Genomic DNA, 139322 nt, shown 5'->3' with positions numbered 1-139322 from the left:
GTAAGCTGAATTATGCACCCCGACAGCAGCCCTGCCCGAAGGATCAAGGTTCTCTGACCATGAAGCATCCCATTCAATAGCTTTTGCTGTACTGCATGCCACACTTGGCCCGCCAGGAACAGTAAGGCTTGCTGAATTCTGCACAAAATGGAACAGAGGAAAGACGCAGAGTTTAAGTTCATTTCTGTATCAAAATGACTAGTTACTCTTCAAAGCTCCTTTTTTTTTTTTTTTTTTAATCTGAAAAGCTACCTGGGGGAAGGACCTCTCAAAAATTGTTCGGTAGTAGTATGCTTCCTTTGTGGTTGGGGTATTGTGGGGGAAGATGTGTTCAGCATTAAGCATCATCTTGTCGGTAACCTGAATGCACAATAGCCCACTAAATTAACCACTAGACCTGGACATAAACCAATTTCATACTGGACAAGCCAAAAGGCAAGCGCACTACATACGTGCAGCTCAGCATGGGCTTTAAGGCCATCAATCCAACTATAACCTACGCCATCACTGAATTGCTCTTTCTGCCTGTACAGAATATGCTGCAGTAGATAAAAATAGCCTAGGTGAGTGGGAGGTAAACATTGGTGAGAATCCACGGACAAAATATTGGAAAATTGTAAACTTTAGACCTTGGGGAGATAGGGGTGCTCCTCATCATCAAAAGCTCTCCTAAGAATCCACTTCTCAATACGCCCCTCCCCTAGTTTAATCTGAAGTGGAAGGACAAATTCAGAAAGGCATTTAATTAAATTAAAACCAGTATCCAAGATGCTCATTATTTGTTGTCATACCATCTTCGACTCAGGGTCGATGCTCATGGCGACATTAATGAATTCTTTGTCCAGGAATGGAACACGAGCTTCTACACCCCAAGCAGATGTTGCCTTGTTTGCCCTCAAGCAATCATACTGGTGAAGGGCCTTAATCTGAACACATGCAGAAGTGAACAATTACTTCTATTTGCTTTGATTCAAAACTTTAGGCAGCTGGCAAGCAAATATGTGGTCGTACCTTGCGACATGTCTCTCGGTGGAACTCTTCCTTGTTTGGTGCTTTATGAAAGTACAGATAACCACCAAATATCTCATCAGAGCCTTCACCAGATATGACCATCTTAACTCCCAGAGACTTAATCTTCCGCGACATAAGGAACATAGGCGTGCTTGCTCTGATTGTGGTCACATCATAAGTCTCGACGTGGTGAATAACATCTTCAATTGCATCGATACCATCCTTTACGGTGACAGGAAGCATGTCATCAATTAAAGCAGGAAATGAGGATAAATTGTTTCATGAAGAGAAACAGACAGCAAAGTTGAGCGCGGGTCAAAATGCAATATTTGTTGTATAAGTACCTGAACAGTGAAGTGAAATTCATGATGTACAGTACCCAAATAATCAGAAACTTCTTTTGCAGCCTTCAAATCTGGAGATCCCTGTTTAATAAAGCAAGAATGATTTTCGACCATCAAGGACTAAAAGTATTGAGATTTTCCCTTAATGGAAGTGCGGGAGCTGACCTCGAGACCAACACAGAAGGAATGAAGCTGTGCTCCCCATTGCTTGGCGGCCTTTGTACCAGCCAAGTAACGAGCAGTGATAGCAGCGACCAATGACGAATCAAGCCCTCCAGACAGCAGAACCCCAAAAGGCACATCAGTCATCAATCTTTTTATCACGGCCTGCATTCATTTCCGTAGCAAGGGATATCATGCTTGATCGTTTTACGCGTTCAAGACAGTCCATGAGGGAAATTTTTCTGATATTACTTTGATTAAGCATGTACTTCTCAAACGAGGAACAAATATACTACAGTCAAATCTTACATTTTCAAATGCACGCCTCAGAACGAGGGGCTCATAAGGAGTTGATGGAATAGCCTCAGAAAACCACGGAGGATTGTACCATCTTCGGAGGCCACCATTCTTGCTGGAATACAAGTGCCCTGGTGGAAAGACCTCAAAATGTTCGCAATCATCATGCAAACCTTTCAATTCTGATGAAATCCAAACAGAACCTGAAGACAAACAGAAAAAAAAATCTCTCATCTGTATAAGTAATTCCAAAAGTAGGCTAATCTATAGCTGATAATTCATTCAAGAAGCTACCCAAACTTACCGTCAAGCCCCCAGCCAATGTACAGGGAAGTGATTCCAATGGCATCCCGGGCAACAATAAAGCTGTTGTCACGGGTATCCAGCAGAACAAAAGAAAACATTCCATCCAGCATGTCCACAAAATTTTCTCCATGCTCTTCATACTGACCGAAAAAAAAAATTTTTTTTTTGAGTCAACGGTTTTAACATCAGAAGGAAAACAACAAAACCAAAATATTGATGCTTACAAGATGTGCAATAACATCACAATCGCTGCCAGTTCTGAACTTGTGATTAGGCAAACTCTTCCGCAGCTGCTCGTGATTGTAGATCTCTCCATTCACCTGAATTTTTATACACGTGACATGCCCCCAGTGTTAAATGAATCTCTTATGCTAATTTCAAAACAAAAAAGAAAAAAGAATATAGAGAATAATTAATCAGAAACCTGAAGCAATTAACTCACAGTTACAACGATCCTTTTGTCTTCATTGAACAGAGGTTGATCACCCGAGGCGGGATCAATGATTGCTAGGCGCTGGTGAGCCAGATAAAAGTCACCGTGCTGATATAATCCACTCCAATCAGGACCCCGATGCTTCAGTCTGTTTTTAGTGTCACGATTGCAGTTAAAATTTCAAGGGTCCTCCAGGAAATCAAATGAAACTAAATTTTCATCTCGATTAATCCATGAAGCGAGTTCTTCATTAAATTGACAGGACAGAAGGTAAAATACTAATCATGATTTGGGATTTTATTTAAGAGAATTGGAGCCCGGATGGATGCTAGTTACTTCAGGTAAAGCGTACAAGAAAAATAACCACGCTCGCTGATTAGTCACACGACAACCAAATGCAACAACGAAACAGACAAAAGGCTAGCGGATGGTTCGAGCAAATAAATAAAGTTAGGTCCCACGTTGGAAAATTATAAAAGATTAACCAATCATAATGAACTAGGAGCACCCTGTGTCTGGTTTTCACATCCCCAGTTGACGGGGTCGGAGATTCCCATGATTACGACGTCTCCTCCATTTACATCCGCAGTTAAGGTCAGTCTAACATCGCTCAGTAGTCGCACGCATTTTTATGATCAACTCAGTATTAAAATTTAAAACACGATACCGTTGAAAGGAAAACTGTGACACATAAAAGCTTAACGTCAAAATTAAAGGGGGGAAATAAAAAAAAAAAAAAAAAAAAAAAGAGGATAAAGAATTGCCTGCGAGAGAGCTCGAGGACGCGAACCCTTTTGGCCTGAGAATCATCAGAACAACCCAAAACTGCTAATATTCCGCACATGATTTTTAGTGATCTATTGCAGTCCTCTTTTTTTTTTTTTTTTTTTTCCCTGTTTCTGTTTATTTGCTGAGTTTTAGTGGAAGGATAAGTCTATAACCAGGACTAGCTGAAAATTAAAAGTTGAACTGGCAATATAGATAGATGGATGGGTGCAGGGGATAGATTCTGAGGGTGGATAATGTCAGGAAATTGGATAAAAATACAAAAAGTAGCAGTGTTAAAAGAAAGAAAGAAAGAAAGATGAAAAAGGAGAGATATTTAGGGAGGTGTAACGTGAAACGAGCAGAGAAAGTTTATGAAGTGAGAATGGCGGAGAGGGAAAAATGAGTTTTAACTTTAAACTTGGAACGAGTTTTCTGTGAAGAACCCCCGTTAGAATAGCGTACGTATTTATAGCAGTTTGGAGGCTCAAGTTGACGATCGCAGATAGATAAATAAATTTTTTTTTTAAGAAATAAAAAATAAAAAAAAACGTATGCGGCGACGTTTCATCGCTAGTCTCTAACAGATGTAGAATCTCAAAAGCTCGAGCACCTCGGGTATATTCTGGGACCACGCTGATCTCGCCACGTGCATTGTCATCCTTCGTCGATGATATCCCTTTCCTTTTTTTTTTTTTTTTTTTTTCCATTTCCTTCTTTTTTGTGTTTTTTAAGTTTGAGGGAAGGGTTTATCCCATAGTTGTCAAAATCGCGATCCGAATCGTATTCAGAGTCGCAAATCATATTAATCTATGTAAGATCGTATCAGGATCGGTAGGATCGTGTAGAATCGTAGGATCTTACACTTTTTTATAAATTTGTGAAATACGAAACTCCATTTTGCAAGTAAATGAAAATATTTGTGATATATTTGTAATTTATCAAAGAATTGCAACCTTTAATTGTAATTAGGAGCTCCTACGATCCGATTCTGTGAAACTAAAATCGATCCTACGTAGGATCCCGATTTTACAAACCTTCGTTTATCCGCTTAGAATTCTACGGATCGCTGAGTCAGCAACAATTATTTTGTTACTTTCTCCCGCTAGAAATCAGAAATGGACTGCGCCATTAATCAATAATCTATCTGTATCAGTATCAGCCATTAGGTTAAGACAAGCCAAAAGTCTTGTGTAAATTATACGGTGATCTTCTTCGAATGGAGGGCGGGTTTACGTGGCGACGACGAAGACGTTGGGAGTCTAAAACAAGGCAAAGGTTTTCATTGGCTAGTTGGGGGCTTGTCAATGCTGTCATGTGCATCGCGTATAATCCAAAGTCCAGCGATGAATTTGCAATGGTGGCATCCGATTAATTACCAAAGCCCCAAGATTAAAATTTTAAAAAAAAAAAAAAAGTGGCCATTGATGGTACACCCACTTTGAAAACAAATTTTTTTTTTGTTCGGAACTTTGAAAACATTTTTAAGTCTTCATTTTGCCTGTTCCTTGTTAGTGTCTTTCTTATGTCACTTGGTTATATCTTCTGCCACAATGATCGAAATGACATCGAAGCACTTGTGTAGCAATGGATGACGAAAACATAGCACTAACCTTTGTGTTTTGCATTGAGCATTTGTTGCCTCCAATTGAGCTACTTATTGGCGTCCGTCTAGATTTCCAACAGCCGTTCTCTTTTCAATACCTTATTCGTTTTGGTGATTCCCAAGCGTTAATCTTTGTTGTTCTCTTCTCCATCTTAAAATTGTCTAGTCCATTACTGGGGTGCCATTTGAATAGAGTTAAAATCGAATAGTGTACTTCTCTGAATTTGAACTTGATCTCGTTAAGCTTTCAGAAGTCGAGTTCGACTTCAATTTACATTCCTCGAGTTTGAGTTCAATCAATGTGTTAATAGAGTATAATTGAGTTCACCTAATAAACATCAATATTTTGCATATAATTCAAACAAAATATGTAATCAACACTCCCAATTCTCAACAATAAACATAAAAGATTATATATATATATATATATGGGTTTAGAAATATAATACTCGACCTCGGTTCATAAGTATTTTTGAGTAGTTCAGATTCGACTCGAACTCGGTAAATATCTAGTTCGAGTCAAGTAATTGATGGAGCTACTTGCAAGTTCGAGTCAAGTAGTTCGGTCAACTTGTAGTCCTAAACCAGCCTATATACTACAGAGTGTGATCTCGATCAATATGATTGACAAGTGGAATGCTTTTATGAAAAGAAAAAATGGTTGAATTTCCGTGAGCAAAATAGGAATGCGAGACACCTTACGAACCGCTCTTTAGCAACTAATTTGTGTAAATCGAGGGTTATTTTATCTCTTTATCTGTATATCTTAACTTAAGTAGTTGTACTACTTGATTTTTAAACGCCTTCGCATGGCAGATGCAGTGATTTGAACAATCCTTTCCGGGAATTCCAACTAGAAGAAAATATTTCAGCATCAATCTTTCTCTTTTGTATCACTTTGTCTACTTTCTTAAATCTACGACAAGTAGTAGGCGACATTTGCCAATTGCCATGAAAAGTACGGTAACGTACATCATTCGCTAATCCGGTGAAAATGCCAGATGATACACTACTATTTCAACCGGTAAAGGAACCATTCTGATTCTGCAAGGAGAATCACATTATACTCTTGTGCCTTCTTCGTTGCTGTTTCTTTCTAGATTTATGTTGCGTCACCGTAATATAGGCTCGAAACCCTATCAAAGTCGCCTTCTAAACGTTATTTTCTATTATAAGCTCATAACATTGTTATTAACTCATTAATTCGCACCGCAAAAGAGAGAGGGGGAAAATAAAATTTGTAAAATGTCTCTTTCTAATAATGGAAAACGCACTAAAATCAGATGCAGGCAGTTGGTTCCTCTTGGCTCTTTAATAGTGCAAATGTATGTAGTTATTACTGACGTATGCTAGTCATTTGTGATCCAAATTCATTGATCCGGTTTTGGCATCCATAATGGTTTCTTTTTCTTCTTCTTTTTTTTTTTTTTCCTTTTAAGAATGATAAGAATGAAGAAAGGAGGAGGAATTGGGCAGTCAAAATTGAAATCTCAATGTAAAACGAGAAAATAGGCTCCCTTGGTTGGTTGGTCGGCCAGGGGCAACAACAGTGATCACCAAAAGTTTTCAGAATTCATCAAAGTCTTGCTATCAATTCCTTCAATAGCCAGCAGCCACAGCACATAATTTTTGGGAACATCATAATAGTTCCATTTTCCAAGTTTACTGTCCCTACCAGAACTTTTATGACGTGAGCGTCTTCATATCTGATAATAGAGGCCAGCTAGTTTATTGTGTAAATTACTGCATAATTGCCAAGATTCTTTTGTCTCTTTCTTAGGCTAGGAATATCATGCCAAAGAATATTCAAATACGTGCATATCCGTCGCCGATTCTATTGAAATAGGAAATACGGTGTACACACATAACACAGATAATATAGTTTAAGGATTAAAAAATATATATATTGCTGTCATCCCCGTATGTACACCAAAAAGAAACGGCAAAAGGCTTACACCTGCAGCGACGCTTGCGTCCTTCGTTTATTAATCTTTTGGAGTAGAAACTCTTAAACATAACAATAAAAGGAAAAAAGGTATAATCCTTTTAAAATATTAGTTCAGATGGACTGGCCTTGTGCATAATTGATTGGATGAATCCTGCCTCACCAAGTATGCATGCCTTCTTGCTCCTCGAGTCCCGTGTCCATCCAACCCAATTGCTTTTCTAGATAAAAATTATTGCAGAGCTTCCTTTTTTTTGTTTTGGGGGGGTGGGGGGGGGGGGATTATAAAGGTTTTACAAATCATTCATTAACCGAATTCTCATATAGACAATCGGATTCGACTACATCAATGGAGTTCTCACATCGACAGTCGGATTTGAACATACCAATTTTTATAATAAAAAAAAATAATTCATATTTACCACTTGAGCGATTGAGTTGACTTATATTAACAATTATCGTAGAATTTAAATCGTGACAAACAAGTTCTATCATCACATACATACAAGGCCATTTTCTATTACGTGTCTTTAGGCCACAAAATAAAAAGAGGGGATGGATTCACAATAAAAGTTAATTTCATATACCTTATCAAGGTTGAATATATAATGCGTATGTAAAATTTGAAATTCAAATGTCAATTTAAATTAATTATCATATATTTAACGATGTCAATACTAAGCATATACAGTTTGATACACCAACATGGAGGTCGAACACAAAATACCCCTAGAAAAGTCAAATTATAAAATGTCATGCGTTGATCCCTTTGCCCGAGGTAGAGCTGCAAAATCTGAAGCTCGTAACATCTATATTCCCGTGTCCATGCATTCTCGGCTAGAGCGGTTAGTGTTTTGAATGCGGGAGGCATGACATATAATACCAAACAAGCAAAGGATTTCATGTCGTAAAACCTGAAAATTGCATGCAAGCTAAAATCAACCTAAAAAGTAAAAAAACTAAAAAGAGTAGGCCTTATCCAGATCCAAACTGGTTGGATTGGACGGATCAATGTCGGACACCTGTCTTCAGCCTGCAGCACAAAAACAAAATACACGGGCACATCTCCGTCCCACAAGGACCAATGGCTTAACACGACAGCATAGATATCCACTCACGTTTCAAGAAAGATGGAACAACGTGACATTAACGACACTCATTGGAATTTTTTTTTTTTTTTTTTTTGGGTTTGAATGAAATTGTTCACCGGCTGGACGCGATAATTGCACTGATGCTCATCTTTTCTTGTCTGTGGAAAAACCGTTCTTCTTTAACCTATTGTATTCATGCCTATCTTCATCAAATGTGGGAGTTGACGACGGCACACATTCATTCAAAGTCCGGACGTGGAAGGATAGAAAACGTTTTATCACCAAGGTCCGTTAAGCTGGGGGTTGGCTGTGAAAGACAAGTGTTGCAACATGAATGCGCAGTACACCGGGGCTTGCTTCCTTCAATTGTCGGACACCGCTGATTATTAATCACATCAAGCACCTATCACAAAAGGAAACGAAAAGGAGAAGGAGAGAAGACAAGTCAAAGCTCTTGTGACATGAAGTTTAGTTTAATACTAACTACTACGTACTACTACAAGCTACAATCACATTACTTAAGACTTTGTTTACAGTCCGGCATATTTTAAGAATTGTCTTGAAAACATCTCCTCTTAATTGTGTTGGGGTATGCAAGCAAAAGGCTCAATTACTTATGCAATCGCTGTCTAATTTATAGATTGTTAACAATTGATGCGGCGATTTTGAACGGTTGAACGAGTGTAATAACATCTTTGGCTGGCTCATATTAATAGAGAGGACCACAAAGCTCTGTCTCCTTTTCATTCTGTCTCGTTTCGTTTTAAATATGAAATTGATGAGAAGGGACCATACCCAACATTTCATTTCAACGCTCTTTGGCGAGCGTTTTAGGTGACATTCAAATTTATGCACCGTGCGTGTAGTTATCTTAAGACATATACTAATACTCTACTCACATGATCATTTGCTGTTAAACTATTTTTTTATTATTATTATTATTATTATTGAGAGGGGTTAAGCAGTTACATTCATGAAAGCAAATTTCTTACGGCGTCCCTTCGAGTTTATGCGCCCGAGTGAAGTCTGTATGGACACCATGGTTTCAGCATGGGATGACTGACTCTCCTAAAATAATCAATAATTAATCCACTTGTTGGTTGTAAACCCAAAATAACTGCTGCAGTCCACATGCTGTGGGTCGCGGTGGCGTGCGGCGACACGGTTAAGTTGCGTGCAAAAGTCCAGACCGTAACATTAAATTAAAGCCATTTGTTTTCCTGAATATGGATAGAATCACCTCCTTTTGTGGGGCATTAGATAAGACCTTGAGATGTTGAAGTGAAGTCCTACCCCACCCCACTCGTTAACTTTTAGTTCAGGAATCTCCTTACTACTGCTACGACCCGGCTCTGCAAATATCAAAAAAATGGTGCAAGAATTGAAAGAATGGACATGGCCCCTCGGGCGCAGATCGACTGGCTATGAGATAACCTCGTTAGGTCTCGGGTCATGTGATCGATTCTGACTCTTCTACCGTCTCGTGTATTCTTGAGGATGGAATGCACGTTGACAAAAAAAAATAAAAAATTGAAAGAATGGACATGCGAGCTACGCCACAGTTGGAGAGAAGGGAATAAATGCCCAGACTTCATAAGCAGAAATGGGGGTGGAAGAACCTCCGGAAGCAATCAGAAAAGCTGCTCAGGGGTGACTGAACCCCAACTTGCTTTGTGTAATTCTTTTTTCTTTTTTTTTTTTTGGGGTCATGGGATGCTGAGGAAGTGTGAGATCAGTCCAATCAGACTTCTCATGAGACGTTTGTTTGTGGTAAGTTCACTCTCATGGGACTGTTTGAATCAGACGTCTCACGCTTGGGACGGTTCGTTTGTGATAAGTAATTCGTTGATGAATAGGACAAATTGTTTCGTGCGGATTGAAAGGGGAGAAGCCTGAATTGATTCTTCTTAATTGGAAGGTCTCTAACGTCTTTCATAGTAGGTTTTTTTAAGGCAACTGTAGTAGACAAGAGGCTACTCGAATATTCGAGCACCACCGACGGTTCTTATCAATTCTCGGTATTAATCCAAACGGGCTCTAAGATTTTCTTTTGCAAGTTTAGAGTCAAAGAATTCTACGGGACAACGAAAGAAGAAGCCGTGGAATATTCTGCCGTATTATTCCATCCTTTGCATATCTCTAAGTGGCGTCATCTATGAATCTACTCCGCTTTTAAGTCAGAGTTCAAATCCTGCCTATTCATCCAGGAATGACGGGTATGTGGATGGCTTAATTGGGCTTGATTAGTTGTCACTTTTTTGGGCCACAATAGCTTATGACTCAAATTAATGGGTTCATGATAGGCCGCGCCTGTCTATTCTCGCCTTGGCAATTGGTGCATTACGTTATTTTAAGAAAGGCAAAGAAAAATGGTCTCTTTCTTTCGTTTTAGATTCAACATTAACTTGACGTTGAACACATAGGTTTTGCAGAATTTGATATTTGCCTAGGGGCCAAGCCACTGTAAGCTGACGCCATAGTGCCACTCTCCGTTCTAAATTGATAGGTATCTCTCGTTCAAGTTAATGCTTAACTGTACATTCTAATCCCTTCGTCCCATTGAAAATGTCATTTTTTTCATTTTAGAATATTCCAAATCATTTGTCATGTTAGAAAAGTTAAAACATCTTTTAGCCTCTCTTTGCAATATAACCATTCTTTTTAATCATATACATGTTATCATTTAAATTTAAATTTTAAATTTTTGAGCGTAAAATAAAAAAGAGAAGCACAAACATCACAATCAAATCACTATTATTAAAAAATTGGATTCCCGAAACATGACTAAATAATTGTGACGGAGGAAGTACTAGTTTAAACAAAAGAACCCGAATCATATGTACTTATATTTTATGTCCTCAGATTAAGTCAAGACGGAGCATCGGACCTCAAAGTGTAATTGATACCACTATCTTTTTAGTGGAATGAGCGTTGGTGTTTCGCCTGTCCAAGCCCACTTTGATCTGTTCCTGATGTGCCACCACTTTGATAACTGGCCTGCTTTGTGTACCTTTGGTGTTTTAACAAACGTTTGAGTCCATTTTGCTTTTGCCTATCATACAATCCTAAAACAAGAAAGATTACTATCTTTGTAACGGGTTTAAGCCATCTTAAGGACAAGAAAGAAGACCCAACAAGTTCTGCAAAACCTAATTCATTGTACTAATCCTTGCAACTTAATTCGTATGGTACCACGTCTCTGATAATATCAAGCAACAATGATCAGCTATATAACTACAGTCCTCCCCTGATGAGTGTTTTATTTCTTTTCCCCCTTTCGTTACGGCTACTAGGTGCTAACCATGTATCCAACACTATTCCTAAATTCTCTATCACTACTAAATTCAAAGCAATGTATGATTCCAAAATTTCCACGAACACAATACTAATTTGATTAGTAGTATTTGCACGAAGAATAGTAGATCTAGAAAGATGGCTGGACGTGTAAGAGCGGTAGAATTCTAACACTTAACTAACTCAGACCCGGTTTAATAACTCAGTTCAGCATATAAATTTAATGGATTCAGATCTTAATATATTCAAACCGTTTGATAATCAAAAATTGAACATCTAAATTAATTAAGTGGCACTAAATTTTCTAGACAAAATTTGCTCTCAAAATTAAGTGATAAGATATTCACTTATCACTGAATATGACATACACTCAGATGTATTAGATTTAATACTTGACAATTCATTAATTTAATGGATTCAAATTTCAAATTTTAATTTTATTAAACGCACCCTTACAATTCTAACACTTACTGACTCCCATATATATATATGTGTATGTATGTATCAATTATATTTAAAAAAAAAAAAAAACAAATCTGTGTTCCCTTTAACAAACTATTTCCTTAATTTTTATTTATTAGTGAAAATAGTGATTTCATTTTTAAATGATTAAAATTAATATAGTATAGTCTAAGGGCCCAAAACACTTACTTCACAAACCAGCAATGAATTAAACTTAATTTGAAGGCATGATACTGAAAACGAACGGTAGAATCTCCCTCGATTATGTAGGTTCGATAATCAGCCTTACAAATGGATTAATTGCAGCCAATGCATCTATTCCACTCAAACACGTTCTTAATATAGAAATCAATAGTAATAGCGAGTAACAAAAAATCAACACATAATGATGTCGTTGGCGAAGTTAAGAGGACACGAAACGCGGTTTTGAAGATTGGACGAGTTAGGGTTTGATGTTAGTGGGGCTGTTAAGAAAAAAGAATGATGAGTAGGTAGAGGGGGCTCTGATTGTGCTATCATTTTCTAATGATGTCAGTGTGTGTAACGGTCACCACCTCAGCCTTCAGCATTCCATCCATCTGGCAACGGTAGATTCCCAAGCAGCTTCTGCTGCTACTGTTGAGTTGCAGACGCGACTCGTACTTATTGGCTGCCCGGTGAGAAAAGCAGAAAATAATCACGGCAAGACTTGAAAATCTCGGCTCTTGAATTGATCTTGTATCCAGCAAGCCTCCATTTTCTTCAACGCATTGAGCACTCTTTTACTGGGATGTTCATATTTTTACAAGTTTTTTTCCAATTTACACACTTGTTGAAAGATCAAAAGGGGGCCCCTTTTGCTTTCATGACACCAAACATATCTGATATTCCAACAATTTGCAAACGAAGATCCACGTGGCATATAATGTAGGAGTATTTATGGTTGTCAAGTTGGATTTGCCCCAAATTTTTAATATTGACGAAGACTACTTCAAATGTTTAATAATGCATTTAACTTAAAAAAATAAATTAAAAAAAAAAAAAAAAAGCCTGGGCTGAGCTAGAATGAAGAAGTATCATGGCCAGAACCAGTTCACTTTGGTCAAAACTACAAGGAATATAAAATCAGGAATTCAGGCTTCCTGTCTTCAAACGCGGCATGGGCCATGGACTTTACTTTGACTCCAAAGAAGAAAAGACAACACGAAAAGAAAAGCCCACAACAATAGGCTCTCATATAAATACCACCACCATTTCCTTCACTCTCCCTCTTTTTATCCAGGAGTCAAACAACCAAAGCAGCCTACAGCAGAAAACAACAACGACCAATCAGACCATACCGCAAAACCACATCATAGATTCGAACGTTGGAAGGAAAACAAAAAGAATATGTCTTGCACCGTTGCTCTTTCAAACTCACCCGTTTTCTCCCCATCCGGTCGGGTTTCATCTTCTCTATTCTGCAAAACCTCTTCTGCTGCTGCTCCATCGGCGGAAACTATCAAAAACCCATCATCAACTTCCCCATCATCGCCTTTGCGAATACTCCGCCTGCAGAAGCCGCACCCGAGTCCAAGCGGGCTAATTGTGAATTCTTCGGATTTTTCGGCTTCCGGTTCGCCTTCGCCCTCGATTTTGAAGAGGAAGAGGCCCGCGAGGTTGGATATCCCTATAGTTTCAATGGGTTTTGGGAATGTTCCGCCAACCCCATCCGCGGCAGCGGGGCGGGATACGGATGTTGTGGAAGTGGAAGGGGATGGATACGTGGTGTATTGTAAGAAGGGGAAGAGAGAAGCCATGGAGGATCGTTTCTCAGCTGCAATCAATCTTCAAGGAGATTCCAAACAGGTACTGCTACTTAATTTTTTGCGAGTTTTAACTGTTTTTGGTTCTGCTCGTGGGACTTTCTTTTTTTTTTTTTTTATGCTAAAACTAGCTGAGTTTCTTATTACCACTTAACTTTATTTTGTTTACCTAAATGATGGGATTTTAGGATTATGGGATGAGGAAATAGCAGGAGCGTGATTACATCTTAGTTAAGTAGACTTTAATTAATGGCATTACAAATTTTGTTACAAAAGTGTTTGATTTTAAACTATATACTCTGGATAGATAATCTTCGTACCTTAAGACTTTAGTGGATGGATATCCAGCATCTGATGTTCGTACCTTAGGACTCTCACAATTTGTATTTGTTGATATTTGGAGAGATTAATTTGGTTCTCTATGCTTAAAGAATTCCATGACATTGGATTTGTAGGCTTGTTTTGGGATATTTGACGGGCATGGAGGTGCAAAAGCTGCTGAGTTTGCAGCAGAGAACTTGCAAAAGAACATTATGGATGAAATTGATAAGCGTGGAGATGCTGAAATTGAGGAGGCAGTTAAGAATGGTTATTTGAGAACTGATGATGAGTTTCTAAAGGAAGATGTTTGGGGTGGAACATGCTCGGTGACAGCACTGATCAGGAAAGGGAATTTAGTGATATCAAATGCTGGTGATTGTCGTGCTGTGCTGAGCAGAAAAGGCATTGCTGAGGCTCTTACTTCTGATCACCGGCCTTCAAGGGAAGATGAGAGAGACAGAATCGAGGCTCTGGTAACCAATCAACTTCGCGCTTTATTGTATTTGTTGATAACTTCTCGACCTTGATCAGTTTATTGTCAAATTCAGATGGCTAATGATCTTATGTCATGGTGCAATTTTGCAGGGTGGCTATGTGGATTGTAAGCATGGTGTTTGGAGAATTCATGGGTCGCTATCTGTGTCTAGAGGTATTGGTGATCAGTACCTTAAACAATGGGTTATCGCAGAACCAGAGACGAGAATCCTCAGTGTAAAACCTGAGTTGGAATTCTTGATCCTTGCGTCTGATGGATTATGGGACAAGGTAAAACTAGTTACTTAGCATTATGAGAACTCTCTTCGTTGCGCAATAGTGTTGGTATTCGTTAAAGCATTTTGTGTCAAATAAAATGAGTCTTTCTCCTTATTTTGGCAGGTTAGTAATCAGGAGGCAGTAGACCTTGCCCGCCCTCTGTGCATTGACATAGAAAAGCCAGAGCCATTATCAGCTTGTAGAAAACTTGTTGACCTTTCCATTTCACGAGGTTCTGCTGATGATATTAGTGTCATGCTAATTCAGTTGGAGCAATTTCACTGACGAGGACCCCTATGGTAGAATGAGAAATAATCTAACAAATTGACCAATGGAATTCATCCTCTGATTCTTATTATTTATTTCTTGCTGGGGTTGCTGCTGTTTACCGGGTAGTAATGTTTGCTTAGACTTTAGAGAATAAAGAAAATTAATCTATGATGATGATAAGATTTGACGGGAAGAGCCCAATTTCGAGGCTTTTTTTTATCCAATTTTTTTGTTCCGTATATTAGACACTGTTAGAACACACTTCACATGACTGATGACTTTGATATGTACATGAAATTTATTGAGTACAGCTTCATGTAAAAATGATGAAAGAATCATGCACGCTGAGTTTGTCTTTTATTATTCTTTTATACCAATTTTCTTCTTCCCTGCCTTTGCTGGTGATCATGGGCGAGTGTCGAGATCAATTATGGTCAGGGTAACTGTTTATCTTTCGACTAAGAAACATGTTTCATTTTCTTCACGCGTGAAAGTTCTGGCTAAAGCCTAGAATTTACAATTCTGAATGATCTCTTACATTTTAGTGTGATGGTTGAACATGAAAAGCACAACTTGATTCCTCCAAGGGAGATCATTCCCAGTTTTAGACTCTATATTAATCGCTTGTTGCGTGCAACAAACTGCCTGCTAGGATTAGAAAAGCCGTTGTTTTGTTTCTGAAGATGAGGGAGGAGAGTTTGAGATGGGAAAAGTGGGTGCTTCGACAATGGTATTCACAAGGTGAAACCCGGATTCATTAGAAACCATATTTCAGTGTAACCAAGTTGAAATGTGATCAAAATGTAAAAATTTCGAGTTTGAATTCGAGTACAATACCAACTCTGTGATTAGAATTTTGCCCAGCAGACTAAAATGTAGTAGTAGTTAGAGGAATTTAAAAAGTTACTGTAAAAGCACCATGTATGAATTCTATATACATATGAAACGAATAATCATGCAAAAAAATAGAACGTTAATTGAGCCGGAGTTAATGGGGATTGACTCCTGGGAAAACAACACGACGGATGCGTTAATTTGATTGCAGTTATTCTGCTTCTTGGTCCTCCGTAACCTTTTCAAATAGGGCAAATTACACTTTACCCCTCTGTAGTTAAGTATTTTTTACATAACCCCCTATGATTTCAAAAGTTATACATAATCCTCTCATAGTTTGAATTAAAACATCAAAATAACGGAATTTGCAATTCATAATAAAGCCAACTAAAATGTCAAAAATACCTCTATGTAAAGTTGAAAATTATTTATTAACTACAAGGAGGTTATGTCTATATATTAAAAACCAGAAGGAGGTTATATGGTAAAATATTAAACCATAAGAGAGATATATATATATATGGTAAAATATAAAACCATATCGGATTAGAGTGTCATGCATATTTCAAACTATGAGTGGGTTATATTTAACTTTTAAAACTATAGAGAGATTATGTAAAAATTAGCTATACTACAAGGGGGTAAAGTGTAATTTGGCCTTTCAAGTAAAGCGTGCAAGACTTAACTATTTGTCTTGATTTCTGGCCTTTTGGGCTCTTCGCTGTCTAGAGTCTAGAATCTAGATCCGCAGTTGACCCGGTGAAGTTCTCGATAGTCTATGATGCTACTTTTTGACATCCAATTCGATTTTCATTCATGGCTAGCTAATTAACAGCCAGAGGGACCATACGGTGCACGTCAGAAAGGAAAATTTTCTTATTTCATTCACTGTAAGATGTCTTAATTTGTAGAATATTCGGACAGCCAACCGTTTCAATACTGAAGTACAATTCAACCATCGAGGTGCCGGATTTTGAGCATGACCAACCAAGAAACTTACACCAAATGCGCTCTACTTTCTGCCTATAAAGTCTGATTTATTAATATTGCACTTGCAACTGTTACAGGTAAGAGTCCTGTGAATTATCCCATACATCTCTTCTAAAAGTGGAAATACAAGCTGTATTAGTACCCTCTTTTTCTTTTTCTTTTTCTTTTTTCTTTTTTGGGGGTGGCGGTGTTGATGGGGGATAGGGTTTATCCGCGTACTGACAAGATAAAGATGGATCTTGAGTCACCTCACAAAAATTCAACGCGTTATGAAAATAGCAAACACTACTGAATTTGTCGATTGAGTTGAATACCGAAAAACGTCCTATGTATGTGTGTTGGTTGGTTCAAGCTTCTAGTAACATTTTGTGCGTAAATGTCCTATATTGGCATTGGCATACCAAGTGAAAAAGGCTACGGTCTTTCAAAGAAGATTACCGATCTTAATTAATTAGTCAGGACGGCCATTTTGGAGGCTGTGTACGTTTTTTTTTTTTTTTTTCGACACGATAGAATTCTTATAACCTAAACTAGCCTATTCTAGGAGGGAAGGGGAGGGGACTCGATGTGAGTAAAAACTCCATCGAAACTGGTCAAAGAAGACCGTCACATATGAGAACAGATATAGTTGCAGTATCCATGTTGATGTGGTGGTATCATATCACGGGTCGAATTGTTCAACATATGACGTGATATGCTGTCTGGTGCAACTCACAAGTTGTGCCTGTACCTAAGAATTTGACATGACCATGATTTGGTGCCTATGATTTCCCCACATCGCACGTTGTTTATGCTTGCACTCTTGTGGTGTAATTTGTTTGGATATTCTTGGCAGGGACAACTTGGGCTTCTGATGCCCTTTTGGTGGATTATTAATGTGTCCGCCTATATCACCAAACGAAATTTCAAGCTCAAAAAAGAGAACAGACCAGAAATATCATGGTTAAAAAATAAAAAAAAAAAAGGAAGCAAGAGAAAACGCACAGAGAAAGAAGAGACTCTGAGTGCAAGGTAAAGTAATGTCGCAATTAGAAGAGCCAAAGCGAAAGATGAAAGCATAATTTAAGGAAACCATGTGAAAACAAGTTACTGTAATTCTTATGAATCCCGCGGAATATCAGGAACAAGTCTTCTTGCATTTCTCGACCTTTTTGTCGAGTTAAATTCATCAGACTTGTTAAATTCTGCCTTCAGGGACAGTTGCATGATTAGCAAAAGGGATTGCGAGACAACTTCTTGATTATTTTTGTGGACAACTTACAAGTCGAGTTTCCTTTTAATAAGATAAAATTGTGTTTAATAAAAAAAAAAGAAAAAAAGACCACATGCACGATGTAACCACCTTCCGACTTTAAACAAATTTGAGTAATCATGACACAATGCATAGATATAAAACACCAAAAATGTATGATTATTAGAGAGTAGGGAGTGGTCTGCTTCTGCTTAATATTCGGGGGACGCTTTGATCACGAAGATTTAGACATGTCGGACGATCTCATGGTTTGTGTACTTGGTGCTGTCTAGCCCTCTTGCGACACGACACTGGTGCCCTAACGAAAGCCTCAAGTTGCCCACTAAACTCCAGATTTCAGTCATGACCCAAACAAATATGCTGTTAATTGCCTTAACATGAGATTGTCTGCTTGCTGCCCTGTGAATTTTGATAGGCGGATGAATTAATAATTTATTTGATGAAAACATTTTGAGATACTACTACTATTTCTTTAGTGCATGTATACGGTTGGAGATTGTCAACCCTTCTTGTCAACAAGAAAACACCACAAGAATCACCACCTCCTATAGGAATGCAGCACTTGTAATATTTCGTGTCGTTGGTGTTCTACAAAAACACTAACACAAATTGTGGTATTTTTGTAGGTAGTGACTTCTAAAGATAAGTAGTAATTAGATAAAAAAAAAAAAAAGTTAGTCATTCGGGCGAATATTTTGTTACGTTCGTTAACAGCGTCAAAAAGATTAGTCCATTCAATCACAAAATGACCTGTTTTTGAACTTGAAATCTTTTTATCTTACCCAAAAAAAAAAAAACAGAAAAAACTTGAAACTTCAGTTTGCTAACTTGTGTAATGAGTAACTTCAACTAGCTAGGTGCATGGGGAGCGAAAGCTGGTTATTGCATGCTGTTTAAAGCATATTATATTATTACTACGATGATGTTTCCAAGTCCGGTGTATATACGCTTCTAGCTAGACTTAAGACTTGCTACTTCAGTTTTAAATTTTGCTTGGGAAAGGCTTTTGTTGAAATATCTCGACTCTCTCGAGTTAGATATATATAAATTTTGTGAAGCAGGAGTCAGCATGGTTGTGGGCTGTATCTAGGTAATATCCCAACTCACCTGGACCACCCACATAGAATTTGACCACAAATTCTGCAGTTCTTCATTTCTATTTTCTGGACATTCACCAAATTTCGCTTTTCTGTTTTCCCCTTTTGTGCACTGAAATATGTGGCCCGCATTCATGATTTCATGCCACCCGACCTTTTCCGGCACAGCAAGGCATCGTTCCTCGTTATCCAGTGTAGAACCCAATTCCGGTGTCTTTATCACTTGTCAGGATTCAAAGGATAGCTCTGTTTTTTTTTTAAAAAAAATTATTATTATTATTTTGGGCTCCTTTATAACTAGTGTTCCCTAAACGAGTTTGGAGGACAGAGTCCATGTCGTTTCTCTTTTTTGCTATCATGTGACCGCCAACATGAGCAAGGTTGGGGAGAGGAGGGACATCGTACTAAAGGCATACAATTTAAAAAGATTCAACAATCATTAAAATTGTCCCCAAAAAAGAAGTTATTAATTCTGGACATTGACACTCTATTGCCTGATTATATTGCCATAGTCATAATTTTTTATTTTCATCACAATTTCAAATTAGAATAGCTAAAATATCCCTTCATCAGGCAAAAACAAGCGGTGAGTGCTAATGAGAAATTTTGCCCTCCTGTGAAAATTTTGACGTAGCAATAAAATAAGCGTTAATCTTATACACACAGATAAATAAATACATAATGTATGTGTAAAATTTAGATATTAAATTTTTAAAATTCAGATTGACTATCATACATCTAATGGTAATAGTAGTTGTACCGTAAATGCATAAGACATTAATCTATAAAATTATGGGAATGATATCTTATTATTAGCCCCGATGAACATTATTGATGATTGAGGCAAACAACAATAAAGGATTTGATCACCGGTGCCACCAGGTAACCACCTTGTACGCTTCATTCCACACGTCACACTGTATTTTTTTTTTGGGTTCTATCTAACGAGTCACTAGACCAGAATTTATTCGCGTCTCAACATGAAGATAAACTTGTAGCGCTATAAATACTAGCCAATTCCAAAGATCATCGAAACTGCAGTGCCCATACCATACTATGCTTTACAATCAGATGATTGGCAGCTGGATTATTATCAGCGCATGCCAGGCAGGCCTTATCCTAACTTCTTCTGGCTCCCAATTTACGGTAGCGTAGTGTGTCATGTTGTGTGGTTGGCCAGTTAGTGCGTGACTGTGTGTTTCACAATTTGGGAACTTTATTTAATTTTAGGGGCGTGTCCTAATCTCATAAATAAATAAGATACGCAATGGAGATATATATATACACACACAGAGAAGGGGGAGGTGCAAAATAAGTACAGTGGTTTTATTACAGGGCCATGAAATTTCACTTGTCTGTGTGTGTTGAAAAGTTTGATACTACTATCTATAATTGTAGAGAAAGAAATAGTTACGGATTATTGTGGTGGCTGGGTATGCACGTCTCGTCTCGTTCTGGTGGTTCAATTGCAGCACCGGCATATGTGCGCAAACGCAAAGAACGACGTCCATAATCCATTTGGCATCTCCCCTCCGCAGCCTCTCGTTTCTCTTTTGCGGAGACGTGAACCTACCATTTTGCGCCACGTAAGCCCGTTGTGGGTTCCCCCCTTAGTTCCCAAACCCATCCCCAACGAAACCTCAACAGATCGCTGTCTGCCCTTTCCCTTGTGGTGGATTCGTACTTTTGGTGTTGGGGTCGCATTCGGATATCCATACAAACAGTAGCGACTGCGTCCTACTACTTCCCATGATCCGCTGAGCTGCTGCCTAAACTGCCCAAAAAAGAGAAAAAGAAGAAGCCATAAGTAGTTTCTAACTCAACAATGCAGAAAAAATGTTTTAAGTTTCGGCCGCAAAATTCATTCATTCACACTTGAGATAACAATCCTTCAATTCTGCGTTTGAGCAGCACACACGCCAATTGCATGTTTCCGTCGTGTAGAATTGCGCGTATTTATATCGATCGACTTACAAAAAAGAAAAAAAAAAAGTAGAGTTTACTTTGAAAGTAAATCAAAGGTTAATTAAAGTCAAGAACGGAAGAAATACTACCACCACAAAACTTGAGGAAGAATTAAGGATTAGTATGCGGGCGAAGAATATTCTTGGGCACCTAATAATGGAGCATGATCAATCTTTGAAGCGGGGGATTAGAAATTTACAATTAGTAGCATATTGACACCTAAGATATCCATAAATTTCTGGAATCCAGGTCATCAATACAAGAAGGTTGCAGTAACCTACCAGCCGCTGCAACCGATACAGTTATCGCCTGCCTTTTTGTTTTAGAAAGACCACACCAAACATATGTTTATTTTTTTAAAAAAAAAAATACAGAAAGTAGCAGTAGCAGTAATACTACCAAACTAAACCGAACGCAACTCCCAAAGGACAAAGACAATATGCCAAATCCTGCAATCAAACCACGTTTCCTAGACTGACTGGTTTCCCTCCCCCTCCCCCACACAAAAACCAATTACGACTACATAAATCATCAAATCCTCTACAATAACAGCAGCATCGGATAAGGATAAAACCCAGTATCACAAACTCTCTTTCGCGTCAATTACCTCGTGTCAGGTCCCAACCCCCCTCTAGAACCCCGTTAATTCTTTACATACGCTAATCCCCAATTCGGACAGTATATATACCCCCTTTCAACTCGGGCCCCCTTCTTCTTCAAGAAACACAAGTGCTCTTTCCTTCTTCCCCCAAAGAGAAAAAACAAAACCACAACAAGTACAGTTCACCTTCCTTCCTTCCGTCCGTCCGTCCCTGCTCACATGGATAAAGTGAAAGTTCCAAACAGCTGGATGAGAACCGCCGTCATCGGCAGAGGCTCCTTCGGGACTGTCAGTCTTGCTGTCAACAAGTCCAACGGTGCCCTTTTTGCTGTCAAGTCCGTTGATACCAACTCTGCCTTGCCTTCCCAAATTGAGGCGCTGGAGAATGAAATTGGAATCCTCCGCTCGCTCTCTTCGCCTTACGTGGTGGAGTGCCTGGGTGATGACGTGACGGTGGAGGCGCCCAGTATGACGCCGCTTAGGAACCTGCACATGGAGTACTTGCCAGGTGGCACCGTAGCTGATGTGGCAAGATCATATACTCCCTGTGGCGGCGGGGCCGATGAATGGATTGTAAAGAATTACACCTTCTGCATCGTCTCCGGGTTGAAGTATCTTCACTCCCAAGGCATTGTGCATTGCGACGTGAAGGGTGACAATGTCTTGGTAGGTCCTGCTCCAGGCACCTCCAAGCTGGCCGACTTTGGATCGGCGATGGAAATCCGCCGCTGTAGGAAGGCGAGCATCACGCCGCGTGGGACTCCCCTGTGGATGGCGCCGGAGGCGGTTAGAGGGGAGTATCAGGGGCCGGAATCCGACGTCTGGTCCTTGGGCTGTACGGTCATCGAGATGGTGACCGGAAAACCCGCGTGGGAAGATAAAGGAGCGGCGGACACGCTCTGTAGAATCGGTTACTCGGACGAGTTGCCTCGGTTACCAACTCAGTTGTCGGAATTGTGTCGCGACTTTGTGGAAAAATGCTTGCGAAGAGACGTTAGTGAAAGATGGAGCTGCGATCAGCTGTTACAGCATCCGTTTCTATCAATGTGCTCACCGTCCTCCGATTTACCCGCTTATTATTGGTCGCCACGTTGCGTGCTGGATTGGTTCAATTCAGATTCCGATGAAGAAGATGAGGAAGAAACACCGAGCAGCGGGAGTAGGATCAGTGATTCCGACGTGAGGGGTAGGCTTGGGAGATTGGCTGAAGGGAGAGGGGCAATTTGGGAATCGGATGGTTGGGTGGAGGTAAGGGGTTTAGCTAGTAGCAGTAGTACAGAAAGAGAAGAGGAGGTTTCACTTCCGGTTTCGGAGGCGGGGCGTTGTGGCAGAGGGGGAGAAGGGACGAGTTCGGAATATGGGGAATTGATGCGGATGGAAATTTCGGGGGCAGAGGTGGAATATGGGGATTCCCTTGGGATTGGGGAATTCAGTAGAAGGACGAGCGGGGAATATTTGGCAGATTCTAATTGCAGTGCCGTAGCAGAAGCGCGAATTGATAGCCGCCACGACGGCGTCGTTACGGACTCCGGACGGGTTGAGCGGCCTCAAGCTGGAGATTCACATGGGGGATGCACATGTCCATTTTTAGCTTTACTTTATTTATTTTTTTATTTTCAACCGACTCGACGACAGAATTTGTATCCAATTCCTTCATTCCGTGGCATATACGAGAAAGTTTTGCTACATTTGCTTTTGTGCAAGACAACAGCGTATTATTTGAATTTTGTTAATTTTTACGAGTCACTCAAACTTCCCCGCCTCCCCGAAATTTATGAATGGGCCAAACCCCGACTTACAACATAAAAGTAATAGCAACAAATCCGATTTGGTCTAAGCCGGTGGGTTTTTTGTTACACGTTCTTATGCATTTGCGTGTATCCTTCTTAAGAGTTCTCTTAATTAGGATATATACGTGTCAATATATTAAAGTATATGCCATGAGTTTTACACTTCATTTATTTATGTGTGCTTCTTAAGAGTTGAACTTAATCAGGACGTAAAGAGAACGGATGTCAGCATATTATTAATGTATGTAACATGAATTTTACACCTGATCCAATGTGTAACAGAAGGCAAGTTATTGTTGGGCTGTCTAACTTTCTAACAAGGCAGGTATCAAGATTTCTTTTTCATCTTTTGGCCCTAATTCTCATCTTAGTTTCTTGCATGACATGGCAGCTGAAATTACGAGTGAGACTCGTAATAGAATTAAGGCATGCTCTGCCATCAGCCTACCTCTTATTTGTTCGATTTCGTATCGTGTTTTTTTTTTTGGCCCCCTCTCCTTACTCCTTGGTCATAAAATAAAATTCACAATAATATTACAGAGTTGACTTTCTTCTTATTTTCCTTTTTTGGGTAGATCAAAATTGATAATATTAGAGTTTATGCTGTTTGTTTTTGCTCATTGCATCGCCAAGATAGAGGCAATGGAGTATGTTTTTTTTGCCAACAACGATACATTGTATAACCTACTCTATCCTAATCTAGGGGGAGGGGGAGCCCAATGAGACTTGTATTAGGGGCTAGTGGGTATACAGACCCAACAAAATCAAGCGAGTGGTATGGCACTACCCTTAGATTTTATTTGCTGCAGATGAGGTTTGAACCCTCACCGACAGCCCAAGGAGTGGCCACTGAGCTGGCTAAGGCAATGGAGCATGTGAGTTAGAGGTTTCCAATTAAGATAGGTGCGAAACTCTGATAGAGTACAACTTTTTGGGTGCAATATGATTTGTCACGCTGATTGGATTATCAATTTGGAAAGCGGAGGACCCTGCAAACTTTTTTGCTTTAGATTTTTTTGAGGGAGAGGTATCCAAACCAGACGCGGTCCGACCGAGACTTATCTTGAGTAATTCTTAACGAACAAGAAAGAAGTTTCCCGCACGTAATAATTCTTGTCCAGCCCGCCGGTTAAATAAGCAAAGCAACTTCCTCGAGGTAAAAGCAAACTTCACAAGCTCCAATTAGATTGTAGCATGATCAATTTTATTAGCCCACAGATTGGATAATACTTCTAGATGGGTGTAGCGTGTAATCTTTCTAACTGTCTTTGACAAGTTTGCCTTCCAATTTCCTAGGAATAGAGATCAAACGACTGATAATTTAGTATCTCCAGCGAGGCTTTTCCAAAAGATGTGATTCTGTCTTCAATTGTCTCAAGCAAGTGATGCATGATTTCACATATAATTTATCTTTTTTTTTTTCAAGAATCAGATCACTCGTGATGTTGAGATTTACTGCACCTTTTGCGTCTTTAATTATAAATTGTGTCCTCTGATTATATATATGTATATATATATACTTTCTGTGTAAATTAGATCAATTGTGGGCTTAAACTGAATTTTGGGGTAGGCAATCATGCACTAGCATTGCTCATTTTCACCCCAACAGGCTAGATTTTTATTCCGCTATACAGTATTGGAGTTCTTGGCTTGATGGAGTTTTTCTTCGGTTGTTGTGGCCGAATGAAGGGGGTTTGAATGAAAATTTAAGGTAAATCAAAATATATTCTAGGTTGTTTTATCCTCCCTTTCTGTGATTCAACTTACTCTGCATCTATATATTTTCTATTTTTGATAAAATGAAAACCAGATATTCACCCAGCAAAATAACAGTAGTGTAAAATTAAATCTACAGTTCAACGCAAGTAATGTAGTTTTTTTTTTTTTATCTGACTCTGGTTGCATGTTTGGCAAGAATTGTTAAGGACAGTTCAGAAATTTGACCAAATCCGTCAAGTTTTTCATGTCTTCTATTTTCAAACCAAACTGCTGTCGGCCGTGTTGAAGACTTGAACTAAAGCATTTGATGTTTATCTTCTTACCTCGAAATCCCAGATAATAGCCTAAACACAACCAAATGGGATTTTACCTACGTCAAGAATCTCATACAAAATTATGTCTTGGCATAATTAACATCTTACTTCTTGTGAAGTTGTGATTTGTCAGTTTTTTCTTGACTTAATTTTACTTGTTAGCTTCTTTTGAGTGCGTATTAAGATCTTCCGGTCTGTCCCCATTAGTCGAGTCCCCCCAAAATTAAAATCTAGATGGATATGTTAAGCCACACCATGACAACGGAGTCCCTAATCTCTTGCCAACGTATCGCTGCATGATTGGTTGAACTTCTTCTGTGTTTGGATTAGTGCTTTATTCTTTATTAATGAAGAGATTGCTGATGCATTTTGGGAAGCGAAAAGAATCGTCTTCCCATTTGTTTTTTTGTTTTCATTCGGATGACCTAAAAGTCCAGCTAATCCAAGGATTCTCATTCATTCCCTTCCTCTGTTCATCGAATATAATAAACTAAGCTAATATATAAAAGGGATAATTTCATAAATCTCCCTTAAATTTTATGACAATTGTTGGAAGTACCCTCAAGATTTTAAAATTACATAGACCTCCCTCAGAAAATAGTTTGGGGCTCACTTTGCTGATGTAAGCAAAATATCCCCATTGATAATCCTATACTGCTCTTAGGTGATTTTTTGCAATAGAAATAAAATTCCTCTGTAATTTTAAACTTAATACATTGACACATACTGTAAGAAAGCTATCCATCAATTTCATTTCTCTTCCCTTGGATTTTTAAAAAAAATTTCACATGGACAAAAGGAAAAAAAATCCTTTGATACCAGTTGAGTAAGTAATAGATTTTTGTAAGAATATAGAAAATTTCTTCCAAATTACTACAATATCGAGTAAGACTAGATTGAAGTGATTTGAGTGGTTTCGACAACAAATAATCTATTGCTCTTGCTCTTCTTTTTTTTTAAGCGGCTTGTTAACTTTGATTTCAAATATGCATTACTTTACTTCATGGAGATGTTAAATTAAGTAATTTATGAAGGCCATTTTTGTCATTTTACATGATTAGAGGAGGTAGGTATAATTTTTTAAACACAGCAGGTATCATTTGTAATTATTATAAGTTTTAGGGGAGGTTCGTGCAATTATCTCAATATAAAAATCCAAACTGAGTTGTCTGAATTTAGTACTGCAGATCTTGTTCGTGTTTATTTGGATATGTTTTGGCTTATGAGGTGGTCAATCGTACCATCTCCCATATTACTACTGGTTCTACTACGCAGTCACCACCAATTCATTTAGATCGTAATTATGTAAAATAATAAAATGTCCTAAATCCCTTCCCGTCTGTTTTCTTTTCTCTTTTTTTTTTTTTCTCTATCTTTATCATAAACTCGATGAGTCGATGCTTGTTCCCAATTGGCGTCTAAAATGATCCACTGCCTCATCCGTGTTCATTTTTCGACCATAGAGAAACATATGTTGGTTTATTTAAGATTCGCGCCGATAGACAATTGAGCTTCCCCAATGGATGAAACTTAGCTTTAACCAAAAAAAAGGCTATCTCAAAACTTAATCTAATTTCGGCAGGGGCTCTATGTGTAAGACAATCATTAAAATACGTAATCAATTATTCATTTAATTAATAGATTCAGATTTCATATTTCAAATTTATCAAATGCAAGCTTTATATAAGTCGAAGTTAAAGTGCCTGGTCATGTTATTAGAATCCTTTGTATATATAGTTTTGTGAAATCCACTTGCTTGCATTCAAACCAGCATCAACAGCCACGATAAAAAATAAAAGGGAATTTACCTTGTCAAATTAAACTTTCTAAGTATCCAAAAGATGTCAACTCCTACTATATCTTTTTCAAAATAATTAGGGGGACAGAGAATTTTGGAAAATGACTTATTTAATCCCTCACTTTTCACAAAAATATTATTTTCATTCTTCACTTTTAAAATGAAATAAATTCGTCTCTGATATTTAAAAATTGAAACTATTACATCCATGAACCCAACTTTCAATATGAATTAAACCATCCAATAACTCGATAATAAATTTTAGAGATAGAATTAATGGATCACTCAGTTAATTCTATCACGTTCACATGACATTCATTAAACCAAAAATGAAAAAAAAATAAAACATAAAACATAAAAAAGACGTTCCTATGTCTTGGAATAGTAGGGTTTCTTTTTTGGATAAATCTTTTCATGCACCATTAATGTATGCACTTGTGAATCAAGATATATATATATATATATATATATATATATATATATATATACCATACATACAAGTCTGGTATTTAAATTTAAATTGAACTGATGTGGTAGGTATTTAGACTCGTCAGTATATACAATGAAAGTATTGGAAAGATTAATCTTTCCTTTTTATGTTATAATTTTTATTTTATTTTTTTTGGATTCATTAATTTTCCCGTGAATATTAATTTAAGTTAAACGAGTGATCTATCAATTTTAACCCCAAAATTTGTAATCACTTCAGTTGAGTTTAGGAATGTAATATGTTTAGTTTTTAAATGTCAAGAACGAATTCGTTTCGTTTTAAAAGTGAGGGAAGAAACGAATATTTTTGTTAAATACGAGGGATGAAATCGGTCATTTTTCCAAGAAATTTTGCCAAAGAAAATCGCGTGGGAGGAGTTATCAGATTGGCTATAATTGTTATCTTTTAGCTGGCTGCTTTTTGCAAATCAGATCAATATATAAAAATGCCAGGTTAAATGCCTACTCCAGCTTGAGAAATGCTGTCTCCTGAACTAATCCATCCATGATTTAGTACATTTAGCTCGTTATTGTTCAAAATCCACGGTTTAAGCCTGGAGCCCAATATCCATTAGGACCAGCAGCAAAGAGGGATATGCATTTTCGCTTTGGGCTCGTATGGTTCTTTTAGCCTGTAACGTCGGACGATATGGGAATCGATTCAAAAAGAGCTCGCCTTTGTAAATTGAACCAAAAAGAGAACGATATGTAATTTGTGCAAAGGTGAATCGTTTATTTTGTGTACAATTTCAAATTATGGGTACAATTTCAAAATAGCAAGTTATGTACGTGTAGACATAAAATGTCTATGCGGCGCAATCCAAGAATTCAAGGAGAAATGGGCATTACAGTGCAGAAATTTTGAAAGATGCCAATTTAATTTTCTATTAAGAAATAAAATATGCCAACCAACCCATGATATGAAGCGAGAGTTGAAAACCAAAAGCCATAAGAAGATTTGAAGTAAAAGAATTTACTTCACAAATTTCAATCACCTTTTTATCTCACATACATTACATCACAAAAAATGTTACAGTAATTATTTCAAATAAATCATCCAAATAAACTCTTATCCAAACAAATATGATTTTCTTCTATTTCCATCAACAATGTGGTTAAACTAAAATGTTTGGAATGCCATTTTCCTTTAATTTTTAAAAATTGTTTAAATATATTTTTTAATTACCTTTTTATCTTACATACATCAAATAATTACAGTTTATTTTTCTGCAAGGCTTCAAAAAATACAGTCGAAACAGTTAGAATTTGTGGTTATGCAATGACCCTGTTCAGCCTTTTTTCTGTTTCAAGTAAACTTAGGATGGCTTCCTTTCATCTTCATCTATTTAATTTAAAATACTATACCAAAGCTTCAAGTTTTATCCTATTTCTCCATTTTCTTCCTCAAATTAAAGCTATTTACTTTCCTTTCACCATTCTATCCTAAAATAAAATAACACATTTTCCCCCCTTTTTGCTTTGTCTATTTTGAACGAAATAAGTTTCATGACTCGCTCTTAGGCATTTTCATATTTACTTTGCTTTGCCTTAAAAAAATCATTTCAAACATAAAAACATATATTTCTCTAAAGAAATTTTGCATTTTTTTAAATATAGTTTTCAATCACTTTTTTATCTCACATATATTAAATTAGTATAGTATAATTTTTTTACAAAATTTCAAAAATAGCATTACAAACAACTATTTCCTATTTTATCCAATTCTTTTTATGTTTCCATTACAATCAGTACATAGCTGCAGTGATCCATGAATTCCGGACGCGGGGCTGGAGCGGTTGTCAGAACAACCGCTCCGGAAGGTGTAATACTATTTGTACATGGTGTAACAATAGAACAACAGCGAGTAAAATAAAACAACATTTTTGTGGGTCCCACACGACGTAAAAATCGAATTACAAAACGTGATCTGAACCGCACAAATTTTTGAGGCCTCATCCAGGCCGTGAACTGCCTGGGACGGTTGTCTCCTCGTCCATGAATTCCGAACACTATGATATGATCCGTGAGATTTGGGGAATATAATTGTTTATTACTTACAGCTTATACTTCACATCCCACCGGCAAAAAGAATAAAAAAAAAGCGGTAATCCCCAATTTTTCAAGAATGACACCAGTTCAAGTATATACCACTGCTTCCGTTTCCAGTGCACCTCACTGACACGTAGATGCTACTAAGAAAAAAAAAAGAAGGAGAAATAGTTCTGTATTTTACTAACGTCTAATTTAAAATAAAAAGAAAAGGTTCCATCGCCTGCGGCTCTCACTCTATCACTTCGCTGTTCCTCAAAGAAACCCTAAACCTCAACTCTAACCTCCACACTTCTCCACTTTCACTACCTTACCGCCCACAAGCTTCATTTCAGGTAACATTTTCATCTGAATTGCTGGAAATTTGTTTTAGTTTTGGCTTATATGTATCATCAATTCATGCCTGATATTCTCTAGTTTTCGTCCCCATTTTATTTCTGTTGCAGAGGTTCTCGATTAACTATGTCGGACGACGAAAGGGAGGAGCGAGAGCTGGATCTCACCAGTCCTGAGGTCGTCACAAAATACAAAAGCGCCGCCGAAATTGTTAACAGTTAGTCCCCGACTATCTTTTCACTTATATGTTTACGGATATGCTTGAATTTGTTTTTCTGTGTGGATAGAAACTGTTGATGTTTAAATGGGTTAAATTAATTATGAATTTTTCTCTTATTATTATCTTAGGTTAATAATTGATTATGTGCTTGAATTATTTTACTTGTTTAATGAATTTGAATTAATGCAGAGGCATTGCAGTTGGTATTGTCTGAATGCAAGCCAGCAACAAAGATTGTTGATTTATGTGAAAAAGGGGATGCATTCATCAAAGAGTAGGGGATTTTTGTATATGCATAGATATTCTTTGCTCTGTTTTAGTTAGCGTTTTATAAAAATGTTGGGCTGATGATTGACTATATGGTCTGTAGGCAAACCGGGAATATGTATAAGAATGTAAAGAAGAAGATTGAACGAGGTGTTGCCTTTCCAACTTGCATTTCAGTGAACAATACTGTTTGTCATGTTTCCCCACTGGCTAGCGATGAGGCCGTTTTGCAACAAGGTGACATAGTTAAGATGTAAGTGACGGTTTAAACCTAATTTCGTTCTCTTGTTTTGTAGGGGAATGGTTTTAGCTGGTATTAGAGACATTTTTGTACTTCGGTTTTATGTGACACTTGTAATTTGGCAAGAGAATGTGCATGGTGATTCATCTTTACCTTTGATGGTTTCAGTGATATGGGGTGTCACATTGATGGTTTTATTGCTGTAGTGGCCCATACTCATGTACTTCAGGATGGGCCCGTTACTGGTAGAGCAGCTGATGTTATTGCGGCAGCAAATACAGCTGCTGAAGTGGCATTAAGGCTTGTTCGGCCAGGGAAGAAGGTAATAAGATGATTTACATTATTTTGTCTATTTGCCTTGGAGATGTACAAATGTGTTGTAATTTGACTTCCTGTGACTCCTATTCTAGTTAGATCTTCAATGCACTGGTTTTCGTCCGCTCTAATCTGTGAAAGTTGATCTATAGTTCAAGTATACCACCATCTATATATTGATCAAATGTTTATGGCATGGTGTCATAAAGCATAAGTCGTTCAGTCATGGAAACACTAATTTGTCTATTTCTGCATTCATCTGCCGTGCCAATCACTCGGACATGATAAGTTGCTGCTTTTTTTCCCCTTTACTTTCCACTTCAAGTTGAGAAATGGAAGTTCAACATGTGTATTTTAGATGGGCATTGTGACAATTGGCAGTACCATGTGAGATTGTTGTAGTACTGTATAGTTGCCAGATAATTGGCAACATGACCAATTGTAAATTTCCCTGCATGTATTTTTTTTGGTTGCATTTAGATGAAAGAGGTGGGAGTTGGGGGGTGGGGTGAAATTGCTAGTTGGCATGTTCATGTTCATGATATATGGTGAACAAACAAAATTTTTTAACTGGAGAATAGAATTGTAACAGGGTTTTTGCTTTTAGAACATGTTAGGCAACATTATTCACTGGTGATTTGAGTCCTTAAAATTCGAGAAGTTGGTTCTATCTTTTAACCTGTTCATAGTTTGCCCGAGGAAGCATCTGTTACTTGCTGGCCCCATACATGGGTCACTTTGGATTCATTCATGCAGGAATGACAAAGTCTTCGAGTCACCTATGATTTTTTTGGACCACCTATTGATGTAGAAGTTATTGACAATGTCATACTGTCCTCCTGTACAGGCTGAAGTACATTATCCGTGCTTCCCATAAGTGCAACCAAATATTGCGGAATATCTGCCTAATTAATTTGTGATGGGGCAATCTATTTTGGTGTATTCACGTCTATCAGCCTTTTCTAGTGTTGTATGGCAGACAAGGGTTGGGATAGTGTACGGTTCATTATTTGTCGTGTATGAGGTTTCCTTTGACATATTTACCTTTTTTTTTTTGTGGAAAATACAGAATCAAGAAGTAGCAGAAGCAATTCAAAAGGTTGCTGCAGCTTACGACTGCAGGATTGTTGAGGGTGTACTGAGTCACCAAATGAAGCAGTTTGTTATTGATGGTAATAAAGTTGTGCTGAATGTGTCCAGCCCTGACATGAGAGTAGATGATGCAGAGTTTGAGGAGAATGAGGTTTATGCAATTGATATAGTTACTAGCACTGGTGATGGCAAAGTAAGTCTTATTTTGAATTTCATCCACGAATTTCTTAGATGATTTATCATCTTGTATTACTTATTTGAGGCGTGACTTTGCAGCCAAAGCTGTTGGATGAGAAGCAAACAACTATCTATAAGAGAGCTGTGGACAAGAACTATAATTTGAAGATGAAAGCATCAAGATTTATTTTCAGTGAAATAAGTCAGAAATTCCCTATCATGCCATTCACTGCAAGGTTTGCCACCTCTGTTGTCTTGCAAGATTAGTTATGTACGTGAATAGTAACTGCCTTAATTTTTGTTGTCAACTTTTTCTATGGTTTGCTTCTTACCCTTTTTTCCTTGAAAAGAGACTTGGAAGAGAAGAGGGCTAGGTTAGGGCTGGTTGAATGTGTCAACCATGATCTTCTGCAACCATATCCTGTTTTGCACGAGAAACCTGGTAAATACTCTAACTGGAATCTACGTGCTTTGTCCTTTCTGTTGTTCTCAAGTTTTTCATTTGCTGATTGATATGAAAAAGCATGCTTGTTTTTACTTATTGGGGTTGTCATGCAGGTGACTTGGTTGCTCATATTAAGTTCACAGTTCTGCTCATGCCAAATGGATCAGATAGGATCACATCTCATTCTCTACAGGAGCTGAAGCCCACAAAGACGGTAGACAGTGATCCTGAAATTAAGGCCTGGTTATCCCTTCCAATTAAGACAAAGAAGAAAGGTGGTGGGAAGAAAAAGAAAGGTAAATTGAAACAAAACTTGGTTGAATTATTATATTGAGTAATTTAATCAAGATGCTCTCTTATCCTAGAACGAGCACGGGCTTTTAAGAGTGTTAGCGAACTAGTAGTTCAAGAATATGAAAGAAATTATATCGTTGTTATGATTCTACTTTCCAGATTTCTTGGAAGGGGTGGAAACCTTAATCAAAGGGTTATTAATGGTCTATGATATCTACAACTGTTATTTTAGGTAAGAAAGGAGACAAAGCAGAAGACTCAATGCAGACTGAACCAGTTGATGAAGAGGCAAATGGCGCATCTCAATAATGAGCTCCTGAGCTGCTGGTCTATTAACCAACCACCTGTTTCAAGTTTGAAGTTATTAAGCTGTTTCTGGGATTGAGCAAATCAGCTAGTCGTTTTTCCCCTTTACTTGGGTGATGTAATACAAAATCATAGATAAAAGATATTTGTTATCCTTTCATTTTGACGCTTCACCATGGTCTCTGGTTTAAATTGAGCAGTTGGTTGTCGAGGAACGTAGCAGAGTTTTGCATCAGTTCAAACATAGGGCACTTTTATAATTTCCGTTGTTTTCTGCATGAATAGAACTGAGCAAGTTAGGATTGTAGTAGTTGACAGTTACCTTTGCCTCCTTGGGGAAGATGATGAAATCCGTGAAAAATGTTTGTCTTGACATATTAATTGCTGATGTAGACTTAGACGCATCAGATCCTCAGGAAGATGATAGTAAGCTCAAGAGCACATTGCGTTTCTGGACATTTGAGTTAGGCTTGATTCTATGGCACGTGTGTGGACATGGAACTAATAGGGAGGGAGAGGGGGGCAAATGCTGTTAGTGCCAGAAAAACTTGAGTTGTTTGGCGGGGTGAAAAAACATTAAAGCTCAGTTTTGGAGTTATGAACCTGTCACAAAAGATAGATCTGACAGGGTTATAAAGTATATCTCTTACATATATAAAGCGTCAATCGCTTATGAACAGTGCAGAATGAGCAGGTTATGCCGTTATTTTTGTGACTTTGAGGGGTATTTTGGTCTTTTGCTGATGGGTGGCGTGGTTTTGTTGGAAATTCGCTCCTGTCCGCGTGGGCAAATGGTCTGGTTACTCTGTAATTTTCATGAACTCTGGGGGTGTTTGTTGGTTGCATGATTTTTGGGTGGCTTGAGGAAACGTGGGTGCAGATAGCCTCGTTGAATCGGTGGACGCTTTTTGCTTTACCTTCCGTCTCTCTTCCTTGCTCTCAATTTCAATCATTGCTCTCTTCTAATTACCACTTTCTCTCCTGCTCTTCTGTCCGCGTAGGCCTCTTGGATGGGAACATTTTGGCGATCAGCAATTTACTCTTATTCTGTTCTTGGTTCTGTTCAATCTGTTTTTGGCAACAGGATAAACTTTCTTTTAAAAAAATGCAATTTAAGAAATGGATTATAGTTTTTGAACTTTTACAATAGGTCCAATTTTTTTTCTTTTGAGCATGAAAAAATGATTCAATAAATACAAATTATCAAAACCAAAATCATCAAAATCTCCAAAAAAAAAAAAGAAGATATAGACAGCCTAAAAAAGGGAAGAAAGAGAGAAAAATAAGAAAATATATATATTCACCTTGCAAGTTAAACTTGTTCAATATTGAGAGTCCCATGCTCATTTTCAATAAATGATGTCTGTTCAAAGAAACCATTGTTGCTCCCTCCATTCTTGAACACTTTTAATCTATCAATCAAACAATCATCTAAATTGCAACAAAAAGAATAGGATCCAATATGAAACCCTGATTAGGAGACATGGTAGTATATATAAACCGAGGTCATGGTGGGATAGAGTTGAATAAAAATTATGTGTCATGAATATAGACCTATTAATGTAAAACAAAAAAGCCACTGAATATATAAAAAATATTAATTCAATTTTACATTGGTTTGAAAATATTTTTAAATATGTTTGAATGCTCATTCAAGTCTAGCAAACAAAAGAAAATGACAAACCCATTTTATAATTATTTCTTTCTTCCAAAGGATTGTTAAGTGTGAAGTACTAGCAAATAGAAAGTGTCAAAAAAAATGGAAATTGTCAAATTGCTTGTCTTAGAGAAGTAACGTGACTAATAAGCAAGGCTACACATTACATGTATAGCCATATGCCTTTTAGTTCTACCTAATTTTAGGCATTACTTACTGATTAATGCTATATTAAGAGTGTAAGATAACCTAATTTTAAAGTCATGTTTATTTGTGCAATTAGGAAAAAACATACATTCACACACATGACTACTGTATCTAACAAAGAAAAAAAAACACACAAACATAACCGCAAAATAATGAGTCTCAGCTACCTGACGCATGGCGTCAGGGCTAAAAAACTAGTAGAGAAGAAAGTGAGAATGGGGAAGCAAGCAAAAAGGCGTTTTGCACGTTTGCTTATGGTTGCTGTTGCTGCAGACATCTTTTGTTCGTGAACGGTTAAAAGAGAAATGGGTGGTGCTGTCAAGTGCCAAGGATCTGTAAGTGTCCGGCGATGTGTTGCACGATCAACATGACAATGGGTCTGTTTGGTAAAGGCCCGTTGGAAAAATGATAATTTGGGCTTTAGTCTACGATCCACGGGCTTTTAACTGCCTTCCCGAACAGTTTCAAATATGGAGAGCTGCACTGCACAGCCTTTTTTTTTTTTTTTTTTTAAATAATTTTTACCCTATCACAAATTAACTTAAGATTGCATGCATGGCCTTGTCGCAATAAACATTGCGACTTACAACATTTTTAGTCCAAATTTTTATCTTTTACGAATGAATTGAATAAAAAGACAAGATATCCTTTCTTGATCCTTTAATTTGGCCTTCTTTGAATTGTTATGAAAAATATCAAATTATCTGAAGGCAATGAGGCTTAAATTGGCACACAATGATTTGGCAAGAATTAAGCACGGTTTTTCTATTTATGCACTTGTAGAAAATAAAATGAGAAAAGAAAAACATAAGTCTTCAACTGGTCCAGCACGTAAAGAAAGGAGAAGAAAATTCTAGAAAATTCCGTAGCTTTTTTCTTTTCCTTACCTATTTAGTAGTCTACCTTTACAAAAAAAAAAGAAAAGAAAAGAAAAAAAAACAGTTGAAAGCCACCACGACTTCGTAGTCCGTATACCTGTAGTGCTGCGTAAATCTCACGCCTTCTTCGCAGTTCCAATTCCCCAAACCAAAACCCTCTCTTCCAGCATTCCAATCCTCCTATCCCTCAGGCTACTATATAAACCCTCATACCTACTCCATCGCACCCCTTAGGCATTTCCCAGTTCCCCACCCTCACCGCTCCATTGTCTCTCTTTCACGCACAACACATACTTGCTTTCGAAGTTAATCAGCATTGGCATAGAGCTCGAATTTTTTCTCTCTCCAGAGCACTATTAAAATGGCCAGTAACGAGCCCGAGCACAGCAGAGAGGAGGAAGAGACCGCTGCCGCTGAGGACGAAGATACCGGAGCTCAGGTTGCCCCTATCGTCAAGCTTGAAGAGGTTTCCGTCACCACTGGCGAAGAAGATGAGGACGCCATCCTCGATCTGTACTTTCCTTTCCTTTCCTTTCCTTTTTTGTTTTTTTTAATCTTTTGCCTCTCGATCTGCTACAATTATGGGATTTATGTTAGAAAATTATAGGGTTTTTCATTTTTTCTTTAAATTGTTAATTAGGAAATCAAAGCTTTACCGATTTGATAAAGACGGAAATCAATGGAAGGAGAGAGGCGCTGGCTCTGTGAAGCTCTTGAAGCACAAAGAGACTGGAAAAGTTCGTCTCGTTATGCGTCAATCTAAGACTCTTAAGATCTGCGCTAATCATCTAGGTCCGTTTCTATTTCTTTTTTTTTTTTTATAAAAATATTTGCAGTAGTTTACCTGATTAGTGTGTTATTAATTTTCTTTGGAAAATTGTGATCTGAAAAATTTTGTATTGTTCTGCAGTTGGGCCGACCATGACAGTTCAGGAACATATTGGAAATGATAAGTCTTGCGTGTGGCATGCTGCGGATTTTGCAGATGGTGAACTTAAGGATGAGATGTTCTGCATTAGATTTGCATCTGTTGAGAGTAAGTATATGTCGCTGTTGATCAATGGATTTTTTTTGGGGGGGGGGGGGAACGTATCCAAGTTCACGTTTGTTCGATGACTTGCTTAACACAGTTTGATGGTGATGTTATCTGCTTCATTTTCTACTTTTACTTCAAGCATGCTGCGTGTTTTTATGTTGAGATCCATGCTTGTCCATTCTTTGTAGAATTAATAATATTTTCAGACATATGTAGTTTTTCTAATGCTTGAGATCATTTTATGCTTATTGCTGTGGTGATTTGATAGGTTCAAATTCTTTGCAGCATTTGGTTGTTTTTTGTTCCGAGCTGTTGGTTTTGTGTATCATTTGTATGCTATGTATTAGTAAAGTTTAGATATGATAGGCTTATTGCCTAGCTTAACTGTTAATGATAAGAATTGAGATATCTTGCCACATTTTGGTGGAGGGATCTTATCTCTTAGGATGGTTCAGGTTGGCTTTCCCATGAATTGTCTTCTGTTGAGTGTTTCTCTCTGATGTCATTGCTGTCGGCAGAAACCTGATAAAGGAGTCATGTAACACTTTCCTATGCTTGAAGGGCAAATGTTTTGACTAAGGTTATCATTGAAGCATACTTTTCTTTTTTGCCTATTAACATAAAATTTGCTACCATTGAAAACTTTTTGGCTTTTTAGGAACTAGTTGCTCTGAAGGTTAATGTCATTTAATGTGGCAGAATCATTGGGTTTTGATCTCATTAGATGCTTACTTTGTTGTGACCAATTAATTCCAGGGACGTGGCAGAGCGAAGGAAAGCATAACAACTGTAACTGACCCTTTTTCTGTTGCATGACTACTTGTTAATTAGTTTTCTATTTTCTAGGCAATGACTCGAGAAGAGCCAAAGACGAGAGTTCTTTTTTTTTGGGGGGGGGGTCGGGAAGGGGTATAGGGGAGATATGAAGCTACATTACTAGTCATTGTGTTTTTGCAGAATTTCAGCTTTCTCTGTGTTACCCTTCACCATGTAATGCCCCACAAAAACATTCACCTGTCATTCTTTTTTTAATAATTTTCCCTTTTTGGTTGTTTATATCCTTTCACTGGTTTCATGATTTGCAATTAGTGCTGGAAGAGGTAATTTTGCCAACATATGGATGACATGGACTCTTTTTTAGTTTATCTTCATAAACAAGTGCAAATGAAGAAGTGATCTATTTTTCTTTATAACCTACTGTGCTAATGATTGGAAAATGCTGGAAAGCTTCAGTGTAGTGATCTGCTAGTTAATTTATAATAAAAGACAAACTGATGCTAAATAGAAGAGGAGATGCTTGTGCGTTTTGCATGATTTGTTACTTATATCTTGCCAGATTGGGACTCTCAATCTGGGAAGATGAAGTATTTATACTTCCATTCGCTTCTTCTTGGTTACAGCTCTGTGAGAGTTTTCCGGTTGCCCATTAGCCACTAGGTATCATTTTATCATACATGGTTAATGACACACTTGACAAGGGACTAAAGACATTCATGGCTTCCTTTCCCTCACTCTCCTTCAGTAATTCTTTAGATGTTAAATATGTTAAAAATCTAATGATCACTCCTGATTATGTACTTATTATCCATTGATTTAGTCAACTTATTAAATCAGGAGAGGAAGTTTTGGGACCTTTTGGGCCAATACTTGAGAGTTGTGCCTTGTGATATTTCAAGTTGGTACTTGGCAGTACATTGATTATAGTGACGCAGGAGTAGTAGTTGTTCTACAATTGCTATGTTTCTATGGAGGATCAATTATTGTTGTTGGGTTGGTAGCTCTTGTTCTATTGCTTATGCAGTCGTTTGCTCCTCTGTTTAGATTGCAGAACCTTTATGGAAAGGGTTCAAGAAGTTGCTGAATCCCAAAGGAGTAAAGAGGAAGACAAAGATGCTTCTGCTGCTGCCGGAGTGCTTGAGAAGTTGAGTGTTGAAGACAAGGCAGGCAAAGAGAAAGCTGAAGAAAAACCCAAAGAGGAGACCAAAGAAGAGGCTCCTGCTGCAGGCAAGGAGAAGGTTTCGGAAAGTGAAGACAAGGAGACCGCTTCAACTTGAGAGAATATTGATGATGCCTTCAGTTCCCATTTCTGATTTGGTGAAGTTAAAACTCTCACTTCAGTCACCACCCATTCCATAGAATGTCTAGTCTGGTGAGGTCAGTGGAGTGTCAGATATGGGTGGCAAATGGTGTGGGTCTTCTTGGTCAGGTGTAGACAATGGTTGGTTTAAATTCGAGTCCTCTTTATGTGGGGATTCAACATTGTTTCGATTTTGGTCTTGTGTGCGAATATAACTAGAGGTTTTGGCCAGTGGTATTTATTTGCCTGGAGTAAGTTGTTCTGTTGATTTATATGCTTGATGTTACAAATTACAAACGGCTTCCGCTGCCGAAAGAGTTGGGGGAAAAAAATTTTCCATCTTGAATGCCTTATTCCTTCTATTATATCATTATATGTTTTGATTCCTAAACAAAGGCAGTTAGCTAGTAGTAGTAAGTTACCGTCCCAAGTATTTGCTCGTATTAGAAGAACTTGTGGCATGGCTGTGCAGCCTTCCAAAGAATTCTTATCGAGCATTACGTAGACACTGGAATTCCCATAAATATTGTGATCTAGTGATGGTCGCAAGAAGTGTAACAGCCTGAGTGGTTTGGGTGGTTCTAACGGGCTTGAAAGTTCTTGTTGCGTATGGTGGTCAAAGCAGAGTCTTATCTTCGCCCCCTGGGGCAAACCAAAAGGATTGAAAGAGACCCAAAATGGTCCATTACTTGTGCTTTCTTTGCTCACTATAGCAAGGACAAAATAGCCAGCGAAGGAGGTTGATTCCCTTTCTTTTGAGGATTCCCGGGGCCAAATTTGGATCCTGAGTCCTGGCATCATCCCGTGTGCAGTACATGTGAACTATTTTTTTAGTATTACCTCTTTTACCGTAGAGTGCGAGGAGATTTTGCTGATCAGTTCAGTTGGGCAGAATCAGAGTAGCAGCAGCAGCAGCAGTGTTAATTGTTAAATCACATAAATCTCCAAACGAAGCGCATCACAAAGGGGGTCACGAGCGTCAGGGAATGGGCTTGGGCCTGGCATTCAAATTATGGTGGGTACAACAATAACTAGACCAAAGTAATTTCCTGCCTGCAACAGTTAAGCCTTTACCAGCCAGCCTCCTTTACGGTATGCATTTTGCAGTTGAAATTGTCTGCTGCTGGAGGACTGGAATCGCAGGCAAGATCTGAGCCTTGCGGATTCCTGTAGGGTTGGCTGGGTTTATCATCTAATCCTCTCATCGACAATAGTACTGCGGGATCAGCCGATTATGACATGAATGATCGGAAACAAATCAATGAACCTAATCTTATCAAATAACCGGGGAGGGATAGGAATTGCCAAGCTCCCAAACAAATCCAAAGAACTCGAACTGACTTCGTTTGTCTGCTTCTGCTGGCTAGTGAGGTCGAAAACAGTCCGATCAAAGATGTTTTTTTTTTTTGGATCAGTTGTCATCATCTACACCTGATCAAAAAAAATATTTTACGCGGGCTTTTTTAAACTTTTATTGTCCCTACCGTTCCGCACACGAGGGCCAAACCAAAGGAGATCTCGATTAAGGTTTCCGGTTTGCTTCAATAGCTGCGCTTGGGCATGGTACTTTGCTGGGGCAGGATACAGATGTTAGGATTGCATTAAATGCGTGATATTGAAAGCACTCCAAACACATTCTTCGCCTCTGGTGCAAATTTTTTGTTTTTCATCAGTAGTCTGCGGCCTGCCCATACAGTGTATACCTATCAATAAAATTCGGCATTTAAGATGTGTACGGTTGGTACTTGGTACGCTAATCATTCTTGTGATTTTTGGTAGAAAGAAAACCAAAAAGGCCATCTTTGGTTGTCAATTTGCATAATTTTCAGTGCAGCGTATGGTGCCTCCGGTGGTCCGATTGGAACACAAGCAGTCGTGAGCTCAGTGGTAGCCAGTTTGGTTTGGTGGGGTTTTCTTTGACTACTGAGATCACCCACTTTTCCACCGGGCCAATGCCTTCTTGCGACCCAAAATAAAACTACCTCAAAATGGAATCACACCCCATCGATTACTGTTATCGATCAATAATGTAAACTTCTTGATTCACATTCAAAGCATTTTTTTTATCACTAGTTTCTAATAGACGATTGTTGACTCTAAACTTCAAAAGCATGGAATAGTTAAGCCAATGTATGTGCACTCAGCAAATCACTTCGTCTTTAATCCCAGTTATTATGTTTAAGATCATTGGACTACCAAGACTTCTTGGTATTTAAAAAGTCTTGCATCTCTACAATTCCATCAAGGAGAATGAAAGCATCAAATGGTCGTCCTATCGGAGAACATTCTTCTTATAGGCAGGATCATATAAGGTTTATGTGGATCTTTTTAAGAACGCTTAAAATTTTGCTCCTGAAAACAGGAACAAGTTGTTCCTGAATTTTGATTATAATTAAGAACTTGATCGAAACTACAACTCTACTGCAGAGGTCATTCGGTTCGAGGGAGAGGAGAGAGAAAAAAAAAAAAAAAACTGGTCCAGCTGGTGTAAGAGAATTCGTGTATTTGTTCTCACGTTTGCTGATTAATTCACAAATACAAACACAGTAGTGAGCTGGTGGTCACCACCAATACATTAAAGTTTGGTAGGGTAGGAGACAAGGGTTCAAACCTAGTCTCCCCCCAATTTGCCATATTAAAAAAGTGGCTCTACTTAAAAAGTCCAAGTTGGTGCGTAATAGTGCACCCGTCTGGTCCGATAATAGGTCGGTCCCCTCCGAATTATCCTTGAATCTCTCCAGATCCTTCTCCTTCCCCTACTGTAAAATAATCTATCGTATAAAAAAAAACAAACACAATAATGGTCCAATCACAATATTCAGATCAATACAGCTACCCAAAGCTCACCCTTCCCCCACACCCCCCAACACACACAAACACACAACACCATCACCACCAAAAAAAAAAAGAAGGCTATAGACATTTTAGAGCTTAGAAGACAAAACCCACAAATTTTTTGTAAGTATAGATACTTTACCTTTCTCTTTGGTGCTAAAATGTCATTTGATATTCTAACATAGTTATTGACAGACACCGTAAATGTGTTAGAAAGGGAAAAAAAATGATAAATGTGTTGGCAATTTTTTTCATTCTAGTGTGAGTAAATCTGACTTAGCTAAGATACGTGTCTGACATGTTTCATCTTTTCCTTCAAGGCGTCAGATATTCCAAGTCCAGCTTAACATTTAATGCGAGATAATCACTAGTAAGTACTATTTTATTCTGAGGTGGACATCAGTTATTAGGCAAGCAAAGGGCAAGAATTAGAATAGAGAAGCAATTCTAGAGCTAGCAGGTGCAGAACATATTATTCCGACTTGGCAATTTGGGTGCAAGAATTTGCAAAATGATAACTATTTTCCACAAGTGTTTTTCTGCAACCATATAGATTAAGTGTGAAAGCCGGGGATTTATGTAGGCGTGGTCGTCCTCCACGTGGCGAGAGGCGATTGGCTTTCTAGTGATGTGGCACGATGTGATTGGTAGTCAACTGTGCTTGGTTGCATCTGATTTTTTCTCCCCGTTCTTCGTCCCGTCTTTTCTTTCTTTCGCTTTTGTAATGTTTTTTCTCCCGCTTCCTTCCTTTCTATCCACTCATCAGCTTCCTCTCTACCTACTTCAACCTGCTTCTTTTTCGCCATATATTGGTATTGTTTCCACTTCAAAATTTGCCTTGGTTGCACTTAACTTTTTCACTCCTCTCTCCTTCATTCGTTTTTCCTTCCGTTTGTTTTTGCTACTGTGTTGCTTTCTGCCCACTTCTTTTTTCCTTTTCGGTCATATACTCCCGCTGTTTCCACTCAAAAAATTACTGTGCCTTCACAGTCCTTGCACATCCTTCCCACATTCTTTCTGTTATTTCCTTTCCGAGGATTAGGTGGCTGTGATGAGAAAACCTGTTGCTTATCCTCCTTATTTCTCCATACAATCAGGTAATTGGTATGTTCATGCCTATTTCGCTGTTGCTGCTGCTCCTCATCGTTGCCGATTCCACAGTATCCAGTGAGCTCCCTGTAGCATTCAACATTGGACTTGTCTGCTGACTTTGGCCTTTGATTTGTTAATGGATAGCCTCCTTGTCCTCTTCTTCTTCCTTGAAATTGATTTTCTTTATGCTGGTATTGTTGTTGTTGGTTGCCACGATCATTATTTCCTCTACCTCGGCCTCTGCCTCTTCTCCATGTTGAGTGACTTTCTGCTGAAGCCACCAGTGCTTGCTCCTCTTTTTCTTACTGGTTAATTTTTTGCTCATGAACCAACAAAGAACTCTGCAACTCATCAATTGAAATTGCATCAATATCTTTCGATTCCTCTATACAGCATACAATAAAATTAAATTTTGTTGTCATTGATCGAAGAATCTTCTCGACAATGGTGGCGTCCTTCAAATTTTCTCCATGGATCCTCATCTTGTTAGCGATTGCCATCATTCTTGCGAAATAATCAGTGACTGATTCGCTTGACTTCATGCGTAAAGTCTCAAATTCGGTCCGAAAAGCTTGAAACTGCACCCGCTTCGCCTTTGCATTTCCTTGATACTTTTTCTTCATGAAGTCCCAAATTTGTTTGGAGGTATCTTTGCTAAGAATTGTCTCCAAAATGGCTTGATTAATAGCTTGAAAAAGATAATTTTTAGCTTTAAGATCTTTCAGTTTCAATGCTTCCAACTCCATTTTTTGCACCTCTGACAATATTTCTCCGGCTGTTGGCTCTGCTACTCCAGATTCGACAACCTGCCAATGCTCCTTGGATCTCAAGAAGTTCTCCATTAGCATACTCCAATGATCATAGTAACCATCAAAGCGAGGAATTGCTAACTGCACAAAATTATCGGTGGCCATCGTAATTAATAATTCTCACAACTCACTTTTGTTTTCACTCACTAGCCTAGCTCTGGTACCACTGATACAAATATTGAGGCAAATAATAAGAGAAGCAAAGGACAAAATATTTATTTCTTTGTAAAACTGACATTCCTCATAACATGAAATTAATCTATTTATAGAGTTGAAACCAACTCCACTAACTATCCCACTAACTCCACTAACTATCCCACTAACTCCACTAGCTACTCCACTAATTCCACTAGTTGCTCCACTAGTTGTTCCTCATTCCACCCCAAACTAGTTGCTCCACTAGTTGCTCCACTAAATGTCATAGGTATGGCCATTATCAGTCCGAATGTCGAACTAATTTGAATAGACAAAATGGAGAAATGACTAATTTTACAGAAAAAGAAGAAGAAGTGTCTCTTTTGATGGTATGCCACATGAGTGAAGAAACTTAACAAAACACGTGGTATTTAGACACCGATTGCACCAATCACATGTGTGGAGATAAGAAGGCATTCTCTGAATTGGACGAGTCATTCCATAGCACTGTCAAGTTTGATGACAACTCTACAATTTCTGTTATGGGAAAAGGAAGGGTAATTATCCAAGCTAAAGAAAATTCTTCTACCCACACTATTACTGATGTTCTTTTTGTTCCAGACTTAAAGAGAAATTTGCTTAGCGTGGGTCAGTTGTTCGAAAAAGGGTACGAGATTTCAATCAAAGATGGTGTATGTCAGATTCGAGATGCCAAGTTGGGCTTAATTGCTCAAGTTAAGATGCCGGCGAATCGTATGTTCCCACTCTATTTGCAGAACTTGACTCATTTATGTTTCTCGACAAAATCGAAAGATGTGGCATGGTTATGGCATTTTCGTTATGGACATTTGAATTTTAGGGGATTAAAAACTCTGCAACAGAAAAATATGGTAGCTGGTTTACCTCAAATCACAACTCCTTTAGAAGTTTGTGAAGAGTGTGTTATTGGCAAACAACATCGGGATAGCTTTCCAAAAGAAAAATCGTGGAGAGCAAAAAATGTCTTGGAGTTGGTTCACTCAGATCTATGCGGACCCATAAATCCGTCATCTAATGGTGGAAAACGTTATTTTATGACGTTTACTGATGATTATAGTCGAAAAACTTGGGTCTATTTTTTGCAGGAAAAATCTGAAGCATTTTCAACATTCAAAAATTTCATGACTCTTGTCGAAAAGGAAGCAGACAAATCCATAAAATTTTTTCGCAGTGATCGTGGTGGAGAGTATAATTCACAAGAATTTATAAATTTTTGTGAGGAGCATGGAATTCAGAAGCAGCTTACAACAGCTTATACGCCGCAGCAGAATGGTGTTTCAGAGAGAAGAATCGTACAATATTGAACATGGTGAGGAGCATTTTGACAAAAAGTGGTGTTCCAAAAAATTTTTGGCCTGAAATTGTCAACTGGAGCATTCATATATTGAATAGAAGTCCCACACTTGCTGTTAAGAATATGACGCCTGAGGAAGCATGGAGCAGACGAAAACCAACAGTGGATCACTTCAAAAATTTTGGATGCATTGCCTATGCTCGTGTTCCAGAGCAAAAGAGGACAAAACTAGACAACAAAGGGGAGAAATGCATTTTTCTTGGTGTTAGTGATCAGTCAAAAGCTTATTAGCTTTATAATCCTATCACCAAGAAAATTGTCATCAGTCGGGATGTAATTTTTAATGAGAAAAATTTTTGGCCATGGAGCAGCAATATTATTAAACAACAAATACCCGCTGATTTTGATGGAGTTGATGAAGAAAACAGGCAGCAGTTGACCGAACAAATTCCATCAAATGGTCCAGATAATGTATCAAATTCCCAAACAGTAGCAGAAGATGAAGGACGGTCTCAACGTATTAGAAAAAGACCTGCATGGATGATTGATTATGAGGTAACTGGAATTGATCAATCTGAAGACCACTTACATATTTTGCACTATTTTCCGATTGTGATCCTACAGTTTTTGAAGAAGCTGTCAAAGATTTGAAGTGGCAGAAGGCAATGGATGAAGAAATTGCAGCTATTGAACGAAATAACACTTGGGAGTTAACCAATCTTACAGAAGGATAAAAATCTATAGGTGTCAAGTGGGTGTACAAGACGAAATTAAAGGAGAATGAAGAAGTTGACAAGTACAAGGCACGTCTGGTAGCTAAAGGCTATAAGCAAGAGTTTGGGGTTGATTATGGAGAAGTCTTTACTCCAGTCGCAAGGCATGACATGATTAGGATGGTGATAGCATTGGCAGCTCAAAATTCATGGCCTATCTTCCAATTGAATGTGAAATCAGCATTTTTACATGGTGATTTACAGGAACAGGTATTTATTGATCAACCTCCTGGTTATGTGAAGGTTGGAAGTGAACATAAGGTATACAAACTCAAGAAAGCATTATATGGGTTAAAACAAGCCCCACGTGTTTGGTATAGTCGTATAGATGCTTATTTTTCTAAAGAGGGATTTAAGAAATGTCCATATGAGCATACACTTTTCATAAAGATTGGAGATGGAGGTAAATTGCTGATTGTTTGCTTATATGTTGATGATCTTATTTTTACTGGGAATGATAGTGCCATGTTTGAGAAATTCAAGAAATCTATGATGGCTGAATTTGATATGTCTGATCTTGGAAAGATGCATTATTTTTTGGGTATTGAAGTGGTGCAATCTGCTGATGAAATTTTTGTCTCTCAAAGAAAATATGTGCAAGAAATTTTGAACAGATTTCAAATGTCGAATTGTAATTCTGTTAGTACGCCAGTTGAAGTGGGTTTAAAACTCATCAAAGAACCAGGAGGAAAGAGGGTTGATAGCACCCTTTACAAGCAAATTGTGGGAAGTTTGATGTATTTGACAGCAACTAGGCCTGATATTATGCATGCTGTAAGTCTTATTAGTAGATACATGGAAAATCCAAGAGAGACACATCTTCTAGCTGCTAAGAGAATTCTTCGATACTTGCAGGGAACCATTGAGTATGGATTATTTTACAAGACCGGTGAAAAATCAGATTTGTTTGGTTTTACTGACAGTGAATATGCAGGCGATTCTGATGATAGAAAGAGTACGTCTGGATATGTGTTCATGATGGGTTCAGCAGCTATTTCATGGTGTTCAAAGAAGCAACCAATTGTTACGTTATCAACAACTGAAGCAGAGTATGTAGCTGCAACCGCCTGTGCCTGTCAAGCAATTTGGTTAAGGAATATTCTTGAAGAGTTACATTTTCAGCAAGAAGGAGCTACTACAATTTATTGTGACAACAGTTCTGCCATCAAACTCTCTAAAAATCCAGTTCTACATGGAAGAACCAAGCACATAGACGTTGGATTTCACTTTCTAAGGGAGCTCACAAGGGATGGAATAATTGATTTTCTCTACTGCAAAAGTGAAGATCAGATTGCGGACATAATGACCAAGCCATTGAAGTTATTCACGTTTCAGAAATTAAGGAAGTTACTTGGAGTCTGTGCAGTTGATAAGTCCTATTAAACTGAATGTTTGAGAAACTTTCAGTTTAAGGGAGGAATTGTTAGAAATATTTACCGTTATTAATTAATTAATGGAGTTAGTGGAATAATTAGTGGAGCAACTAGTGGAGTTAGTGGAGTTGCTAGTGGAGTTAGTGGGATAGTTAGTGGAGTTGGTTTCAACTCTATAAATAGATTAATTTCATGTTATGAGGAATGTCAGTTTTACAAAGAAATAAACATGTTGTCCTTTGCTTCTCTTATTATTTGCCTCAATATTTGTATCACTCTCATGCTCTTTTATGGACTTATTTTACTCTTTATTCCACATTTCTCCCTTTTCTCGTCTCGATTGATCTCTAGTTTTTATCGTTTCTGTAGTTTACGTTGCCATATGGATATTTTGCTATATACATGCTATTGTTTAACTTGACCTTGTGCTATTTCTTTATTGCTTAATTTCCTTTTGATTGCCTAAGTCGCTCCCCTCGGCAATTCTTTTCTGACAGGCTTGCTACATGTGCATTAATATAGCTAACTGCTTTTGTTTTGTCATAATTTTTGCATTTGCTTGCTTTGCTTTTGTTGCGGTTTTTCCTTTGCTTCGGAGGCATTACTTGCTCTGCTCTATTTTCTCTTCTGTATGAACAAGACTTGAATCACTGCTTGTTTGATGCCTTGAGTTGTTATTGAATCTGTCTGCATTTCACTTTTGTATTTCAAAGACTAGAACAATGGCTTTATGGAGCCTTGAGCCATCATGGTTATCTTACTTGGGAGGCTCGTATGAAAGTTTAGTGGCCTCTGCACAAGCGTAAGTCCATCTATAAACTTCTTCTTGTCTTTGAAGTTATTGTTAGGTTCCATTTTAAGTTCAAACGAGATATGCTTCTTGCATGCTTGCATATTAGCACGAGGCAATTGAGCCCAAAATAGCGCATCGAGATATAAAGTCAAGCAATATACTCATTGATGATGACTTCAATGCTAAACTATCTAATTTTGGTCTGGCTAAGTTGCTCGGTGCAAGAAAAGTCATATTACAACCAAAGTTATGGATTCCTTTGGATGGGTATTTATATCAGGCATCCAATCTCAATTGAAAAAAGTCTCTTTTTCCTTACTGCTTTCTGTTTACAAGCTCTCTAATTAACCTAAACTTGGCTCTTCTTTTTCTGACATTCTCTGTTTTTCCCCTTTTTTAACCCATATAGATATGTAGCATTTGAATATGCAAATAGTGGCCTCCTAAATGAGAAGTGTGAGGTTTATAGCTTTGCGATTGTGTTTTTGGAAGCCATTACTGGAAGAGATCCTGTAGATTATGGTTGCTCTGCACCTGAGGTATGCTAGATAGCAATGTTCGAATATATATACACATGTTTGTCTATAAATATCAAAAGTTTTGGCTGAAGAATTGGCATACTTTTATTAATGAGTAAACTGGATTGTTTAAAATTAAAAATTCAGATAAAAATTGTCATGAATAATATGAAACTGCAATTCGCAATCTTGAGCCATAATCAATCACAATCTATACTTTATCTACTTTCCATTCCTCTGTTTTCCAATGTTTTCTTGAACCTACAGTATCCAAGTTTGATATAGAAGTTTGAAAATACACATCATGATGATTGGTTCTGAGTATAGAAGATCTTCTCAGCATTTTGAAAAAGATTCATATCTTTACTATCTTGATTTCCAGTCATTTGCTGTTTGAAATTGACCAATTACGAGGACATCCTGCCACTCATGTTGAAATTGACTCCATGTTTTGATTTAGATTTTATTTGCATAATTTCTACGTTCATATTGAAGCCTGAATCTTTTTCATCTAATAATTTGGTTGCAGGGTGTTCATCCATGCGATAAGAGAAGCATCAGTCAATATCAATGCCTTTTTCTTGCAATAGATTTTTCACTGGCAAGTGTTTCAAATCTCTGCTACCAGTCATTTAGGGTGATATAGTGTTATCATTGGTCATGGACCAGATATTTCAAATAGTTTTTTCCTTGCATATGATTGGATCTTGAATCTTGATTTATGTTTAGATAGAAAGTGATGATGATACTTTGTGGATGGCAAATGTCAGGGAGACAAAAGAAGAAGTTGCAGTTAGAGGAATGAACTTCAAGAAATAGTAAACCACTTTATTGTTATTGCATTATAAGTTGAACTTTAATCGCAACCACAAGCTTGTGTTCAAATGCACATAGGCTCGCACTTGTCATCTGTTGAAAAAGATTGCAGTAGTTTCAGTTTTGAGTAAGTAACCTCTGCTCAGGAGTACTTTAATAAAGTTTTTGATTTTTGGCCATCTTGGTCCTTATTGCTTGGTGACAAATGCATATGATAGAATGGGGCTTAGTCACAAGGTTGATTGGGAGTTAACCTTGGACTATGATGCAAAACATGGCTTCTCTCTCTCTCTCTCAACCATTGTTAATTCAAGGGAAGATTAAATACTCATATGCATATTTATGAGTCTTTATACAATATAGCTGCATATCTGTGAGTCATTGTACAATATATAGATATAGGTAGCCATAGTTATGCCATACTGTCTATAACATATGTATTTAGATTGGTCATGCATAAAAACATGTGAAAGGTTCGACCCATCCACATGAGTCATTTAGGAAGATTCTTGTGAACGAGATTGATTATTTTCTGCATTACCTTCTCTAGAACACTCCTCTGAAAAACATATATCATGGATGCAGGTTACTGACACGAAGAGAGAGAGAGATGGCTGTTGTTACCCATGGTGGATTCTTGTTTCATACACTATCCACATTTGGTAATGACTGTCACTCTTCAGTCAAGAAAGAAATCGCTCAGCAGTAAGTTCTCGTGCTATTAGTATCTATCTCCAAAAACTTTAAACTCCATTTGGATGATGTGCTATTGTTATATCTGATCGTATTTTGGCGCAAGTATTGATTAAAGCTTGTAAGCTGTGAAGCAAATCGGATGGTAGACTATTTAGCTAATGTATGGGATGCTAACAACAGGATATCTTTTATTATGATGTTATGCTCCACCATTTTTTAGTTGCAGCAAGATGGCTGTTTGGGGATTTTATTCTCGTTTTATGTCTCGATATGATTGTATATTATTTTAAAGTTTTTTTTATGCAAAAAAAATTATGAAAACTGCAAAAGCTAAAACTGTAGCTTATTTTCACTATTTAATAAAATAACAAAAACTGCAAAAATATAGATGCACTTTTATGTAATTTTTCATATTTAATATCTGAATTTAAATAATTAAATATTTATGGGTAAGATTGAAAATTACACCGCGCATCACGCGGTGTCATCCTCCTAGCCTATTCTAAAGTTGTTAGTATTTCGTACGAAACGAAATCGAATCTCTGCTTTGGTGGGATCGTCATCGTATTATGGGAAAATAAACGAAAATGCGTTTTGGGCTTGATGTGACTGCAGTTGGGAAAGTACATGAATCCATGGCCGAAAGGATAATATATATATAAATATATATACTAGTATAATTAATAACATTTCATCAGCTTCCAGAAGGGGAAGTTTAAGATTCCTTGAAGACAAAAACACGAGAAGAAGATACTTCTTTTTTTTTTTTTTTTTTTGTCAAACACGAGAAGAAGATACTTGGAGGGATCTAATTGCAGTTCAGAAGGAATTCAATAAGATTTTTCACGCAAATTTGTCAGAAGAATATGCACATTTGGATGTTGAAGGAGCTCAGTATGAGAAAAGATGGGTGGCAGTTTATTTAGAGTGAAGTGACACGTGTATTCCAGGTGTCAAAAAAGTTAACGAGGAAGCACGCCTCAAAATGTGAAGCCAAGTGGTGTAACGAAAGGAAGAAGACATCTTACTTAAAATCTTGAGGTCATGCACATACAATGGTAAACAAATACCAACCTACAACAACAAAAGGGTTTGGAATCTTTGGCCGGATAAGATAAACACTACTGAAAAAAGCTACACCGTTTTACTAACTTGAGCACAGGAGATGCGCCGCCGGGGGAAAAACCCCGTCCTTTCTTGTTTCAGAGCATTTGCCACCGGAGTCAACTTGAACTTGTCGGCAAATTATAATATTATCATCCAATTATTTACTATAATTGCGGACCCAAGCTTCTGCAGGCGTTGTCTAAGGACTTCTAGTCTCCTTCCCTAATTTCTATAAGTCATGGAAATAAATGGAGTAGTACTCTTTTAGTTTTCAATAATGTGTCAATTGTTTGGTATCAGAAGCATTATTGTTCTCTATTAGGAAAAGTTCATCATGAAATGTGTACTGATGGGGTCATCATCATGATGAAATCGGAGTCACTTTGTAGGATGATATATTATTTACATGAAGAAGCGTAGGTGAAATCAAGAGAGAGATTAGGATTCCGAGAAGGATTCGGAGAAGACGGGTGCCTACGAAATTTTCGTGAGAAGCTCAACTTGTTCGCTTAGAATTGGACATTCACATGGATTATTCACGGTTTCAATTTCAATCTCAGACAAATCGACCAGAATCCTAGGTTCCAGAAATATGCTCGGAAGACGTGCAAACTTCACAAAAACTTTCACTCTCATGAACTTCTCCAAATGGCTATCTTACCAAGGTAATATCATCAAGATGAAATTTTTCGAAAACTATATGCCTAAAAGACTGCTAATTCAAACCCATGGGATCATCATGCAGTAAACACTACTACTTACCAAAAATTTCCTCAATTAAACTATCATTCAGATTATACTTAATTTTAGTTGACTTGATTAAGTTCTAAATTTTTTGACAGCCCAACAAAGTCCTAGTACACCTCTTGACCAATGGAGAAAAAAATGGAAATCCAAAAGTAGAAAGCAAGTAGTGCTGCATTAAGTACAAAGGATAAACGCAAGAAATGACCATGAGAGAGAGAGAGCATTTAATGCATTCTGCAACTTCTTTGCGTACACAGCATTTGCCTGTTTACCTGACTGACCGACCGACTGACTGACATTTGTATGTTCTCCACTCCCTACCTACATTCCCTGCTTCCTTCTCTTCCTCACTCTTTTTATCTTTAGCAAGTCTTCTTCACTCCCTCTTCCTATCAGCTTTCCTGCTCTTCTGACTCATTCTCTTTAAATTGATTGCCCTTTCCCTTTCATTTGCTCACAACTCTTGAAAATTTCCTTATACTATATTTTCTGAGTCCAGCTACCCATGAACTCACCACCCCACCAAGAATCTGTAGAGAATGGAAGTCCTAAGCAGGTAATACCAATTCCCCTGTTTTCTGAATTTGGCCATTTTAATTCTTCCGTTTGTAAGAGTTACTCCACCAATAACCAAAAGGGTTCACTGCAATTTGCTGAGAATGACTTGTCATTGTCCACAGCATTGACGGAGGTCGGTGAATGACCCAATGTTAGATTTTCTAGTGGAAAGCCGAAGATAAAGTGTGTAGCTTTTTTTTGTTCTATGGCAAATTTTGCTGCAAGGACACAGCTTGCATCAATAATATTAGTAGGACAAGAATGTGATGATGCATTTTTGGTGCCTTAGAATTGGGGATGGGGCATTATGTATGTTCTGAGTGGTATTATGACCATTCTGCCTTTCCAAAAATGCAAGCTTTGCAAATAGAGTGTTTTTTGCCAGTTCAGCTGAAGTTGTCAATATAAGTGAAGTCAAGGCTGAATGAGTGAGGCCGGATATTATGGTTTTTTCATAGTACATTATATGGCTGGTGAGTTTTTTTTTTCCGCTTATATTTCCTTTAAATGATGATGCCCATATCAGATGAAGTGAATTACCTCAATCTTCAAGTACTAAGGAGTGAGGACGTGGAAGTTGCAATAAATTTCTGTTGGATTCGTGAATGATGGGGGATGATCATTTGAAAAACTAGAAATTTATCTCCTCTTTCCACTGGAAATTAATTCATGGACTTCATCAGAAGAGAAGGACATTGGCTTTCATCTACAAAAGATTTTTTTTGCTTTTAAATTTGTGGGTTTAACATTTTTTGAACTTGGTCCAACCTTTTCTCTGTCCTGAATCAGAACTTGGAGAAGGCATCATGCATTTCTGCACTCACATTGGCTTATCAGAGCCTTGGAGTTGTTTATGGTGATCTCAGTACTTCTCCTCTCTATGTTTACAAGACCACATTTTCTGGAAAGCTTAGGGTTCATGAGGATGATGAGGAGATTTATGGGGTGCTGTCCTTCATCTTCTGGACGTTTACCCTTATTGCTCTTTGCAAATACATAATCATTGTCATGTCTGCTGATGATAATGGAGAAGGTATAGTTTGTCATCCTCTCTGGTCCTTTTTTATGAGATTCTTTAGAGATTCAAGTAAACAAAAAAACTTACTACAACCTAAAAATTTGGCTTACATAATCAAAGTAGTATCAATTATTTAGGAATCTGAATAAGAAACTTATTTACTAGAGAATTTTGTTCTTGAGCTATTACTGTCATGAACAAGTTCGAATGTGTTTTGCAACTAAAGCGTTATCCTATTCTCCTTTCCTATTGTTAGAGCTTCGAGACCATTTCAGTTGGATATTGTCCTACGTCTCGCATATTACTATTTGCCCAAACATTTCCACGTTCCATTTTGTATATGCTTTGGAGGCCCAAGTGTCTGTACACTTTCATTTTGAACCTATAGAGAAGATGCCTGCATCACCTTTTTGTGACTTTTTCTTTGGTGCAGGAGGCACTTTTGCATTATACTCTCTACTGTGCAGACATGCAAGACTTAGTATTCTTCCCAATCAACAGGATTCGGATAAGAAATTGTCCTCTTACGCAACAGAAGGGTCAGCAGACACTTGGGATAGCGCTTTTTTGAAGTCTTTTGCTGAGAAGCACCAAAAGTTTCGGAATATACTCTTGATCTTTGTTCTTCTGGGGACTTGTATGGCCATTGGTGATGGCATATTTACTCCTGCAATATCAGGTAACTTGTTGTAGGCTCCAGAATACAGTCTCATAAGTTGTTAACTGGTGGAATTGGTAGTGAACAGACATTTCCTATATCCAACACCTGAAAGCGAACTGTAGCCTTAGATGTCTCAATATTACCCATCATCTTTTCCTACAGAATGTTTGTTTCTTTTTTCAGATTGTAGCTATCGTAAATAAAGTTGTGATACATTTTTATTTTCAGTTCTTTCAGCTGTTTCGGGCGTTAAAATTAAAGCCTCAGAACTTCATGAGAGTGAGTCATTCTCAATATGTTAATTTGTAGATCTTTCTAGGGGTTCAATCAAATTTGAACTTTCTTTTTGTCCATTCTCACTACTCTATCTCGTGCAATATATTGATTCCAGATTATGTTGTGGTGATCTCCTGTGTCATTCTGGTGGTACTATTTTATATTCAACATCATGGAACAAGTAGGGTTGCTTTTTTATTTGCTCCAATTGTTATAGCATGGCTGCTCTGCATCAGCAGCATTGGTATGTATAACATAATCAGGTGGAACCCACACATATATCAAGCTCTATCTCCAATTTACATGTTGAAATTTCTAAAAGAAACAGGCTGGGAAGGTTGGGTGTCTTTAGGAGGAGTAGTTCTCTCAATTACCGGTATTCCCTTCACTCTTCTGATATACTCTTTCTGGTTGGAAAAGTTCATTAAGACTTCACATTATTGAATTCCTTTCACAGGCGTGGAGACAATGTTTGCTGTCCTGGGCCATTTTTCGGCATTGTCAATTAAGGTAAACTATCAGTCTGAGGACTCTGCTTTCCGTGACTGCCAATTTGAGAACAAGAAGGCAATCATAACATTTTCTAATTTAACATTTTGAATAAACCTGCAGGTGGCTTTTATATTTCTCGTATATCCATGTCTGATTCTTGCATATTTGGGTGAGGCTGCATATCTCTCTCAGCATCATCACGATATTGAAAGCAGCTTCTACAAGGCCATACCAGGCAAGATGTTTATGAGGGCTTCCAAGTAACTGGCTATATTTCTCTGTTGTGTCTTCTAATTATGCTACTGATCTATGTACAGAACCCGTATTTTGGCCAGTGTTTATAGTGGCCACATTAGCAGCAGTTGTGGGAAGTCAAGCAGTAATATCTGCTACCTTCTCCATTGTAAGCCAGTGCTGTGCGTTACATTGTTTTCCGCGTGTGAAGATTGTCCATACATCAAGTAAAATATATGGTCAGATCTACATTCCGGAAATCAATTGGATATTAATGTGCCTATGTTTAATTGTGACAATCATATTGAGAGACACAAACAGGATCGGACATGCTTATGGTACAAACTTTGACCATAAATGCTTAAGTGTCACATGTAAACCATTTATGTCCAGACTGACCATAGTCTTTCATGTCCTTGCTCTGTGTTTTGGCAGGACTATCGGTAACATCTGTTATGTTTGTAACAACATGTTTGATGACCCTGGTGATGGTAATAGTATGGAAGCAAAAGGCTGTAGTGGCTGCTTCCTTCTTAGTAATTTTTGGGTCGATAGAGCTCCTGTACCTGTCAGCAGTCTTCTTTAAGGTCCTGGATGGTGGTTGGATTTCACTACTTCTGTCGTGGACTCTCATGGCCACAATGTTCATCTGGAACTATGGATCCCTCAAGAAGCACCAGTTTGATTTGGAGAACAAGGTTTCAATGGACAGGATATTGTCTTCAGGACCTAGTCTCGGAATGGTTCGAGTTCCTGGAATTGGGCTTATTTACACCAATCTAGTGACAGGCATACCAGCCATTTTTGGGCACTTTGTGACAAACTTGCCTGCTTTTCATGAAGTGCTAGTTTTTGTATGCGTAAAGTCTGTTCAAGTTCCCTATATCAGCGAGAAGGAACGGTTTCTAGTAACCAGGATATATCCAGAAGACTATGGCATGTACCGGTGCGTCATCAGATATGGCTACAAAGACCTACAACAGGAAAACTATGATTTTGAGAACAGACTGGTGTCTGAAATTGTTAACTTCATCGAAACGGAAGGAGAAAATGAGCCAACACTAAGGATGCAAATTTGCACATGTTCTGGAAACTCTGATGATGAAGCCGTCGATGTTTCTGAGCAGATACTCTCCTATCCAAATCAGGGAGAGACAACGATGCAGTCTAAAAATGTCGGAGTGTTGATTTCACAAGATGGACATTGCAAAAGACCTCACCTGAAGGACGAATCACTACACATACTGAGAGCGAGGGAAGCTGGCATGGCTTACATCCTGGGGCATTCTTATGCCAGGGCAAAGAAATCATCTTCGATTTTCAAGAAAGTGGCCATTAACGTAATTTATGCTTTCTTAAGCAGGAATACTAGGCGACCTGAGGTGGTGCTGAATGTGCCTCCTACATCATTGTTGGAAGTGGGTATGATTTACTATGTCTAATTTCTGACAGAATCTGCAGAGAGAAGCGTCAGGATATGCTACATTGCGACTGTGCTGCTGACTTTTGTGATGGAAGCTGGTGAACAAAATGTTACCCAAGCTGAAGTTTCCTCATCTATGAGCTTCAGGTTAAAAATTTAGCACTGCTAAATGTACTCTGTATATACAAGTGCCAGAACATGATCAAAAAGCAGTAGATATACATTTGAATACACAAATTTTCGTATCTTTTTGAGTTTGACCACTGATTGTCAAAAAAGAAATACAACTGATAATTCTCGTCATAAGGTTGGAGGCTCGGCCACATCCAAAATTTATTGAGCCATTCAAAACTAAAATCACTGACCATAGTCTTTTGTACTTCGTTATGCATAATCTTGTATATCTCATTAGTGTAGGTGCCCATGTTTGCTCATAAAAAACAAGCTAAACCCTTAATGGGTAAGATCTAAAATTGTTTCTCACTAAAAGTGATTATCTACAAAATCAAGCTGCGGAGATAAGCCTCTCAAATCAATGATTAGCTGGATAGATAATTGAAGTGCCAGAAATGATCAATTAAGAAGAGCCGTGTTTTTCAGTTTCTTTTTATTTATGTCAATTGCAAATGTATTACGGATATTGAATTTGGAACTTCAATAGTATTCTCCCATAAAAGGACATCAGCTCCTTGAAGACTCTAAAAATTGAGTAGACCAACGTTGCGTTGCAAAAGATTTTCTTTTTTTTTAAAAAAAAAAATTTTAATTTGGTGGTCCAGATATCATTTTCTGCACCAGCAAATCTGGTTTATAAGCTATTCATATCATTAAAGACTTGAAGAAATCAATGATTTGTGTGTGTCAAATTGTTTTATGTGATTCTCACTTCATGATCAGCCAACAAAAACACTTTGCACCAAAAAATTCGGGTATGCCTTTCGAATTGCATAGCCAAAGGCCCCATCTCTTAACACAGATGACAGAGTTGTCATCATCAAGGCCAACACAGACAAATTTAACAGTGAATTAGTAAAAAAGATCTAAAATTGTCAGTCGCACTCATTTGGTTGGCTACATTCAATGTGGCTTTCAATTAAGAAGAATAGACGAGCAGTGGCCGATTCCCTGCAATAAACCCTGCGTCCAAGGATGGTTGAACTTGAAAGTTCAAACTCGGAAACCCAAACAATTTCTTTGACTGATCAATTGTGACGGCCGGAGCTTCCCCTGGACCCAAGGCAACTAGTAACACCTACTAGTATTTGATAAAAATCAGTGCGTGGAAGGACCAACGCCAACTGATCTGATAGACGCTGGGAAGACTTTGAGTCAAGGTCCTCAACACTCACACTACACGGACTTGGTAATCTGATCTGATACATTACGCGGCTGATTTTCTTTCCCAACAGCTGGGCATCACTTGAAGCAGCAGCTGTAATGAATGAATGAATTCAAGCGAAGTAGCAGCACGTTTTCTTGATTTCTTTCCCAGTATTATAAAGCGTATGTATTCTTTCAATAAATTGACGACATTATAGCTACTTTCAAGCAACATATGGTAACTTAAATTGCTTGATTTCTCCACTTAATCATGAGTTTTTTGATTTTGTATTCTTCTTCAACCACCAAAGAAAGTGAACGTTAAAATCATTATAGATTTGGTCGGTGTAAATATAAGCCACAACTCCTCATTGATTGATTTAAGGGAATCAATGCAGATTTAAGTAAAAATTAAGTTAAGATTTGGGCTGTAGCCTGTAGGAATAGGGGCTACACTTTTGCTTAATTTCTCCTCCGTCGGCATCAGTCACACCCACACACGCCCCTTTGTTTCCCATTCTTTTCGACTTCTTTACCTAGCCAGCTTCACAAGCAAAGAATAACGAGTGTTCTCCCGATATTGAAGACTTCAAGTGGCAGACATGTCACAAATTTTTCCACGTGGACTTTTGAAATGCAAACCACACACACACACACACACAGAAAAAAGAAAAAAGACTTCTAGTTCTTCTAATGATTTAGATCCCCCAATCCAAGACTTAACACGTGGACGCTCGAGCATAGTTCATCGAGTTTTGTACATGTGTCTAGACTTAATAAATGTGGTTGCTCTTTTGCAATCAAGAAAAAATTTCGTCGGTTGATGTTTAATGATCCACACTAATTATTGCTAACTCTTACGAGTAAATCAAGATTGATTATTAGAATAATTTATACGAGGTACCGTCTAGGTGAGAATGCCCCACGCACGGTGTTGATCTCACTGTTGGAGGTTCATTTCCTCTTTACCCTCCCTCATAAGTCATGACCAAAACCACATGAAAAAGAAGAGCATATTGCACAGAGAAAAAGGTTTAATTTCTTGGAGAGTGTAAGAGGAGCAAAAGACTGATACATCAACCGGTAACATCCGTTGAAAATTAAATGGCACCTAACTTGACAACTTAGAGAAAGCTACCACACAAATCTCTTTTCCTGCAAACTCTTAGAAAACCACTCCTGGGCTCAGCTCTCAATTAGACTGAGAAGTGAACCGAATTGGTGTTTGCATTTCTGCAATGGCCCAGACGTCCTCCCAAGACAACAGAATTCCTCTTTGAAGTATGAAGCATGCAGGGCTCAGCCGTAACAAACTGCAACCTCTCCAGCCATCCCTGACAGACCAAGACAGGAAGATCAAGCTATCTATATCTCCTGCTTCTCTAATCACGAGAGAGACAGAAATGTTGGAGGAGATAATGCCGATGGATGGCGGCATCGCGAGGAAAGAACTTGAAGCTTCTCAGGCAAGGATCACTTTCCTGGAGAAGGAAAATTTGGAGCTGAGGCAAGAAGTAGCCCGCTTGCGAGCACAAGTGACTACGCTAAAAGCCCATGATGTCGAGAGAAAATCCATGCTCTGGAAGAAGTTGCAGAGTTCCACGGACGCCAAGATCACAGACAGATCTCAGCACAAGCAGACTTTCGCGGTGGAGAAGCCAGAGCCTAATCTCGCATTGGAGGAGAAGAAAGGCGCGAGAGAAGATCTCATAAAACCTGCAGCTCATAAAGAAAGACAAGCCAAATCAGTCAAATTAGCATTGCCGGGGCCAATACCTGAATCAAATGGAAATAGGTTGTTGCATGCCCCTGCAGCAGCGCCACCCCCTCCCCCACCACCTCTACCATCAAAACTTCTTGGTAGATCAAAAACTCTCCGTCGCGCTCCAGAGGTGGTGGAATTCTACCGAGCACTTATGAAAAGAGATGCCCAGAAGGAGAACAGAGCTGGTTCAACAGGACATCCGCCAATCCTGAGTCCAAAGAACATGATAGGAGAGATCGAAAATCGATCCACTTACCTCTTAAATGTGAGCGCAGTAATATCCATTTTCATCACCTTTTTATATCAGGAAGTTGGCATGACTCCTATTAACTGCACTTGAGCACAACTTAATTGGATTTTCATTGTTGTTTTATCAAAATTTACAAATCTTGATTTTTTTTTTCGAGGATTTTATTTTATTTTTTACTATACTACATGTCATGTCCTCGTGATGCAGATAAAATCAGATGTGGAAACGCATGGGGAACTAGTGAGTTTCTTGTCAAGGGAAGTGCAGGATGCAGCATTTGCAGATATTTCTGAAGTGGAATCATTTGTAAAATGGCTAGATGGGCAATTATCCTGCCTGGTCGATGAGAGGGCTGTTTTGAAACATTTTCCGCAGTGGCCAGAAAGAAAAGCAGATGCACTGAGGGAAGCCGCTTGCAGCTACAGAGAAATGAAAAACCTGGAATCTGAAGTCTCGTCATACAAGGACAATCCGAAACAGCAGTTGACAGAGTCCCTGAGAAAAATGCAGGCATTGCAAGACAGGCGAGAATGTACACACGCTTGTGGTTACTACAATCTGCTACTTTTTTAGATCCCTTGAAATTATAACATGTTTAAACTGATCCGAGCGCAGATTGGAGAAAAGCACTAACAACATTGAAAGGGTGAGAGAAGGCATGAGCAAGAAATACAGAGAATTGCACATTCCTTGGGCATGGATGCTGGATACAGGAGTGATTGGACAGGTAGGTGGAAACACCGGAGAGCTTCAGTGAAAAGCTTTTAGTAGACACAGTAGTCATATTACTACTAATCTTTCTTCACCTGATAATGACATTTCAACGGCTGAATAATAAAAATACAAAAATTATATACCGCCTAATTAAGATTTAAGACTAGCGAACTCCTGCCACTTGACTTGACAATCAGTAATTAAGAGACGACACGAAAACCGTTTGCAATTTGCCCTTCTTTTAACCCCATTCCCATCGCTTTTCTCTAAGCTACGGGGCTTCTGAATTCTAATTTACAAAACATGTGATTATTAATGATTGATTGTTTTAAAATATAGTCTGTATTCTTTGCAGCTAAAGTTCAGCTCAGTGGCGCTGGCAAGGCAGTACATGAAGAGGATAGCTAAGGAACTGGAAAGCATTGGATCCGTCCAAGACGACGACCTACTAATCCAAGGGGTTCGCTTTGCCTATCGAGTTCACCAGGTGTTTAGTGTTTATATACCCATCCTTAACCTCCCAAGATTCCTATGGAATGGAACTTCCCCTTGCTAAACTTTTGCTGGGACTTTCTGATTGATTTTACCTTCCGCCACGTTCTATTCTACACTAACAATCAAAATCGTCCAGTTTGCAGGCGGTTTTGATGCAGATACTCTGCTCGCATTTGAAGAACTACGGAGATTTAGTACGACCGGCCCAACACAATAGTGGAATTACAAGCTTCTCTATGAATGCAGATTACAACCGAATGTCGCTAGATAATGCGAGATTTTTTGTGCAAGTGTGATCCATTTACAGAACGATTGAAAGCGCTGTATCGCTACCATCTCGCAAGTGCAATCCATTTGCAGAATTACTACCACTGGTACTACTCTCTCCGCTTAGAGACTTCACTAGGACCATGTAAAATATTGACGCAGAAGTTCTGAAACAAACGCTATTAAATTTTTTTTATTTTTTATTTTTTATTTTTTGCTACCTCCTCATTATTATCTTCTTTGCTCCACCAAGCCCAAAAGTTTAATCGAATGATTTTGACATTTACTCCGTATTCTGAACTAACAAATCATCATGCCCCTGCTACTAATTTTCTAGTGCTTCCCATCCGAAATAACATACTAGACGTATTTCCCATCCAAAAAGATATATATGAGGATCCATGATGGCCTTGGAAAAACCAACCAACCAAAAAAAATTTCTTCTACCATACGAGAAGAGATTCGCAGTAAATGTAGTATTGTTGGATGTCTATGTGATATGACACTAGAAACTGGAAGATTTGCTCCATTTCAATGCTCATCTGCAAGCCACAATCCCCAATGCATTACTATGAAATATTCCCTGGACATTCAGACTTTAAAATGGACTACAATGGAGCTATCCAGTGCATTCATGTATGATGCAAAAACTGCGACTCAAGTTCTTTTAGCACCAGCATGGCAACATACATCAAAAATGTATTAGAGTACAACCCCCAACAAAAGTTACAACGAGTGCACCAAGGAAAATTAACTAAGCAGAAACTTTGATAGGGTGAGCTTTAGAAAACCAAAACGGCACACGCTGAACAATTTCCAGGCATCTTAGAACATCCAACTTCTCTCAGCTTTAGCAGAATAAAATGCCTCGTCAGAGGGCCATACATGCCCATAATTCAATGCCAGAAAACTAGAAGTATACAACTATTTCATCAACTTTTTCCTGGCAAAGGTCGTGTTTGCAGTTATAGATGTCTACTTTGATATCCTTCTAGGTATGATGAACTGCTTGATCACCTTCAAATGAATCCTATATATGCAACGGGCACAAGAATCAGGCCATAACCCTGACCTAAACAGAGAATTCCACCCAGTGGGATTGTGTCAAAATCCGTGAACATGGAAATGGTCTTCCTGGGAGTTGCATTACACCCCGGAAATTGCACTCAAAAGTTTTATTTCGTTTAGTTTGACCCCTGTCCAGATTAGCCACTCAAGAGTCACAAGCATTCAACCCAATTGCAAACACACCACCATCCAACCAAATCACAACAAATTAAACAAAACTAATAAGCCGAAATCAACACGAAAATTGATCTGCCCAATATCACAAGACCACTTCCTAAGTCGGACTTTCACATAATAATCCCAGTTGCAGAATTACATCAAGTACCATAAAAACTAAAACTTGCAGTTAAAAGTTTAAGTCTCAACACATCATCATGACACAACACGATATCAATTAAAGAAAGATTAAAATTGCACGTTTATTTGTTGCGGGGTTACTTCGATCTCTGCCTCATCTTTCGGCGCTTTCTCTTCAACCTCCTCATCCGCTTCTTCTTCCACTGAATATGCAAAATAAAAATCACAACAAATCAATATCCTTCACTTCCCAGCTAGAAAATCAAACCAGCATATGAGCAATATAAATTAATGATGAGTTGATTAACAACCTTAGCTCTCATTGTTGCAGATTGACGAGGATTTGCTTACTTCTTCTTCCCCTTCCTTTTTTCTTCTTTTGCAGTCCAAACAATTTGCTGCGGCGGGGAGCAGGGTAAAATGCTGAGGGGGTGGGGACGATGCGATAGGAGGTTATAAAGGAAACCCTAGACCAAAAACTGCGTATTGAGAGTAGTTTATGAATTGGGCGGCGAACTTGGGGTGGGTCCCTTGTAAGTGAAGTTTGGACCAAATCCGACTCTCGCTGTTTTGACGAAGCGATCCGAATACTTGAACCCGGCATCCAAAGCCTGTATGGGCTAATTACGTTTTTCCACACCAATACTTTATATAAAATTATAAATTCTTATTTCTTTTTTTTTTTTCTGGAGACGACAACTATTATATAACCTATCTATCCTAAACTACAAGAGAGAAGGAGCCTAAAAAGGTTTTGTGTTAGGGACTAATAAATCACAAACTTTACTAGACCAAGAGAGTGATTTGACATAATTCTTAAATTTTTTTTGTTACATGTGGGATTTGAACCCCCACCTACAGTCCAAGTAAGGTCTTAAGACCCACCTAAAATCAACCTTGGTGGCCACTGAGCTTTTGCGCCCTATTTTTTTTTTTTTTCGAACGTAGAAGAAATTTTGTGTGTTACTTTGCGCGACCAAATATTAATTAATTCTCATTCATCAATCAAATGTATCCAGACGTTGTCCCCACACAATACAGGGGGTTATGGTTTTTGTTCATTTCTTATATTATCAAAACATTCCTTTTTTTTTCCCTAGGATCTCTCTTAAACAAAAAAAAAAAGAGAAATAGATCGAGAATGAGACAAGATTCTCAAGAACCATCAATTATTTTTATACCAGAGAATTCATGACTGAAGTCTTACGGTTCAAAATTTGCATAATGGATATTATAATTTGGAGGAACTTTGGAATTGTTATAGAACTATGTAGAGATATACGACGCTAATCTGTATTCACTAATGTGTGTGCAATTAATAGGACAAATATTTATAAATTTTTTTTATTATATTTATTGAAATCATTTTGAGTTCAATAGACGATAGCTTTAATGAGTAGTTTATTATGGGTGATGCTGAATAGAAGATGTTTTCAACAATCATAGCAATTATCGTGAGTTTCCAAAAGATGTGACAATAGTTATCATCTTAACAATGTACGTGAAAGTTGTAAAATTGTTTGATCTTAACATGAAGGGACAATTTTGGTAAAATAAAAAGTAACAGCAAAAGTTTACACCAAACCAAACCCTAGCTCCTACTTTATAGACTTATTTGAAATATTATTTGGAATAATTACTGTGGCATTTTTTGCGATGTGATGTATGTGAGATAAAAAGGTAATTGGAAATATAAAAAAGTGAGTTGGGAAATGTGTTTATGATGCAAGCGAAATATTTAATATTATTTGAGATATTTGTGCTATCCAAACACTCCCAGTACTGATATTCATTGGTTTACTTATAAGGGATATAATCAAGTTGAATTGAACTCAAATTTCGCTGTACTCGAGTTTGAACTTAACCCCAATAATTACATTTCAACTTCGAGCTCAAACTCATTGAATTTTTTAATTTCATAACTTGAGCTCGTCTAGAGTCATTCGAACTCAAGTCTGAGCAAATTGCAAATCCATACACAATAGTGTCAATTTGCACGTAATACTCTGGACTCAAATCTAAAACAACAATGACCACAAGATGGGGCAAAGAGAGTGATGAAGAGATATGGGAGAAACAGTGAGTTTGTTTGGACAAGCCAAATTTGATTTGCAAAATTTGTTTTCACAAATCTCAATCACCTTTTTATCTCACATACATCACATTACAAAAAGTGCTACAGTAAATATCTCAAATAAATCATCCAAATAAACTCTTATCCAAACAAACTAAGTGTGATAATAAAGAGGCATTTGAGAGCTAGAGATAGGAGCAGAACAGTGATGACAGAGAGGTATTTAAGAGCTAGACATGGGAGTAGAAGAGTGAGCAGGCACGTGGAAAGATAATTGAGCCAGGGAAGGGGCAAAAGAGTGAGTGAGTAAGCAGATGGAAAGACAATTGAGGGATTTCTAGGGTGGTGACAACTCAAAATGATGGAATTAAAGTGAGAGAGAAGAGTTGAACATGAAAGTATACCCAAGATAATTTTAGAAAGGATTTACAAATAATTTTATAAATATATATATAAAAAAAATAAGCTGATATTTACAAAGTTCGGTAAGAAGGATTAAAAAAAAATTATAGCTAGAACTTGACTCAATTTCTTAATGATGATGCTACTTGAGATCAGTTTGTACGAGCCAACCCAAGAATGTCTTGAATGGAATGCCAAGTTAGTTGTGAGTAGTAGTTGGGTTCACTTGCACATCCATTTTGTCATTCTCAGTGAATAAATTGCCCCATCTTGAGCAGGTAGTTGTTGAAGGTTGAGTTCTTGACCCAAATAGCTAGTTTGGATGGAACTTAAGATTTGAATGAAAAAGATAAGAAAGGAAGGAAAAGTTGACTTGTCAATTGATTTTCGACAGATAGAAAAGAAAAATTCGAATGAAAAACGAAAAAAAATTATTGAAAGTCTACTAATACTTGTTAAATAATCATATTGCCCTGTTAGAATGACTTCTCTTCTCTTCCTTTCTTTCACAATTTATTGTAAAAGTTTTCTCGTACTTTCCTTTCTGTCCTAAACTCACAAACTAGCTGAAAAGAGAAATGCAAAACGCAAAATAAAGGGAAAAAGAAAAGAAAAGAAAAGAAGAAAGCGAAGAAATCAACGCCAAACCGTCGCTATCCTGTACCAATCCTTCATCATCCTATTCCCTTCTTATCGAAAACGCAACAGAACGCACGCTCGTCTCGCCTTTGCACTTTGCAGAGGAAACCAAAAAAAAAAAACCAGCAAATTTTGCAGCCATATATAAACGACTTGGAACTTTTCAATATCCTCCTCATCTTCCAAATCTCAGATTCTCAATCCTCCTCCACCCTATCCACTATACCAACAGGCCCAACTCCAACGAGCAACAACAACAACTGGTAGCAGTGGTAGTTTCTTTACTTTGCATATTCCTATTCTCAGCTCAGAGTCAATACCAGTAATAAATTCAACGGTAGATGAAACCACCACCTCCGTAGTTGAATCCCTACAAATTTTTCACACCAGTAAGAATTAGAGAAGTAAAGAAGATAATGGGGACTGGTTCATCAAAAAACCCAGACTGCAGCAGCTCCCATGGCAGCGACGACAGGGAAGACCAAGGCGGGGGTCAGCTCTACGTCTCCCTTAAAATGGAGGAAAACAGTTACCTCCTCAAATCCGAACTCATTCCCCACGTCTACGGCTCCGTTCCCCTCGTCGGCTCCTGGGACCCCTCCAAAGCCGTAAGTCCTCCCCACTTCATCTAAATTAGCATTAGTTAATTGAATCACCTAATGTTCAATCCATGCGTCGTCGTCATCATCATCACCATCCTCATGAGTCGGTTAATCATTCCATTCTTTTATTTACTTCATAAGCTTGCAATGGAACGCGAATCCTCCTCAATGTGGGAATTGAGCTTCGTTGTCCCACCTAATCACGGTAACGCTTCTCTCCACCTCGTTAACTATCGGTTTGATTGGTTGATGAGTTCAGCTTAAATTGGTCATCAATTTTGTTGTAATGAAAATGTAGAGACATTGGATTTTAAGTTTCTGTTGAAGCCCAAGTACAGCAATTCGCCATGTGTAGTGGAGGAAGGTCCCAACAGGCTGTTAACAGGGGGAACATTACAAGGGGATGCAAGGTCTGCAGTGTTCCGATTGAGTGGAGGTGAGGTTCTTCTTGAGTATAGGGTGTTTATAAAGGCCGACAGGGTTTCCCCATTTGATCTCGCGGCTAGTTGGAGGGCTTATCAGGAGAATCTTCAGCCTTCTACTGTTCGTGGTATACCGGATGTTAGTATGAATTCCGTACCAGAGTCGGGTACCGAGGTAAGAATGCAATTAAGAGTTCGTACAAATAGAATTTCTTTAACTACTTACTGTTTAGTGGAGCTTTATAATTTATATTTGACGCTGGATGAAATTAGTTCTGTATATGATTGTGTTGAGCTGAGATGTGGAAATTGTAATTTTGGAAAGCTTATGATCGATTCTTTCTCACAAATTTTATATAAAGAGTTCAGGAAGTTACATTATGTGCATTAAAAAAAGGGAAAAATATTCTCCCGAGGCATGTGCATTCTCTACTTTTTTTTTTTTTTTTTTTGGTGGGGATAAGAGTTTCCTTTTATTGCCCAACTGAAGAAATGGGGTAGCAAACCTATTATTAACCTCCTCGGCAGGTAATTGAGAGATTTCCGGATTGACAAGAAATCAGATAGTAAATGGAATAAACAAGTGCCTGGTTAGAGAAACTACATAAAGCTCATCCTATGTGTTTCGTTCAAGAAGGGAAGACTCTTGACTTTCCTGTCTTGAAAACAAGGTCAGAAAGATGGAAATTGATCAGCTAGCAATACGACTCCGGCTTTAAGTAGTTAGGGGACTGAAATCAGAGGCTAACAGATGTTTCTGATTAGCGCAAAGAGGACGGAAAGAGAATTATCTTTGTGTTTTTTTATTTTGTTTTGGGGGGTGGGGGTGGGGGTGGGGGAGGGTGGAGTAAGTCTGAAATCATTCACATTATGAAAGATTGTGATGGTCAGTTTATTTTATTGCCTCCTGCAAGCTAGTCTGGTCCTATTGTCGTGTCCAAGATTGGCACAGAAAACACGAATGTGGTTAGGTTAATATTATTCGCATTAACTTCCAACCAGACTGTCAATAGCCCTTTTACATCCACCATTAGTGTTCCTCCTTTATTATGCAAGACTTGGAGATATCTCCTGGTAGTCTTTAATGTTTCTCAAGCAAAGTTGGTTTCTACTAGTCTTCTTAGTGATTGTTGGTTAAAGTTGGCTCAAGTTGTAGGGTATCTGTGGAGCTATGTAGTTCTACTTTCTCTGCATTCAATAGATTGCTAGAATCTCAATTGGATGTTTGGTTGTTCTTCTGCTCAGAATTGTTCTTCAGCAAGTTTGGAGCTTGATCTTGAACACTATGTTGTCCCAGCTCCAACAACGTCTGCAAACTCTGGATTGCTTTATGCAGCTAATATGACAGAAACTCCTAGGTCACTGAGTCATGCTAACGCATTCTCCAAAGCAGCTGGTGGTGCATCGCACCCCGTCAGTATTGGTGTTCCCACTGAAAGACCTGCAACTATCAAGGTTAAAAATGATACCTGAATTTGTGATAAATCTCATCTCATCCTTCAAGTTCAGAGAATAGCAACTTAAGATCATCTGCATCTGGTATTAAGTTTTGCATCTTACTATCTTATTATTGATGGTGAAAGAATCACGTGTTATGTACATTTAGCGTATTCTGCATCTGAAGTTAGAATATCACAAGCAGAAATTTAATTTAATTTAGAAAGTAGTTGGGATTTAGGTCTAAGTTTGAGTTGGAAATAGCCATTTTCCTGCACAGTGTTACGCAATTTGAGTCATGCGCTGCATCATTTACCATCATTAAATGACTCTTTTTCATCAGATGCTGCGTGTTCTTCATGTCTGACTCATGTGTCTAGGATCTCAGGTTTGGTTTTGAGTGACAGAAATATCTATGTTATTTCAGTCATGTTTTCAATACATATACTTTTTGAAATTTGTTAATATTTGCATCTTAAAATTTTTTATGGCATTTATCCTATCATTTCATCAGGAGATGGAAGTCATTGTTCCCGACCCAACTATAGTGTATTCAAGTTCTGGCATTGTTGAATCGAAGTCAGTAGGAACATTGTCATCATTGCAGAAGCAAGATGGTCAAAGAGGACTATTTGTGGATAGGGGTGTAGGATCTCCAAGGCTAGTCAAATCACCTAGTTTAACTACTTTTACTGTTGATCAGAATGTTCATTCAGAAGCCAAGGTTTGTATACAGAGACCTTGTTTTCTCAGGAATATACGCTTGTCTTTCACTCATTGCTTGCTCTTTTGCTGGAAACTGTGGGTTTCATGATCTTGATACTTGCTGTGATTGTAGAACCCAATACCAGCAGCTGCAGGCGCTGTTGCTGCTGCAGCTGTAGCAGACCAGATGCTAGGTCCAAAGGAGGATAGACATCTAGCTATTGTCCTGGTACATCTTGAAAAATTAAATAAGGATGATTTATTTGTCTAGAAATTGAACTTATTGCTTAGAGCTTGATGATGAGGACCCATCTGACACTGAATTATTGTCAGCAGGCAACATTCATTTTAAACTTTTCATGATTCTATCAGTTAAATCTCAAAGTAAATAATCAGACAAGTCTTATGCTTATTTTTATTTATTTTTATATAGTTATTTATTTATGTATATTGTGGGTACTGCAGGTTGGCTTGCCTGCTAGGGGCAAAACTTTTACGGCAGCTAAACTCACTAGATATCTTCGTTGGTTGGGTCATGACACCAAACACTTTAATGTGGGAAAGGTGATTAGTGCTGTCATCAATGCTGTTTCTCTTCTACCTGCAGACTTAAGGTAACTAAATAACTTGGTTTTGTTTGTAACAGTACCGAAGACTAAAGCTTGGGACTAATCAGGTAATGACAATTTTCTCAAGGAATAATTTTTGTTTGTTCAGACTGTAGTTCAGTTAAATATTAACAAGAATTAGCCTTAGCCAATAAAACAATTCATAAAATCTAATGAAGAATGCAATCACTTTAAATGGTTTACTGCCTTTGAAGAATATATGTGCTCATTCGATGATGCACTATCTAGCACTCTTTTACACACAGTTCAGTTTTTATTTACTAGTTCATCTGGAATGCATTACTTGTGTTGCAAGCGTGAATGGAGAAAGCTGATATGTACTCCATGAATAATTCAAATACTGTAACGATTACATCTTGGCAGCAGTTTCATGTGAATAAGTTGAATCAATGTATTTTTGAGTGGAAAGAGGAACTTATTTTGTTCATCAAACTTTGGAAGTTCATGAGGTCAACCAGGCCAAATTACCCTGCAAATTTTCACATGTATTTGTTAACATTCTTCTGCAGTTTCTTGAATAAAGAATAGTGTTTGATACTTATTTAACTCTTCATCTTTTGTGAAGCTTCCACGTGCTTGCTTGTAAAAGTTTTAGGTTTTCCTGAATGGCAGTTTTAGGTTTTCTTGCTGAAATTAGCTGTCATGATTTATCAAAAGTAGTTATAATTGTTGCTCCCCTAACTTCAGTGGCTATTTTTGTTAATCCCATTCACCAAATCAGCACCTACTCTCTCCAGCTGCTCTTCTTCAATGATTTGCATACTTCCTTTTTACTGTTAGATGAATGTCATTCCACATCCTCTTATTACTATAAGAATAGTTTATAATGACGCCTATGTTCTCTTCCAAAATTGATTCATGTAGTCTGCTGACTTCTTCCGAGGAGATAATCCAGAAGGCATAGAGGCGCGCAATGAGGTAAATATTTATAGGAGCATTTGCTGTTAGAAAATGCAAGTTTTGTTGGTGAGTTTAGCTTTAGCTTTTGTTGTAAATCTGATGCTATATTTGATAGTATCCTCAAATGGGGAAACTTGATTGTGTGAATAAGCATTACGATTTTGGATGAAGATGGAGTACCTTATCTATGAAAAATCATCATTGGCTACAATGTCTAAGTAGCTTGAGAATGTGATGTCGTTGGTTGATGCTACTATGGGTTTTTTTCCTTGGATTTGCTCAATGCTTCTTCCTTCTATATGTCCTCTTCAAAGTCCACATCTTCATTATTACAATACGCTATGCTATGGCATGGATGTCAGACACAGGCAAATCTGGCATGCAAATGAATTTGAAATTATATCAAACGTGGTTTGTAATCAGCCGTGTACTTCTATGAGTTGTGCTGTCACTCTCACTGATGGCATTTGGGTAATAGACCTCCAATTAAGACTAATCTATTGTGAAAGTTTGATCTCTTCTGATTGCTTTGATGTTTTTAGCTGCCTATATCTTAATTCATTGACTAAATTGACATTTTTGTCTGCTCATAGTTTTAATACATGACCTGCAACTAGGTAGCAGCTTTAGCTATGGAGGATATGATAGCTTGGATGCAGGAGGGTGGCCAAGTAAGTTGGGACTTTTTGTTGTAGCATTTATCTCTAGTTCTTATAAACTGGTCATTCTAATCAACTGTAGGTAGGGATATTTGATGCTACAAACAGTTCCAGGAAAAGACGGAATATGTTAATGAGAATGGCTGAAGGAAAATGCAAGGTATGTAACTAACTAGTTGCTTATTCAAGAAGCTCAAGTTTCACTTTTGTTTGTTTGGCGGAAATCCACTATCAGCACTGGTCTTCAACCTGAGGTGCGAGTGCATCAAGACTTTTAAATACACATTTTGCTTTCGGATGACCATCTTCTTCTTCTTATTAAATGATTGCCTTGCTGTTATCTGAGTGTCATTTTTGTCTTCAGCTGCCTGAACTCCTATAGTGTTACATGCCTGTAGTATGTCACATGTTTAGGCAGTTGGTTTGCTGTTTTAATAGCCTATTCTTTTTTTTTACTGCAGATTTTTTTTTTAGAGACAATATGCAATGATCGCCAGATAATTGAAAGAAATATCCGCCTCAAAATTCAACAGAGCCCTGACTATGCTGAAGAGTATGATGCTTAATTTTTAGTTAGTCTTAGTTTGGCAGATGTTATCATGACAGGATAATCAGTGTTATTTTGCAGACCAGATTTTGAAGCTGGATATTGGGATTTCAGAAGTCGACTTGACAATTACGAAAAAGTAGTTTTCTGAAGCATTCTTTTGGTGTTTAATCTTTAGTAATGGGATGTAATGGATCATATTGATTCTTTCAAGGTTTCCAGGTTTATGAAACTGTAGAAGAAGGTTCTTACATCAAAATGATTGACATGGTCAGTGGTCATGGTGGACAAATACAAGTGTGCAACCTCATCTCTGTCTTTATATTATTTATTTTAACATCGCCCTATTTTCTTTATAAAATTCTACTAACTTTATGTACACCCCAAAAAATAAAAGAGCCTTTAACATCAGTTGTTTACTTTTGTAATGTACTCAACTAAATCTATTTACAGATAAATGGAAAAACAAAAATTCTGTTTTATGTCTTGTGTGCTGTGTATTACAGGCCAACAAAGAAACTTTCTAGTGATAACCGGAATCCATAACTCTTTTGCATCTTCTGAGAATAAATAAAAAGAGTAGGCAGCATGTGATAAGTATTATGATGGGTTTTGTGATTGAGTAACTTTAGAGACGGTATTGCGCTATAGATGCTGAAGTTTTAGGGTGTTATGGAGTGTAAATTTACTAGTCTAGGGAGGTAAGTCATCTGTCGACGTATAGTGGATGTTGTAACTGTCTATATTTGGAACTTTATAATTGACACCACTTTGAGAGAAAAAGATAATCATTAGCTTGATCTTACTTTATGTGCAATATTCGCACATCAAATATGAAATTTAAATGGTTACTGAAGCTGAATAGACAATTTTATTTTCAGGAAACGCACCTTGGTGATGGTATTTAATGGATTATCTGTGTAATGCTTTTTTTCCCCCTCTCCGGACTTGTATGATAGTTACAATTCCGTGACGGAAAAGCTTCACTTGCACCAGTTCTTGCAATATCTACTATTTGAAGAGGAATCAACATGCATGAAGTGTTGAAGTTCATATGAGATCATTTCATATGTTTGACTTAATTATTTTTTAGAAGAAATGTCACGTTGACTTCTAATCTTATTTTGAAGTTCTTTTACATTTTTTAGATAGCAGTTCACAGTCCATTCATGAACTTTTTATTATAAACTTTAGTAATAAGTTTTTATGCAGGTGAACAATATTAGTGGCTATCTTCCTGGGCGTATTGTCTTTTTCTTGGTATGTTGATATGAGTAGCATTATTTCTGTCTACAGAAACCTGTTAATTACATTATGTACTTGATAAATGTCTGTTTAAGCACGTCTGGCAGTAAAGTGTGCCAGGTCCTCTGTGTTATTTCATGGAAACACCTGAGTCCTTTAGATGTCATCCAGGTGAATACACACCTAACACCTCGTCCAATCTTGCTGACGAGGCATGGAGAAAGTCGAGACAATGTCAGGGGCAGAATTGGGGGTGATTCTGTTTTGAGGTTTGGCCTTATGCGTTCTTATTCATTTTCATACAAATACTAAGGATATATATAACTTGATTGACAATCTTCCATCAATATTATGTAGTCGTGTTTCTTTTTCTGTGAATGCAATCTCTTTACTTATATAAATTTATCCTGAGCTTGGAACAGCAAGTTTGGCTTGTATGAGTTTTTCTATGTGAAGAACTAGATGCTTTATGAGAAGACCGTTGGGCTAATAGATGAAAGTACAAGAGGATTTTGGCCCTGTCTGCCTCTAGGAATGAGTTCATCTGTAGAATAGGTCAAAAATGAACTCTGTAAAGCTTGAATTTCATTATTTGGGTGTTGAACCATATATAATGCTCTTGTACTGTTGCTTTTAATTAAATCTTAGATACAACATCCTCTGAGGCTGAAATTGTCCTAGCACGTTTACTTGAGTTTTTGCCGTCTCTTTATAAATATCCCCACCTTCATGGGAACTATTCTTGGCAGCTTGACATTGAGAACTAATCTATTAAATTCTCATTGCTGTGTAATATTGATACCATCATGTACTGCTTTTTCAACTAGAAGTTATGTTACTTTCTCATAAACAATAGCTGTCCCTAAATTGGCTGCAAGCGTAGGATTAAGAACCTTTTGTTATTATTGAAGTACATGTTAATCTTTGAGCATAGTTGACACATAATGTTCTAATTGTATGTTTCAAGTGTATATAGTATTTCAATCTTGTTAAAGGTTGCTCCTCCTGTAAGAACATTGGCGTTTGTGGACAAGGATTTTGTCTCTAGTCTGATATGATTGGATTGATTGCTTCACTGTTAAATATTCATGACGTCTTATTTTCTTCATGTGACAAATATGTTCTCATACCTGCTTTTTATGAACAGCGATACTGGAGAGGTTTATGCTAAGAAACTAGCTAATTTTGTGGAAAAGCGTCTGAAAAATGAAAGAGCAGCTTCTGTAAGTTCTGTTATTCCCCTTATATGTTGCTTCTAATTCAATGGAAGTTGAACCCTATCAATGCAGTTTTAAATCTGTTCTGCAATGAACATTCGATTTCTTTTTCCTTTATCGAGCTCTAACTTCATCGCTAGTACACTGTTGAAGTAGTTTTTTTGTGATTGACTTTTAAATGTTTCAATGTTTCTTGGGGCTCAGTCAGTAGAAGAAGGTGTTTGAAGCTTAATGTTGGCATGGTGATGTGACATGAGTATTGACACCGCATTTCTTTCTATTGTGGCTCAGATATGGACCAGCACATTGCAGAGAACAATTTTGACTGCTAATCCAATTGTTGGATTTCCCAAGGTTAGCATGTTTGTGGAAACCAAAAAAGGCAGTTTTCTCATCCTAGGAAGAACTGTGTTATGTAAAGAAGTTTGGTATATCATGATATTTTGCCTTGAGAGTTCTGCCAAGAGTTTTCTCATTTTTCCCATCTTTGTTTTAGATACAATGGCGTGCACTTGACGAGATAAATGCAGGTGTATGCGATGGGATGACATATGAAGAAATTAAGAAAAACATGCCCGACGAGTATGAGTATGCCTTCTGAGAATTTTATTTTTTTCTTAAAGTAACTCGTATACATAGAATTCAATAGCAGGTTGTGAAAATGCATAATCCGATTGGACATTTTAAACCATTTGTGTTTGATGTCTTGCTGACAAAGCTCTGTTCCTCGTGGGTGTTATGTAATAGACTGTTAGAAACAGAATTAGGGTCTTCTTCCTGCAAATAATGCCCAAGGACACAACTTTCTGGAACCGTATTTGCTCAAAATCTGTATCTTTTGTATGCTGAATTTTTATAAGGCTCATGGCATTCAATCAATTACAGGTCACGAAAAAAGGACAAGCTGAGATATAGATACCCTCGTGGCGAGTCTTACCTGGATGTTATACAAAGGTGTCACTCTCAAATTTAATGAGTCATCTGATTATTTAAAGTACTCAAAACTTGTTTTTATGCTAGTTCAGTTGACTCTCAACTCATTGCAGGCTAGAGCCTGTGATTATTGAGCTTGAACGACAACGGGCACCTGTTGTGGTGATATCTCACCAGGTTATACGTGGGGACATTAAGTTGCATAAACGCTTAAACATAGACTCGTCTTAAAAGCATTGACTTACTTTCTTTGTAAAATTCTATTGTAGGCGGTACTGAGAGCTTTATATGCTTATTTTGCGGATAGACCATTGAAGGAAATTCCGCACATAGAGGTGCTTATGTTTATAAATATGATTCTATGCTTATCATAGAATCATGGAATAGCATTCATGAAATATTTTGCAAAATTGGTTTATATCTCAAGTTTTGCTGGTGAGGCTAGTACCTATACTTAGATTTGGAATTTAATTGGTTTTGCATTTTCAGGTGCCGCTTCACACAATTATAGAGATACAAATGGGAGTAAGTGGTGTCCAGGAGAAAAGATACAAGCTCATGTAAGTTTAGGTTCTATTAGGAAGTTCTTTGCCTGACTTTTGCTACTCATGATGCTTGGTCAAGGCTTCATTCCTTAAAACTCTTATTGGATGCGGATGCCTATAGCTTCAATTGTTTTTGAGTAGCGATTCAATTTTCTCAAACAGCGATACGGGTCTAATCCTGAATTTTGTCTTTGGACTACTAAAAAAAATAAAGGGAAAGAAGAACTGTCCTTTGATTCCATTTCTCGTATCGTGCTATGTTCTTCTATCCCCTGTTTATGGCTTTTGCTCGTACTTATTTCTAAATTAAGTCTTGGTTATATGATACTGCTAGAGATATCTCTTTTTCTTTTATACTTGTGTGTTTTTCACGAGCATATATATATGTGAAGCCTACAGAGGTAAGAAAGGCGACCATAGGTGATGGGACTCGTTGCAGCATTGAACTAGACGTAGAACCTCCCCCTCTCCTCTCCATCTTCCCAAAGAATTCAGCTACAAAGCTGGTCAATACATTTATATTAAACGAGGCAAATGAGTAGACCAGGTTTCTGACCCAAAGTAAGAATGCGTAGAGAATTTAGGTTCGAATGGGCTGCTGCTTACTGTGTGCCGTGTACCTGCTAGCAGAAGTTTGAAACTGTTTTGGGCTCGTTGTTAAAAGAGTGACTGAGAAATGTGTTCACGAAAAATATAAAAACTTTTCTGCAAAAACTCACAATCCAATATAAAAATTTTTCTGCAAAGGTTGCTTCCCTCTTTTATTTTGGCCGGTTGATTTGATTGCACTGTGTCTCACCAATATGGTGTCAAAGCTAAGCTTAGAAGGACACCGCCAACGAATCTGATTTCCTCAAATCCCCCAGTACAGTCGGAGCAATTCCTAACTGCGGCCGAAGGAGGAAACCTTTGGTCAACGACCCGAAATCCTAGATTGGTGCGAATTCGCCAGCTGTTTGTGTTCGATACGAGTGGTCTTTGCCTTTGACTGAGGTCAGAGGTCACGAGCCCACCCGCACCAAAGTTGATGCAAATCCGTCTTTGCCTAAAACATGCACCAAAACCTGGACGTAGCCACCAAGCAGTAGACTGTGGGTGAGAGGGAGGGATATAGGCTTGGCGCATATTAGTAGGAAGGAAGGTATTAGGAGGGCGGAGGACGTCAAAAGTCCTTAGGCCTCCGCTCTTTGTTTTGCCCAATTCACATGAGAACCCCTGAGACTAATATAAACTCTCGAAATACCTTAGCAGGGCCCCTGTTTCTGAAATTAACGATAGACATTACTAATAAGATAACACAAATTATTAGGCGCAACGCACATATTAGTGCGCATATCTTCTGTATTATATACATACTACATGCATGGATTTGGGATCACCTCCGCGGGATAAAATGATATACTAATTCTAGTAGGTGGGAAAAATCCAGTTTTATATTGGCATGGTAGTAGTATAACTAAAAGTACTGACCTGTGGCTGCCGTCGCCTTCACGAGACCTTTATTTCAGGTCCCTTTGCCATTTTTCATGCATCCGACTCCCTCTCTGGTCTCTAACCTCCTTGGTCTAAGGGTTCTCTTTTGACCTTGTGAACTCATCATATCAGAAAAACTACTAATTATCCGACAGCAATCCGAGGGCACAGTCCCCCTTTTGTTTAATTCGTTCACCACGACTTTAAATTCACGCATACGCATACGTGATTCCATAATTGATAATGCTACTAGGAAGGAAAAGTTGAACGAGATCCCATGCCTTTTGCCTAAATTCTTCCCGATAAACCCTCATTCATACTTTCCCCGGAAGCTCTACTGCGCACGTACGTACTATAGAATATCACTCACATCGTTCACTCGGCCCTTTTTAACCTAAGCCAGCATGTTCGATACGGCATCCACAAGGTCAAACTCCATTAGCAATCCGGTGAACAATTTAGTTCATGACATCCTCTCCCACGACAGTAATGTCATGCTCGCCGCGGTCATCTCATTGCTTCTGGTGATTCTCTTTGTCTTACTGCTGCATGTTTATGCTAAATGGTTTCTAGTAAAAGCCCGTCAAAGGAGTAGAAGGTCTGTTTCGGTTCCACAAGTTTTAGGAGCCCGTTTTCATCACTTTCCTTCGATCCTGGTTGACACCACAGTTAATTCTGCTGCCTCCCCGACGATGGGTCTCGAATCTTCGGCCATTTCTTCCATACCGCTTTTTGTGTTCAGAGCTGATGACGATGACGACGACGAGCATAATAAGCATGGACGACTGAGTGAATGCGCTATCTGTTTGAGCTCGTTCGAAGATGAGGAAATGGGAAGGAAGCTGCCCCGGTGCAGCCATGCGTTTCACGTCGAATGCATTGATATGTGGTTGCATTCTCATTCAACTTGCCCAATTTGTCGTTGCCCAGTACTGACGTTCGAGGATCGTAAATCTCCTGATCAGTCCAAATTGTTAGGGGAGCGGGAGGCTGTTGATCGAGAAATAGCTGAAACAATAATATTGTTGGATGAAGTGGCCGCCGAAATGAGCGAAGACCAGACCTCATCAAGGCTGGACATTATAGTCCAGGAGGTTCCTAATACAGAGAATGGAAATAATTGCAGGAAAGACATAAATTCCGTGTGCTCGACATCGTCGTCCCCCCAATCAAACGCACATTTGGTCGTCGTCGGCGACTCCTTAAAGAGAATTATGAGCAGCAGGAGTAGATCTGAACGTAAGGTCCATCCCTCTGGGGGCGCTGCTGAATTGGACTTGTGATGCAAGAAGTCTTAAGGGTTCTATCCATGGGGATAGTGGTAATGAGGAGGGCAACCTTTTGAAATGTTTTCCGTTTTGGGTTTGAACGAACGAGTCTTCTTAATAATGGTTCTTCTTGTCAATTTCTTGTGTGGCAGACCTCCTTTCTTAATAATAATAGCAAGGCACTGTTTGGATTGAAGGAAAGAGAATGAAAGGAGAGGAGAGGACACTGGTGTAAAAGAAAAAGAAAGAAGTGCAGAGGGAATCGGAGTTCATCCATATTACGTATTTGAATCACAGAAGCAAAGGAAAGAAAATTATCACGAATTAGCTACGTTTTTACTCATAATTTAAAAGTTTAATTTATAAACACATAATAGGTTTTTCTCAGGAAATTTTATAGGAATAATTTTCATTAAATTTGGTGTATTTTTCCATCGTTTCCATCCACTCTTGGACAAAAAGGAAACAGACAAAAAAAATAATTAGATTTTATCCCTTCCTTTCCCTCCTCAAAAACCAATCCAGACATTAAAAACCTTATCCCTCCATTTCCGTCCAATTCTCTCAAAGCAAACACAGCCTGCAGGCCAATAAAATCCCAACATAACCCGTAGAGCTACAGTCATTGTTTGTCAAGGCATGGCTCAAATTCAGGTGCAGCTATCGCGGTTCATTTGTACCGCAAGAAATTATTTGCGACGTCGTGCGATACAGTAATTAAGTGTCTGCTTCACAATCTGAATTAATCATCAGAGTCACACTGACACAGCGAGCTAACAATTGCAGTACATACTTTAAACCAGGGAAGGCCAAATTGCCGGTGAAATTTTTTCTGAGCTTGTGATTGGACCTAAATTAATGGGCCCACTATGCACATTGGGCTCAGAATCATTTAAAGTGGAGTATGTTAATTAGGAATTTAATAACGGGACATGGAATTTAATCAGGGACCAAATTAAAATATTCCTTCACACTCCATGCTTTTCCTTCAAGAACGGGTAGTAGCCATACCGCATTTTCACCTAAAAAAACACTATGCGCAATTAATTGGCTTACAAAAGGAATGAGCGGTTTTCTTGCTTGATTTTTAGAGAACAAGTTTTGAAGGTGGAAATAATTAATTGGTATGTGTTTTCCACTTTGAGCTGTGCCAAATATGTAAATGTAATGACCGCTTCCACTTCGATATGAGAGAGACTAACACCACAGGTTGGGTCATCGTACGTGTGTACATATAACTTGTAAAGTTCTCCTTATGGTTACTTTTAACAGCATCTGATCATGAGATATGAAACTTTCAAAAATTATGATACATGGGGTCCTCCATCTAAGATAAACTCCTGAAAATTTTATTCATAAAAACAGAAGAGATTTTTTTATTTATTTTTTTTAAAAAGGAAGGCCATGCGTAGAATTTTTACATTTATGCAGCAATTAGTAGCGAAGCAGTGGTAGAAGAAGAAGAAGGACAGAGGTTGGATCGACAAAGAGGACAGCTTGCCTTGTTTTGCAGCCATTTATCAACGCATTCAGAATGGAAGACATGCATGCATCCGGGAATCACCTTTACCCTTTCATTTTCTTCGAACAAAGCCAAGCAGATTGAGCACTCGTTATTATATTCTTCAACACTAGTACTACTGCTGCTACCCACTGCACCTTCCAACTCAGAACTACTACTACTTACCATAGCAGTGGTACTGCGCAATGAGCTATGCAAGAAAACGGGCAAGCTATTGATTGTGGCTTCATCAAGTCCCTTGTTGTTGTTGTTGTTCTGAGCCATCGAAACGCCAATTATTCCTCCGACTCCGAGTACTGCAGCATAAGCACTGGTACTTGTGCGGCCGGATGACGATGAAAACTGGCGATGTTGGCGAATAAAATAGAAGAAAAAGATGGTGATGAGGATTATGATGGACAAGACTAGAATGGCGATGACGGCTAAGCTGTGATTGTGAAACTGCAGACTCAGGTTGAGGTCAGAGAGATACCAATTATGGGTACTAGAGGCCGGTTCTACATCGTCTTCCAAGGCCATAAATTAAAAACTCTCAACTTACTGCTACTAATCAACGAACCGGATGGATGGAGGTTGGAAGCGTTTTTGAAAGAGAGATCAGATATGAAGCAGAACAAGTACTGGTGTAGTTACTGGGATGGATATGGAGAGATTTGAGTGAGTTATGGAAGTTATGGGGATCGAAGTATGGGGCGCCAGTACTCTTTAATTGTATATCACAGTACAAGCTGATCACAGGCACAACATCAGCTTCTTTTGCTTGTTGATTGGTGAGATAGCATTTGTTATCAGTTGGCCAGTAATAGTTTCGAGTTTCAACTGCATGACAACTCACTATCCCCGGAAGCCAGTAACTTTGCCTGTAAGGACTTGGATGGGTAATCAGCCATTCGGCCCCAATTTTCTGTATCTTTTTCGACCCTTGAATATTTGGAAGCTTTTAGACAGAAAGCTCTTATATTATAGGACAATGCTACAGTGCCTATAGTTATGGTAACGATATTAGAGAAACCTACTATTACAGGTTTCTATTACCTTTAGTGACAGATCCAATTTTTTAGCGACTTTTGAAATATTATATTAAAATAATTAATATTAAATTTAGTAAGTTTTTAATTAAAACAAGTAAATTTATGCCTGAAAAATAAGTTTTTGTCAGAAATAGAAATTTACACTTTGAGTAATTTAATTTACTTATTATTTGACGAAAATTACTTATTTTTGAATTAAACTTACCAATACTACAAGTAAAAAATGTTCATATTTAAGTAAAAAAATTACCAGTTTCTAAAAACGGTTTTGGGTTCCTGAAACACTTTCGGATATCATCTTGTCAAAGTCATCTCCCTCTTATTACTTAGTTCTCAGTTCCAACATACGATTGAAGGCAAAGATTTCCACTTTGGTCCACACTTTCTCTTGGTTACAAGCGAATAAATTTTCCCACTTCAAATTTTCATCTTCAGTTCCCACTTTCCCTCTATCCTTTCTCATCGATAGATTGTTTTTGGGTGCTGCCAAATGCAGACACAACAAAAGGGTTTTTCGACGGTGGTAGCCAATCAAAGATAGCAGTGACAAGGTTAGCCCATCATGTCCTCTTGAAATCGTTTGATTATATTGCTGTAATTTATTTATATTTCATTTGTTTTGTTTGTCAAGATTTTCTTGTGAAATCAAGGCTGAGAATTTGAAGATTTTATTGCAATTTTGGGGCTGAAAATGTCCACTGAAACATCTAGCCTTGATTTGGTTGTAGTTTGGATTGTCTACTGGTAAAACATGCTTAATAGCCATATGAAGCATCTAGGACTTGACTAGGCGTTTAAGTTAAATGTGATTAATTTGTGAATGCATATAAGATGTTTGGTGAAATGTCAAAGAGAAATCTGTGTGTTATGATTGCTACTCTGTGCTCTTCAGCAGCCAGAGATGAGACCAGCTCTTAAAGAAATCACCCTCGTCAGTTGACAACAGCGCTCAAGATCACCCTTGGGATTGGCTGAAAATAGACCTACTTCTGTTGGAAACTAAATAATCATATTAGAGACAGTGATTTCATCTTCCTTGTACCTGCTTTCTTCCTCTTCTTCTTCTTCTGTTTTCCCCCCCTTTTGTCTTATGGGTTTTTGTAGCTTTTCTTTTTTTTTGTTGTTGTTGGGTTTAATCAGATGTACATATTTAGATGAGAAGCACTAATACTCTCTTTCCAGTCTTGTTTGTGGTGATGGGATGAGTGCAGCTTCATCAGTTTCTTATAATATAACTTGAAATTTTGCAGAGAGGGAAAAGATATTAATATACCTCCTTCAATTTTGCATAAAGGGATGTTTTCCTATCTTCCTTTTTTGCTTGATTCTGAATTTTTTGCCTTTTTAATTTCTGGTGTTCCAATATATATATATATATATATTTTTTTTTTTAAGCTTTAAGTTCTTGAATCTAAGGTTGTGAATTTGCTGCGTCCTGATTCTTCCTCCAACCGACAAAACAGAGGTCCTTGCTGTTTTCTTTGATTTTAATTTTTTTGTCCTTTATTGTTGTGGCTGTTTTGCAAAACGTGGAAGTTAAGGCCCCCTCAAGGGTGGGTTTGGCCGGTGCAATTCAATACTAAGAAATGAAAATCAGTAGAAATGACTTGCAGACAATGACTACCTATTTCCTGGAAAACGGTTTTGTCCTTTTTCTCTAGATATTTTTGATCTTTCATTTTGTATTCCCACTTGAAAAATGGAACACATTAATTGTTAGTTATCATATTGTCTCTGGTTGGCTGCCCCTTAAATTTTAAAAATTAGAAGTCATAAATCAGACTTTGATTTTTCTTTTCTATTAATTTTCGGTATGTATAAAAATTACCGCAATTATTTTCTATTAAAATGTGCCTAAGTATCCGTTGACAGCTTTGATGAATGAATTCTGTACTTATTTTCTATTAAAATATGCATAAGTATCCGTTTGTATATCCTCTTTCCTTTCCTCTTGCTCTCAATCCAGTGATCGGTAATGGGGTAGGTTGGTACTGATTGAAATAATTTTCTCGCAAAAAGTCTTCAACCAGAATTTTAAAAGGAAACCTAAGGTTTTGATGTTGCATTGGTCTTTCTTTTGTGTTTTATACGCTCGAGTTGTTGAGGCCTCCCTCTTTCTATCTCAGTCAAGCCAGATTCTTTGCTCCTGCGTTGTATGTTCTTGTTTCAGAAAGAGGGTTTATCAGGTTGGGTAGTTTAGTTCATGTTCTTGATGCTAGAGGGATGGAATTGTTTTTCTTATCAAAATGGCATGTTGTAGTTCCCTTTTCGTTCATTGTTGTGCGATAGATTTAGGTGATGAATAGCCGAGAGCTACGGAAAGCTTGTAAATGTGATTTTGCAGAGAAAGGTCCTGCTGCATTTTTTTTCTTTTGCTGATTAGTTCCCTTTGTCCCTGACGGTCAGCTCAGATTTTTGCTTTAATCCTGCAACAAAATGTAGCTTTTGATTTAGTTGATAATTGAGAGTTAAGATCCTGGTAGTTGGTGAACATGTCTGCATGCTGAAATGGAAAGAAAGTTGCGGTATGGAAACTTGCAGAACCTTGCGGATAAGAAATTGCAGAAGCATAAGAAAGCTTCGTAACATGCATGCAACAAATTTCAGAAATTGCATGTTTAACCCTCGAATTTTGGCTTAATGTTACTAAGGCCCATAACAATTAGGAAAATACAATCAATTTTGTCCCTTCAAAATCTGAATTGTTGTTGGCATGCCTTAATATGTTTTTTGGACAGATTTTTCGTGAATTTTAGGATGAAATAGGGAAGGTTTAATAATTTTGAAGAATTTATAGTTTTGATTTTCATTTGATTAATATTTTAGCTAATTTTGTCATTTAATCATAATAAATCAGTTTCCATTCATCATTTTGTGAAGTTTAGCATTTGATCTTGACAATGCTACAGTGCCTATAGTTATGGTAACGATATTAGGTGTTATACAATACTCAGCAAATCTTGAAGATGTGTTGTGGAAGTGTTGTGACTGCTATGCTATACTAATAGTCTGCAATTTCCTTCTAAGAAATAAGCATGACATTCACTTTCCCGTGGCATTTTTTGCTCTGTTAACCAAGTACCTGTGTGTTTAGGTGCTTTGCTTGTCTCCATAAAGCCTCTAGTTATGATGCTTGAATTTTCACGCTTGGAATCTGCAGGGGACAAATGAATGTCTGGGATGGTATATTACATGGGATTGAATCCCCCCCTTCTTTTTGGTTCAAGGGTAACTGAAACAAAATAGGAAACAGTTTGCTATAGACAAGTTTCTCACATTAAAATAGGTACAAGTGGTTTACTATAGACATGTTTCTCACATGGCTTGTTCTGCTACTAAAGCTTAGGGGCTTGAAGCACGCATACGTTTTAGTGTTATTCTTGTCATCATTTGGTTACTTCCGCTTCCAGATATGCTTTTCTTGAAAGTCATGTTCTTTTTCAGGACTGGATATCTCACCGGGACGGATTAAGTGAAAGAAAGCAGGGAAGAGAAAAGAGTTTGAGCACTTGTCTGTCAACTCTGCTCTCTGTGTGATCAAAGTTGAGAAGTTTATGTGCAGGGCGGCAATCTGTGCCTTATGGTGGGGGAAAAATAAAAGAATTTGAGGACGTGTCTGTCAACCTTTTCTGTGTTTGATCAATCTAGAGAAATTGAGGTGTTACCAAGCTGTCTGTACTTTTATCTCTGTTTCTTTTACGAGCTTTTAACCTTATGCAGTGATTGTGAATGGAATATGCAAGCAACTCTGTTTAAAGATGTTCCCTGAGATGTCCACTGTTACTCGTGCTATTGAAATTAGTAACATTGTAGAACCTGTGGAATCCAGGACCAATGAGCCTATTGAATGGGCATGTCTGAAACGGGACCATAAAGTATATGCATTTCTGGCTCAAGGTATTGCCGCCTTCCCAAGAAAAGATTGCTTGTCTGAGGCACTTGGTGCTTCAAGCACTGGCAATTGCTTGTCTGAGGCACTTTATGATTCTGCTCTGAAGCACAAGATAGAATGTGTAACATAGTCTCCTCCCGTAAGCTCTGCTGCACAAGGGAGAGTCCAGAGAATTTACTTTGAATAATGGGACAAACATTTAGCTAGGCACCTGCATCATATTGACATTTAATTCCTGCATCCGTGGACATAGAAGAACCAAGCAGCTCAACTTTCCAATCCCGCACAAAAAAAATGACAATGGATGGATCACTTTTTCTTTTATCACAGGAATATCCCATTAGTCTCGCAGCATATATAGAAATGTTTGTCATATGCACTCAGGAGAATACCGCTTCTGCTCTTCAAATATAAAGCACATTTAGTAAGATAGGAGAATAGCAAATATGCAGCACTTTCTTGTGCCTTATGAAGTTCATTAAGCAACCTTTTTTTTGGGGTGATTTATGCTTGACAATTTTAATTCTTGAAGATTTAATTTCACCTGTGAGGATGAAGTGATGATCGAGATTAGCTGATAGGTGTTTGGTCTAGTTCTTGGTTCACTCATCTTTTCTTGATTTTGTAACAAGTTTAATGGTTACATGGATGGAATACAAGGCATCTCCTGCTATGCATTGGTGGTGTGGTGTTGTTGACTTGTTATTTTCATAGCTAATTTTCGATCGGGTCATGATATTAACCAGAAATTGTAACCAACTCTCCAATTTAAAATAGATAGACGACAAAAGACCAGTGAGATCCTTATTGCGGGGGTATCCTCTCCAAACCCTGCTTTGGGTTATGTTTATCCGCGTTCCAGGAAGGATCCTCACCGACTCCGCTTCTTCTGTTATCGAATGGATAATTTGGAAACTTTCAAAACTAAAATCCTACAAGAGAGAGGATTATCGCCTAATCCCAGAACAAACCAGACGATTTCTGGTTTCCTGATCCCATCGTTCTTTAGAAATAGCTCTTTTAGCTCTGTATAAACGAAATCAAGACCTCGTCCACCCCTACAAATTTAACAGAAGTAATCCAACATATTAACATTAACAGCATCAAATGATTAACAGCATCAAAAAATTTAAGAAAACTATATTTTAGTAATTGTTGTCATTGACACTTAATTGAAGTTCATTAAGAATAATTGAAATATGTAAATATCAATACTCTATTCAAATGTAAATATTCAACCTAAGTAACAAAATAAATGATAGCTAAACAAACGAAATATGCGTTCAATTGATCGTGTTCAAACTACACATTCTGTTAATAGTTAGTATATATGAAATTGTATTTTCCATTTGTAGAAAATTAATATGCATTTTATATCTACTAACGAATATATTACCTATGTTTTGAACAAATCAAACGAAAACTTATGGTGTGATATGTATATAGTTGCTCACATTTATACGTATGCCATCATCCTTTCTTTATGCTGCAAATTTCTTTTGATTATATTTAGGGGTCGCAATTATAAAATGTCGACCTGAAAAAATGATATGAACCTAGCACGAAATTAATTGATTCGGATTGAGGTTTCGCGGGTTTGGGTCAGAATCGAGTCGCATGCGATGAACCCGAAATGAAAATGGGTCGAATTCGGGTCAAACCATGTGTGATCCGATACGACCCGATCACCTGTTTATGAATGAAATTTTTTTTACCTAACTAACCTACGTTATTCTTTTTGTTTCAAAGGCATTAATCACTTAATCCTAAATGAATTTATTTAACTTATTTGAAGTTGAAATTATTATATTTGGACAAATAATGTATTATATTATTTTTTACTTTTATACTGCTTATATTTATTTTATATTTGGTTTGGAACAAAACACTTTTACGATGTTTTTAATTTATTTTAGATTTGGTTTGGGATTATTTATTTAAATTTTTATTACTTGATTATGTAATTAGGCTCCGTTTGATAACACTGAATCTGAATTCTGAATTCTGAACTCTGAATTCTGAATACTGAAATAATTAATTTGTTGAATTTTAAGTACTGAAAAGAGATATATGAATGTCTGAATCTTAATGCTGAATCTATTTATACTGTTTGATAAATATTAATAACTTAATGCTTAAGAAGCTAAATTGTACACTTTTGCCCTTCTATCTTTTAATCCAAAAAGGAAATAGAACCTATGATTTAATTAACTTAAAATTGTTAGGTATGAAAATGACAATGATTGTGAAGAGCAATGCATACAATGACAACATTTCTTTGCGTGGGAAAAGGGTATGGTTTCATCGTTTTGAAAATGGGAAAACGAGCTTTTAATACTCCAAAAGCACGTTCAATTACATTTCTCAATCTTGCATGTGCTTGGTTAAAGCGTTATTCTTTTGATCTTGGACGAGAAGCATTTCGAAAATCAGACAACCAATATCTAATATTTCGATATGATGTCATAAAGCCACGTGTGTGTGGATAAGTTGCATCACATAAATAATATTTATCTGCACAAAAAAAAATATATATCAAAATATAAATGTTTGTGGATGAAAATTACTGCAAAAAAATTCTATTGTTAAAAAAAAATTTTGAATAGAGAATATCAGGTTGTTTTGTTTAATTAGATAAGGATTTTAAATAGGAAATATTAGGTTGTTTAATTAGATAAGGATTTTGAATGTAATTAACAAACAGGGATATATTTGGTAGATAAGATAAAGTAGTTGAAGTAAATCTCTTGATTCTTATCAAATTAAGCATTCAACTACGATTCTTGTGCTGAAAAAAATACATACAAATTCAGTACCACTTAATAAATTCAGCAGGTGAATTTTTATTTATCAAACACCCATAACATCTGAATGTCTGAATGAATTCAGTTGTCGCACTTTTTTATGTTATCAAACAGGCACTTAGTCTTGTGTGAATTACAAATTACAGTGGTAAATTAATAAATTAAAATTAAGTTTTGGGTCATTCAGGTCGTCCCGCCAACCTGACAACCTGGAATTTTCAGATTCGGGTCGGATATCTTGGCCCGTTTCGGGTTGGGGGGTCAAGTTCGGGTCAGCCAGTTATCTATTATACCTGGGTCTCAACTCGACCCGTCACTCCTATTTGGACCCGATTGCCACCCCTAATTATATTGTCAAAAAAATAACATATTTTACAAATTATTCCAATTTATTTACAAAATGTTACTAATTTCATTAGAAATTATGAAATTTAATCATGGTTTATTAATTTTTTACTAAATATAAATACAACTTATATCAGGTAAAAATATTTGACTTTGTTTTACTTTGATCACAAAAACTTGTGGTAGAAATAACGAAATAGTGACAAGGGTGCAAATTTCAAATCAACAACCAACGTACACTTAATTACGCTAATTTTTTAGTTGATCAAACTAATATATGCCATAAAGTAACTAGATTTTAGCATTTATAAATTGGCCATTTTAGCAGTTTATATACCATTCACCAATAAAAAATATGATTATTATAAAATGACATTTTATAATAATTTACATACTATTTGCCAATTAAAAGTAAGTTTGATAAAAAAAATATATATGCATATAAATCCATATTGTAAATGATACAAAATATATTTGAATCTCACGAAACTTAATCTATGGGTAAATTTACTATAGTTTTCAAAGATTATGCCACATTAGTACAAATTTAACTTTTATGCTTGTGACCTAGAAAATAAATTTATTAGAACACATAACCTTTGTAAATGATACATACATTTATTAAAATGCTTAAAACACATAACATTGATGAATGATACATACAACCATATATTATACATTTACGTTACCAACAATTACTAACTATAATATTAAGTTTCAATCCTTAACAAAAAAATCTTAGCATTATTTTAAATAAACTTTCTAATACTTGTTTCATATAAGTTTTTTTAAGTAAAATATTAAATTTATGCCACAAACTAGTAAGTCTTGATGATTAACCAAATTTACTATTCTATCAACAGGATTTACTATTAATCCGTGAAAACTTACTATTACTTGAACTAAACTTACTCTCCAAAAAGAAAGTTTCGAATAAAGGCAGTAATTTATTTATTTTTTTAAAAAGTAACTTTCAATTTTATTTCATTTTACTTTTTAAGACATAAATAGGATAACAAATTTCGTTACCATTTTTGATTTATTTTTTATTTGCTTTTAGCGACCATTTGATTATTTGATCGGTCTATCCACCTAAATAGGATAACACTTAAAAATAAGAAAGTAAGTTTTCTATCTAAAATAATAAGTTAACAGTAAAAAATTAGTAACTTTTATACTTCAAAAGGTAAGTTGGAATAAATATTAAACTTACTTTTTAAATAGATAAATTACTACTTTATTTCCCAAACTTACTTTTTAGAGAGTAAGCTTAATTCAAGTAATAGTAAGTTTTTATACATAAATATTAACTCTTGATAAAGTAATAGTAAGATGATAAAGTTTTAATAAATTTACATCTGAGACACAAGAAATAATAAGAGTTAAGGCCTAAACAAAATGAGAAATAATATAATAATAAAAATGACAAAATTAGTATAACAATTAATATAAGAAAATCAGTATGATCTTGATTTTTTTCCTTGGGAGATTGTTCATAAGAATAGGATCCAATAATTATAAATGAAAATCACATGCATGTATAATCTATTGTATAATTTAAATTATATTTAGTTCACCTATAAAATGGTTCTAAAATAATTAGTACACTATGATAAATGTTATTTTAACAACAAAATTTTTTTTTTACTAAAAGTCGGAAATATCCATGACATATGTATGAGGGATATTTTACCATTTTTGTATCTCACATCCAATCATTAAAGTTAATTTGAGAAAAACTGTTTTTGACAATCGAATTATTTTGAATTTAACCAACAAGTTGAGATTTTTTAAACAATAAAAGTGAAATATTTTGGGAACTTAGTTGTTTATTTTCCCGTAATAAAAAATTTAAAATATGACAAATTATTCTTACATATTTTATAAGGTCATATGCAAAAAAAAAAAGTTTTCATAGTATATTTAAAATGCTTCGAACATATAACATTTATAAATGATACGTACAATTGTAAGTTTCTTTAAGTAAAATAGTAAATTTATGCCACAAACTATTAAGTTTTGATGATTAACCAAATTTACTAATCTATCAACAATATTTACTATTAATCTATAAAAACTTACTATTACTTGAACTAAACTTACCCTCCAAAAACTAAGTTTCAGATATAGAGTAATATTTTACTTCATAAAAAACAAAGTTAGTTCCATATTTATTCAAGTTTACTTTTTGAGACATAAAAGTTACTAATATATCGAGTTAACTTACTATTCTTTATGGAAAACTTACTAACCACCATTTTAGGTACTATTTCATTTAGATGACCAGTACAACAGGTCATCAAATGGTCGCTAAAAGTATTTTTACCTGTTATATCAGGTAAAAATAGTTTCGTTACCATAACTATCGTTACTTCAGACTTTTCCTATATTATATACTAGCCAGAAGAATTTTATAGACAGAAATGTTTTGAAAATTTTACATGGAATATAACTTTTTAATTAGTACACGATTTATGGATTCATCCCTATATATCCTCGGGCTTGTTCTCAACTACTTTCATTTTGTAAAAGCTGATTTTCTACAATTGATTCTTAAAAATTGGATTTCTGAGAACAACTCATGTGTTCTCATTTCTTGTTAAAAAAAATCTATTTAAATAAATGCATGGATGTTCTAGAAAAAGTGTTTTGGTAGATAACTAATCCTGCTCTTAAATATTACTACTGCACAACATCCTCCAGACATCACCCTGAGTAATGTTTGATTGGGCATGGAAGAGATCTGCCATAATGTAATTGAATTCCTCTCGCAACTGTGCTCTATGTCCCACAAAACTCCCATGACTTTATGAGGATTAACGAATTTAGTTTGGTTCTAGGTTAGTGATTCTGTTTCGTTTGACTCCTGAAAATCGTGGTATTGCCTAATAAAAAGGTGAAGGTAATTGATCAACTTTAAGTAGACATTTGCTTTACAATAGTTATGGTCAAGTTGTCAAATGATCAAAAGTAACACTAAACGACCTTGAAAGATTTCACCCGTTCACCCAACTGTATCAATAATTGAAGACTGAAACGTCAGAGAAATTTATCTAACTATTACCTTGTTTGATAATCATTTTTTTAGCATAAATTTCGACTGTATTTTAGTTCAAAAAGTTCAATTCCAGTTAATATTATTTTCCAGGAATTAATTTCGACCCGATGATAGAATTGGAGATCAAACAATTCGCCATGCATCTAATCAAACCAAAAAAAATAGGAAAAAGAAAAAGAAGATGGACATTTAGAAGCTCAACCACGACCAGTTCTCAACCTTGGCAATATACACATGGTTCGAAGTCTCGGCCGAGATCGAGACGACTCGGCCGAGTCGTCACCGTCTCGACCTCTATCGATACGATACCGAAATACTTGACTCGCCGAGAAATCGACCGAGTCGTCACTGCGACGGATTGACTCGGCCGAGTCATTCCGAGTTATCCCGAGTCAAGACGAGAAATCAGCCGAGTCGCACCGCGACGGATTGACTTGGCCATTTCTTTTGCTATTTTTTAATTATTTTTATTTAGCATACTTTTTTATATTATTAACAATTTTTAGAATATTAAATACTTTAAAATTTGTGTCTCACCGAGACCACGACCGATATGCCGAAACCGATGTGAAACGTTCCGGGCCGCGACCGCGACCGCGACCGTGACTTTGAAAATGTGCATTGGATGTTTAAGCGACACCTGAAGAAAATATTTACTATCAATGTTACACTTCATCACGGCTGCCAATCTCTCTCTCTCTCTCTCCTGATAGACATTACGATAATGTTATAAAGCCCAATTCGGACCAATCGGTCAAATCAATTGAACCGTCAACCGGCTTCTTTTTTTGTCTGGGTTTGCTTAAAAAAATTAGTTAATTAGTATCAATTTACATCTAAATCAGTTGAACTGTCCAGTTCGACCATTGAACTGTTAACCCAAAACGGTTTTGTGAGAATATGTTGGTTCAATATCCAACCTTAATTAAATCAATAATTTTGAATTTGGTCAACTAATTTCATTAATGACATTCCAAATTTAATATTTTACCAATTACCCATACATAATTATCTCCAATTAATTGGACAATAACAATCGTTGCCTTATTCTATTCAATTATCTTTCTCTTCCATAATTACATATTAACTCTTGTTTAACATTTATAACATATAATTGACTATATTAGTTTTTTTAAATCTTGAATGTATTTCATTTTTTTGTTAATGCCTTTTAAGTGTTTTAATTTTTATCATATAAACTAGTACTCATATAATTTAGAAAAATTAAAAATATATGAAATAATACTGTTTAAAATCCTTTAACTAATAAAAGCTATTTTTGAGTTTCAAACAAATAATATTACTTAGAATAATAGAATAAGAATTGAAATGATTACATTTGACCATATGGCTTAAGTTTCTACGAATATTTGTTTATTTTTTAGATGTTTAATATTTATTAATAATATTTAGGGTAAAAAACAAAAAAACCCCCTGTGGTAAGTCTAATACACAGAAAAGCCCCCTATGGTTTCAAAATATACAACACGATACCTCATGTTTTGAACTAAATTGTAAAGGTGACGGAATCCGTTAAATTTAACGGAAATGACTTATTGGAACCTAAAAAAAAAATTTTATACTTAATTTTTATTAAATATACCTATTCTACCCCTTAACCCTCAATTCTCTCTATTTAGAGAATAAAACAAATGATTTTTTTGAGCTGTCTTTTGCTTAATTATATCAGGGTATTTTGGTCATTTTGTCCATTTCCGTTAACTTTAACGGATTCCGTCACCTTTACAATTTAGTTCAAAGCATGAGGGTTCGTGTTGTATATTTTGAAACCATGGGGGGCTTTTCTGTGTATTAGGTTTACCACAGGGGGCTTTTTTGTTTTTTACCCTAATATTTATGATATCACGAGTTAATAATGGTCAATTCAACGGTTGAACCAGTGATCTTTGACCCATTCATTTTTCTGGGTCAATAAATGGTTTGGGTTTTCAAAACCTTGCATTACGACTACTAATCCGACTTCACTACTTTTAATTGTTACGAATACTCCATACAATAATGACTGCGTTTGAAGTGAGGAATTTGACTAATGATTTGAAATCCTCCGAAATCCTTCTAATTATTTACATTATTTAGGGGGTATTTAGATTTATAAATTGTACATTATTCTTGTATCTAATATATATTATAATAATTGTTATATTGTGAACTCAAATACTTATTAAGCAATTCAAATAATCAACGATTTGGATGAATTTCAAATCCTTCTTCAAATTCTTCCATCCAAATAAATGAAGCTGATTGATTTATGGACAAAATGTAAAAGTATCATAAGTAGTAGTTACATAGCCCTTGTTAATTAACCTCAAGATGCACGTGCGTATGCAAAAGAAATTACTTGTTGAACAGCAAAACTCCCCGCGGGGCTAAGATCAGCTGCCATGCGCTCCAGCCCAACTAGGACGCGCCAAGTCTCCGAGTGGTTTTGCAGAGTCATGGCACGACTGGTTCAGCGGTGGAGGAGTCAAGAGACGATCGACAAAGGGGGCATGTGGACCGACTCCTTAGCCACTCGTCAACGCAATCGGAATGGAAAATATGGAGACAGTCGGGCATAACCTTAACCACATCTTCATCTTCATACAATCCTAAACATATGCAGCATTCGCTTTGTTTGAAATTATTATGATTAATGCTGGTGTCAATATACACGGACGATCGATGTGTAAACATTGGGAGGCTTTTAATGGTAGTGGCATCCAGGCCTACTGCTACCGGTGCTGCTGCCGGTATTGCAATTGCATGTTGGCCGATCATCGTCAGACCAGTAGCGCCTGTTGCTGCGACGACAGAACCGCGGCCCCAAGAGCACGCTAGACGGAACAGGGCACAAGCTAAAAAGACACTGAAAATGAAGGTGAGAAGCACGAGCGCCACGGAAAGGGTTTGGCCCCGGAGATCGATCAAGTACCTTTGAGAAGGTTCAACTTCTTGAAATTCCATGATCGATCATCAAGAAGAACAAGCTAGCTGCACAATTGATAATGCAGCGTAATGAAGTAATCTCCTAATGAGTGATTATGAGAACTATATAATTCAGGAATGGGAATTCGGCTTAATTGAGTGAGAGATCTGGACCGTAGTTAATTTATAGTACTCTGTAGCTTGCGACTAGGTGCTAATGTTATTAACGTAATTTAACATGGTTTGCATGGATGGTTTGCAAGGTGCTAATTGCTATTTCTGTGTTTGGGCCAAACTCTAGATGTCCCTTGGAGCCTGTCTACATTCCCAGACATGCATAATTTTTTTCACAGATTAGAAGAATTGGATAAGCTCAAGCTGGGGCTGGTCGCAAAATGCGAGTTAGCAAACTTAATGAAGCTCCTCTGGAATTCAGCCCCTTTGGCAAACAATCCAAAGTTGGAGGGCAGCAGCACATAGTTGGTGGAAGTGTTTGATATTTTTGCTTGGACAAAACTATGCAAAGCTGAGGATTACCTTGAATTGATGGATCATTAGGGTGGGCATTTGTCTCGTAAAGTACTAAGAAGCACAGATATTTCGACTAAGAACGTGAACTTCTTTGACTAATATCTGTCTTACATTTGTAGGATTATATTTGTAGATATTTTTCAAACATTGTCATTAACTAATTAATTGGTTTTTCTTTTCTTTTCCCTTTTAAATCAGTGGTAACAATTTGATAACTGCAACACTTACCCTTCAAAACCCAGATTTTCAATGTCTCACGCGTAAGGGGGGAAAAATTCTGGGTTCAATTTTTGTTTAACCGTTTCAGTTTAGAGCATATCTTCAAATTTTGAGCCTTGTTTGGCAGACAAGTTTTTTGCCAAGTTTGTTTGCTACAAGTTTTTTAAAAACTTTAGTTACAGTAATCTCAAAAAAAAATTTCAAAGTTTTTAAACTATATACTTCAAAATATTTATAAAAAAACACATTTCAAAAATTTTTTAAAAAACTTTTACAGTAAGTTATAGTAAAGTTTTAGACAATCACTCAAAAAACTCACTTGTCAAACAGGTTTCAGCAATTGTTTCTCCGGTAAGTTTCTTACAAGAAGCCTTGCAAATTCCTCTTTCAAACATATCTATTAACAGAAAGAAAAAGAGAAAGGAATAGAACTAGTGAGAAACGTCCCGCATGGATCTTGGATTGACAAACTGAATTAGACGGAGAAGACATAAATTTGAAGGTTGATAACAATAGTATAGAGGAAGAGAAACAAATAAATATTAGAGATGGAATTGAAAATTTCAAGAGAAAGAAATGATGAGAACCGGAAGAAAGAATAGTCAAACAAAATTATTGATAACAATAGTAGAGAGAAAGAGAAAGAATTAAATATTAGAGATGGAATTGAAATTTTCAAGAGAAAGAAATGATGAGACCCGGAAGAAAGAAGGTTATAGTAAAAAACATTGAAAAGATGGTCCCGGCGGGGCTCGAACCCGCGACCTTCGGCTCATAAGACCAACGCTCTAACCAACTGAGCTACGGGACCTCGTTGTTGACATGAATCTTAATCACAGATGATATTCTGGGTTCTGTTCATTACGAAACACAGCATAATCTACGAACGAAAAGTATAATATTCCACGACTTAAAAAATGGGATGTAGCAATTATGGTGAATAACAATAAGGATGAAGATGAAAATTTCTTCTACAGTTTGGATTGAAATGAGCTGAATTGCATATTTAAGATAATCGACCAGGTCATGCCAGATCTTTGCCTATTCATCCAATTTCCCATGAAATCTGCCTTGATTCATACATCATTAAATCCAACTTATCGTCATAGCCCAAAAAGCAGAATTCGCATTTCAGCAGTGGACCGATTCCATGTTAGTTGTTGTGGCTTCTGTGTAGACATCCAACTCATACCCTGCGATTTGCTTTGTCTGATTCACTTTTTCTTTTTCCTTCGCCATCCAATTCGCATGCTTTGAAGGGAAAAGGAAAGAGTTTTTGAAGAAATGGACAAACGTCTATCGGTTTATGCAAATCCCACTTCAGATTCCACTGCCTCAACATCCAATACCAGTTCTGTGCATTTCCTTAATTTCCTCGGAGAAATACAAGCAGAGAATGTTGCACTCTCGTAACTTTTCTCCATTTTGATACTATTAATTAGTTTTCTGTTTTTCTGCTGGGAGTTTTTCTAGTATCTACCATTAAGATGTTCAGATTCATTGTTGCGTTCGCAAATTCAGAGATTCTACAGATGAAAATTGATTCTTTATTGAGTCGATAGTTGAATCAATGCATGAGCAAGGAGGACATCGCGACTTAAATCAACCTACACTACGTTTATCAGAATTGGACAAGAAGCTAAAGTTAAGGGACGACCTAATTTACCAATCACAATCATCAGAAAGTATGCGCGACTCATATTGCTACTTTTACACAAGCTTTCAAGCCCAAAGTGCAAGGATTGACATTGAGGTGGAGCCAAGAAGAAGGGCAATAAAAGATGCCCTTTTCAAAAATAGCTGTGAATTCATCAATTTGTTATGAAAGAAATCCAGAGCTACGAGGTCTACAAGACCCATATATATGAGAATACCAGAAGACAGGGACCCCAACAAGCCCTCCAAAATCAATGCATTTGGACTAGTGTCGTCGTAACCGGTCACTGAGAACATAATCATGCCCAAAACTATTCCAATGGGTGTAGTCACTGCAAACATGAAGCACATGTAAGCAGTTGTTCCAATGCTGAATCCCGCCTGTACACAACAAATGATTCGTTAACTAGAGCGGATTTCTGGGCTGTAGAATAGCTTCAAACCATCTCAAAGAATGCGTGATTATGCAGTAGATGATAGGCGTGCACCTACATAATCATGTTTTCTGATGTTTTCATAATTCATGTTTTTAGATTTACATCAAACAAAATCAAATACCAATCAATGTTCCAATAGAATGCTTTAATGAAAATCACACGTTAGTTCAACTGAAGGTGGCAAAGAGGCCAGCAAGCTTGCGTCCAATCTTAGCCTTCATAGATGTGATTGGCCATTATTTAACTTTGGCTTCAAGAACCACATAAACTGCCAGTGCCAAATTGTACAAGAGGGGGGAAAAGAAGCCCTGAAAATAAAGTAGTTTGCAATTCTACAGAGATCCAATTTGATTTCTTCTAGAACAACATTTCAACAGTGACGTTAAATTATTGATGTTGAGTTAGGGATAGCAAGGATCACTTGATTAGAGTCATCTTCCTGCATACTACTTAAAAGAACATTTGAAAAGCCTTACGAGAGGAAATGGCCTCACAAGAAAAGCAGTAAATTCTCTTCTGAGGTGGCTTGCCTGATAGGTATCTGATACATGTTTCCTGCCTCAGAAAGGAAGCAAGAAGGTAACCAACCGATACTCTTGCGGAACAAGAGGTTTGAATGTGCTCCGCTAAAGAATCTGGTGAGAGATGGAATTAGGCAGGGGATGCTCTACCTTTAGGTTTTAGGAAGAGGTGATTTTGGCTGAGATGCAATGGGTAGAATGCATTTGTTTGAGGCAAAGCGGAGAGAGGAAACCTTCTCAAGTTGAAAGCTTATTATAAGAAAGCAAGCATTCCCTTTGGAAAGAGAAAAAGATTCTGCCCTGAAGGGGCAAGATACTAACAGGAACAGAGTGCACATCGGTAAACTGAAGAGAGGTGAATTAATTTTCCAAGTTACAACGGATTACCGAGGTGTTTATTTCAAGGCTTGAGCTTGGCCATCACCAATGGGTTAAAAAGAGTACATTCAGTATTGGCTTTTCTTCCTTATTTTTGTGGAATAACAGTTTCCCAAAAAAAAAAATGGGTGAATGGAAAGTTCTGCTTTTACAGCTTAATGCACAGATCTGATCCTTTTCAAGAATGTATCTACTCAAGATATTAGCAAATTTTTTCAAGTTTCAGCTTCAATCAAACTAATATTGCGGTCGTAATATGCTGTGAATTTGATGCGTCTGTTGCTGTTAATAACCTACACAACTACTGCTTACACTTCGTTCATCATATGTATCAGAATCGGCAGTCTTTACAACTTGCATTCATCTGAATCCTCAAGGTACTTAGCACATTTTTCAGCATAACAAAGGAGATGACAATTCTTCACAACAGTAAAATTATTAACTCGTTAGTTGTTACCCATGTGCAACTATGCAGATTCTAAACAATAAAAAAAGACAATACCAACATAATTTCAGCCAGTCAAAAAATCAATAAGTAACAAAGATGAAGCAGTAAAAAAAATTACCTGAGCTATACAACCTCCGAGCCCCATCCCTTCAAAAATCTGGTGAAACGAGAGCGCAGCAATCAGCGGCCTAATAGTGCACTTGTTCTGAGACATCCCCATGGTCACCCCTATTATGACCGAGTGAAAGATTATCCCTATCTCCAGCACTTGCGACACCAATCTCTGCTTCAATTTCACCAGCTCCTCCGCTTGCGCCTCCACATCCCGACCACCATCCTCACCCCCCACCTCCTCAACTGACGACTTCTTCCTTTCCAATTCCTCCCCGCTCATCCCAATCGGCGTATAATCAGCACTCTTGCTCAGCTTCAGCTCCAGCTCGCCTCCGTGTCCGTGGCCCTGATGAACCTCCACGTGTGAACTCGCCGTCAAGTCAACGAACAGCGCCGTCAAGGCCCCGATCAACGTTATGAGCCCCGCAAAGGGGAAATCTTTCCAAGGATGGCGGGAGGCCACCTGGCAATCAGCGAGCGCATCGAAGGCGTCGGGCAGAACATGGACGAGGGAGGTGGACAAAATGACACCCGCCGCAAAACACTTGATAATTAGCACCGCCTTATCATAAGCGGGCTTTCCTTGGAACAACCGAGCCAGGAATACCGGTAGACTGATGCCTATGGCGCTAGTCAAGAAAATCACCAGAATAGAGATGAGTTTGAGGTAAGCTGCTGCTTTTCCATCCCTGCAAGAACTAGCCCTGCCCGACTCCGCAGCGCACACAGCCATAGCCAATCAGCCCAGTTGATATGTTGAATAGTAAGCAGTAGCACTAGTATTCTCTATTCTGTAGTAAAATTTTGGGAGGTCCAGACTTCACTCACTCCGGTAAGAGACGCTCAAGACTCAGTCGTAACGAGTCACGGGTGGTGGGTGATAGGACAGAGTTTGTAAGTACTCTCCTAGGTCCCAGGTGGCGATGACTTCAACCAGATGGGGTGCCGGGAAGGGGACGACGGGGAATTTAGAATTTAGTACTACTACGTCCTACACTCCTACTATACATGATATTGAAGGTTTGGAATGGTGCTGAGTCCCCTAGTGAATCCCTTCAACCACAAAAAAAAAAAAAAAAAAAAAAGTCCACTAGTGAATTTGCCAAGGGAGCGTTGGCTGGGGTGGGGCATTGAATGTGGTGGGACTTCTATTATTGTTGTTAATGTAGTAAATGTATGTGGAGGATGATTAAACGCATTTTTTGGGATTTGTCATTTGTTTAAAAAAACAAAAAAAGAAGGTAATTTGGCTGCATTAACTGAACTTCAAGAGTTTCTCTACGGTGAATCACATATTGACTTTGCGTTTTATGATGAGGATCTCAAGTGTCAAAGTGTTGTTTCCCCATGCAAGTATGCGGGAAAAAAAAAAATTTTTTTGGAAGGAAATAAAGAGACTAGAAGTAAAATGTTGCAGAAATATATGTGTTTTATTAGAAAAAAGTGGACGGTGATTTGGCAAAAATATGCCAAGGGTTTAACTATCATAAACACCCCGTAACATGAAAGGATTATCTGTGTGCGATTTATACAACTGCAAACTTGACAGTACTACCTTTTGGAATTTAGCCTTTCCTTGATCTCATTTCTATATATACAAAAAAGAAATTGTTAAAAATAGTTTTCATATTTTGTTAAATGAATTTTTTCGTCTTTCACTTTTAAAATGTTAATTTTTATCTTCCATACAAATTCAAGCTAGCAAATTTTCCACTCTTTCAAGGAAAAAATTAAAATTGGTTCAAGTCAAATCTGAATTTTTTTTAGAAGTAAAAAATGAATATAGACCCGACCATTTATTTAATAACAAATGGAATCTAAACTTTTTATCCCAAAAAAAAATAAAATAATATGCGGGTCATGTGATGGATTTAAGGTAAAACAAGTGCTCAAAAAATTAGATTGGGATCAAAATTTACAAACTTGACTTTTGTAAAGAACATAAAGTTACTATCTTAAAAGTAAAGGATTGAAAAAAAATTATTTAACAAAATGTGATAAATGTTTTGAACAATTTTCCTTAGTTAAAAACTTAAGAACACGCAATCCTAGTTCAAGTATAGGTGACCTCATTCTACATGATAGGGACAACTTATACCTAACCTATCGTTGTAGTTTCTTGAGTATGATATGCTGTAATTTATGACGAATGAGCAATTGAAAATTAATAGCAAGCGGGTAAAATTGAATTTGGGAATTTGCTGTTAGCACAAACAATTCCAAGAAGGTGTGAGTCATAAATGCCTAAATCCTATTGATGCTGGGCCTGGTGTGATTTTTAGATAGGATAATGTACATAATTCTGACTTTCATTGTTAAGACGTCTATTTGTTCAATTTACTGTTAAAGTTTTGGGTTCTTCAATCTTACACCTGATACCCTGGATTAACAAGAAATTGAGAAGAGGCAATGGACCTCATGCAGATTAAGCTTTCTCCTGGCCCAGATTGACCTGCATAAAAAGGGCTTATATTGGCCTTCTGAAATTCACATGGATCAGAGATGTGTGAAAATCACTGAGCTCGCGGACGTACGAGACCCACTCTGGACTCTCTTGAAGGACCAATATGCTATGGACTTCAGTGGCTACTTAAAGCGGAGGCGTTCTCTGCAAAAAGATATGGGCTCGTGGGCCGAGAGATGTTTGTTGCTCATTCACCGCCGCCACCACCATTGCCCTGAGAGTTGTTCGTGTCTAATCTTTTATGCAAGGCTGATTTATTAGTGCTAGCTACAGCATATAGAGTAAAAGAAGAGGAACTTTTATTTTTTATTTTTTCTTCTTTTTCTTTTGTGTGTGTGTGTGTGAAGACAGGGACTATAGTAAGTTGTTTTATGCATTTAAATCTTCCGGGTTATGATTATTGTTAACATGATGATTTTCATTTTATGCCGCCATGATAAACTCATAAACACGATACTTTCATTAAATAATTCTGTAACATTCTTACCACAGCAACAGAATCAGGGTAATTTAATGATCCTAAACACCTTCTAATCTAATAAGGGTAAATTAATGACTCTTGCCATATCAGTGATATTCCGATGTGTTCCGACGATCAGTTTTCTGCATGTGAAAGACAAGACATAGAGGTGTGGTTGTGCACTTGACATTCTGGCCTACTTGCTTCCAAAACATGAATGGACGTGTGAACTAAAATGAGAGAACTCTCTATTGCAGAGAGGCTCTGCAATTATTTTCTCGTACCCTTTTATGAGTCTGCATTGTGATTGCTCTGTCATCCTAATCAGTAGACTGTTTGGTACATACAACTGAGGATCCGTTCATACTACTTGTGATGCTTACTTGACAAAGGGGAGGGACGGGTTGAGTGGTTCAAAAAGAAAAAGAGGGAGTATAAGTTTGGTATTCGAACCTTGCCATTGACACTAAAAAGAATGCTTCTTTGAGACGTTGTGTGGCATTGGCAGTTAATGTAGAGGTAAACATGCAGGGGAAAAAAATTTCTTAGATTTCTGTTTTTGATTTTCATCTTTGGCTGTCATTATTATTTGCATTTTACATTATATAGTGTGGTACCCAATAAAATTTTTTTTTTTTTTTTACAAAACCTGAAGTTTGAGCCTTCTATTGTTGAGTTTTCACCGACAACTGCTGTCCTGTATGTTTCATCACATTCTATGAACACCACCTGTTGCTGCTGAACTTCAGATTCTTCATCGGGGATCTTTTTTTTTTGGCCATGTCTAGTTTAATTCTACTAGTACTAAAGTATCCGCCATTTTGGGTGGATAAGATTTGCTAATTAGACGATACAGTACCCTCATGAGAACAAAAAGAAGGCGAAAGTGTGGATATATGTTCATCAGCAGTATTTTAGTAACATATTTATTCTTGCTTTTGTTTCAGACTACTCAAGCATCATAAATTGGACTGCTGTTTTCTACTAAAAATATAGTTTTTAATCAGCTTTTCACTTCACATCTGTCAAATGATTACTGTACATTTTCCAGAGGAACCGACTTCTGCGCAGAAGCCAAAATGGTCTACATTTTTTGGTGGGTTCTACTTCTACTTCTTCCATTGGATTCATGTTCTGTGTTGTGCATTTGGATTTTCCTTTCCAAATAATATATATAATCTCTCTCTCCGTGGTGTACTCTGCAGTACATCATTTGGAGAAGGAAAACCATCGCCGATCTGTTACCCCCGGCCCACCTGTACTTGACAGCCACCACCGAGTTAGTGCCTTTACTGCAACACCTTCATGATTTAATTACTTCGAAGAATGAGATTCGGTTTACAAAATACTATGAAAAAATATTTTGTCTTGTTAAGGAAGGGTAGTAGAATTTTTACTGGTTGAATCTTTCTCTGACAGAGATTACAAGTGAAAAAATTTAGCAACAGCGCGACACTAATTAATATTAACATTGACATCCAAAAGCATAAGAAGAGGATCGTGAAAATGCTTATACCAATAATATATATATATATATATCATAATTAAAGGCGCTAATCACATCAACCATTGCTTTAACCCCAGATGATCAATAAAGTGATGCCCCACTGAGACCAAAGGTGTTCCAAGTAACGACGAAAAGGAAAAGCTCCTTGGAGTCTGGCCACCATAAAATGATGGTTCCAGGAGTCAGTCAGTGCAGCAAGCTTGCTTCGCATCCAGCCAATAAAATCAGCAGGGCCGATCAATAATTTATTCATCATCTATGTCACAATCGTCACTGTGATTAGTACTATCATACTAATCATCATTAACATTTGTTAGCAAGTTCCTATCAAATGCACTTATTTAAAGGCAAATCATAGTAGTGAATTCTTTTTTTTCTTTTTTTATCTTTTTCCTTTAAACAAATCCACGCAGCCCGCCTAGCTTCCTTGTTTGGCAGGTAATTCCTACTACTAGAAGTGAAGTAGAGTCGGGATTTAAGCTAGCTTGAGGTTTGCAATTTTGACCGGATTCTTCTAAAACCGATTGTTCTTGGGTGTCGTCAGTATGCTTTCTGGACGTTAGTGCACAATTTGCAACGGATATTCTCACACTCTTTCCTTTCTGTTTTTACCAATTAATATTATTGAGGTTGAGACTGAGACCCAAAAATGGGGCTACAAATGGCGGATGATCTAAAAGTAGACATCTACTTTTACCCGGATATGTATGATGAGGAATGATCAAATGAGACAAATGTGGAGCGAGACAAGTGACTGCATGATTAGTCCAACAACTCACGAGGCTGAGGACCTTCACTTGCCAACAAAGACACGAAGAGGGAGGCACCCAATTAAGGAAATCTGTAAAGAGATACTCGGATCATAACTATGAAAGCAACAAGACAAAAGCTTCCACCACGCCACTGGTCAGAGACTGTTTAGAGACACAGCAGGGATGGATGGTCTTATCGGACAGTACATACAAGACGTTTCGCAAATTTTGCCATTTTGCCCAAATCCGAGAATTGCAACGCAGGGTGTTTAGGAAAATTCTCCTCTCTTATGGCTCAGACCTCTCTCGGGTCTACAAAAAGAGGATTTGATTTTGGTGGTGGGGCTTCATTGCCGAGGGTGGTTTTTGCGTCTTCATAAAATTTCAAGGCTTTTATGCACCACAAATCTTCAGGACAAGACAGTAACTTCCAATGCGGGATGTGAAGCTTCAGCTCATCGCAGCCTCCAACTTCCGTCACAATCACCTTGCACTCGTCCTTCCCATCAGACTCCCTAGCCAAATTGTGCACGAATCTGCAGAGCGTCCGGACCAGCTTCCCCGACGAAGGCCCTTCACGGTGAAATCCGTAAATGAAGTAAAACCCAAAGGGATTTTCGGAGAAATCAGGAAGTGACGGCACTCTAAAGCATGGGAGCACACTTTCCAGCATTCTTGAGCTCTTCGCATAAAACATGCAGGACAAGGTTGGTTTTCCTACCCTCAGCTTTATGACTTCCGTGCTTCTCCATACACTCATCATTGCCCAGCTATTTGGAATTCCTCCGTCCAATCCGAACCCCCCGCTGGGCGACTCGTGATCACCTCGACGAAAGTAGGCCACCCACGTGCCCAAGCTCAGCTTGTTTCTCAGTACTCTGTTGATGTCGTGGGGGAAGAATTCAGTCGAACTCATGAACTTGCGGTAAAGAAACTCGGCCTGGTCGACCTTTAACTTCATTATCTCAACACTCGATGATAAACGGAAGGAACGGTTGTACACCGGGTGGACGAGGATAACTGGGGTTCTGAACTCGAGGTAGCCGAGTTTATTGACGAAGAGGTTGATGGAGGCTTGGTTGTCTTTCTCCGTGGCCATGTATGCATACTCGACCTGATGGCTGATGAACCATTCCTCCATGTGATGCACAAGGCTTAGAGCTATCCCTTTTCGTCTGTGGCGCGGCGCCACCCTCAAGCCCAAGATATAGCCCACCTTGGCCAGATGATTCTTTGGAGACGTATGAAGCGTAACAACCTTGATGGAGCCTTGAATCACACCAATTATCTCATCGTTCAACTCGGCCACCTAATTAATTACCATGTCACACAGATTAAGAAGTACAACTTGTTAGTATTGCGAAGAAGAAAGACGCACTGATCGATCGCCATGAAGATCAATGCTATTACAACTTACAAGTTGAAGGGGAGCAGCAAAAAAAAAAAAAAAAAAAAAGGGATGATGAAAACGCACGCTGGAGAGGATAAAAAAAAAAGAGAAAATTAAACGGTGTAGGTACCAGCATGTTGTACATCGGACTATTGCGGATTCTAGAGATGGGGTCTCCCATAGTATCCGTGAAGAGGAAAACATGTTCTGCTGGCCCTACCTCGCATCCTCTTTCAAGATCTTCGACCCTAACTTTATCAATTTCCCAGTCATAGCTTCTTATCTTAATCTTCTCAAATGCCATTATGAGATTTCTTCCACCTCAAAAATTAGACTCTCTGAGCCTCGAAGATCTCGCTATAAATGTGTGATCAGGCGGATGGATGCGTGGAGACTGACACATTAACCTTAATCGTTAGTAGATGAAAAGGAAAAAATGGGCTTTTTGTTTATTAGAAGCCATACTAGAGACTAAAGCAGACTAGATGGAGTGGGAATATATATATACATACATATATATATATATAAACATGTGTGCGTGTGTATTCGCTCTGGGCCCCCTTTCACTACAAATTAACAACTACTACTGTGGGAAGCACAGATCTTGAAAATCATAAGGAGTGTTTGGATAGTACAAATATCTCAAATAATATTTCGCTTGCATCATAAACATATTTTTTTAATTCCATTTTTTTATATTCTCAATTATCTTTTTATCTCACATACATCATATTACAAAAAATGCTACAGTAATTATTTCAAATAATATTTTAAATAATACGCTCTATCCAAACAAACCCTAAATAATTGTCATGATCAGCACGTAAGTAGTAACTCAATATATTTACATGTACAAAATGGAATAGTCCTTTTCTATCATTCATTGTTTAAAACGACGGGAATGTTTAGTCACTATCTTTACGTTAAAACTATTTGAATACATGCGACAAAAAAAAAAAAAAAAAAAGAGGAGGAGGAGGAAGTGGAGAAAGAAGAAGTTATTGGAGAATGAGAATGTTCCAATCTATAATCATCAACGTCCTCGGATCTACAATAGGCCTTAGGCAAATGATGCTACTGTACAAAAGTTGATTACTTATAGAATCGCATCAGTGTCGCAATTTACTCTCCCTCCTGTCCACGTTAAGATAACCTCAGGCTCACGACACGATGCGCGCCTAAGCAAAGCATATGTATGCTTTATTAATTCATTCATGTACTAATTCTGATCGGCACTACAAATTTTGATTAGTCACCGAATTTATTATTTTGTTTGTTATGGTAAGTAACTAGTATTTTATTCTTCCTCGTCCGTCGTGTGCCCTGATACTCAGAGCCTGGTCTGGTCCGATACACTTTTTTTAAACGTACTTTACTAACCGCATTAATCCGTACCAACAGTCAGACCAAACCATAAATATCTTCGCATCTAATCATAGTAGTAGAGTTTGTAGCGATAAAATAAAAGAGGATAACTGAGGACAGGTAGCCGTGAGATTAGCGGATGGAATTAACGGAAATGGGGCAGGAACGGTTGTCAGTGACAATCGTTCTTGAAGGTTCACGGCTACGATGTGGACTCAAAAATTTGTGTGGCTCAGATTATAACATGTAACTCGATTTTCACGTCATGTGTGAGACCCACAAAAAAGTGTTGTAAAATTACGTCGTGTGCAATGGAAGTTGCGCGTAGTAAAAAATAAATACAACCCGCACAAACGGTTGCACCTCCGGAATTAACACATGCCTGGTCTAGAGTCTAGATAACGTTTAACTCGATTATGTTTAACACATGCCTGGTCTAGATTATGTTTAACTCGAGTGGCGGCCAAGACGTGTAGACGCTATAGTTAAACTTTTGTTTTTGATAACTGAGAGGTCTGGTCATCACAAACCCTCTCCTTTACCACTTGATCCAATCCTCTCCCGACCGTACGGCTAATCCAGCCAGGGTACCAACAAAATTAATTACAGTAGCGTGTTCTTTAGTTGTTGGATTGAAAAATTAACCTAGAAGGGTTTGGTTTTAGATTGTAAAGAATAGTAGTACCGGGCGGCCGCTTTCAGTTGGCACTAATCTTCTTTAATTATTGTATTTGTGGGCGATAATGGATGGTCTTGGCTTGTCTTCAGCTTGGTCCCCCCTAGCTCAAGAAACACTCAACTCAAGATTCGAAAGTGGAAGTCCACTGTTTCCATCGTCTTGATTTTACCCATATATATATATATTTTTTTTTGATAAATTGAATTTTACCCATATTACAAAATTAAGAATCACTTTTTGGAAATACTAACGAATTTTATATTTTAATTCGTTCGACTATTTGCTAGTACTGCCAATGGGTCAGACTAATTCAAATCCGACCCTGTCAATCAAAGAAAAAGCCCAATCAACCTAACCTTTCATTGAACTACGCTGAACTTGGACCTAAATATTAAACTCAAATTAAATGCGAGGCGAATTTTGGCCTTATTAGACTCAAACTCGATATAGGTTCAATCCTTTAATCTGCACATATATATATATATATATATTACTACTTTATACTTTTGAATTATGCGTCAAAACATATAAATATATATAAGAAATATTAAATATACAAACCTATGTCAAAAGATTCAAAATGACAAATCTTAGTGCTAGTAAATTGAGGACCTTTAAAGATTTATTGACGGTTGATTATTATGTTTCATTACTATTTTTCATGTACTTTGAACTCATTGGATATATTATTATTGACAAAAATTCTCGATTCATATATTTTTTATCGAAATGTTACTGATTTGTATGTAGTTTTAATGTTGTAGTCCTATGGATGTTAAATTAGCTTTAGAACTTAATAGTTATAGTAATTAATTAATGAAATTAAGAAGTAATAACTGAGTTTGGGCTAAACTAAACTCAAATATTTATGCTCACAATTTGAATATTTTGTGAGTCAAATATGAGTTTCACATTTATCAATTCGAAACTCATAACTCGTATCCCTAAAATGATATTACTAATTATAGGAATCGAGCCTGAGTTTGTTAAAACCTGGGTCAGATCACTCAATGGACTGATGTGTTTAAACCCTAGGCAGGGCTCGGAAGGGATGCCGGAATGGAATTTTTGTTTCTAATATTGCTGTCTTAATATCACAAGAAAACTCCTAAACCGACTTTCCTGCATTAAAGATGCAAGAATACGTTGAGGTGCCTTTTTCTTTTCTTTTTAAATATTTTAGGTTCCAATGAATATCAATTTTTTTTTTTGGGAGACTGTAAAACTTACCTGCTGTAATTTACATATCATTCTCCTGTATTAAGAATTTCAATTTCAATAACTAATTAGAATATTTGGACGCCAACTCCTACACTCGAATTGTGATTCATGGATACCTTTATTCTAAGGAAACAGCCCTAATCAGTAAATTAAGGAAGAGTTTTCTATGTCTCTCGTTAAACTGTTTGTAGTTTTCCACCTTTTGAATCTTTAATTACTTTATACCATTGCAAGCTGCACTATCAAACTTATTCCTCCTAAATAAGCAGATTTTTACATAGTAACTACAATGCGGACTCATACGTCAGTTTTCTTTCTCGATCAAAAGGATATGATAATTGAACATTTGGTTATCATTTTCTTTTTGCCAAAAAACATTTGGTTAAGCTTAGAAAGGTGGATAACTCACACTAAAGATCGATCCTTATTGTTTACTTATATAATAGCAGGAAATTGATTAAGTACCCTTTTTTTTTCAGTCTCATAGGAGCAAGCAAAAGAGCGAAATTACCTTTACAAAGAGAAAACTACTTCTGAAATGTTTGCTTCTGTTTTTGGACCGCTGATAGTCTAACAAAATACTACTGCAACTTAATGACTTCTAATAGCAGAATCATAATTTTTTTTTTCTTTTACCCCAACATTTCTCTTTCGGAAACCATCAGCGAGGATGTTGTTGATTTAGTTTATCCAAGGTTAGTGGATGGCATCTACAGTCTATACGTTCGTGAGGCTTGGCTTTTGGCAATCAAAGTAGACTCGATTGATCTGCTTATAAATCACATTTCAAGTTACCTCCCCGGTTCCCCCGAGTTGTGCGAATTTTTTGTGACAGGGTCCAATTTTTATTTTATTTTTTGTGACAGAGCATCAGAATTATTAAATTTGGAATTTGTTACACGTACAAAGATGTGTAGAAAGGTACCATATTCTTGATTTTTAAGTCCAACGAAGTTTTGTTCATTCATTGGTGATAGGATCAGAGTCACTTCAAGATGGGATTGAATGAAATGTTGTTGGGAAGCATCTGCATCAGTCACGGGTGACATTATGTATGTATGGGTCTCAACTCTCATGGCAAATTCCAATGAGCATTTGACGGAAAAATCTGAGTTCTAATTAGTTCCTAGCTTCATACAGCATTAATTAGCACTCAGCACTAATTTTGCACCTACTAATCATAATCTCACGAATAACAAATGGGCTCTCACGAATTCCTCCCTATCTGTCTCCATCTCGACTTTTTTCCTTTGCACTTTAACCCACTGATTACTTCCAATTTCAACTGCCTAAAATTTTTTAATTCTCCCCTCTTTCTTCTCTAATCAAAGCACACAAAAACTAGGGATTGAAAGATGAACCAAACTACCCGACACTCGAATCCAGTTTAATTTGGTAAGGATTCGATAGAATTTAGTTCGCCAACTAGTCAAACCGAACTTGAACATCATTTTATGTTTGTTAATTTTCAGTCTGAATTTAAAAAAAAAAAACTCATTTAAACTCGATTCAACAACTAATTAAATCAAATTTGAATAAAATTTTAAAATAATTAAAATAATTTAATAAGTTTTGAAGAGAACAAAAAAATCAAATAAATTTGAACACTTGAACATTAAATTTGATTAAACTCATTTACACCACCGATTGCAAAACCGTTGATGGCCCCATTATCAGAGCGAAAAAGACACGTGCATTTACAAGTTACAGGCGTCCAAATTCCTCTTATTGGACCCCCACCAGTAGTGGTCGACATTTTGCTCAAGTGGGCACTGTGATTAAACCATCATGATTTCTCTTCCAAAGTTAAGAGAGTGCTCAACCAAATTAAGGAGAGATTACAGAAGCCTACAAATACAACCAGAAGCTGTCTTCTCGGTGTTTTTCACCTTTTTCTCTCCACGCATGATGTTATTTCCTGGATGATTTCCTGCTTTTGGAGAATTCCTAAATAAATGTGGGACTCCAGAGTTTTACGTGGGGCGAATCTTTCAATTCGGTTGGAGTTTCTCCATTGGCTTCTAGCTTTTTCCATGTTTCTTTGCTGTTAACTCTCCACGTCTAATCTTATCTACCACTTTCAAGAAAAAGGGCTGCTAATCGCTTCTGCTCATTTCCTCGTATTTATCCAAGTGGAGCTCTTAAAATCTTTTGAAACTCAAAAAGTGTTCTATAATGCAAACCCCATTGTGACAATACAATAATACTTATAGATGTATTCCAAGAATCAAGCAACCACGTGCATATCAACCCCATGAGCTTGTGAAATTTATACCGTTAGATGAGCAACAAAACCAAAGGGATTATCCACAGTACCACAGCGAGGATATCCAATTTTTTCCAAAAACGATTTTGGATACTCAGTTTTTTTCAGAAATTATTTTGCCAGTATCACGAACACATTTTTCAATCTTTGTTTTATATCTTCAATTGCCTTTTTATCTCACACATATTACATAACAAAAAAGTGTTATGGTATCACTTATTGAGTAAATTTTATATACACTGACGGTATATATACTATCACAGTTAGATATACAACACATATACAAAATTTGAGTTTCAAATTCAAATTTGAATTATGTATCATGCATCTATGGGTAAAAGTGTATACACTATCAATGTATAGAAGATTAATCCTTATTTTAAATGACTTTTTCGAATAATCTCGTGTCCAAACACACAACGTTGTGACCCAAGAACTCTAGTGGAAATACAGGAAGCAATCGGATAAATCTACAGCATCATCTACAGAGGAGGGAGGGACCTACATATGTTGTCGGGCAACTTTATTATTTTGACAAATTCTTTCATATAACATGTAGTGATAAAATTTCTGATGATTGCAAGTGGATGTTTCCTAATTTCTTGGGCCACAAGAGCTGCAGAGACTTGACTAACAGAGTCTGCAAGAATTTACTGGGTCACATGCAGAGGCGCGGTATCGAGCCGCCGTAAGCGGGCTTGTAAAATTTGGCGTGTTAAAATTTGTTTGTAAGTGGATGTTTCTCATTTCTCGGGCTACAATCTCGTTTGGACTGGACACAGGGTATTATATCGGGCACCATATTCAGACACTGTACTTGGGGGTAGTGAAATTTGGCCTGGTATACTTTTTGGCCAACACTGGCAGTGATAATGGCCCAAAGGAGCCTCGACTGTTTAATCCAATCCCTCGTAGGTCGTACCACAGCTCAACAAAATGGACTTTCCTACTGAAGCGGCCCAATAATCATGATCCTTTACAAAACAAATCTTGATCCCCCAATGCAATGATCTTTTTGTTGAACACAAAAGGGTTTGTTTGGTTCATAGGATGACATTAGATTTACTAATCTATATCATTCCATGTTTAGTTGCGTTTTATGTATAGAATAATATATCTCACCTAATCGAATTAATTCCCATATAGGAGATAGAATAATCTCATGCGAGAGGTGGTATGAGTTATTCCAAAATGAGTAAGAGATGGAATGATGATAATTGAAATTGGATTTACTAATAGAATAATGCTCTATTCTAACAACCGTATAAACCTACTCTCACGCTATAATGTTAACAATTGGAATTGGATTTTATTTAAGCCTACTAATAGAATAACGCTCCATTCTAACAAATGTATATGTCTACTCTCTTGCTATAATATTATCTAAATTTTGGATTAATTTGCCCCTATTAATCGTATAATAAAAATTTGAACAAATTTACCCCTATTAATAAAAAATTAAATTTTGGACTAATTGGCTCACATTAATGATATACCATAATTTTGGACTGATTCGTTCATATCATTAACAAAACTAAACTTTTTACTCATTTGCCCATATTAATGAAATAGCTCAAATTTTGAATAAATTTGCCTCTACTAATAAAATATTTATGTTTTGAACTAATTTGTCCATTTTAATAAAAATAACTAAATTTTGGACTAAATTACCCTTATTATTAATAAATTAATTTTTTATTAATTTGGCCCAACTAAAATTTTAGACTGATTTTCCCTATTAAAAGCAAAAGTAAATTTTATACTATTTTGGCCCTCCTAATTAATTATATAACCATATTTTATTGGTTAAATTTAATTCATAGAAGGTTCGACATGTAAATTGAGATTTGTGAAGCTATTTAATAAGGTCGAACTTAGCCCAAAAGGAAAAAACTTATATATTAGTACAAGCCTGAATCACACAAATCTCACATATGTGTGCTGTTCACTAATATCAAGCTCGTGTTCAAAACAATCAGCATATACTCATATGTATATGTGTGTGTATGTATTTTTTATAAGTTGAATTTGAGTTTACTAAAATCTGAAAACGCCTAATTATAGGCTTCTCAAAAGGGACATTTTAGTTTATAAATGGGTAAAATCCCATATCATGCTATCTCAAACCAAACATAGGATAAGGATATTTTGTAAGACATTCCATTTAATATAAAACCAACCAAACACTTGGTAATAATATTACTCATTTGATGATAACTCTACTCTACTTATGATAAATAATCTGAGGATAAGTAATCCACTCTCCTCCAATCTGGAGACCAAATGCATCCAAATATCCCTCAAGTATAATAAAAATAGAAGGAAAGTTACGGTAGCAGCCCAAATGGTTGCCACATGGCTCATCTTCTTTTTGACAAGTGGCATACTCTTTTTGAGGAAGGTGATTTAATTTCTTTTCTTTTTTATTTTTTCCTTATTTTCTCTTTCCTTTTTGACCATGACAAAAACCTACACAAATCTTAATGTACCACTGTTTCGTCTTTCATTCATTTCCACCTTTTATCTCTCTAACTGTTCCCATGCTTTAAACCTTTCTCTTTCATTTTTATTTTTCTAAACGAGACGAATTTGCTAACATAACTCATATTATTAATTTTCTTTCTAAATGAGGTCAATGTATTCCCATTTATACTTTTCAGTGGGACATTATATGTTAAATGATGCTTTTAGACTCTAAGTTGCGAGTTGAATGAGTTATTTTTTTTCTAACGATATCGACACAGTTTTTCATGCTATTATTATATTTTCAAATAAGGACATGTGAAGGTATATGTATTTGTTAGAATTAATTTTACAAAAAAAAAAATTCATGCTTTATTTTTTTAGTTAATTTTTAACTTAGGACTATCTTATTTTTGGGCTAATGTTTCGAATTAGCAATGCTAAACAAAAACGCTATCATGTTGAAACTATACTTGCCATATATTTAATTCTTATATTGCTGCTATTTTTCTATATATATTTTAAACAATATTTCAGGTGGGCCCAAGCTGTGCCTTGCGCAGCATGGTTTCCTAGTGATATACATACAAATTCATATACTACAAAAAATACAATTTAATATTTCTTCTACCCATGTCTTACAAATCTAGTCCGGTCAGTCAGTCTTCACGAAATGCAGCCACCTGTGGGGTATAAACAATTCACATTGCTTCCTCCCTAGTCTCAAGGCAAAACTTTCGATGAAAAGAGAAAAGCTCAAAAGACACTTGTGAAGACAAGTTTTTTTTTTTTTTTTTTTTCAACAACGATACATTTGTATAACCTACTTTATCCTAATTTAGGGGACAGACTCAACTAGATCAAGGGAATGTTATGACACAATCCTTAGAATTTTTTCGCTGCTGATGAAGTTTGAACCCTCACCAACAGTCTAAGAAAAGACTTAAGTTCCTCCCTGGTGGCAATGGCCCAGTGGTTGTGAAGACAAGTTACTTTGATGAAAAATGGATCATTGCATAAGCAAGGAAAACATTTTGGAGATCGGATCTATTGATGTGATTATTTACATCACAATTTCAAAAAATAATTGTATTCAAGTAATCATTTGACACCTGTTAGGAACGGGGATGATAACAGTGACACAACATGGAGAAGCATGGAGGGCCCATCGGTCCTAATTGGCACGTGTGCGCACAGTTATTCTTCCAATTTCGGGCTCTGAAAAAAATGCGATTATTGCACATTTTGGAGATCGGATCTATTAATGTGATAAATTACATCAAAATTTCAAAAATAAAAGTTTGTTCAAGTAATCAGTTGCTTAGACATAGGGATATACCGGTCCAGAAACAAGATTTGGTTGGAGTCTCCCAAAGCTGTTTCATGATTATTAAACAAGATTTGTCTATCTTGGTTCTTTTATTGTTGTCATAATCATCATCGTTACTTTTGTTATACTACTATAAGCATCCATATTTTATCATACCACATTAAGTACTCTGAAAAACTTGGCAAAGACAATTAGACTTTTTTGTTTTGCGCAAACAAAATATGTAAAAAAAATCTTAAAAAGAAATTATATATATTTTTCGAAGATGATAACAATTGTACAACCTATTTTATCCTAAATTACAGGGGATGGGGGAATTTAAAGAGACTTGTGTTAAGAACTAATAGGTACACAAACCTTACCGGACCAAATGGTACTTTGGCATCATCCTTATAATTTTTTTTTTTGTTGCATGTGAAATTTGAATTCCCACTTACAACCCTGAGAGGTAGGGATGGCAACGAGACGGGGTTGGGGCGGAGAACCCCTCCCCCATCCCCCGCCCCGCTGCCTACAAACTCCCCCTGGCCCTGCCCCATCCCCCGTCCCCCACCCCGCCCGCTTCCCACACGGGTGCCCCCGCAAGGCTAATAAAAATTTGTTATATAATTTTATTATGGTTAAATTTTAGCAAATAATCAAGTACTAAAATATCAACACATCATCAAATTATTATTCATTGTAATTTTACAATTGAAACTTATAAAAACAATCAAACAAAAATTATTTGAATACAATCCAATATGATGAAATAAATATAACTAAAGTAGTCAAGTTTTCACTTTTGACACAAATACAATCACTAATTCATTATTGTGCTTGTGCTTGTGCTTTTTTTATGAAAAAAATGTTATTGTATTAAGTGTAATTAGGGATTTAGTATAAATGTATTAGTAAATTTAGTATAACCAATTAATAATTTGTATTAATACACATATATAATTATTAGTATAATTAATAATATCAATTATATTATATATACTAATAGACATCATATAATACATATAACTAATAATATCATTATCATAAGTTTGTAACTAATTAAATTATACATTATATATATAATTATATACATATATATTTTATATATTTATTTTTTTAAAGCGGGTGACAGGGCGGGGGTACACTCCCCCGCCCCATTAGCCCCCCGCAGTCACCGCCCCCGTTGCCATCCCTACTGGGAGGGAGGGACCTTTTTTTTTTTTTTTTTTTTTAATAATCCGTGAGGGACTTAAAAAGAGGATACATGATGGTCCTATAATTTTTGGTAACTAGGAGTAAGTATATAATAGTGAGAGGAGGGCTTGCCTCCTCAAGGCACCTGTCCTTAATTTCACTAGCTTTAAGTAAACAAGGACGAAGCGCATGTCCGCTCAAAGGTCACTTTCCAGCGTCCCAATCAAAGTGGTTCGTTCACCCCCTCCCCAGCCTTTTAGTCTTTTTCTTTTATGGTCGTCACTCAATTCTTCTTCCTCTCATTATACTCACCTCTGCTCCTCAGTCATCTCAATCAAATGTAACCTCGCACCTTTTTTCTTTTATACATTTTTTTTTTAATTTCTTTGAATTATTCTGGGCTCTGGTAAAATACCACCGTCTCTATTTTATTTTGAGTATGAAAAGATCATCATTAGTATCTTCAAAAGGTAGAAGCTTGAGGAGGGAGAATGGGAAGACGAACAATGAAGAAGTGGTTGTGATCGAGTGGGAGGTGAGGCCTGGTGGTCTGCTTGTTCAGAAGAGAGGAGCTGGTCCTGTAAGCTCTGCTGGTCCAATGATCAAGATCAAGGTTTCCCACGATTCTTATCACCACGATGTAACTGTTCCATCTCAGTCAACTTTCGGTAATTACGTACTGTTTTCGCCTGACCATCATTTGTTATTTTTAGTGTAGCTGTTCTTTCCTTTTAGTTTTAGTGTGGCGTTCCCGTGCATACGTGCTTCGTCCCTCGGTTCAATTTTTTCTCATCTTTCTTTACTTACATTTTGAGAAAATTCTTACTTCCTTCCTTCAGCAGACTTTCATGAGCGTTCTTCATGATTTGAAATCTCATTTTCAGTATTGAAGTGTGGTGTTTTTAGCCAAAATTAAAAATTTTACTAGATTCTTTGCCCCCTGAAATTGTCCTTACTTTTTCCTCTGGGATCTTGAAATTAAGAAACCCAAGATTCTGTCCTTTTTTTTTCTTCCTTTCCTTTGGTTGATTGGGGTTTTTTGGGGAAGTGATTATGTTTGCAATTCTTATTTCTGTATCTCTATATTGATTAAAAACTACACGTGCTCTAATTGAAGGGGATCTAAAACGAATTCTTGCCAGTAAAACTGGCCTAGAGCCTATGGTGCAGAGGCTGTTGTTTAGAGGAAAAGAGAAAGATGATGATGAATGTCTGCATATAGCGGGCGTAGAAGACACGTCAAAAATAATACTTCTGGAGGATCCGGCTAGCAAAGAAAGAAAATTTGAGGAGATGAGGAAACACCAGGATCCAAACAAAGCATATGAAGCTGTTGCCAATGTTAGAGCAGAGGTTGATAAACTCTCTGACAAGGTCAGCGTTTATTTTTGTGCAGAAAACCTTTGTTTTCATTTATAGAACTGAATTTCTGTGTGTTCTGCTTTAGGTTGTTGACCTGGAGAAAGCAGTGCAAAGTGGCAATGATATTGCGGAGAAGGAATTTGTAGTCTTGACAGAACTGCTGATGATTCAGTTGCTTAAACTGGATTCTATTGAGGCATATGGAAAAGCAAGAGAACAGAGGCGGATTGAGGTTAGTCGCAGCCTGCAATTGTGTTTCACTAATCAAGTTAATTAGCTTCTTTGATTCTAATGGTCATTTATGGGGACATATCACTTAGATTTTGAATTTGCATGTCTTCCAGTGCTGATGAGTTGTCGCTATTTACTACTGCTGCTTTCCAAGTTTCCTTTGGACACAATATGATTTTCCATAGTAGGGAGTTAAATTTAACTTTTGCTTAGTTCATCCAGCCTCGACATAATTTCTCCCACGAGAATCTTTATTATCATCTGTAAGTTGCTTATCGCGTTTTAATTGCTTACAGGTGCATCGCGTTCAAAGTTTTGTGGACAAGCTAGATAATTTGAAGGCAAGAAATTCTATTCCCTTCAGCAACTGTGGCAATGCTTCTTTTGTGACTGCCAAATGGGAGACCTTTCATTCTGGATTTGGAAGCCTTACTGCACCAAAACCCTTCCATCATTCGCCGAAAGTTTTTGAGAACTGGGAATCATTTGACTAACTGGAGAGATGGTTTCTATCCTTGAGTTCCCAGAGACGGAGTGAAGGCTGCTACAACATTTTTCAGTCTGAAATCCGATCAGCATATCATGTCACTTTTTGGTTCTTGTAAGATGCTATTTCCCAGGGATCATCTGCTAGACTGTTTCTTATTCTGTGAGATCATGAATTTTGCCATCCTACAATGTGTTCTTTAACTGGTCGGAGCCTGCTTGCCTTGTGCTAAAGACAGCTGCATTCTGTGCATACTTTTTGCTAATGTACTACTGTAAACCAAGGTTGGAACTGTCAAGGCTTTTCTTTTAATTCACTTAGATCGTACTTGTACCAACATTATTTGGATAAAACAGAAACCAGATTCCGATGATCGGAATACCTAGTACGGATCCATGTGTCCTTCGCTAAACAAGATACACGAGCACAAAGAAGTGAGAACACAATGTTGAAAGCAAAATTGGAATTGGTAAAGAGGAAAATAGGGACGAGGGATATTCTTCTGAGGACAGCTATGCAGCCTCTTAAACAGAGAAACTCTTTGCCTCTTTCATCCTGGACTCGATTAAAGAAGAGGAAGGCTTGTTAATTTCAGGAAAATAAGCAGATTTGACACAGATCAGAGAGCATTAGGACAAAATAGCCGCAGAAGTATTCCAGTATTTCACATTCTCAAACTAATGTATCTTTAATCAGGACCGAGGGGCACAGGATTTCTGGTCTTTTGACACAGTTTCAATTTAACAGGCAATGCGAACCTCCTCGATTTCTTTGGTAACGAAAATGGGGTTGTGTAAGTGGTAAGCTAAAATTGTTGAGCTCAAAAAAATTCTACCAAAGAGTTATTGGAGATAAATTTTATAAAACCGATGTACACAACGCGAAGGAATAATGCCAATAATAAAATATGTGACCAATACACATGGCGGGGACTGAGGAGGAATAATAACAACAAAAATATGTGACGGTGAAAAGAAATAATACCAACAATAATGTATTAGTTTCATATCATAATAACGAGGGATATCAAATTTCACTTTCCGAAAACTCACTCTTCTCAAAAGATAATAATAATAATAATATGACTCCCTATATCTTATTTATAAACTCGACGGCCCGATAGACAAGTCTTAACACTTTCTATTAATAAACAAGACACAAAAAATTTCCTAATCCAAATAAAATAGTAGAAGTAATTCTTAGACAGTAAAACTATTATAACGGACCATTATTAAAACCTTAACTTGACATCTTTCCTCTCTCTTTCTCTTAACCGTATGAAAATTATCAAGCCTTCCTAGTACTCTTCATATCTCAGAGGAGATAAATAGTTGGGCAGACAAACACATTTTGTGATTTTAATTCCTTGTCTACTACCTATTCATCGAAAATGATTGATGGCGTCTGTTCATAAATATGAGAGAGAGAGAGAGAGCAATAAAACGAGAAAGACGTGTCTACTGGTATGAATCAATGCGGTAACATTAAGAGGGAGTAATGCGGTGAATTGCAATCGGATCTTATTATTAAGTAGTACTGTAGTAATAATTACCAGTCGACCTTTCATGTTTTCTCTTCGGCGATAGAGGCGTGGTTCCAAAGCTTGCGAGAAATTAATGCCTTTTCATTGTAGGTTAAAGGGCGTGATTTTTGGACAGAGCCTTAAAATAGAATTTAAACCGCCAAAACCCTCGTCATCGTCCTCAAAACCTCAAACAGCCCAAACGGAGGGAGCGGCGGAGTAACACTTAAATCTTAATCATGGGCAACCTCTCCGACGTCGTATACCCCGAACTCAAAGCTACCCAAAAGTTGTCCTCCACGGGGGACAACTTCCTCATTTGGAAGCTCAAACTCGCCTTCGTCCTCACCGACCATCAACTCCCCCACCTCCTCAGCCCAACCAGGGAGGACCCCAAATGGCACGACAAAAACGACGCCGCCAAGTTTCTCATCCTCAGGACTCTCGACGACGATCTCCTCCTTGAATTCTCCGACTACCCCACCCCTTCATCCATCATGGAAGCCCTCCTCCACCGCTTCGATAATAGGCTGAAAGCCTTCAGAATTCTCCTGCTAAGGCGCTACAGGGACCACCGGATGGCCGCGGACGCCCACATTTATCAGCATGTGTTCAGGATGCGGGCTATGGCGAAAGAACTCGAGTATGCAGGGATCAAGATTCCTGATGAGATGCAGGCTGTGGCTTTGTTGAATAGCCTGCCGGATGATTGGGATGATGATGTGGAACGGTTGGCAATCGGGTTGGATGGAGCTTCCACAGAAAAGTTGAGTTTTGATTGTGTGAGCCGGCGGTTGAGGATGGTTAGCGATGTTAGATCGTTGAAAAAGTTAAACAATGCGAAGAAGTTAAAGAACAAATTCAGGGGTAGTTGTTATAATTGTGGGAAACGAGGGCACCACCAATCAGATTGCCCTGAGCAAGGTATATAATTTATCTTAGTATGACTATCAATTTTGTTTTAAAACTTACTTAACTCATGATGTAAATGAAATTTCTTTCGAGAATGAATCGAATGGCTTTGCAATCTATTTCTATCTTTGGTGTCGATTTAGTGCGCAATGGTTTCGGACTCGGAATGCAGTGCAATTTAGTGGAGTTTCTCTTACTTTTATATGGCTTGTCGAGCTGCTTAATAGTCCTTTTAGTAGCTTTTTTGATAAAGTTGAAGTGCTTAATTGCTTCCAACCTATATATGATGGACTGGATGAAGATGGTTTAACTCCCTGAAAATTGAACTTGTGAATACACTTGATATAGCCAGAGATAAAGGAATAAATTATTTAGATAACCTGTTGTAATTGGATACATTCAGCCGAAATGAACCCCCTTTAATTTTCTTTGTACTTGTCCATGCTCGTTAACAGGGAATTTCCTTGTCTGCATCACCCAACTTCCTTAAGCTTGTATAGTAAGGTTATTGTGGATGTCTTCACCCCTTTGGAAGTCCTAGCCCTTCCTCTTTTTGCTGATATATAACTATTTTGGAGTCAATGACCTCTTAAAGTTGTTTTATTTATTTATTTTTTGGTGCTGTAAATTTGGCATTCTCACTGTCTCAATGCAGGTTCATCCAAGCAGAAAAGTTCTTCTTCAGAGCTTTTCACATTCCCTGGTGCATCTGCAACTCTATCTGAAATAATATATCCTCAATTGAAGACCTATTTAAAAATTAACTGCAAGGGATCAAGATTTTCTACATGGAAGAGAGACCTTTTTGATGTCCTTGAAGATAACCAAGTTGAATATGTCCTCAAAGACCTAAAACCTTCTGAGCCTACAGATGCTGCATCTGAGGTTGATGCTCAGCTTTATGATAAGTGGCATGCAGATGATTTCACGTGTCGCCACCTTATCCTTGGAGCAATGGACGATGATGTCTTCCTTAGCTTCCATGACTATCCAACTGCCAAAGCTCTTCTAGATTCTCTTGAAGCATTCTTTAATTCTCCTTCCACTGCTCAAAAGTTGGTTCTGCTCAAGAAGTATATGAACAATCATATGTCAGATGATACACTGATTATGGATCACATTTTAAAGATGGACTTGATGGCACATAAGCTGGAAATAGCTGGTGTCAACGTCCCTAATGAGATGCAATCTCTTGTTTTGGTGGACAGTTTACCAGTGTCATGGGGGGACACTCTAACATTGTTGAATATAAACATGACTTTGGATATGGAGAATGGTTTGAGCCTGGATAATGTAAGAAAGAGGGTGAGAGATACTGGTCAGATGAAAGAACTGATGGCTCAAGCAGATGACTCGTTGTTCGATGGCAATGGCAATAGAAATACAAAGAGGGTTTTCAGGGGCAAATGTTTTTCTTGTGGACGGCCAGGTCATTACCAATCTGATTGCCCTGATCAAGGTATGTGTCAGCAAATTCATAAAGAAGTTTAAATTAGACATTTATTTCTATAATCACTCACAAGGTGTGCTTGGCTTTGGCATTCTATGTCTGCATCATCTTAAGTTCTATGTGTACTGTTTGCCTGTTTCCTAGTTCAAGAAAATTATGTGGTGTTCTTGTGTAATTGAAAGAATAGGAATTGATCCATTATCTTGGAGTCTCTGCATAAGCAAGGAAGTAGTTGTTTGCTTCCATCTATGAAGGTTAGGCATTTGTGTTTATCTAATTTAAGTAGGAGAAGAATTCAAATCGAAGACTTCCATTCTTCATACTTTCAGAGATGAGTATTAGGAATTTTCTCTTTTCAGCATTTTATTCCCCCCACCACCACCCCCCCCCCCCCGGGCGCCCCGCCTCCCTTTTCCTTGGGTGGTCGGAGATTGGTTGTGAAGGGGGCCAGGAGATGGGATTGTACAGGTTCAAACTGTTGTCCTCGTCTTTCTAGAATTCAGTTAAGAGATTTTGATTGTGGATCCCATTTACGGTTTCAGAATTCAGAGTTAATTACATTTCCATCATTTGCTTTCGAAGTTTTTTTTTTATGCTTGTTTGTGTCTCTGCTTCAGATATCACAGGCCAGTGGATCCCAGCACATTTTGCTATGTGCTTGAAACAACTTCTTATTTGGTCCTATTAATTTAAGAAACATCCAGTGCTCGGCTGTGTTTGAGATTTTTAAGGTATACAGGCATGGTAGAATGTATATCCCCTGCCGAATTTGTGACTTTAGAACTAAAGCTCCATTTTTACCATTGCCTATGATGGCTTTTGAAACTAGTGCAGAACTTGAAAACTAGAATCTCCCAGAACATGTGTATTTCGTTTACAGATTGGTAGGGTTTCTGGTGAGAATTTTGCTACTTATTTCAATAGTATCTTGGAATATGATCATGTTTTAATCTCTACGTTCTTCTATTATGCATGAATTTCAGCCTCTGGCTTTGTCTTGCAATGTAGGTAAAAGGTGAAGTACATGGCTGGTAGATGTTCAAGTGCCCTGTAAATGAGAAAATCTACTCCTTTAGATTTTCTCTATCCTTTTCTTGTGCAGTACATTTCAAGAGATGATTTCGCAAGCAAATGAGAAAATGCAATAGTAGACGGTTTTGACTAAAAGGTTTCAGTCGAATGCAACTGTATTCTAGTCTCTAGTTGTCAAATTTGGTGTTGCTATGTGTGACTGTCAGAAATTTATACAGCAGACCCTGCACATCGGACATCCATTATTTCGCTTTTGCTCAATTTTTTGGTGGCATCCTTTGTCAAAGTGAATTTATAAATTTTAACCCGCCGTCTCGCTGTCTGGTTCCAGGAAACCTTCAAGGAAAAAGAAAGTTACTCCATTAGAAACAGTGTTACATTGGTAAATATTAGCTGTAAAAGTCAATGACAAATATGTAACATATCATTGACAAACCAAACAAAAAGTAGAGTTGTTAACACGTCAAGTCGAGTTTTTGGCTTTTGAGCTCAGCTCATTAAGTTGTCAAGCCGAATTTGAGTGTGGCTAGATTATTCAACAAGTCAAAAATTGTATTCAGACTCGACTTATTAAAAAAATTTCAACCTGTATGATACAAATGAATCAAGTTTGAGCTTGAGAAAATTAAAATGTGTTTGAATATCTTATACAATATTAAAAAAATTAACCAATTTAATTAACCTATTAATTGAGAAAAATTTCTCAAAATGTAAGATGTTCGGTTCCAAATTTTTTTTTTTTAAAGACTAAATCCTAAACAATCAAGAGAATCTAATTCTACATAATTATTAAGAAAAATTAGACACACTAAATTGAATAATAAATATATAAATGAGCCTAAATAAACATAAATGAACTATTTGTTACCTGGGTTTAGTTTGATTCATTTAGAAAATGAGCCTAATTTGATGTTTAAACTTGACTTGTTTAAATAAACGAACAAGTCGAACTCAAACTTATGCTAGCATAGCAAAATCAAGCTCATTTACATCGCGGTTCGTTTAACAGCTCTAAACAAAAATAATAGTTAACCATCTTTCTTAACAAGAAGTTAATATGTGACATTCGTTTACCGCGATAAACTTTTAACGGGACATTCGCTTTTGAATTTTTATGCCCGGGCGTTTACAAGTCACTATATCTTCCATTAAATTATCGTGTTTCAACTGCACATCAATCCGTTGTAGTCTAGATGGTTAGGATATTCGGCTCTCACCCGAAAGACCCGGGTTCGAGTCCCGGCAACGGAATTTTTGCCTTTTTTTGCGTTTTCGACACGAACAAATCAAGCTTCAAGACTTCAACTAAACACACAGTATAGGATTGTATTAAGCGCCTCTTAGAGCTACCTGAGACGCACCCGAAAGCTAGAAGTAGCAAAATCAGCTGCAGCAGCTACGAGGAGAGGAATACATGCTCATTATAAGTAGAAGCTTATATCTCATTCCAATCAAATATAGTGGCTTGCCATATGTTAATTAGACAGTGGGGGTTTGTCGAAAGACAAAAACCAGCCGTTTCTTGAAGTATTCCTCAAATTCCTAAGAGGAACGGCTATAGGCCTACAAATATTACTGCATCAGCTGAGCAATGAGGAAAGAGGAAGGTAGGGAGGGAGGGAAGGGGATGATGAGCGTCTCCTCTCTATGGGCTGTGCCGTTGAAAAGGAATTTAAAGCAAGCCAAAAGTGATACATCACAATTCAATAAATTGGTTGCCATTGATTTGAACTGCTGCAGCTGGTATGCTTTTTCTTCAAATAACATGTCATGGCTCTTCTATGGTACCATTTGAGTACTCGTAACCAGCCACATGGGAGGTTCCATTTGATAATCGGCTCATGCTATTGGAATTTGAGGAAGGGGAGTGGTTGGAAAGAGGGTTGCCTCGTGAGTACCGGTTCTGTGCAGCAGTGCTACTTCTTGTGGCCTTGAGACGTGCTTTTCTGCCCTGCAGCCATGAAGTGCATTTTAAGATGGACTATAATTTCAAGAATTAATATAGAAAACTAAAAACTAGCCACCCAGGTCAAACAGATAAAAACTTGGAAAACATATGGCAACCAAAACAAGATGGCCAGATCAATACATTAATGAATTTAGCTTGAATTGATTTGATAAGAGATCATAATAGAACTTGAAGGACTACCTTTCCCATGCACTTTTCCAGATGAGGAGCAAAACGTCCAGCCATAATTGATCGGCCACAATTCATGCATTCAAATATTTCATTAGCTACAGGAGGATGTGTTTGTCCAAATATATCAAGCACATATTTGCTAGTCGTTTCACCACTACTACTAGGGTCTGCTACCCTGGCTCGAGCCTGTGCTGATAACCTCAGTTCTTCTTCCTCGTCATCTAAACTACGATCAAGTCCCAATCTTGCTATTCGGTGACATTCAGATGCAACATCAACAATAATAGAATCCAGAAGTTCTCCAAAAAATTGAGATGAAAGCTGCCAATGCAACCAAAAACAAGCAAGCCATTAGTATCATATCACCTAAATCTTGCATATCTAGGCATTTAATTGGAAAACTAAGAGCAAATAGAGCAAGGACAAACAAGTAATGGGATCTCGTTCGCATAAAACAACATTTCCAGCTAAATGCATGTATATTGCGCAAGCTCGGATTTAGACGTCTTCATTAGCAAATATGCATAAACGGATACATACAACCCCATCAAGTCATCAACGAGCACTTAGTCATAACTTAAAAGGTGGGAAAATGTAGCACAGGAAGGAAGGAAATAGTTGTCAAAACAATACCATTAAAAGAGTTGATGAGGAAGTCAGACCATTCCATTAAATCTAAACGAATCAAGAGATGGGGGAAGAATTACATCCATTAGCAACATCATACTAAAAGTAGAATTCAATATGGACCATAGTTACCTGAGAATGAGAAGACAGATTATCCTCATTTGGTGCTGCCATGATCTGCCCAGAGCTCTTTTCCTACTATCCGATATCCTATCAAGAAACATTCAATAAATTAAAAAAAAAAAAAAGAGAGAGAGAGAGAGAGAAAGAGAAAAGCTTCAGCTGGTTTATGTCATAAAGTTAGGTTGGCTAACAAAAGGGGGGGAAAAAAATGCTGAATCAAGTGGAAACCGAGTTTACCCGAAACTACAAATTAGGGATAACAGAAAATCTAGGGCAACTATGAATATAGGAAGAAACAAAAAGACAGAAAAGGTGAAAACAGAAGCCATAATCACCTATTTAACAATCCTTCCGAGAAAATTTACTTTTCGGAAAGAGATGTTCCGAGAAAATAAGCAATGATTAATCAACTCAGAACTGAATTAAGATTTCCATACGTGCTTGAATTTTATGTTCTTATTTCTAAAAGCGAAGAATTATAAAGCAGTAATTGGAAAACAAAATTCCAGTTTCGTGAAAGGAATACTTACAAATCAATACGGCGTCGTGTCTAGCGTATGAGTTCGGAGTGAGGATTGTAGGGATTGCTGGCACCTCTTTTACCCTGGGACCGAAGCAAGGGGTCGTGGATTTGGAAATCTATACGGCGTCGTTCTAGTGTATGAAGTCCTTCTTGTTCCACGCAACGACGCGTAACACGTTATCTTAATATTCGTGCCTGATAATAGTTGCATTGACGTGATTTACTGCCTTTTTTTTTTTTTTTTTTTTTTCTGTAAGACAAGTTTAGTTTGGACCATTACCACGAATTAGAACATACTTCTAAAACATAAGCCGCTTGTAGATGTTTTTATACATCACTCACCGACACAACTCTCACATCGGTCATGAACACACAACTTTTTCTTAATAAATAATTCTGTCTTACTAATTGAATCAATTTATGTTGACACCTAATTTCCGTTCCTACGGTCTCATCTTCACAATTGCTCCTTAAAGATGGCAAATGGACAGAGTGGATAGGATTTATGTGGTACTCAAATAAACTTGAAAATATGGACATTTTCTCAAACAGTCTGGTAAGGAAGAGGTAGACTTGTTAAAATATGAGAGTTATTTTTTGTTTAAAATAATTACAAATTTCTTTTTGATAGAGAAAAATTAGTTAAGTTCAAAAATAATAGGTTTGGAATCTACATTGGACCCAAAAACAAACTTGTGAGTTTGTGTAGCAAACTGCATGCTCCATATATGCGCATTGAATTTAAACAGCACCTAAGGGACTTCCTACTTGTAGAAGGGCCTCACAAGTAAATGAATTATATTAGGGAAAATCGTTCAAAATGTCCATCACATTTTGTAAAATGACTTTTTTCGTCCCTCATTTTTAAAAATGTACTTTTACGTCCCTTACAAATTCATATTGATCAAATTTGGTTCCTATCTAAATTTTCGATTAGTTTTTTATCGGAATCCACCACGTGCCTTGCACGTGATCATTTTTTAAGGGCAAAATCATCACATCAAAATTTACATCATCCAATTCATAGCCTCTAACATTTCACAAAATAAATTTTTTTGTCCCTCACATTTTACAAAATGAATTGTTTCGTCCCTCACATTTCACAAAATAAATTTTTTCGTCCCTCATTATTCATGTGTACGAATAACTTTTTTTTTTAAAACTAATGTATATATCTATTTGATCTCACTTGAACAATACGCATAGCATATAATATATTTCTATTTGATTTCTCATATTTTTCATGTGAAATTAAAACAGATGTATATGGGGGTTCAAAAAAAATTGTTAGTTTTTCACTCATGTTCATTCCTTTTACTTGAAAATTGAAAACAAAGACGACATTTAATTCTAAACATTTTCAAGTGTTTATATCGAATTAAATTAAGACAAAAAAATAAACAAAGGAAAAGTATGATAAAAAGAAGTAAATAATTGACACTTTTCAAATTTTAAAATAATCATAAAGTAAGAAATTCAACTGTTGGTCTTAAAAGTAGCGAATACAAATTTCAGATTTAAATTGCAATTTGTTAGCATGACTATAGAATTCAAATTAACACCTATTAATTAGATAGTCTTATTAAACAACTCAATAAATGAGTTATTACTAAAATAGAAAAGGTTACAAATATTGAATAGATTCACATGGTAAAATCACATATATATATAGGTTTAAAACAAAATTATTAGATTTAAACCCATGTATATATCGATCTGTTTATGTGAAATCAAATAGAGATATATTACATATTATTTGTACTGTTTAGATGAAATCAAATAGATACATACATGAATTAAAAAAAAACTATTCATGCACGCGGTCAATGAGAGATAAAAAAATTCATTTTGTGAAATGTGAGGGATGAAAAAATTTATTTTGTGAAATGTAAGGGACGAAACAATTCATTTTGTGAAAATGTAAGGGACTATAAATGGATTATGTAAATTTTAATTTGATAATTTTATCCCTAATAAATGATCACATGCAAGGCATGTGATGAATTCCGGCAAAAAACTAGTCAAAAACTTAAATAGAGATTAAATTTGACAAATGTAAATTTGTAAAGGACGTAAAAGTACACTTTTAAAAGTAAGGGACGGAAAAAGTCATTTTATAAAATGTGAGGGACGTTTTGAACGATTTTTTCATTATATTAATGTGTAAATACAATATGGATAGCGTATAAAAAGTTGCAGTATAATATAAAAAAAATTAAAATGATCATTTGATCTTGAGATACAGCGAAATGAAACTTGTGGTCTTCGAATCTTATCTATTTAACCCCTCAAGATAATTATGATTTTTTTTTATAAAGAACTCAACTAGGCATGTCAACGAGGCAGGGTGGCTTGGATCCTTTTAATCTAGATTCAAATGCATTAAATTTAGTTAGATTCAGACCTAAACCCTAATGGATTTTAGTATCCAATTGGTATTCGTAGATATTTTTTTGAACAACAAAAGTAAAAATATTTTGACAATATATGCAGTTCAAAAATAATATAAATACCATCCAATGTTTATTTTCAAATAATAAAATTAACATTCAAGTTGTTGAATGTAATATTATGAATTCAAAAAAGAACCAATAAACTAAAACTCTTTATTTTCAAAGATTCATCTACATCTATATTTAATCTTTCATTTGTTTGCTTCTATTTTTCTCCTTTTCTTGAAAAGATTTGTACCAAATATAGAATATTAGATTATTTAATAAATTTACTAATACATATATTTTATTAAATATATATTAAATTATTTACTGATATATATTTAACATTTTGTTTATACATGAGTTTTGGTAGGGTTTGGTTTGAATCTGGATCATTAAAAATTAGATCTTATCCAGACCCATGACTGTTTTACAGGATCTGAATTTGGGTAGGTTTGAGTTTAATTTAAATCCTATCCAAATATATTTGATCTAAATAAAATTTAACCAATTGATATGTCTAAACTCAACGTTCAATAATGATTGCATTACTTCTCAGTATTCCGTAATCGGGACAATAATGGTTGAAGTGCCCAATTTGTTTTATGAGTATTTAAGTAGGGAAGAAGTCAAGAAAGGATTGAATTAGGTGATAAAATGCAAAGATCATAAGTAAGAGGTTTTAAATTTAAAACTATTCATTAAAAAAAAGAAAAGAAAAGTGAAGAAGCCACGTTTAGGTGCTTCTCCCGTAAATGAGAAACTGAAAAGCAGCCCGAAACGGAAATCATCATCAATCCATTTGTTCTTTTCCCCTCTGAATTTTGATCGCATTATGGTCTAACGACCGACCTTCGATGGGTTGTGGGGTCTGATAGGGGAAATGCCAGTAGTATTTCCAAACTGAAGAATTTTCTATGGCTTTCAATCTTCTCGGGATTTGGGAGTTTGCAGCTACTTCATTTACTTCCTTACTTTTTGGCGTCATTTCAGATACTTTTCCTCCAAAAAAAGAAGGAAAAAAAAAAAGACGAAAAACTTCGAAATATGACAAAAACAATAAAGATAACTATGTTTAGGGGAAAAAAAAATATTTGGCGTTCGGAAAAGGTACAAGACGAACAATGAAAAAAGATAAGTGAGGGAAACAACATAAAGATTAGGAATAAAACGAGAATAAAAAGTCCGCACGAGTCCCAACTAAACGTCGCTTCTTTTTCAGCCATAGACAGTGACCTTATCATAGCTATTCTACAGTGTCCTCTCCAAAACTATCCAAGAAATGGAGAAAGCAGCGTTGACAGGGAGTTGGGAAGCAAGCAACCTGCAATCATCACCAGCCAGTCTTCCTCCTAATTGCAGTCCACAAATAGGAGGAGGAGGAGGAGATGATACTCAGCTTCACTTCACCGGTGACCGACACTATTTCATGCATGGCGAGATTATTGCTTTCACAGCTATCAGTGTATTTGTTATCTTCTTTCTCTTCCTCATCTTCCCTTGGATTAGGCGAACCACCGGTTCAGCACCCACTGCAGATTCCGACTCTGGAAATAACAACAACTCTCTTCCAGTACTGGAACCAAATGATGATCAGAAGAATAATACCCTGATGGGTCGCCTAGATTAACATTAACCGGAGTTCTTCGTCCAGATTTTCTTTTTCTGCTGCCGCTTTCAAAATATCACTAGTAGTAGATTGGCAAGAATTCAGATCAAGATCGAGCCGGCCCCGCCATGTTTGTACATCTCATTTCTCAAAGAGTCAAGATGGATACAGCTTCCGTATATAACATCGTGGCCGTTCATATATATTATTAACCAATTGTAAGTTCAATTTCTTAGACAATCTCATTTGGAAGTCGAAACATTTTTGTAGAAGTCGAATTTGGTTTCCAATATTAATTTCTTTGATGATTTTAATGTCTGGATGATTACAATGTTGGTGCCTCATGATGGCTTTTCCAGTGTGAAATTTTGTTGGACCAAACTTGAACTGAAGCATGTATAGAGCTAAACATATATTTTGTTCCACTTGTTAGTCGTTGCACACTTTCTACGTATTCACATCGCACGGTTAGAGTTTTTCTGCTTTCAGATTATTTTTTTTTTTTTTATAGCTGTAACAAATGTGCAGAAAAAGAAAAAATACAGCCTAATCCGAAGTTTTGAGGTAGAATTTCTGTCTTACAGCTATATACTCCAGGAAAAAGAAAAAGAAGAAAGAGCAGTTCCGGACTAGCTTTCATGCTCAAAGCCCATAAATCGAAAGAGACCGAACTTGGTACGAAAAAAATCATCAGCTTTTAAATTAATTTAGCACCCAATAGTCCGCGCAGAGGCCATTTTCTATGCCTCAGGCTTAATGGATCTTAATTTCTGGGCATGTTTTATGTGAGCTTAGCAAATTGGAGCATGATAAATTGTCAGCTATTGGATGCCTAGCGGTAATTTCTTAGTGAACATGATTGCAAACTAACCACGAAAAAACGTAGCCAAACACGTCCGAGAAGAGGACAAGTAATCGACTGGAATGGAAGGGAGGTAGCCTGGATTCTCGACCGTGCAGAGCTAGTTGTAAGACGTGAATCGGTTTTCACATGCACATAAACGCTTTTCAATATGTCAAAACTTAGATTAGGGATATCTGCTCTTCAAAGATCCAATATTTTTTTTTTTTTGGTCGACACAGGGTGTACGGGTCAATTCTTACGGGACCCGATCAATCCCCTGCGGTCAGGGAGAGGAGGTCCCACTCCACACCGAACAGGTTAATAGCGGAACTCGAACCCTGGACAAGCCAGGAAGATCGCCATACCCTAAGGAGGGGGAGCGGACCGCTCGAGCTACCCCGCGGGGGATTCAAAGATCCAATCATTCATCTCATTTTTTTGTTTCGCTGCCTGCAGCAATTAGTATTAATACAAATCAGTTTGTTAGCTTAAACTCTTTTAGAGAATATGCAGATTGAATTTAAAGAAATTTAAAAAAAGCTCACAAATCACAGTCGATGATTTTATGACTGCACGCGGATCAAATTATTTTTATTGAATTTACAGCTTAATCTTCTGTGTAATTAAACTGTAAGTTCAATGAAAATAATTTGATCTGTGTGCAATCATAAAATCATCGACCGGGATTTGTGAGTTTCTGAGTGGGGTGGGAGGTCTCTGTTAATTTTCTTGGAAATTAATCTGCATATTCTCTAAAAGAGTTTAAGCTAACAAATTGATTTGATTTGTGTTACTGCTAACTGGTCCGGCGAAACGAAAAATGAGACGGGAACGTTTCACTATTTCAAAGGAACTGAATCGGAAGTCAGTGCCACTAATTTAAAAAGCGACGGTTGTTTAGCGGGGATGGTGGAATCCACGTGGAGGTCCCTTGCTGAAGCGATCGAATTGCAGCCCGATCCTCGTGCGAGCGAGGATCTGATCTGAAGCCCCATCAGTTTCTTATCCCCACGCAACTAAGTCTGGCTGGACACGTTCAATGCATCCTCATCGCCAGCGACTGCTGCAGCCAACATCCACCCTACTCCATTTTCACCGCTCACACCAATTGGACCCTGGATTCTTAGCCTTCCTTTTGACCTTAGTCCAAGATCGACAATAATATGTTTTGGTTCAAGCACAAATGAAAATTGACTTGTAATCTTAACACTTTTACTCCTACTTCTTTTGTTCTAATTGCAATTACAAAGTATAATAACAATCAGCAGCACTCATGAGTTTCTTTTTTTCGCCAAATCCAAGGATTGGGTTTTCCTGGTTGATGCGACTGCCGAAAACCGTGTCCGAGCTGATGCGGCCGACCTGGTTGGGAAAAGCTGAGCTGGGATCGTGCTAGGTGACCTGAGAAGAGAGAACGGAGGCGGGACTGATGTCCCTGGGATAACTCCGACGGTCAAGTTAGTTTGGCCGTAGAAGGATATAGTAATAGTAGAGAATACTCGTGAGCGTACCTTGTGTAGTCTTGATAGTGGAGTATATATAGGACCGTTCGAGTTATAGTTTCCTTATGGGAGTCAAAGTTCCCTTAGGGTTCGGAGTCTTCCTAGGGTTTCCCGCGGCGGCCCCTAAATGTTCGGAGACGGCGGCCCATCAAGCCCATCATAGGAGACCTCCGACACGCCGAGCTGGCTTTCTTAGGCCGAGCTGGCCCATGCCAGCCTCGAGGTACCCACGGCCGACCTGCCGCGTGTGGTCTACCGACCTAACACATGTCATGCGCGGATTTGCCCCACTACACTAGCCCCCCTTGAGTCTAGAGTCACCGAGGGGTCGCGTGAATTTAGACCAAATCTCGAGGCGTCAGGTCTGCCAGGGATGGGACCCACGATCCCACGACCGTGCACCTTGTACGGATAACCGCCACGCATGCTGTCATAACCGTCACTTCAGGGGTCACGTCCGCCCATGACGGTAGTTGTTAGCTCAAACGTTTTCCAAGGTGACGGTTTCTCAGCAATAAATTTTGAGATTTCAATTCGGGACTCTTCAACTTCCCGCCCTGGTGGCCTATAAATAGGCCCTACCAGACGTCACTTTCATGCTTCCTTTCTCATTTCTCCTCCTTCACAAATTTTACCAGCTCGCTCCCCGTCTAGAGAGTTCCAGAGTAGCGCTTTCCCTTAAGCACATATCAGCTCTTCATCCACTAGTAAGTCTTCTTTTCCCTTTTATGTCTTCTTCCTCCACGCACTCAGACATCACCAGCTCGGCACCTAGGCGTAGAGTAGTCCGACCTGCACCTATAGAAATAATCTCTTCCTCCTCTAGCTCTTCTTCTTCCAGCTCGTCAGAGTATCTTCCTTCCCCCATTCATTCTCCTACTTTAGAGATGGACCAACCCACCCAACCTGTCCGGCCTGACGCTGGAGCTGCCAACCTAGGGATTCCCCTAGAGGTAACTCCAGCTCGGACCCGGGCGGGACCTTCCAGGGGGCCGGATATCGACTTCGGGGAAGTCGAGCTTATCCCCCCTATCCTAGACCAGGGAAGTGTCGACGAGCTGGTGGGGAGGTATGATATCCCCCTTCAGTTCGAGGCCAGGGCTGCCCGACCAGGGGAGTACGCTTGCCGACCTCCTTCCGAGTTTGTGGCTATCTACAGGGATCAGCTCATAGCTGGTCTCCGTCTTCCCATTCCCCAATTCCTTTACCAAATTCTAACCTTCTGGGGAATTCGTATAACCCAGCTCGTTCCAAACGCCATCAGATCGATCCTCGGCTTTTTTATTATGTGCCGAGTCCTCGAAATTCCCTACTCTCTAGACCTTTTCAGGTCGTTCTTTCAGATGAAAGTGAGCGGGCCAGTTCATGGCTGGTTCTATTTTGCTCGCAGGAGCGGGGGAGAACTCCCAACCCGCGAGCTGTTCACGCACACCCCCACTTCCATTAAGGGCTGGAAAGCTCAGTTCTTCTATGTGAAGAACACGGGTTTCCCTCCCCTGACCTGGAGGGAGGAGACCCAGGTGTCCGACCCCATTCCTTCACCTCTTCCTGCGGCCGAACTGGACCTCCTGGTCAGCTCGGATGCTCGATTATCGGTGAAGGAATTTAGCAATGCCCAGCTCCGGTCGGCGGGGCTGATTCGAGCAGAGGTGAACGACCCTGCGCCTGACCTACGACCTCTCACACCCGAGGAGCTTACAGCTTGTAATCCCTTTGATCTTCTTTTCCTTGCTTCCCTTTCTTTTCCTTTGTCGCACGAACTGACCCCTTTCTTTGCTCCCAGTGAAGAGGTTCTCCCAGCTTCTGAACATAGGAGGGACAGGCAGCTCGCGCGCGGCTACCTCGGTACCCTCCTCAGCTCCTGGTGACGTGGCTCCTCCCCCACCAGAGCCTATTCCCGCAGCTCAGTCTACCCCCTTGGAGGAACCCAAAAAGAAGAGGAGGAAGACTACTGCCAGGAAAGCCAGGACCGAGGCGACCACCTCGGCTACACCTACACCCCAACCATCTCCTACTGGCGCGTCCACGGAGCACTATGGGGTCAACACTGCCGAGCTGCAGGCCTCATCTGAGTCGCCTCCTTCGATGTGGCGGACGAGGAACATCATTCCTCTCAAGCCCCCAACCGAGCTGGGCCCACATCCCCACCCACTCCATTTCTGCCCGAAGTGGGGGTTGTCGATGAATGACCGAGCTCAGTTTCCAGAGGCTGCTCGAGAGCTCGTCAAAGGTTCGGTGCTCCCCCGCAACCATCACTTTATCCAGCTCGCATCCAACTCCGAGTTGCTGTCGCACTACTACCTGAGCGCAGCCCAGGTAACTTCTTCACTTGGTACTTTTACTAGTATCCTCAATCCATAGACTTCTCATAGTTGGACCTGCAGCTCAACGTCGCCGGTGCCGAGCTGGCTCAGCGATACGAAAACATGGGAGAGAATCTCTCCCAGGCTGATGCTGCCAAGAACAAGCTATCCAGTCAGCTCGAAGCGACCGAGGCAGAGCTGGAGGCAACGAAAAAGCAGCTCGCCGACTCCCAGGCCGCCTGCGAGCTTGAGAAGAAAAAGTCCGCCGAGCTGACTTCCCAGCTAGAGAGTGAGCAGAAGAAATCAGTCGAGCTGGTGGAAGCGGCCAGGACGGAAGGGCGCCAGCTAGGCGTTCAAGATTTTAAGAAGTCCGAGGCCTTTATGGATGATCTGGCCATCTTGAATGGCCCCGTCCTGCAGCTCGGCTACACCAAGGCCATGGCGGATGTTCTGTCTTTGAATTTGCCAGGTTTTGACCTGAGCAGGTGGCCTGATTATAATCCCCAGGCTGCCGATCAGATTGACAGACTCGTCACGGGCTACTCCAATGGGCGCGACTTGGCTGCCTTGGTCGCCAATCCTGCCCTGCCCGCGACCTCCCCTGAGCAAGAGCAAGAACAGCAAGGGGAGAACTAGGAACGTAGTGCCTTAGGCAGGTCTATTAGGCTAGGCTTAGATCCGAGCTCGGCCAGCTCGCTTTTGTATGGCCCCCCTTATGTATGTCCTTTTGAAATGGAATGAACAGCCTCTTTTCTTACCCAACACTTGTAAAAATTTTCTTTTATTCCATGTTTTCGAGTACATTCATAATTCTTAGTACTGAACTAATGAAGAATAAGTCTGTCCAGCCGACTACCTCAGCTTCAGGAAAAACTTCTAGGTTGCGGAACGCCCGTCCAGGCCGGGCTAACTAATAAAGTGGACTAGTAAAGTGAGCTAGATAAGCAAAGAGCAGACCTGTCCAGCTGGTCACCTCAGCTCGGGCAGGGTACTAAAGAAAAAGTCTCAGGTTTGAGTTGTGCCAGGTACGCGGGACTTCGCTTCCATCCAGGCGAGCCAGCTTGGAATAACCTGCCCGGCCGACCTCCTTCACCACGTAGGGACCTTCCCAATTTGGGTCTAGTTTTCCCACGCCCACAGCTCGGCTGACGGAGTTCTTGCGTAACACCAAGTCTCCTGGCTTGAAAGAAAGGTGTCTTACCCTAGCATTGTAGTAGCGTGCGACCTGGCCCTTGTACTTAGCCATCCGTATAGCCGCCTCTTCCCTTCGGTGTTCGATCAGGTCCAAGTTAAGCCGCATCTCCTCCTCATTATCTTGAGCCACAAAGTGTTGCACCCTACCTGAGGGTATTCCGACCTCTGCGGGTATTACCGCCTCGACCCCATACGTCAAGACGAATGGAGTCTCCTGGGTGGCTGTTCGAGGTGTTGTCCGGTAAGCCCATAGTATGGTAGGTAGCTCCTCTAGCCAACTAGTTCGGGCGGACTCTAACCTCGTCCTTAGGCCATGCAGGATGGTTCTGTTGACATTTTCGACCTGCCCATTGGCCTGGGGATGCCCTACTGAGGAGAAGTGCTGCTGGATGCCGAGCTCCGTGCACCACTCTTGAAGGGATTGGTCAGCGAACTGTCTGCCATTGTCTGAGACAAGAACCTTCGGTATGCCAAATCGGCAGACTATGCTCTTCCAAAGGAACTTCTGGATCGATCTGCTGCTGATCGTGTTGAGGGGTTCGGCCTCTACCCACTTGGTGAAGTAATCAATGGCTATTACCAAGTGCTCACAGCCCCCGAGGGCTCGGGGAAACGGTCCTAACAGGTCAATACCCCATTGGAAGAATGGCCACGGGCTGCTGAGAGGAATCATTTCCTGAGTGGGGGTGTGATGTACGGGGGCGTGCAGCTGGCAAGACCTACACCTGGATACCAGCTCAGCCGAATCCCTAAAGATGGTTGGCCAATAGTATCCAGCCAACATTCCCTTTTTGGCTAACACTCTCGGGCCGACGTGGTTGCCGCAGATGCCTTCATGCAGCTCGCGTAAGACGTAGTTGCCCTCCTCAGGCGTTATGCACCTCAACCAGGGCTGCAAGTAAGATTTCCTGTACAAAATTTCATGTGTGAGTGCGTACTTCTGTGACTTGATGAGGATTTTGCGAGCCTCCGTCCTGCTTGGTGGAAGCTCCCCACGAACCAGATACTGAATGATAGGATCCATCCAGGAGCTCACTACCCGAATGACTGCAGCGCTTACCTGTTCATAGGCCCGACTTCTGACGACCTCTACCAGTATTTCCCGACCTGAGAAGCCAGTCGAGGTGGAGGCTAATTTAGACAGGGCGTCGGCTCGCTTGTTCTGGCTCCGTGGAATCTGCTCGAGCGTGAACTGCTCGAACTGACCCTTCAGTTCACATGTTTTAGCCACGTACTTTCTTAGTGAGCCTTCTTTGACCTCATAGCTCCCCCCTACTTGGTTCACTATCAGCTGTGAATCACTGTAGACTTTTATCGATCTGGCCCCCAACCTTCGGGCCATCTCCATCCCCGCAATCAGAGCCTCGTACTCTGACTCGTTGTTAGAGGCTCTAAAATCAAACCTCAGGGCGTAGGGTAACTCCTCCCCAGTGGGGCTAATTAAGAAGAGCCCTGCACCACATCCTTCTTTACTTGATGCGCCATCCACGTACAATGTCCAGGTGGGATCTGCAGCTTCTGTGTCCTTTCCAGCCCGAGCAGCCTTCCCAGACAGGTCTGCCTTGACCGCTTTTTCTGGATGCATGGCCTCAACGGCATCTTCGGCCCGCCCGACCTTAGCTGCCTCCTTGGTCTTTCCGACCTGGACAGTTCCTTGGGTTCGTTCGACCTCAGCCGCTTCTCCGGCCTGCCTGTCCTTGGCAGCTTCTTCGGCCTGCTGGGCCTCAGCTGCTTCTTCGGACGGTCCATCCTCCGCTACCTGTATGGCCTGGACGACCTCAGCAGCGTCTCTGGCCTGTAAGACCTCTACTGCTTCTCGGGCCTGAGTGGCCTTGGTAGTCTTTGGGGTCTGTGAGGGCTTCGCTGCTTGTCCGTTATGTGCCTTTTTGGCATCTTCTCCATCTTTCCTGGCCTGTACGTCCCTGACCTGACCGACCTCCGCTTCGGGCAATCCAAAAGAAACACCATCCGCTATGAAGTCCGCCAGGGCTTGGGCTTTGATGGCCGTCCTGGGCTGATATCCCAGGTCGTATTCGGACAATTCCACAGCCCATTTCACCATTCGACCCGAGGACTCGGGTTTGGAAAGGATCTGCTTCAGGGGCTGGTCCGTCATGACTACTACGGGGTGAGCTTGAAAGTACGTCCTGAGTTTCCGAGCTGCGTGTACTAATGCCAAAACATATCGCTCCACCGCCGAGTACCTAGCCTCGGCCCCCTGCAGGGCGCGGCTAACATAATATACGGGCTTCTGTACCTTGTTCTCCTCCCGCACCAGCACCGCGCTAACAGCTCCCTCACCCGCAGCCAAGTACATGAACAGGGTCTCTCCCAATTCGGGAGATGTTAGGGCTGGCAACCGAGCGAGGTGGGTTTTCAGCTCATCGAACGCCCTCTGGCATTCCAGATTCCACTCAAACTGCCGACCTCCTTTCAGGGCCTTGAAGAAAGGCGAACCCCGAACTGCCGACTTGGACAGGAACCTGTTCAAGGCTGCCATCCTCCCCGTTAGGCGTTGCACATCCTTAATATTCCGGGGTGGAGCCATGTCCATGATAGCCTTGATCTTATCTGGGTTAGCTCTCACCCCTTCCTTAGAAATCATGTAGCCCAGGAACTTTTCCGACCTGACCCCAAAAGTACATTTTTTGGGATTCAGCCGCATTCGTGAACTCCGAAGGACCTCGAAAATTTCCCTCAGGTCGGAGATGAACTGCTCCTGGGTCCGACTTTTTACCAACATATCATCCACGTAGACTTCCAGGTTCCGACCGATCTGATTTCTAAACAGCTTGTTCACCAACCTCTGATAGGTCGCACCTGCGTTCTTTAGCCCAAACGGCATGGTAACATAACAATATGTTCCGTCCTCGGTGATGAATGAGGTCTTCTCTTGATCCTCCTCGTCTAGGGCTATCTGATGGTACCCCTTAAAGGCGTCCAAGAAACAGAAGATCTCATAGCCCGCTGTTGAGTCCACGAGCTGATCAATTCGTGGGAGTGGGTAACAGTCCTTTGGGCAAGCCTTATTCAAATCAGTGAAATCCACACACATCCGCCAAGCTTTCTCTTCTTTCTTGACCAGCACCGGATTGGCCAGCCAGGTCGGAAAGTAGACTTCCTTAATGATCTTAGCCTCCAGCAACTTTCCTACCTCGCTCTTGACGACCTCCTTTCGCTCAGAAGCGAAGTTCCTCTTCTTCTGCTTTACTGGCCGGAC

The 139322-nt window shown here is 38.0% G+C and overlaps 16 protein-coding genes, 1 long non-coding RNA gene and 2 other non-coding genes across 24 annotated transcripts in view; 11 read left to right on the top strand and 8 right to left on the bottom strand.

The window, feature by feature from the left end:
* LOC113779544 (asparagine synthetase [glutamine-hydrolyzing]) overlaps positions 1-3743 on the bottom strand; it is a 4128-nt gene extending 385 nt beyond the window's left edge. The window contains exons 1-13 of the mRNA XM_027325144.1: positions 3318-3743; positions 2563-2701; positions 2345-2440; positions 2119-2260; positions 1827-2017; positions 1521-1682; positions 1356-1436; positions 1012-1233; positions 792-926; positions 630-710; positions 453-539; positions 253-360; positions 1-138 (exon numbers count right to left, since the gene is read on the bottom strand). The exon at positions 1-138 is cut by the window's left edge and continues 385 nt beyond it. Of these exons, the coding sequence (XP_027180945.1) occupies positions 1-138; positions 253-360; positions 453-539; positions 630-710; positions 792-926; positions 1012-1233; positions 1356-1436; positions 1521-1682; positions 1827-2017; positions 2119-2260; positions 2345-2440; positions 2563-2701; positions 3318-3397 (1662 nt within the window). The 5' untranslated portion in view covers positions 3398-3743. The remainder of the gene's footprint in view (positions 139-252; positions 361-452; positions 540-629; positions 711-791; positions 927-1011; positions 1234-1355; positions 1437-1520; positions 1683-1826; positions 2018-2118; positions 2261-2344; positions 2441-2562; positions 2702-3317) is intronic.
* Positions 3744-12987: 9244 nt separating this feature from the next.
* Positions 12988-15204, top strand: LOC113778787 (probable protein phosphatase 2C 25). Its single transcript, XM_027324286.1, has 4 exons — positions 12988-13543; positions 13956-14294; positions 14407-14586; positions 14698-15204. Exons 1-4 carry the CDS (start codon positions 13085-13087, stop codon positions 14857-14859), a joined length of 1140 nt encoding a protein of 379 aa, XP_027180087.1. The 5' UTR covers positions 12988-13084; the 3' UTR covers positions 14860-15204.
* A 6296-nt stretch (positions 15205-21500) lies between these two features.
* Positions 21501-23389, top strand: LOC113774406 (mitogen-activated protein kinase kinase kinase 18-like). Its single transcript, XM_027318948.1, has one exon. The coding sequence runs from the start codon at positions 21803-21805 to the stop codon at positions 23387-23389; it is 1587 nt and encodes a 528-aa protein (XP_027174749.1). The 5' UTR covers positions 21501-21802.
* A 6555-nt stretch (positions 23390-29944) lies between these two features.
* LOC113756172 (ERBB-3 BINDING PROTEIN 1) lies at positions 29945-33695 on the top strand. Of its 2 annotated transcripts, none has more exons than XM_027300008.1 (10): positions 29945-30077; positions 30160-30295; positions 30488-30572; positions 30669-30818; positions 30975-31128; positions 32191-32406; positions 32490-32626; positions 32741-32832; positions 32949-33131; positions 33362-33695. In XM_027300008.1, exons 2-10 carry the CDS (start codon positions 30205-30207, stop codon positions 33436-33438), a joined length of 1185 nt encoding a protein of 394 aa, XP_027155809.1. In that variant the 5' UTR covers positions 29945-30077; positions 30160-30204; the 3' UTR covers positions 33439-33695. The 2 variants fall into 2 exon arrangements, with proteins under 2 accessions (XP_027155809.1, XP_027155771.1); XM_027299970.1 differs by having other exon boundaries at positions 29946-30077; positions 30189-30295.
* A 2634-nt stretch (positions 33696-36329) lies between these two features.
* On the top strand, positions 36330-39643 carry LOC113762175 (ran-binding protein 1 homolog a). Its single transcript, XM_027305492.1, has 4 exons — positions 36330-36690; positions 36818-36969; positions 37088-37213; positions 39035-39643. Exons 1-4 carry the CDS (start codon positions 36539-36541, stop codon positions 39265-39267), a joined length of 663 nt encoding a protein of 220 aa, XP_027161293.1. The 5' UTR covers positions 36330-36538; the 3' UTR covers positions 39268-39643.
* Positions 39644-52663: 13020 nt separating this feature from the next.
* Positions 52664-57210, top strand: LOC113780295 (potassium transporter 1). The gene is made up of 9 exons (XM_027326110.1): positions 52664-52873; positions 53665-53908; positions 54327-54572; positions 54783-54833; positions 54946-55206; positions 55288-55340; positions 55443-55557; positions 55640-55894; positions 55992-57210. Exons 1-9 carry the CDS (start codon positions 52823-52825, stop codon positions 56996-56998), a joined length of 2283 nt encoding a protein of 760 aa, XP_027181911.1. The 5' UTR covers positions 52664-52822; the 3' UTR covers positions 56999-57210.
* Positions 57211-59331: 2121 nt separating this feature from the next.
* Positions 59332-62076, top strand: LOC113776873 (protein CHUP1, chloroplastic). 2 transcript variants are annotated; one of them, XM_027321926.1, is made up of 5 exons: positions 59332-60329; positions 60522-60838; positions 60930-61041; positions 61384-61515; positions 61667-62076. In XM_027321926.1, the coding sequence occupies exons 1-5, from the start codon at positions 59583-59585 to the stop codon at positions 61817-61819; spliced, it is 1461 nt and encodes a 486-aa protein (XP_027177727.1). In that variant the 5' UTR covers positions 59332-59582; the 3' UTR covers positions 61820-62076. The 2 variants fall into 2 exon arrangements, with proteins under 2 accessions (XP_027177727.1, XP_027177733.1); XM_027321932.1 differs by having other exon boundaries at positions 59335-60329; positions 61660-61832.
* A 1014-nt stretch (positions 62077-63090) lies between these two features.
* On the bottom strand, positions 63091-63696 carry LOC113775221. Its single transcript, XR_003468862.1, has 2 exons — positions 63467-63696; positions 63091-63358 (listed from the first exon to the last, which is right to left on the bottom strand). It is a non-coding gene; the product is annotated as an uncharacterized LOC113775221 (long non-coding RNA).
* A 2663-nt stretch (positions 63697-66359) lies between these two features.
* LOC113762967 (6-phosphofructo-2-kinase/fructose-2,6-bisphosphatase) lies at positions 66360-76352 on the top strand. Of its 2 annotated transcripts, none has more exons than XM_027306642.1 (23): positions 66360-66878; positions 67014-67077; positions 67171-67469; positions 68540-68749; positions 69246-69455; positions 69570-69665; positions 69902-70000; positions 70083-70112; positions 70930-70983; positions 71583-71636; positions 71707-71784; positions 72086-72177; positions 72253-72310; positions 72394-72468; positions 73384-73431; positions 73588-73685; positions 74564-74639; positions 74925-74987; positions 75130-75215; positions 75519-75587; positions 75680-75743; positions 75836-75901; positions 76056-76352. In XM_027306642.1, exons 1-23 carry the CDS (start codon positions 66687-66689, stop codon positions 76128-76130), a joined length of 2256 nt encoding a protein of 751 aa, XP_027162443.1. In that variant the 5' UTR covers positions 66360-66686; the 3' UTR covers positions 76131-76352. The 2 variants fall into 2 exon arrangements, with proteins under 2 accessions (XP_027162443.1, XP_027162435.1); XM_027306634.1 differs by having other exon boundaries at positions 75130-75221.
* Positions 76353-77988: 1636 nt separating this feature from the next.
* On the top strand, positions 77989-78867 carry LOC113774390 (RING-H2 finger protein ATL63). The gene has a single exon (XM_027318936.1). The coding sequence runs from the start codon at positions 77989-77991 to the stop codon at positions 78865-78867; it is 879 nt and encodes a 292-aa protein (XP_027174737.1).
* A 1408-nt stretch (positions 78868-80275) lies between these two features.
* On the bottom strand, positions 80276-80893 carry LOC113774382 (RING-H2 finger protein ATL57-like). The gene has a single exon (XM_027318929.1). It carries the CDS (start codon positions 80891-80893, stop codon positions 80276-80278), a length of 618 nt encoding a protein of 205 aa, XP_027174730.1.
* A 13065-nt stretch (positions 80894-93958) lies between these two features.
* Positions 93959-94468, bottom strand: LOC113774373 (putative RING-H2 finger protein ATL69). The gene has a single exon (XM_027318919.1). It carries the CDS (start codon positions 94466-94468, stop codon positions 93959-93961), a length of 510 nt encoding a protein of 169 aa, XP_027174720.1.
* A 1448-nt stretch (positions 94469-95916) lies between these two features.
* TRNAI-UAU lies at positions 95917-95990 on the bottom strand. Its single transcript has one exon. It is a non-coding gene; the product is annotated as a tRNA-Ile (tRNA).
* Positions 95991-96710: 720 nt separating this feature from the next.
* On the bottom strand, positions 96711-99749 carry LOC113781681 (zinc transporter 6, chloroplastic). Its single transcript, XM_027327655.1, has 2 exons — positions 98738-99749; positions 96711-97216 (listed from the first exon to the last, which is right to left on the bottom strand). Exons 1-2 carry the CDS (start codon positions 99464-99466, stop codon positions 96902-96904), a joined length of 1044 nt encoding a protein of 347 aa, XP_027183456.1. The 5' UTR covers positions 99467-99749; the 3' UTR covers positions 96711-96901.
* Positions 99750-103833: 4084 nt separating this feature from the next.
* LOC113780562 (probable N-acetyltransferase HLS1-like) lies at positions 103834-105747 on the bottom strand. The gene is made up of 2 exons (XM_027326356.1): positions 105437-105747; positions 103834-105225 (listed from the first exon to the last, which is right to left on the bottom strand). The coding sequence occupies exons 1-2, from the start codon at positions 105608-105610 to the stop codon at positions 104212-104214; spliced, it is 1188 nt and encodes a 395-aa protein (XP_027182157.1). The 5' UTR covers positions 105611-105747; the 3' UTR covers positions 103834-104211.
* Positions 105748-116060: 10313 nt separating this feature from the next.
* LOC113775292 (BAG family molecular chaperone regulator 4-like) lies at positions 116061-118274 on the top strand. Its single transcript, XM_027320110.1, has 4 exons — positions 116061-116474; positions 116924-117180; positions 117254-117400; positions 117696-118274. Exons 1-4 carry the CDS (start codon positions 116246-116248, stop codon positions 117891-117893), a joined length of 831 nt encoding a protein of 276 aa, XP_027175911.1. The 5' UTR covers positions 116061-116245; the 3' UTR covers positions 117894-118274.
* Positions 118275-119626: 1352 nt separating this feature from the next.
* On the top strand, positions 119627-123057 carry LOC113783422. Of its 2 annotated transcripts, none has more exons than XM_027329562.1 (3): positions 119627-120332; positions 120976-121779; positions 122779-123057. In XM_027329562.1, exons 1-3 carry the CDS (start codon positions 119648-119650, stop codon positions 122787-122789), a joined length of 1500 nt encoding a protein of 499 aa, XP_027185363.1. In that variant the 5' UTR covers positions 119627-119647; the 3' UTR covers positions 122790-123057. The 2 variants fall into 2 exon arrangements, with proteins under 2 accessions (XP_027185363.1, XP_027185356.1); XM_027329555.1 differs by lacking the exon at positions 122779-123057 and adding an exon at positions 122388-122665.
* Positions 123058-123980: 923 nt separating this feature from the next.
* TRNAE-CUC lies at positions 123981-124053 on the top strand. The gene has a single exon. It is a non-coding gene; the product is annotated as a tRNA-Glu (tRNA).
* Positions 124054-124197: 144 nt separating this feature from the next.
* LOC113779342 (SAGA-associated factor 11 homolog) lies at positions 124198-126301 on the bottom strand. 2 transcript variants are annotated; one of them, XM_027324914.1, is made up of 4 exons: positions 126223-126301; positions 125702-125779; positions 124952-125263; positions 124198-124753 (listed from the first exon to the last, which is right to left on the bottom strand). In XM_027324914.1, exons 2-4 carry the CDS (start codon positions 125741-125743, stop codon positions 124571-124573), a joined length of 537 nt encoding a protein of 178 aa, XP_027180715.1. In that variant the 5' UTR covers positions 125744-125779; positions 126223-126301; the 3' UTR covers positions 124198-124570. The 2 variants fall into 2 exon arrangements, with proteins under 2 accessions (XP_027180715.1, XP_027180710.1); XM_027324909.1 differs by lacking the exon at positions 126223-126301 and adding an exon at positions 126028-126144.
* Between the last annotated feature and the right edge of the window lie 13021 nt (positions 126302-139322).

Source organism: Coffea eugenioides, chromosome 1 (genome assembly GCF_003713205.1).
Source record: "Coffea eugenioides isolate CCC68of chromosome 1, Ceug_1.0, whole genome shotgun sequence".
In the NCBI taxonomy this organism is placed as follows: domain Eukaryota; kingdom Viridiplantae; phylum Streptophyta; class Magnoliopsida; order Gentianales; family Rubiaceae; genus Coffea; species Coffea eugenioides.
Note: the sequence above shows the minus strand (reverse complement) of the source record. Positions and strands in the feature narration are given on the sequence as shown.

Bases quoted from the DNA above. Each gene is read 5' to 3' on its own strand.
- LOC113778787 (XM_027324286.1), top strand. From the start codon at position 13,085: ATGTCTTGCACCGTTGCTCTTTCAAACTCACCCGTTTTCTCCCCATCC. The intron at 14,295-14,406 runs GTAACCAATCAA...GCAATTTTGCAG, and splicing joins GAGACAGAATCGAGGCTCTG to GGTGGCTATGTGGATTGTAA. The intron at 14,587-14,697 runs GTAAAACTAGTT...TTATTTTGGCAG, and splicing joins CTGATGGATTATGGGACAAG to GTTAGTAATCAGGAGGCAGT.
- LOC113774406 (XM_027318948.1), top strand. From the start codon at position 21,803: ATGGATAAAGTGAAAGTTCCAAACAGCTGGATGAGAACCGCCGTCATC.
- LOC113756172 (XM_027300008.1), top strand. From the start codon at position 30,205: ATGTCGGACGACGAAAGGGAGGAGCGAGAGCTGGATCTCACCAGTCCT. The intron at 30,296-30,487 runs GTTAGTCCCCGA...GAATTAATGCAG, and splicing joins CGCCGCCGAAATTGTTAACA to AGGCATTGCAGTTGGTATTG. The intron at 33,132-33,361 runs GTAAATTGAAAC...CTGTTATTTTAG, and splicing joins TGGTGGGAAGAAAAAGAAAG to GTAAGAAAGGAGACAAAGCA.
- LOC113762175 (XM_027305492.1), top strand. From the start codon at position 36,539: ATGGCCAGTAACGAGCCCGAGCACAGCAGAGAGGAGGAAGAGACCGCT. The intron at 36,691-36,817 runs GTACTTTCCTTT...ATTGTTAATTAG, and splicing joins GAGGACGCCATCCTCGATCT to GAAATCAAAGCTTTACCGAT. The intron at 36,970-37,087 runs GTCCGTTTCTAT...ATTGTTCTGCAG, and splicing joins GATCTGCGCTAATCATCTAG to TTGGGCCGACCATGACAGTT.
- LOC113780295 (XM_027326110.1), top strand. From the start codon at position 52,823: ATGAACTCACCACCCCACCAAGAATCTGTAGAGAATGGAAGTCCTAAG. The intron at 52,874-53,664 runs GTAATACCAATT...GTCCTGAATCAG, and splicing joins AGAATGGAAGTCCTAAGCAG to AACTTGGAGAAGGCATCATG. The intron at 55,207-55,287 runs GTATTCCCTTCA...TTCCTTTCACAG, and splicing joins AGTAGTTCTCTCAATTACCG to GCGTGGAGACAATGTTTGCT.
- LOC113776873 (XM_027321926.1), top strand. From the start codon at position 59,583: ATGAAGCATGCAGGGCTCAGCCGTAACAAACTGCAACCTCTCCAGCCA. The intron at 61,042-61,383 runs GTAGGTGGAAAC...TATTCTTTGCAG, and splicing joins ATACAGGAGTGATTGGACAG to CTAAAGTTCAGCTCAGTGGC. The intron at 61,516-61,666 runs GTGTTTAGTGTT...TCCAGTTTGCAG, and splicing joins TTGCCTATCGAGTTCACCAG to GCGGTTTTGATGCAGATACT.
- LOC113762967 (XM_027306634.1), top strand. From the start codon at position 66,687: ATGGGGACTGGTTCATCAAAAAACCCAGACTGCAGCAGCTCCCATGGC. The intron at 67,470-68,539 runs GTAAGAATGCAA...TCTTCTGCTCAG, and splicing joins TACCAGAGTCGGGTACCGAG to AATTGTTCTTCAGCAAGTTT. The intron at 72,178-72,252 runs GTATGATGCTTA...GTTATTTTGCAG, and splicing joins AGCCCTGACTATGCTGAAGA to ACCAGATTTTGAAGCTGGAT.
- LOC113774390 (XM_027318936.1), top strand. From the start codon at position 77,989: ATGTTCGATACGGCATCCACAAGGTCAAACTCCATTAGCAATCCGGTG.
- LOC113774382 (XM_027318929.1), bottom strand. From the start codon at position 80,893: ATGGCCTTGGAAGACGATGTAGAACCGGCCTCTAGTACCCATAATTGG.
- LOC113774373 (XM_027318919.1), bottom strand. From the start codon at position 94,468: ATGGAATTTCAAGAAGTTGAACCTTCTCAAAGGTACTTGATCGATCTC.
- LOC113781681 (XM_027327655.1), bottom strand. From the start codon at position 99,466: ATGGCTGTGTGCGCTGCGGAGTCGGGCAGGGCTAGTTCTTGCAGGGAT. The intron at 97,217-98,737 runs GTAATTTTTTTT...TGTTGTGTACAG, and splicing joins TCGGAGGTTGTATAGCTCAG to GCGGGATTCAGCATTGGAAC.
- LOC113780562 (XM_027326356.1), bottom strand. From the start codon at position 105,610: ATGGCATTTGAGAAGATTAAGATAAGAAGCTATGACTGGGAAATTGAT. The intron at 105,226-105,436 runs GTACCTACACCG...GTAATTAATTAG, and splicing joins GTCCGATGTACAACATGCTG to GTGGCCGAGTTGAACGATGA.
- LOC113775292 (XM_027320110.1), top strand. From the start codon at position 116,246: ATGAAAAGATCATCATTAGTATCTTCAAAAGGTAGAAGCTTGAGGAGG. The intron at 116,475-116,923 runs GTAATTACGTAC...CTCTAATTGAAG, and splicing joins TCCATCTCAGTCAACTTTCG to GGGATCTAAAACGAATTCTT. The intron at 117,181-117,253 runs GTCAGCGTTTAT...GTTCTGCTTTAG, and splicing joins TTGATAAACTCTCTGACAAG to GTTGTTGACCTGGAGAAAGC.
- LOC113783422 (XM_027329555.1), top strand. From the start codon at position 119,648: ATGGGCAACCTCTCCGACGTCGTATACCCCGAACTCAAAGCTACCCAA. The intron at 120,333-120,975 runs GTATATAATTTA...GTCTCAATGCAG, and splicing joins ATCAGATTGCCCTGAGCAAG to GTTCATCCAAGCAGAAAAGT. The intron at 121,780-122,387 runs GTATGTGTCAGC...TCTCTGCTTCAG, and splicing joins ATCTGATTGCCCTGATCAAG to ATATCACAGGCCAGTGGATC.
- LOC113779342 (XM_027324914.1), bottom strand. From the start codon at position 125,743: ATGGCAGCACCAAATGAGGATAATCTGTCTTCTCATTCTCAG. The intron at 125,264-125,701 runs GTAACTATGGTC...TTGCATTGGCAG, and splicing joins ATCTGTCTTCTCATTCTCAG to CTTTCATCTCAATTTTTTGG. The intron at 124,754-124,951 runs GTAGTCCTTCAA...TCATGGCTGCAG, and splicing joins TGGAAAAGTGCATGGGAAAG to GGCAGAAAAGCACGTCTCAA.